This window comes from Peromyscus californicus, unplaced genomic scaffold, assembly GCF_007827085.1.
Source record: "Peromyscus californicus insignis strain IS unplaced genomic scaffold, ASM782708v3 Scaffold_15__1_contigs__length_86483966, whole genome shotgun sequence".
Lineage (NCBI taxonomy): Eukaryota > Metazoa > Chordata > Mammalia > Rodentia > Cricetidae > Peromyscus > Peromyscus californicus.
In genome coordinates, this window is record NW_026294447.1 from 80,137,400 (window position 1) to 80,281,578 (window position 144,179).

The following is a 144,179-nucleotide window of genomic DNA, read 5'->3' on the forward strand; positions in this document are numbered from 1 at the left end:
GGGTGTGTGCACATGGTCAAGGGTTCTGAACTAGTTAGTCTCGGGTGTGTGTGCATGTTCAAGGGTTCTGAACTAGTTAGTCTGGGGTATGTATGTGTGTGCATGGTCAAGGGTTCTGAACTAGTTACTCTGGGGTGTGTGCACATGGTCAAGGGTTCTGAACTAGTTAGTCTGAGGGGTGTGTGCATGTTCAAGGGTTCTGAACTAGTTATTCTGGGGTGTGGCATGGTCAAGTGTTCTGAACTAGTTAGTCTGGGGTGTGTGTGTGTGTGTGTGTGCATGGACAAGTGTTCTGAACTAGTTAGTCTGGGGTGTGTGTATGTGTGTGTGTATAGGGATCTACCACAGGTAGGTGTCTACAATGAATATTCAGTGATATTTACAGAGATGGGTAATGCAAGATGAAGCAAGTGGAGTGGAGTCTGGAAGGAAAGATAATGAATTGTCTTTGGGAGGCAGTGGTGCTGGACACCCATGTACGGAGAAGTAGGCAGTGAAGCACCACTGTCTGGACTTTACAGGTGAATGTTCACTCTTCAGGCTGTGTGTGTGCGCGCTGTGTGTGCTGTGTGTGCTGTGTGTGTGGTGTGTGCTGTGTGTGCGGTGTGTGTGGTGTGTGTTGAACCTCTGCTCTTCTCTATTCTGCCTCATGATCTTGGATTAAAGACCGTTGCTCTCCTCTATTCTTGAGTTTACACCTCTAGTCTCTGGCCAGTGTTATGGGGCTTGGATCAGTGGGGGTGGGGTGGGGTGGGATAATCACTGATTCCAGAATCGGGAAGCCATAGGCACAGACAGAGAAGGTCTTAGTCTTAAAAATCCTGCTGGTGAATCACTCCCAGCTGTCATGGCTTCATGACCTTTCACTGTGTTTTCCTACCCATCAGCCTCCGCCTGTCTGGCCTGGGGTGCTGAGTTTTTTCGCTTGGATGCTTCATGATGAGACTCCCCCAGTGTTTTTGATTTTTATTAGTTTCTCTTCTCTGGAGTTGATTATTATTCTGGCTTCATCGTTCACGGAATGTCAGGGCTATCTCGACTTGGGAGGCATTTCTCTCTCTGATTCGGTTTGACACACCTCTTCAGCAGCGATTCAGTCAGCCACAAAGGCACATTCCAGAGCCCGAGCCTCTCAGATAAATCGTTTAGTCTCAGCAGATCAGAAATCATGGTTCTGGATAAATAAGCATTTTGGTAAATTCTTTAAAAAAAACAAAAAATCTTTCCCATAGGCTCCTTGCTACCTTATATTTAGAGATTTTTTTTTGTGTGTGCCAGTGGTCTAGGCTCAACTGACAAGGACTCGGCTATTTGTCTTTAAAATTTTTTTTAAATTAAATAAAGTTCTTTGACATTTAAAATTTTTTTAATTAAATAAAGTTCTTTGACAGTTTCCTGCATGCAGTGAATTTCAGTTGTTTTCACCCCCATTACCCCCACCCCTCCTGCTGACACACCCCTTTTCTCAATAAGCCTCCTTCCTTCCTTCCTTTTTTTTTTTTTTTTTTTTTGGTTTTTTGAGACAGGGTTTCTCTGTGTAGTTTTGGTGCCTGTCCTGGATCTTGCTCTGTAGACCAGGTTGGGCCTCGAACTCACAGAGATTCGCCTGGCTCTGCCTCCCGAGTGCTGGGATTAAAGGCATGCGCCACTGCTACCCACCTTCCTTCCTGCTTTTAAACCCTCTTTTTGGTGTTACCCATTGAGCTGAATTAAGGATGCTCACATAAACATGAGTGGGGTGTAACTTCCTGGAGCATGGACAACTTGTCAGCAGTTACAGCCCTAAAGAAAACGGTACCCTCTCCCATCACACCTTAAGTCCTGGTACTCAGGAGGCAGAGGCAGGTGGATATCTGTGAGTTCGATGCCAGTCTGCTCTACAAATGGGAGGGACTCCCTCATGCCCTCCCCATCCATGATGGACTCTCAGCAGGTCTAGTCTGATGCAGGTCACCACAGCCCCAGTGAGTTTATAAGTGCCATCCGTGGTCGGAGGACATCTTTTGTTTGCATACCCCCTGATGCTCTGGCTCTTACATCCCTTCTCTGATGCTCCCTGCACCTTGGAGGAGGTGGCACAAGTGTCCTGTGTAGGTTTGACCAATCCACCATCACGTATTCTTGGTCTTTAGGTCAGTTATGAGCATGTGCGTTGGCCTCAGCCAGCTATAAGAAGTATCTCTGTCCAAGGCCCTGTGCTTTGGTTATTTCTTTAAGGTGGAGCCGGCATCACCCTCACTGCAGGCCGTGGTTTCTCACTGGACAAGTGCCTAAAGCTATCCATGATGGTGAAAATCGGCCGAATTTGAATCCTAGTTCTCTGCCTGTGTGGCGGGAAGGCTGTGGCTAATTCCCTAAACAGCTCTGGGCCTTGGTTTTCTTGTAAAATTTCCTATTAAAACTTCAAAGGCTGTTGGAAAATGAGTAGATAAGTCACAGGAAGAGGGTTTAATTATTAAACACTCCAGACCAGACACTGTCACCATGGTTGCCCCTCAGGTAGCTCTGAGCCCTTGTGCTATGGTGAGCTTGAATGTGATGTTCTATGACCTATAGGGTGCCAGACACATAGCATGAAAAAAACCAACCCACAAATACTTGTCAAAAATTACATATTGAGCTGAGTGGTGGTGGCACACACCTTAAATCCTGGTACTCAGGAGGCAGAGGCAGGTGGATATCTGTGAGTTCGAGGCCAGTCTGCTCTACAAAGTGAGTTCCAGGACAGCCAAGGCTACACAGAGAAATCCTGTCTTGAAAAACCAAAAACCAATCCCACCCCCCACCCTGGCCCCCCAAAATTTAGAAACATGAGCATGTTGGGTTAGATAGATTCCGTTTTATTTCTGGCACTTCAGTACCTGGGTCAGTTATTGAAATTAATTTCTCCTTTTCACTTCGCCTCTGCAGTGTGGCCGCTAGAAACCTCATCGTGCCCATGCACTTGAATTCTGTCTCTGTCCGTGTCTCAGCCTAATGGGGTGTATCCTGAATGGCATCTCTCAGCTGAAGCCAGAGGTGAAGCCACCTCCTCCCGATGGTCAGTTTGCTCCAGCCCTTCCAGTCACTGTACCCCACAGGAGCGCCCAGACCACACCCTGCCTGTTGCTCTCATCCTCAGGATTCTTCCTTAGTATGCATTGTTCTGAGCTGGGAGACAGTTGAAACTCACCATGTTCTCTGCTGTGTCTTTAGTGATTCCTTCAACAGATGGTTTCAGTAATTAAATAATTGTCACCTAGGCAGTGTTGCAATCCCTGAGGAAACGGCAGTGGAAAGGAAAGAGACCCTCATGTACGTGGAGTCTCCTTGGCCTGCAGTGAATAGCTCCCTCTCCCCTGCTACCCCACGGTGTCCTGTTTTTTGTCTTTTTTATTTTTATTTGTGTGTATTGTGTCTGTGTGTATGTATGCACACATATAACTCATGTATTGCATGTGTCTATGTGTGTGTATGCACACATATAAATCAGGTGGAGATGTCCACAGAGGCCAGAGAGGGTCAGATTATATATTGGCATCTAGATGACTAGATTCTTTTTTTTTTTTTTTTCCAAGACAGGGTTTCTCTGTGTAGCTTTGTGCCTTTTCTGGAACTCGCTTTGTAGACCAGGCTGGCCTCAAACTCACAGAGATCCGCCTGGCTCTGCCTCCCGAGTGCTGGGATTAAAGGCGTGTGCCACCACGCCCGGCTAGATGACTAGATTCTTAATATAAAAATCTCCTAAGAAATTAATATGAAAAAGGTCAAAACTGCAACTGAAAACTGAGAAAAGGATTGTAAGCCATGCAAAAAAAAAAAAAAAAAAAAAAAAAAAAAAAAAAAAAAAAAAAAAAAAAAAAAAAGAAAAGAAGAAAAGAAAAGAGAAATATAATGTAGTCAGAAGTTTTCCTGTGTCCCAGCTGGCTGGTGGTTGGGACAGATCTCTTCCACTTGCATCCCCCAAGTAAGCACACAGAGGCTTTCATTAATTATAACTCCTCAACCATTAGCTCAGGCTTATTACTGACTAGCTCTTACACTTAAATTAACCCATAATTCTTATCTATGTTTAGCCACATGGCTTGGTACCTTTTCTCAGTTCTACCTTGTCATCTTGCTTCCTCTATGTCTAGCTGGCGACTCCTGACTCACTCTTCCTCTTCCCAGAATTCTCCTTGTCTGCTTATCCCACCTATACTTCCTGCCTGGCTACTGGCCAATCAGCATTTTATTTATCAACCAATCAGAACAACACACATTCACAGCATACAGAGTGACATTCCACAGCAATGTAATTGGATCTTCAGTTTAGTAAGATACTAGAACTCATTCATGAAAACTTCAAATACCACTGATAAATAAATGGGATGAATCTGGAGTAACAAATGCTCTTCCACATGAGGGCAAGTGTGTTGATGGGTGCAATATTAAGATATTACTTTGATAGTCTATCCAGTTGCATTCTAATTCCACATGGCAATTCCAGTTCCTGGATTTTTTTTTAATATGGGAATCTATAAGGGTAAATGATTTATGCTCTATGTGTTTTATTTGAAGACTTTATTTAAATAAAATTCTTGTCTATGAGATTGCTTAATAACTGTAATTCAACCATTCCATGTAGTACTGTGCATTTCTTGCATTTCCCATGCTTATCCAGCCCGAGAAGGGGCCTTGAGAGTCTTGGATGCTTCATGGGGTTCCTGAATCTGTGAAGTTTCTGGTGAGTTTCATGAGCCTGATGGCTTCCCTGCTCCCTCCAGCAGGGGATGTTTCAATTCCAAGGAACAGCTGCACATCACCAGGTTCCCAGATTGATTCATAACTACACCACATGTACTCATTGTAACTGTAACACTCAGGGAGATTCTCAGTTAAACATGGAAGGAAAGAGAAAGTGCCTGGCACATAGTAGGCTCTTGATTCATGTCTGTGAGTTGAGGAATGGAGAAGGTGCCTGGCTCTCCTGTTCCCTTCTCAACAGATAGGCACACTCGTGAAGACTATGGAGCCAAGACCAGGAATCTTTTTTGAATACAGCCAATATCTACCAAACAGAGTTCTATTTCTATTCAAAGCGTAGCTAACAACAGTCTTGCCATTGTCTGTGAGACTTCTTGTGGGATTACAGAAGAAGGGCTCAGGGACCCAGAAGCCTTGAGGACTCATGCCAAGGAGAATACAGGACGCACTTGCAATAAAGAATGCCTCTTTGTGACTCATTAAACTCCTCTCTGTTCCTCTTGGTTAGACATGTGCCTGCCATGCCCTGCAGAGCCACAACATCCAGAAGTGGTGGAGTCAGGCGGAAATAAAAACAATTCACTTCAGCCCTTAAATGACGTGCCCCTTAATTCAAAATAAATCTGTGGCAGTCGACAGATACTTCTTTCAGATGGGTCTGGAGAAAGGCCTGACTTGTCCTAGTAAAATCAGACACAGGCTTCATTATTTTTAGTCTTGTTAAAAGAAGTTACCATAGCAACGACATCATCATCTAGGACAAATGTTATCTCTTTGAGTCAATAACACTAAGAGCTGTCCCACAAATATCTAGTGTTGTCAGAAGAAGAAATGACTTTCCAATAAAATTAATTTCTTCTAAAAGTCTTCACTATTCATCTTCATTTGTGAGCCCAGAAGTTTCCTTCCTCACAAATAAGAGATAGGAAAAGCAATATACAACTTTGTAAGGGCCAAGGCTGACCTGGGTTATATCTATTTGTAAGAAAGTGATTGATTCTATTAGTTCCTTAAAACATGTAATTTTATTTGTGGCTTTTAAATCACCCATAGGAGGCACAGCAGTAATTAATTTGACCCTTGGGCAGAGTATGTGTATTCTGAGAGGACAGCAGGGGAGCCACATTGGAGCGTGGATGCTTTTGACCTCTTAGGATGTCTTTTTAAGGGACAGAGGAGGCCGCTTAGTCCCTGTGGAGCAGGATGAATGCTCAGAACATGCTGCCTGTCCTAGCCAACTTGACTATTTACATAGACTTACAATAGGCTGATTTTTTTTAGGTATGGTCACCTGGACCTTAAGGGTTAATCAGACCCTTCAATCTTACCTTCTTCTTGGGCTGAAAAAGCGTAATAATTCCAGTGTTGGATCAAAGCACCACGGGTTGACTGGGGGAAGGGAGCCGAGCTCCCCTACTCCTGTAGGATTCTGGTTCTGAGTGCCGCTGAGACCTCACAACCCCCGCCCCCCGCCCAAGATTTGCCTCTTCTAGCCTTAGACTCCTTTGCACCCACCCCTGTGTGACATTTGATGTCTTTGAAATCAGGATATGCCTAATATTTCTTGGCATGGCCCAGCGTTTTAATTTCTCGGTGGTACATGATGCATTTCCCCGGAAGGAGAGAGAAGTGACGTTCACTGCCTACACATCGAGTAGCAAGCACAGTGAAAAACCATGTAGAGACATAATTCGATTGAATCTTTAAAATAATGTTTAATTATTCTATTTTTTTACGTGTATGACTGTTTGTCTGTCTGTCTGTATTCACCACGTGTTTGCCTGGTGCCAGAAGAAGTAAGAAGGGGGTGTTGGGTCCACGGATAGGTGAGGTTATAAAGAAAGAGGGTATTATGATTTACAGTTCTGGAAACACAAAATTAAGGGGCGGCATCTGGTGATGGCCTTCTCAGTAAGGAGTCCTGAGATGACAGAGCATCTCAGGGCTGGAGACAGGTGGTGCCCATGCAGTGTATGTATGCCTTCTGGTTTTTCCCTCTTCCTATGAAATCAGTAGGATTCAAGCTTGGGGTCTCCACCCTCGGGACCTTATCTAATCCCTTCCCTAAAGCCCCTGCTCCTCCTCTTCCTCTTCTTCTTTTCTCAGTATCAAACCATTTATAAAGACAAGAAAGTCATTAAAGACTAAATCCATCATCTCACAGATGACATGACTCAGGTCCCACGAGGGGTTGGAGGCATTAAAAAAAAATCTGTATTTATTTTTATCTTATGTGTAAGGGTGTTTTGCCTGTATGTGTATTCTTGTGTACCATGCTCATACCTGGTGCCCAAGGATCGAGAAGAGGGCACTGGATCATCTGGAACTGGAGTTACGGGTGGTAGTGAGCCACCATGTGGGTGCTGGAAACCAAATCTAGGTCTGCTGCAAGAGTAGCCAGTGCTCTTAACCACTGAGCCAAGTCTCCAGCCCACCTGCTCGTTTGCTTTTTCAACACGGAATACCTGGTTCCTTCTATAAACTAGGTAATACAATGAATTTAGTGAATAACCCCGATGAGGCCCTTGCCTTCATAGATGTTATAAGTAAATAAAAAATAAACAAGCAAACATACACACAAAGAAGGCAGTTGTGTCGGAGGCCGGGTACCTGTCTTGAGTACACAGTTGTCTCGAGAACAAGTTGGACTGACTAGTGAAGGCTCTTCGCCCCTGACCCTCTCTTTATGTTTTGAAGGTGTTGGCTTAATGCTCCAGCCACTCTCAGGTATTTTCTCCCAAACCATGTGGAGCACTTGGAGTTCTGGGGTCTTGCGAGAGATGGATCTGAAGCCACCATCATCTGGTTCTGGAAATAGCCAACGAAGAGATAAAGGCAAAAGCGTCCATCATCCCAGAGGTCAAAGTCTGCTTGAGGAGATAGCCACACGGTTCCCAGTGTTCGGTTGATTGGCATTTCCCTGGTTACTAAGGAGGTGAGGCATCTGGGCTACATTCCTGGCTGTTTGTGTTCCCTGAGGTGCTTGCCCATAACCTTCGTTTTTTTCTTTTCTGTGACTTCCTCTTCGTTTTGCACAGGAAGAACCAGGCATTGATCTGCACCTCGCAGGTGCAGCTGCCATGGCGGTAAAGGCTGGGGAGACCCAAGAGCGCTCTGTGAGAAGCCAAGACGCCGTGGCATCTTGTGAGATGTGAGATCACCATGCTACAAAATTCCACCAAAACACTGCTCAAAAACAGGGCAACACATGCGAAGGCATGCTGAGAACTCCAGCATACCGGATGACCACCCTTTTAAAAATTTAATTAAAATACTTGAGAGCATTTCATACTTGAGTACTGTATTTACAACATTTTCACCCCTCCCTTTGCCCCTCCAAGTCCTCTCATGTTCCCCTCCCTCAAACTTAGGGTCTCTTCCTCTTTATTTATAGTTACACTCACACACACATATGTGTACATAACATATAAATATTTAATGTTATGCTGATGCTCATGTGTTTAGGGCTAACCACCTGGGACTAGATAACCTATCAGGGAGCTCATCCCTGGAGAAAACTGATTTTTTCCCTCTCTCTCTCTCTCTCTCTCTCTCTCTCTCTCTCATCAGCCATTGGTTTTCTGTAGCTCTTCATCTAGGGGTGAGGCTTTGTGAGATGTCCCCAATTTGTGCTGCCATGTCACCTGGTGTTGTCATTATGCAGATCTTGTTTAGACAGCCACGTTGTTGAGATATCATGGATAGGGCTTCCCTGTCATGTTTAGAAGAGATTATCTCGCAGCAGGCATTCTGGTCCTCTGGCATTTACAATCTTTCTGCCCCTCCTCTACAATTTTCCCCGAGTCTTAGGTTCAGGGGTTATATTGTAGTTGTACCAGCTGGGATGGGGCACCCTGCAGTCACTTACTCCCTGAATTTTGTCTAGTCGTGGATCTCTGTAGAAGCTTTTTTGATGAGAGCTACACTTATCTATGGGTATAAGGATACGTATTTAGAATACAGTTAGAAATTATGTTGGTTTAAGAAACGGTCCTAGCAGGTTCCCCTCAGGGGTTCATGATCTCCCCAGCCATGGGTAGTTGGCTAGGTTTACAGTCCCAGGTATGAATTTCCCCCTGTGGTAGTTTGAAAGAAAATGGCCCCCATGGAGAGTGGCACTGTTAGGAGGTGTGGTTTTGTTGGAGTAGGTGTGGCTTTGTTGGAGGAAGTGTGTTATCATGAGGGTGGGCTTTGAGGTCCCCTTTGCTCAAGCTACACTCAGTGTGACACACAGTTGTTTCTGCCATCTGCAGATCAAGATGTAGAACTCTCAGCTCCGTCTCCAGCACCATGTCTGCCTGCATGCTGCCATTGCTACCTGCCATGATGATAATGGACTAAACCTCTGAACTATAAGCCATTCCAGTGAAATGTTTTCCTTTAGAAGAATTGCTGTGGTCATGGTGTTTCTTCACAGCAATAGAATCCCTAGCTAAGAAGGCCATAAGTCTAATAAGACAGCTGTTGGTTATCTCCAAAGATAAAAGTGCCTTTTTTGAACCATTAGGGATATCTTGCGGGGCTGATCATTGTTTTGGTTCATAGGCTCTACATCTGGGTAGGACTACTGATTTTTCTTCCTCTGATGTTTGAATTGTACCTTCTGATACTACGAGATATGCTACAGTTTCTTTATGCATTCATCATTTGACCTGCATATGGGCTGCTTTTATATCTTGACTGTTGTAAATAGTGGCATAATAAGCATGAGTATGCAGGTATCTCTGTTGTATGATGACTGATTCCTTTGGGTATATACCCAAGAGTGGGGTGGTTGGGTCATATGGTAGTTCTGTTCTTTACCTTTTTAAGGAATCTTCATACTGATCTCTATAGTGGCTGAACTAATTTATATTTTCAACACTTTTTTCTTCAAATATTAATTAACATTTATTGTTTTTGTTTTCCTGGTGCTGGCTATGCTGACTGTGGTAAGAGAATTTCAGCGTAGTTTTGATTTGTTTTTATCCAGTGGCTAAAGATATTGAGGGCTGTTTTCATGAATTTATTGGTCATCTGTACTTCTTCTGTGAAGTGTCTGTTCAGATCATTCACCCATTTATTAATTAGATTATTTGGCTTTTTTTGTTGTTGTTGTTGCTATTTTTTGAGTTCTTTATACATTCTGGATACTAGTCCTCTGTCAGGTAGATGCTGACTAAGATTTTTCTCCCATTCTGTAGGCTGCCCATTCATTCTACCAATCATTTTCTTTGCTGTGGAAAAAAAAGTTTTTGAAATTTTGCCGTTCCTTTTACGGTTCTTGCTTTTCTTTCTTGAGCTATGTGAGTCCTCTTAGACAATCATTCATGCCAACGTCTTGATGTGTGTCTCCTGGTTTTTGTAGTTTGAAATTTTCTAGCCTTCCATGATCACTTTAATCCATTTTGAATTGGTTTTTGTGCAGGATGAAATAGGGATCTAGTCTCTGTGTTCCACGTATGGGGACCAAACTTGCCCACCAGTGTTTGTTAGTGGGCTGTCTTTTCGCCACCTCATTTTTTTGGCATCGTGATTGACAGCTGGCTGAAGATGGGTTTATTTCTATATCCTCTATTCCATTGGTCCATGTGTTTGCTTTTATGCCTACACTAGGCTGATTTTTTTTTAAAAAAACTAAGACTGTAGGATATTTTGAAATCACCTTTGTAATACCTTCAATATTTCTCATGTTGCTTAGGACTGTTCTGGATGCTTCCAAAGGCCCCAGGTCTAACCACCATAGTTGGATTAAGGTTCTACCATGAGGATAAAATTTCAACATATGAACCCTTGGGGACACACGTTTAAAAATATCCAAATCATAGCCCCCCTCGTCTTCTATTTCGTAGCCTCCAAAGAACCTGAACATTGTAAGTCAGTCTCCGAGGTGACAGTGAATCTATGCTAAGATGAAAATGGAACCAAGTTAGGGCAGATGCTGGGGGCCTGTGCTCCAAGACATGGCCTCCATCTCTGGGTGCTGCCTCATGAGAGTGACTTCAGTGGTGGGAACCTCAGCGTAGGCGGAAGGGAAGGTGGTAGATGCACAGGTATTCCAGAAGCTCCAGCACTCAATGTTGCCTTGGCAGTCACATTCCCGACCTTTGACTCTGTCTGTGCAGAGACTTGTAGCACAGTAGAGCGTCAGGATGGCAAAAGATGAAAACCAACCACCATCCCTCTTTCCTGCCCCCTCTACCTGGACTGCTTGTAGTTACCTTAGTACAGTATCCCAGGCAGGCATTTCTGCCAGCAGGTCCCAGCTACCCTGTAGGGACATGTCAGAGCACACTGCATTACCAGGCAGTCAGGGACTGTGGAAGAAGGGGACTCTTGGCCTCACTTTGTTGCCTTTCTTGTGAGATCACGGGCCAGTATGCCTATGCCAATTCTAAAAGGCATGAGCAGCCCTGCACAGAAACACTGCTCAGGACATCAGTTCCTACTTGCTGTCTAGCTCTTGGCCCAGCAACTTAAGAAGAGCAAGGCCAGGTGAGCAGTCTGTTCCCACAGTGTCCTGGTTCTGGCTCTTCTGTGAGCAGGCTGGAGGGCTGAAGAAGGTCCTCTGTCCAAGCCAAGTTGCACCATCTATAAAATAACCTGATTTCAGGGATTGATGATTCATTGATGGGTTCGCTGATTGTTGTTATGTGTTTGCTCCGTAAGAGCAAACCTTTAACAAAGGCTGTATTTGTTTTAAAAAAAAATCTTTCTGTGCAGAAAATGGGGATGCTTTATTTTGTGTCGCCGGCCATTTAATATGCATCTTGAATGCCTCTGGGTATGTCGTGATTTGTCATGAAATGTAAACTCCTGAGGGTACAGATGTCTGCTTCATTTACTTTTTAGAACACCCAGGAAAGGGCCACGAACAAGTAGCTTCCTCATCTGTCTACATGCTACCATTGTGGAATGAAATATAAACCACGTTCCCTACTCATAAGAAGGACTGTGCTGCTGTAGCACAGGATCAGAAATCTAATACGGTTTCACCTAACACCATTGAATGTCCTTCTATGCAGTACACATAGATAACTTTTTATTTTCATTTTAAAATAATCAGACTAGATGACTTTTTAAAAGCTAAAACCTGACCCATGTTAAAAAAAAATCCCAGAAAGCATGTAGAAAGAAGGAAAAGTCTTCTTTAATTCCCGTGTATGAAGCCAGTCATTTCCAGTATCTCTGTATTTTACCTGTGTGATTCATTTAAAGATTACTGGTTAAATGATCTTTAAGACTTTCAAATTTCCTTTCCATCTGTCAGTAGGTGATGCCATGTTGTTTCCAAGTCAGAATTATTGTCTTGCTGTTTTTTCAACATTGTAAGCATAAAGAAAGGACTTGCCAGAAGTTGCTAGCAGCTTACTGTCTCTAAAGCAGGCCATTGTTACCACGAAGGAGACTCTGATCCATCTTGTCCCAGTACACGTGTTCTCTGAGAACCAGGTGAACCACCCCTGACTCTCTCCTCAGGCTTATGTCACCCACCAAGGCAACTTTCTGTTTCATTCAGTGATGTCAAGAAACAAAACACCACCCTTAAAGTGAATCAGTTTTGGAAAATAGAGACTGGCTTTATATTCCCTGGCTTTGATGTGCTTAGTCGTTCCTGTAAGAATCTGCCTCGCTCTTGCTTTGATTGACAAGACCCTCCCTATATATTTGAGTAGTCAGGCAGCCTGATACCAGAAGGGTGGCAGACACTTCCCCAGAGCAAACTTTGCCCACTCATTGCAACTTTTGAAGGAAGAGTTGACCCCAGCAAGCTCAGGTAAGTACCTCTCCGTCTCTTCCTTCCTTCCTCCTCAGGGGAAGCCCCCAGAGGCTGTATGACCACACACCAGCAAGAACCATGAGAGCAGCTTTGGAAATGTAACTACTCCTGAGTGGTACTGACCTGGTAGCATTCCACAAATGTGACGCCCAGGTGGGTTCTGTTCGGTGGGCCAGCCATGAAGGGCCCATTCTGTGCTGCTAGAGCACCAGAAAGGACCGAGAACCAGAGAGGACAGGCTCCATGGTAGACTGTGACTGGCTTTCCATCACTTGCTTTTAAACTGAGTTCCACTAGGGCCTTTGCACAGCAGAAGCATGGAACAGATGTGATCTGTGATAAGTAGAATACATTTTATAAGTGACTGCCATGCCAGGCACCAGGGTTTATAAGATTTTCTGTATGATAGGTTTGGTTAGTAATAACAAGCCAGGGTATGCCATTATTACTACTTATCTACCTCCCCCATTTATTCCCCATCCGTGGCACTAAAAATACAAATGTGTGCAAAGCTTCTAACATGACACTTACACACCCCAAACCTGGATAAAAAGAAAGTATGCATATTCATGTATTATTTTAGGCTCTACATTTCTTTGGGTGTTGCTCTTACTTTTCATTGGGATAAATTTCTTTTACATACAAGTAGGTTCCAGAAGTTGGAGTTCACCAAGGAAAAGCCTGAGATCATGTTTTGAGGGTAGGGTGTCTAGAAAGAGCTACTGACTATCTACTGGAACTAGTTAGAGAGATGCTGTTGGAGTCGACAGTCCCTTGGCTCATTTTTTTTCCCTGTAATGCTAAAAGCAAAGTCTCTTTGGGCTGCACCATGGTGAGCAGTTGGGTATGTTCAGTTTTGTTTCCTTTCCCTCCTTGGGAACAGCATGAAGCTGGCATACCTTGTCCTTGGTGCCATGACCCCCCTTCTTCTGGGGGGCTGTGACTCTGTCCTCAGCACCTCCAGTGGGAACCTGCACACTTTCGTGGGCTGTGCTGTGAGGGAGTTCACTTTCCTGGCCAAGAAGCCAGGCTGCAGAGGACTTCGGATCACCACTGATGCCTGCTGGGGCCGCTGCGAGACCTGGGAGGTAAGCAGTCCAACAGGCTTGGATGGCAGTGGCTTCAGGGCCAGCTTCTTGAGTGTAAGTGTTCACTGTTTCATGACTGAGGGGGAGCTGGCATGTCTGCCCTGTCCTCTGGACTTAAAAAACCCAACTGCACTATTGTTGGTTCTTCCAAATGATCCGAAAACCACGATGGTGCTCTTTTCCACAGCGCTAGTGAGGTTGGTAATGTAATTTCCACGCTTCTGCATTTTTGGGAGCCATCTCTAGGAGGTCAGGTGCTACTGTTTACCCACTGTAAAGATCACAAGGCAGGAGTCAAGAGGGAGTCAGTGCAAAGTCGAAAATAAATTATTGGTCCAAACCTGTGACCACATCTCCTTCCTGTATTTTCTCAGCTGTGAGGAAGTCAGACAGTTACCCAAAAGAACCCGGAAGCTATAGGTCTAGTCCCAGGTTCTGTCATAGCCCTTTCCCCTCAGTTCAGTGATAGATCCATCCAGTCCATTTAGACTCAGTTACATCTGGCCCTTCCCTGAAAATGGGTATACACATCTCAAAGCTGGCTGAACTGAGGAGTGTGTTTATAATGATGGGCTGCACTGACCTCTTGCTGAAATAATGACTTCTCGTGACCCTGGGCTTCCAGATGCCAGGTTTAGCAAAATCAAAGCCAAACCAACTGCTCCCCCAGCAAACCAACCAACCAACCAACCAACCAAAAACCCCACCAACCCCCTTCCACCTCAAACCCCACAATGCAAAGAGAAGTCAAATTTAAAAAAATAATCAGGGAACTCGGATAACTTGAATTTCAGATTAACAACACTTTATTTATTTATTGGCATAAGTCTGGGTAGAGGGACCGCAGATGCAAAGATCCTCAGTTCCTGGCTGATCTGAAGGAGGATTCAGAGGGCTGTGACTGGAGACTGGAGAGGGGATGGGCAAGGTCAGGACTATAGCCCACATCAACAGTAAAATAAAGGCAGAAAACGCAAGGACTTGAGAAGAATCCGAGTGTCCTTGACGTTTAAAAACCTGAGCGAGACGGGGAAATTTTGGGGGCTTTGAGCAGAGGTGGGCCATGGCTGACTTACATTTTAAAAGGCTCACTCCCTGTTGTAAACAGACTGTGGGGGAAAAGAGTGGGAGAAGGGGGACCAGTTATTTGCTGGCTAAATATTTACTAAGTGCTTCCTGTGTTTCACGGACTTTTGCAGGAGGCTCAGGATATGGTAGTGAGCAAACTGTCTTCCTGCTGGGGGGTGGGGGGTGGGGTTGATTCGTGGTGGGAGGAGTCAGAGGATAAGTGAATAACTAGTGATGGACGGCACCGAGAACAGGAATCGGGATGCTGCATTCTAATGGGTTTCCTGTTTTCTACCTGCGGGCACAGAAACCCATCCTGGAGCCTCCCTACATCGAAGCCCATCACCGAGTCTGTACCTACAACGAGACCAAGCAGGTGACTGTCAAGCTGCCTAATTGTGCTCCAGGAGTCGATCCCTTCTACACCTACCCGGTGGCTGTCCGGTGTGATTGCGGGGCGTGTTCCACTGACACCACCGAGTGTGAGACCATCTGAAGCCAGCATAGTCTTCAGAACGCAGCTGGTGGCCCGAGCCTCACAGATCTGCTCCCCCCCCCCCCCCCCCCCAATGTATCTGCTCTATCCCCTGCAGTCAAGTACGGTTGAATTTGGGCCAGCCTGGCTCAGGCTTTCCTCTGCTCAGTTAGGCACGAGGTACAGGTGCAGCACACTCACGCTAAAAATGTCAAACACTATTGACCCTTCCCCAGGATAATGTCTCCGGTTTATATGTCTGTAAATTAGATTTTCTTTGCTTGACTTTGGGAACGTGATTTGTATATTACAACCCACCCTCAGTTTTGATTGACATTGTAGCATTTATTTAAAGGAATTGGATATCATTAAGCTCCAGAAAGCCTTTAAGTCCCCACATTCTGCCATTGAACTCCAACTGGATTTATGATTAAAAGGCAAAGTGTGATCAACACCAATGCACTTTCTTCCTTGCTCAAAAGGAAACCCAACTTTGAGTGTTCTCCGAGAGAACGCTCTATTTCCCTTTCAACTGAGCAATTACCTAGATAAGAGACAAAGACAGTCCCGACTGCTACAAAAAAGCTGTTTAGATGTGGGTATTTCTCTCCCAAGCAGAAGTCCCTCCATTCCCTTAAGATCCTTATGGAAGTGTCCACTTGCCAATTAAAAAAACAAACAAACAAAATAAAACTCACAAAACGTAATTAGAATATCATTTAGGTTTAAAAACACCAGAGACTAAATTCATGGTTTGAATGTTCTCCCACGGCCACAGGGAAGTGACCAGTCACAAATGTCCCTGCCTGTTTAGTATATTTCAAACCTAAATGGCGATTTCTTAGACTCAGAATCCTGAGTGTTTGTGGCGGCGAGGCTGCCGTGCTGGCTCAGAGAGAGGCTGCGGTCATGGGCTCTTGCTTTTTCTAAAATCTTACAACAGCTGATTCTGTGACCTTTTTAAACTCTAATTTTATGCAAATGTTTTTAGCTTTGGCATTGGGGGGTTTGAGTTTAACTGTTCTTTTTTGGAATACGCCAGGAGTGTCTATACAGATGTCAACAAAGTATGCTCCCTGTCACCTGAATTCATGCAAACTTTTAGAAAAGTCTTTCTAGTTTTTATTTTACTTGGTGTAACAATAAAGGCACTTGGAAATTTGAAGTTCTTTTGACTGAAGCATTCATTTGGGGTTTCATGTTTGCTAAGGGACACAGATGACTTGTGTGGTAGCATGCGTCCCAGGGGTCCTGTATCTGCAGCCCCTGTTGGGTCCAAGCTGGGATCCCCGAGTGCTCCTTGAAGGAGGAATTACTGAGTCCATGAAAATCTACAGAGCAAAGGTTGAGACTGGTGGGCAAGGCCTAGGATGCTGGGGTGACTGTCTAGGGACAAAGGACTTGAGCGAAAGCCACCCCAACCTGTAACTGCAGATGTGTTGGTAGGAGGAAGTCACCACACAGAAAGCTGTTGAGCAGCTGTGGTATCTGCAGGGGAGAGACCATGCCGCTTATAGACAGCCCAGGGCTTCCTTCCATTCTTCCTCCTTCCATTTTTAGGAGCCTTCCTCTGGGTTTTCTGGGCCAGTCCTCTTGCCAGAGATTCAAGAAAGATGGGCACAGCATTAGTAACAACTCTGGCAGGAAATAACTGACATTTGACCAGAGTTAAAGAAACCAGCGAGGAGGGCTGACACACTTGTGGTTTGGAGGTAGTGGGCAACCTTAGGGTGCTGTGATGGGGAAGGGTGTGATTATCAAATACCAAGGCAAACACAGGAGAGGAGCCAGTGCCTGGCAGGAGCTGTGGTCCTTAGTGGGATGCTGCAGCTGTTTGCCAAGCTGAGGCATGGGAAGAGGTGGGGGATATCCCAACCTACTTGCTTTCCATACCCTTGAATCAAATGGGAATCATACTGGAAGGCAGAGACTGAGGGGGCCCATTGATGTGGTCATCCATCAAGTCTGGTCTTCTAGGAAGCAGGTTTGAAATGAATTTAAGGGTAATGGGATAGGCCACATGACTTCTGTCTTAGTTAGGGTTTTTATTGCTGAGAAGAGACACCATGACCATGGCAACTCTTATAAAGAAAACATTTAATTGTGGTGGCTGGCTTATATTTTAGAGGTTCAGTCTATTATCATCATGGCAGGGATCATGTTAGTGTGCAGGCAGATGTGGTGCTGGATACATCTTGGCTTGCAGGCAACAGGAAGTCAACTGAGACACCCGGTGGTATCCTGAGCATAGGAAACCTGAGAGCCCACCCCCACAGTGACACGCTTCCTCCAACAAGGCCATACCCACTCCAACAAAGCCACACCTCCTAATAATGCTGCTCCCTGTGAGATTATGGGCATCAATCACATTCAAAATACCACGACTCTGTTTAGGGCGTTTCAACTAAAAAGTGTAGCAGGTAGTAGTGGTGGTTGTCAGGACAATATGTAGGCTGTAGTATCCCAATGACTCACATTTCTCTGATGGGAACTGCTGTGGGATACATACAGGTTCGTGTCCACTAATATCGTATATATAATGTGTGAGAGACATGAAGGCAGGATAAGGGTAGTTACAAGGACTCTGGCATTAGTTCAGTATTAAGTAGAATCAAAGGCCTTTGGGCATGGTGTGGAAGCTGCATTTGAAGAGGTGAAAACCAGACCCGTGATCTAACCTGGAGAGCAGTCCAATCATTTAAAAGGCTGACTCTGCCACCATGGTTCTTCTGTTCTTCCTCATGGTCCTAATAGGAAGGAAAGAGACACAGAGGCCTGGAATGGGAACAAGCAGGCGGATGCACTTGCTGGTCCCTTGCAGAGGGACCCACTAGCTCCTCCTTGCCAGAGGAGACAGACTCCCCTAGCTGGAAAGCCACATGGAGGACCTAAGATGGACGTTGTTTTATTATAACTCCTCAACTAGTGTCCGTGATTCCTATGGTTTAATACTCCTGCTTCTGCCTCCTAATTACTGGAGTTTTAGGTGTGTGCCATCACACCCATTTTTTTTTTTTATGGTGCTGGATATTGAACTCAGGGCCTTGTGCCAAATAGGCAAGTACATTGTCCAATGATCTGCAAGCCCACTCCCTACAAACTGGTCTATTCCAGATGATAATTAGGGGGAAGACTTGCTTTCCGGCAGGGAGGAATGAAGGTCTCTGCTGAAGGAGCTAGTGGATAATGCAAACCAGAGGGATGGGTAGAAGTACGTGGCAATGGGTGTGGGGTGGGAAGAGACTGAGGAGAATGTAGCCACATGGAGGAGATTCAGGATGTATAAGCATAAGAACATTAGGAGTTTGTCCCGCTGTGCTGTTGGGATGGCTCCTGCCAGCTTGGGGGAAATTGTGCCTTCTATCAGTGAAGAGGAGAGACTTTAACTATGCTGGCAGAGTACCAAGGAGTCAAAGACAAGCATGAGATGGGGGTATTTCACAGGACCAGAGGACCCACCAGCTGTCTGTGTTCATCTGAGAGGTTCAGAAGATACTCTCTTTATCCAAGAAAAGTTCTACCACAGAAAAGTTCCATCCTGACTGTTCTCTGTAGGCCAGAGGATGCTGCCATGGGCCTGGGCTTCTAGGTGTTGGCAGAGCTGACAGGGCTTTACACAGACCAGATGGTGACATATAGCTAGAAGAGGCAAGGAGGACATTACCGCTGCTGCAGACAACAGAGCTATAATAGTGACTAGAGGGCCTATGACCTGCAGGGTGTGTGGTAGGTACTGCCTAATAGACAGTGGAATTGCTAGTCCACGGAAATAAAAAACTGCAATAACTATATATGATGATTAGGAAATTTACTAAGGAAAAAGAGGAAAACATCTGTCAGGATTTATTTCAGTGAGAAACCCAATCTTTTTTTTCTTTTTAACTTTTCCTCTTTTCCCTCAGTCCATTGCACAGCCTTCTTTCCCATAAATATTAATTAACTCTAATTTTGTACAAAGCACTGTTTTGGAAATAAAGATGCAAATGTTGTTACCATTTATAGAACTCCCACATTTATGAATTCTCAGGTCTGTGTATACATGCTTGCACGTGCACACAAACACACACACCCCTATATGCACATGGAGGTCAGAGGTCAGCCCCTGACATCATTTCTCAGGAGCTATCTACCTCTTGTTTTGTGAGAGGCCTCTCTCTGAACCTGCAGCTCGCTCATTAGGCTAGGCTGGCTGGCCAGTGAGATCCAGGGATTCTCTTGTCTATATCTCTCCAGGGGTGGGGTTACAAACATGTGCTACCAAGCTCAGTTTGTGCGCTGTTGTTTGTGGGTTCTGGAGGTTCAGGTCTTCATGCTGGCACGGCAAACACCTTACTGACTGAACCATCTCTCTGGTCTTACGTCTTTAGTCTGTGTCAACCATACTACTAAGTATTATTAGTATCATTTTACCATTGCTGGTTTATGGATGAGGAAGCCAAAAAGCTGACATACCCAGTCACTTGTCCATGCTAACACAGCTAATAAGCCACATGTGCCTGGTGTGGTGGTTTGAATAGTTATGGTCCGCATAGTTTCATGGGTTGGAATGCTTGACTATAGGGAGTGTCACTATTAGGAGGCATGGCCTTATTGGAGAAGCTGTGGCCTTGTTGGAGGAAGTTTGTTACCGTGGGAGTGGGCTTTGAGGTCTCCTGTGCTCAAGCTTTGCTCAGTGTGACACACAGTTTCCTTCGGCTGCCTGGGGATCAAAATACAGAACTCTCCACTCCTTCTCCAGCACCATGTCTGCCGCCGTGCTGCCATACTACTCGCCATGATGATAATGGACTAAACCTCTGAAACTGTAAGCATGCCCCAATAAAATGTTTTCCTTTGAAAGAATTGCCATGGTCATGGTATCGCTTCATAGCAATAGAAATCCTGACTAAGACACTTGGCTTCTCTGACTCAGATCAACCATGTTCTACTGAGGCATGATGATACCTTTTGGGAAAGGTTTTTCTGAGTCATTCCTGTTTGGCACAGCCTGAGCTGAGGGATGCCAGGCTGCTCATTAGCTTTTTCTGTCATTCCTGGAGGCTGGGTCACCCTGTGGAGATTGGGATGTTCACCTGGTTTCCTGTGTCACCTCAGGAAAGGGATGGTTTCTGTAGCACAGATCATATCTTACCAGAGAAGTGTCTGAGGGAGAAAAGAAACCATGCTACAGCAGAAGTTTAAAAGAAACCAGAGGTGAGGGTTATGGTGGTCCGGGGCCTCCCAGACTAGCTCCCAATAAATGGTTGCTCAGCAATTCCTTATTCAGAAATACGTTTATTTTGTAGTTAGTGAAAGGTAAGGAGTAGGGAGAGTTCTTTTCTACAGAGCGGTGTTGATTAGGTAACGTAAATCCTCTCCTTTTCCTTCCCTGATCTCTCTCCTTGAGATAGACTCTCAAGTAGCCCAGGATGGCCTCCCTGTGTAGTGAACGATAATCTTGAATTCCTGATCCTCCTGTCTCCACTTCCTGAGTACTGGGATTTCAGGCATGTGCATCATGCTGGGTTCATATGGAAATATAAACCTTCACAGACCATTTCACTTCTGGCTTCCTTTCACTTCCTGGTGGAAGTGGTAATTCATGTTTCCCCTCTTCCACAAGACATTAGGAAAGCACTAGGTTCTTCTGTGATGGCCCAATTAGCTCATCAGATTGATTGCATTTTAAACCAATAAAATCATTTTATAGACAACGAACTATGTATCTAATTGAAAAATAATGCAAATTCATAAAATAATTTGCATTTCATAAAGTTTTTCATGAGACCTACTTGTCTTCTTCAATCAGGATATATTTATTTCAAATATATACATATTTATGTACCCCTAGTGCCAGGAATGGTAGCATATACCTGTCATCTCAGCACTCAGCAGACTGAGGCAGGAGGATCAAGAGTCTGAAGCTAGCCTGGGCTATGTGGTGAGACTCCTTTTTTTTTTTTTTTTGGTTTTCCAAGACAGGGTTTCTCTGTGTAGTTTTGGTGCCTGTCTTGGATCTCGCTCGATCTGTAGACCAGGCTGGCCTTGAACTCACAGAGATCCACCTGGCTCTGCTTCCCAAGTGCTGGGATTAAAGGTGTGTGCCACCACTGCCCGGCTGAGACTATATTTTAAAAAACTAAAATAAACAGAGAAACAAAATATTATGCTCCCATCTTTCTTGGTTTTCAACTTCAGAATCTTAAGCAAACTACTAAAAATAACTTTTTAATCTATTCTTTAGCGAATTCTTCAATGTTGTGTGTGTGTGTGTGTGTGTGTGTGTGTGTGTGTGTGTGTGTGTGTGTACCAGTGCCATGGAGTGTGTATGATCAGAGGACAACCCAAGGGTGTTAGTCCTCTCCTTCTACCTTGGGGGTCCTAGGGATTGAACTCAGGCCATCAGATTTTATTGCAGGGTCCCTACCTGCTGAGCCCCCTCCCTGATCCCGCTGAGATTTTTCTCCTAATGGAACACCTTTTGGCGCCCAAGTCTGCTCCTTATTTACATGATGGCTCTTCAGGCATTTGCCTTTGGTTTTATGGATGGAATGGTGTGTTGGGTAGTCAGGAGGGGTTCATGTCTGGTTGCTGTGGCCTGAAGTGTCTATGGGGGGTACAAAAGCTCTTCAGGCAGGTGACATCTAAGGGAGCTAGGGAAGGAGTGAGAGAAGGAGCGAGCAGGTGCACGGAATCGGCAATGTAAGGCAGACACTTCCCCAGCGGGAAGGATTTAGAGGGTTAGTCTAGCCATCTTTCTAAACCTTTATCATGAAAAATAAAGCAAGCCCCTCCCCACCCCCCCAACTTGTTGACTTTGTACTTGACCCTAAGTTCCTTCAACTTGGAGGAGAAGTAGATATGAAGTCCCACCCCAAGCCAAGAAGCTATTTGCAACTGATAGCTGTTGGGAGAGGGAACATTAGTTTTCTTCAAAGGAATGGCGCTGGGTTTGTCAACCACACCCCAGGGCAAGCCTCGTGCTCAGGAGTAGTTGGTTAGTCAACACTAATGTACTTTTTTTTAGAAAGACAAAGAACTTCGGCCGGGCGGTGGTGGCGCACGCCTTTAATCCCAGCACTCGGGAGGCAGAGCCAGGCGGATCTCTGTGAGTTCGAGGCCAGCCTGGGCTACCAAGTGAGTTCCAGGAGAGGCGCAAAGCTACACAGAGAAACCCTGTCTCGAAAAACCAAAAAAAAAAAAAAAAGAAAGACAAAGAACTTGGAGTTGGATGGGGAGGGAGGTGGGACTTATTAAAGGATAAATAAAGTCATTATTTAAAAAGAAAGTCATGCAAGACCTTCCCTAGAAATCCCCAGACCACTGAGATAAATGACAAACAGTCCTTGGAAGACAACAAAAACCATCTTGATTTAACAGGGATATTGATATTGCAGAGCTGAACGTGAACATTTAGCAGTGTTGAAGACAGGGATACAATCAAGGAATAAAGGTAAAGTCACAGATACAAATTAAAACCATTTGAGAGAACATGTAGTCTCTGAAAACAAACTAAATAAAATATAATGGCATGCTCCAAACTAATTGTCTTGAAGGAGGGTTTAGCGCCGTTTGTAGACATGTTCTTCCCACCTGAAGTGTGTGCTCTTCGGGTTTGCTGTCCACTGTGTGGAGAGGTGAGCCATCAAGTTAGGTGACCCAAGCTTCCAGGCTGTTCTGAGTCTGTAGCTTCCATTTCTTTTTGGAATATGCTGATCATACTTAAAATACATGGTAGTGGTTTGGGAGCTGGGGGCCTCAAAACATCTGGCACTTAAAAACACTTTGGAAGTGTTTCAGGAAGATTGTTGCTCAGCTTTTGGGGCCTGCTTGAGCAAGCTCAAGAAATCATCATGAAACTTCTCCCCATGGATGCCTTAACCGCTCTAAATGAGAAACCAAGTCCATTGGAAGCAGCCTGCAAACTTCAGCATTATAAGACTGGAGAGCAGAGCCCAAAGGACTAATGTTCCACGAACGTGCTCAGCCAGTTTGGAGAGTGTAAGTGGCGAACATGGGGCGGAAAAGTAAGTAGGCTTAGAAACCAGGGGGTTTCTCCTCTTCAGCATTTGGTTATTTCTGCAGAACCATTTCTATTTAAATGAACACAGGCTTGCAGGAAGCCTGGACTGGGATTTTATTTGACTGTCCCAGAAAAGAGACGAGAACTCACCAAACAAGGAGCTATGGGGGGATGGCTTAGTTGGTAGAGTGCCTACTGTGCGGGCATAAGGACCTGAGTTCAGATCTCTGGCACCCGTGTAAAAAGTCAAGTACACTGTGCACCTGTAATCCCAGCCCTGGGAAGCACACCCAGGCTATTAGATTGGCCTATAGGCATCTGTGTGGGGCATTTTCCTGATCAATGATTGGCGTAGGATGGCCTAGCTCACTGTGGGTGGTGCCACTCCTGGGTAGGTGGTTCTGGGGTGTATAAGAAAGCAGGCTGAGCAAGCCATGGAGAGCAAGACCATAAGCAGCGCCCCTCCACAGCCCCTGCTCCAAGTTTCTGTCTGAGCTCCTGCGCTGGCTTCCCTTGATGACAGGCTGGAACCTGTAAGTCATATAAGTCCTTTCTTCCCTGCAACTGCTTTTGGTCAGTGTTTCATCAAAGCAACAGAGAAGCAAAGTAGGACACTTATAAATACCAGAATGACTTTCAGAATGGAATAGTTTAGATTTAGCAGATCTTTCAAGCCAGATGCTGCTTTTCTGCTTGCTTCCAAATACGTTGTTCTTTGACCGCAGCTGGGCGGCATATGACGAAAAGAAAAGACATCGACAACTCTCTAGTCAACTGGTAGATGAATGATTTAAATATTGACCTAAGCAGCACCTACATGGCAGCATCCGAGAGACCATCTACACTGATTCCTTCTTCATCATTCAGCGCTATGCTTGGATATACAGAATGATAAGGACCTGGATATCTCACAGACTATATGTCCTCATTTTTAATATATGTCTGAGTCACTTGGGGTCTTATTAAAGTGCAAGTTCTGGTTCAGTTGGTCTCAACTGGGCCCCAAAATGCTATACTCCTGACTAGCTACCAAGTGATGCCGATGCTGCCAACCCTTGGATCACATTTGAGTAGTAAGGAGCTGGACAACTTCCCATTGTAGAAAGACACCTTCAGAAGGCAATTTGCATGAGTGGCTGATGGAAATCCCCGATGACCCCACAAATGAGAACAGAACAACAACAAAAAAAAGGCCATTTAATGACATGTCAAAAATGTGATACAGATAAACAGTGAGATTAGAGTACATGAAATAATATTCCATTAATTATGCAACAAGTACAGAGAATAGCCATTACATGGGAGACTATAGGAACACCACCCTAGGAGCAAGCTGGCTGGAAGTCCCTTGACTCTGTGCACCTTATATGTATGGTAGAAGCAGCGGTTACAGTTCGGTAATGTCCCTGTATATAGTATATGTGCTTGCTGCTTACTAAGAGCAAAGGCAATTCTACCGAGTGATGAGAGTACAAATTCATTAACATTCTTGCCTGGGGCTTCTTGAAGAGGCAATAACCTGATTGCTTAACAAATGTATCAAAGATGACGGGGAAAGGTGATTTTAGATGCAGATCTATTAACCGCCCAAGATGTATTGCTCTTGCTCAGAAAGTGTTTCTGTTTTCCCTCCAAAGGTCTAACAAACTCCAAACACTGCCTCATGGAGGCCAGTGGGAGGCCAGATCTGCTAGTCCAAGTTCCCTTTCTTCACAGTGCGGCAGGTCTCACATCCTCAGTGACACCGATTGGGTGCCATTCAGCAAAGATATCTCACATCCTGAAACCTCGGGGTTCGTTGCTAAAGACCACACACTGCTCTGGCTTTAGTGTTATGAAGGTTCTGGGCCATGCTTCTAACACCCGTGCACCAAAGCAACCCTTGTCTTGAACATTACAGCCCCTTAGAAGTAAAGCACAAGTAGTAACCAAGATTCATCATCCAGCCATTAGTCTAATTTCTTGGAATGGAGCCTCAAGGCCCATGGCTGGGGTTGAACTTACATCCCACCCTTTCACACATGAGCCAGGCCCTGGCTCACTCCCTTCTGACCCCCCTGAGAGACAGGCTAAGACCCTGGTGGCTGAGCAGAGAGCTTGGTGTTCTGGGTACTTTTCTGTTTATTGCTGACCATAGAAACACCATGAACTCGATCATTTTATCTTATTTTTCTGCACTGATAGCATCTGTTATTATTAATATAATCTTTGTATTTAGGGATATCTGCTGTGGGATGTTCTGTATGTCAAATGTGTTGCTGATTAGTCAATAATTAAAACACTGATTGGCCATTGGCTAGGCAGGAAGTGTAGGCGGGACAAGGAGGAGAATAAAGCTGGGAAGTGGAAGGCTGAGTGAGAGAGACACTGCCAGCCGCCACGATGAGAAACAGCATGTGAAGATGCCGGTAAGCCACGAGCCATGTGGCAAGGTATAGATTTATAAAAATGGATTAATTTAAGCTGAAAGAACAGTTAGCAAGAAGCCTGCCATGGCCATACAGTTTGAAACCAATACAAGTCTCTGTGTTTACTTGGTCGGGTCTGACGGCTGTGGGACTGGCAGGTGAGAGAGATTTGCCCTGACTGTGGGCCAGGCAGGAAAACTCCACCTACAGATATCTTTGTGAACATGAATCAATATCACCTGTATACCTGAGCACAAGTATTCCAGAGTTAGCCTTATCAAGGTTTAGCTCATGGGACTTTCGAGGTTATTTATGTATTCATTCCTGTTTCTTAGTAAGTTTCCCTTGACTTTCTGCTACGCACAGGCAGAGGATGTGGAAGATTTCTCCTCTACCGTGCCATTAAAGCTGCAAAGAGCACCCGCAGACCTCCGTTCAGAGCAGAATTCCTAATGTTACCACAGGGTTTGCCATGACTGCCCATGCCATGGTCTTGACATTCTCAGTCTTCAGCTTTCCTCAGCCTCTGGATGCTGGTCAGAAGTGAACTCTCCCCAGAGTGAGCAAGCCTGTGGTTTGCCCTGTGTTTAGTTGTAACTTCCTCTTGGTTCCTTAAACGTCTCATTTCTCAGAGTGCTCACCTTCCTTTGTAAGCAACTCAGTTTGCCTGACTCCTTTTCCTTTCTGTTTCTATTATTCCAGAAAAGATACTGTTTCTGGGAATACAAGTGCTTGGGAAAGTCTTCTCAATGAAGTTGGAGACTACCAAGAGAATAGCCAGTCATCTGTAGCTCTCTTGAGAGCGAGCACACTTCACGCTCAGGCATCTGAACAAGGATGGATTTCAAAACAACATAGAACATGTTAGATAACAATGTCCAGCATGACATCAAATATGTCTTTAAAGCAAAAGCACAACTTGAAGTTTTCATCGCACTGGTCTCAGGAATGTTCGCTCAGTGAATGTCACGTGGCTTCTGTGAACTCTTTTTTGAGGCAGAGTGTCACTGTGTAGCCCAGGCTGGACTTAACTTAATGATCATCTAGCCTCAGCTTTCTGAGTGCTGGGATTATATGTGCGTGCCACCATTTCTAGCTCCATTATATGGTATTTTAAGAGGTTTGCCTCAATTCAGAAGTTTCTCCTTGAAAATGCTGAATTTCCTAAGGTTGTTGCTCATAGGAACTTACACCTCAAATAATGGTGGACCAGGCTGGCCTTAAACTGACTGAAATCCTTGTGCCTCTGCCTCTTAAGTACAGGGATCACAGACGCCTGGCTTAGGTTTTTTTTTTTTTTTATTTCCTTCAAACATTGTAGGTTTAGTTATGACTGGTTTCCTTCTATTTCCTTGTTGGTGGTGCAGTGAGAATCGTGGATGGCTACATCCACTTCAATTGACAGTGCTCCTACAGACCAGAAGTCTTCCCAATAATTCTTTATGTATTATAACCATACATATTATCCTCAAAAAAAAAAAAAAACCCAAAAAAACAAAAACCCGAAAAACCCGAAACCCACTCCCCATTGGAAGTGCAGAGCTTAGGTTTTGACTTTGCTCTTCTGTAATTCCTGGTTTAGGTTGTAGTTGTTAATGACTTCTAGAGTGGTTCTTAGAACGGAATTTCCTTGGAAGAAATCAGCCCAGGTTTCTTACTATGAACATGGCTTTGATTTGTGTCTTAGCTTAAGCTGCTCATCAACTCTATTGAACAATCAACCATCAAAGTGAAAAAAAAAATCCATCAAACTAGCTACTTAATTACATGGCAGTTTGCTCTGGATTGCAGGCATATTGGTGAGAAGATCAAATTCTCTCACTTTACCACACCTTACCAGTGTGGTGGATTACTACTTTGTCTATAGAGGCTTAACTACATGGAATTAAGCATTTAAAATATGGCTGAAAGATGTAAGAGAAACAAATGCAACTCTACTGATCTGCTTGCAGAACTCCAACTTGATATGGGTAATGACAAGTGAACTAGTGTGGGACTGCCTAGTGCTGGGTGGGAAGCAGATGTCAGGAATTGCTTCAGCTCTGCACAGCACATCGCTCTCAGTTGATCCCAGCTGAGTGTCTCATCTGCACACTGAGGGACTGTGCTACAGGTTCTGAGACCTTTTCTGTCCTCACATGGATATCAGCTGCCATTTGTTGACTTTGGAAGATGGAGTGGACTATTAGCAAATCTTTATTTTGATTTCTATAATTCTTTTTGTTTCTAATTCTCAGAACAGTTGTTATTCAACCTTGGGGCAGCAGACATTTTTATAAAACAAATCAGGTCCTGCTATAGAAATCTCATTGGTCCATTTTGGAGCTGATGGCTAGGGGGAGAGATCTGCCTGTTGACTGCACATATTAGGGAACTCTCTCTGGTGGAGCCAATGTATTGCTTTCAGTCTTTCCTCCACAAAAATAAGAAGTGAGGAACAGCCCACTAGCAAGATGCAACTATGCCATACTGTAGCAGAATTGGCTCACAGCACTAATGTCATTATAGGATCACATACTCATTGCCTAGCTGAAGGTAAATAATAGCCTCCACAGCATTATGGCTCATGCATATTCGATTTCCTTGTATGAAAGCAGACAGAACTCTTATTTCCTTTTAGGTGGCACGTGTGCATGCATGTATGTGAGTGTGCATGTATATATGATATGCATGTGTGTGTATGGATGCATGTATGTGTGTGTTTCAGAAAACTCTTTGCCATTATATGGGAGAGAAATCAAACAGTACTGACATGTAGAGGAAGCAAAAATACATTTCAGAAATTCTAAACAACAGACAAACAAACAAAACCCCCAAAGACTAAAGGGGTGTCATGGAAGGTCTTAAGAAGACCCATATCATACAATTCTCTTCTGTGGTTCCTCTATGAGCAGAAAAGACTAGAAAGATTGGGATGCTTTTCCCAACAGATGGAGCTTCAATTCAGAAAAAGTGAAATATTTTCATATTGCTAAGATATGATTTACTGATGCAATAAAGAAAAAAAAAGGAGAAATCAGCTTCCCTGGGTAATTCCAGGGCATTTGTAAGCAAATAAGACTAATCAGGGCCAATCACAGCCTCTAATTAAAACACAGAGAGTCCCTGGCTGTTTGGGAATTGTCACGTTGAAAGGTGCAGGATTTCTCACGGGAAGTTTTCCTGATCAGGACCAAACTCTCCATTAGGTGCAGTGCCTCAGGCTGGAATGGGATCCACTTAAGCTTATGCTCCATGGACATTTGGGAGAAGGAGTTAAGGAAAGAAGGAGAGAGGCAATAATTTTCGCACCGGCTGCAATTGGAAACTGTCCTGAACTGAAGCTTAATATGGGCAAGCCGAGTAGCACTTTCAGTTGAAGTAAGTAGAAGAGTTAAGGCACTTTGACCCTGAAGGATTCTGGGACACATTTTTCATTTCTGGTGTCCAGAGCCCTCCCCCCTTTTTTTTCTTTTAAGGTCTTTTTCTTTTTCCCCAGGCTGTGACTGGGGAACATGTTCCCCAGTTTCTCCTGGGCACAGGAGAAAGTGTGACTGGAGGGAAGGCACAGACCTGTGAGGGGTGGGGCAGGCCCACTCTGCTGGATCAGGAAGATGGCTTTTGCCATCTTCTTGTCCTGACCAAATTAGATGAAAAGCAGAAATCTATTTCTTTCTTCAAAGACTGTCCATTTTCAGGTTGAATGACAGTAGATGTTTGCAAGAGCAGGACCCCTGTCACCTGAAGCATTTGTAGGATGAATCTTTGGCAAAACTGGAGAAGGTGTAATAATTCACAGGATTTTTTTTTTAAAAGGCTAAAAAATTATAGCTCTGACAGTTTATAAAAGTTGTAAAGTTTTTTTTGTTTTGTTTTTGCTTTTGTTTTGTAATCAGGCATTCAGAGGTACATGTTGGCTCTAAGGACATTGGCAGAGACCCACTGTCAATAGGAGTGAGCATAATCCAGCTTGTCTTTGAACTATTTTGATACGGACTTTCGAGGCTCAAATGACTGGACCTCAGGAAACTGTAATAGAAACAAATGTTAAGACACTTGGCTGAAACAACAGTCTCAGGAAAAATGTCGGCATTGTATTCCCAAGTTGGCAAACACAGGAAGTAAGGCCCCCACTGCAGGACAGAGTGCTTGGTTTTCCAGCGTGACTTCCCGTTGGCTCACATCGGTGGAAGGGGAGATGTGAAATACAGGACAATTGTGACTTGCTTCCAATACCTCCCCAGCGCACTGTCTGAATGTGGCTCAGCGTTCTCCATGCGCAGTGTGGATGCTCCAGCCTGGGGAGGAGGCAGTGGTGACAGGATGCTGAGCTGGGAAGCTGGCAGGGCACAGTGACAGGCCTTCGGGATGCAGGGATTCCTTTCTGGTCATGCCCTCCCTTTTGGCTAGAGGCGGGTCCCAGAGACTGACTGCTCTTCACACCCTTGGATGGCAGGGAGACAGGTCTCAGGCAACTTCAGATAATTGCGCAGCAGCCGTGGCACTCTGAACAGCCCTTGTTTTTTTTCTTGGGGTGGAAAATAGTGAGGATGGCTTCATCAAAAACCGCTTTGAGACCCTTCTGAGTCAGGGCAGAACATTCCAAGTAGCACTGGGCGCCAATCTTAAACACAAACAAAGAGTCGTGAGTGTCAATCCTCTGCCTTGCCAGCCCCCCCGGTCAGCTTGTCCCCCCCCCCCCCACAGCCTGTTTCCAGTGTCCTTCCCTTTGTGTATGGAGTGTAGCATGACAATAAAGTGAGAGGCCCGTCTGTGTGGAATAAAGCAGGGTCACTGGGCCTACCGGCACCTCAGAGGTGTGGGTGGCAGCTATCTTAGGTTATTCCTTATTGCTATGTATCTCTTGGCAACATAATACCTGTTTGCTATTATTATTCAATATCAATATATGTTAAAAAGCATGTTTTAAATTAAAACACTAAAACACGAAGACATAAAAATCATAGAAGACATTCATTGATGAGACATCTTTCTTTATTGTACAGTTTTTATGTTTGAGTGATATGTATTTTGTACTGGGTTAGTGTTTTATTTTGAATTATTATAACAATTACTCATTAATTATTAAAAACTCATAATAATAATAATAATAATAATAATATGTGTATGGGCATTTTGCTTGCATGGTATATCTGCACACATGTAGTACCAATGCAGGCCAGAAGATGGCATCAGTTCCTCTGGAACTAGAGTTAGACAGTTGTGGGTGCTGGGAATTGAACCCAGCTTCTCTGGAAGATCAGCCAGTGCTGTTAACTGCTGAGCCAACCCTCCAGCCCCTTGAAGAGTAAAAATAAGTTATTTCATATGGGGTATTTGAGAATCATAAAATCCTCATGAGAAACATAGAAACCTAGACCAGAAACTGTTGATTCTCATTAAGAAAATCATTGGCCAGGCAGTCAGCTTCGGTGAAGGAAGAGGCCTGGGTGTTCACATCTCATAAGCTCACATGAGCCAACTATGTGCAGAGGGCCTCTGAATATTAAGAACATCTGGAGAAACACCTTATTATTATTTTTTTGGTGGTTTTCCATTATGAAGCTGACTTTGAAAAAAGCAGGGCAAATGCAGAAGAGGTTTGCTGGATACTGAAGCTGGAAACTATGACAGATGAACTGGGGAAACATGTCAGCAAAAGCGCCATTGTTTTATAGCTGGAAACCCATAGCGATGGTACATAGGGCTTCTGGGGGACCAGGAGAAGGGGACTGTGACTTGTGTCCCTACTAGTATGAAATGGGTGACCTTCCCAGCTTTTGCAAGGTCACTCTGGGTCATGGCTTGTTTGTTTTCCTATTTTTCCAGAGAGTTGGAGATTTAGAGTTTTAGTTAATATGCATAATTGAAAGAAACGTTCTGTGGGTCATTCGGGATACAGATGTTGGGGGCATTCGCTATTCATCGGTCATCAGGACGTTTGCATAATGTGAAGAAAATCCTGTGGTTTATCTTAGACAAGAATGGATTCAGCCCAAGCAAGGCAAAATGAACATTCCACCAGAAAGAGAGAGAACTACATTTAAAATCTCTGTCTCTTGAGGTGTGTGTGAGTGTGTGTGTGTATGTGTGTGTGTGTGTGTGTGTGTGTGTGTGTGTGTGTGTGTGTGTGTGTGTGTATCTGTATCTCTGTGTGTGTGTGTAGGCCTGAGGAGGATATCAGGTGTCTTGCTCTATCACTCTCTGTCCTGTTCCCTGGAGACGGGGTCTCTTATTCTCCCTGGATCTGGCTGGCCGGTGACCCCCTGGAATCTGCCTGTCCCTGCCCCAGTGCTAGGGTTACTGGCCCAAGTGGCCAAGTCTGGCTTCTCTGTGGGTGCTAGGGATTTAAACTCATGTATAGCTCAAATGTTTGTATAGCAAGTGCTCTTACATGATAAGCCATCTTTTCAGCCCTCGAGGTGTGCTGTTTTTTTACTCTATGAGCTTCTATGACCCCTATTACCCAGCCCAGCAACAAGTTGGCCAAGCTGACAATCACTGAAATGGGATTGTTTGAAACGTCACAGATATGAAGACTCAGGATGAAATAAAATTGCTTTGGTTAGGTCCGGAAACTTATTTCAAAACTCTTCCTATAGACAGTAAGTATTTTTTTTTTTTGGTATGTGTTCTTTTCTGACAAGACTGGCTGTTTTATAAGCCAGTGGGAAATGCCAAAGGCAGGGAATTGAGACCATCAGTGCGTGTTGAAAGCCGACTTTATGGATTTTGTTTTGGCAATGGTTTGGCCTTTAGATTTGGAAACCACTTAAAAAATTTATTAAAAACAGGATATGAGACAGAGGGAAAAGGGGGTAGAGAAAATCTTTTTCTCACAATTACGTGAAATGTCATGTGTTGGCTTTGGGGGTTGTCTCCATGCTTGACAGGCACACATGTAAAAAGCACAGGGAGTCAATGGTTAACTGAATGGCTGCTTGCTGGTGAGGTGATGACTCTTGTTGGTTATACAGAGAGAACAACAACAACAACAACAACAAAACCCTAGAAAGGACTGGAGGCTATTGTAATCGGATAACCTTCCCACTAAAGCCAAAGACTGATTCTGAAAATTCCAGGGCTTTGGCTGACTGTTGATCCCTTCTGGGACCCTGAGAGATGGGTGGGGTTTGCTCTCTTCCTCCTCACAGCGCTGCCAGGGGGACAGTGTATGAGTGTATTATTAACCCGTCGGCCTGTGCCTCTGAATGATAGAGGAGGAGCCCAGACTTGTCTCTCCCAGTTCTGACATGGGGGGAAGACAACGAGATGGTCCATAAAGGCATTGTTGTGTGAGGAGGTTAACGTAACATTCTGATGTGCTGATAGTTCCAGGAAAAGTAGCCAACGGATTTGGGGTGTGACCTGGGATGTACGTGTGAGAAACAGAGCCCAGTTGTGAGATGATTATCTGTTGCCATGTTCTACGTGCTCAGAAGGTCAGAGAGAAGCATTTGTCCTGGTTCAGGGAAAGGGCACAGACATGTTAGAAAGAATGCTTAAAAATTCTTTAGGGTTGCCGAAGATTGAAATGGAAAATTGTGTCAAGGAAACACAGCCCTTCTTGTTCACATTAGCACCCTGTCCTGGTTCTTGGAGCACAAGGACCCACTCAGGCAAGTATTTAGGATCCATCTGCAGAAGCTCAGGGACTCCTGGTTTTGATAACATGTAAGCGATCTAAAGCAAGTTTTACTAAACGGACACATTTCAAGGAAACAAAACAAAGGTGAGCTTGAGGCTGTGGACAAAACACTTTTCTGATACCTTTTTACAATACTTAAGATCCATTGTTTCCCGTGCTGGGAAATGTATCACAAAGGCACAGGACACACAAGAGCGATGAGAAGAAATGGAAACCAACCAACTTGTAACATGACTCATCAAGTGAAATGGCAAGCTGGTACTTCTTCTTTCTCCTTCCTTGGACTCGAGGGGAACATGCTGACCAGGCATAGAAATAGCTAGAAGGGTGAGGGATGAAGCCTAGCTGGCAGCATTCTTGCCCAGGATGTACAAAGCCTGGATTTTCATTTCCGGCTCTGCATAAAATCAGATGTGACACCAGCCAAGACAGAAAGGTAGAGGATCAAGGTCATCCTCATGTATATACTGAGTTCAGGGCCAGCCTGGGCTACAATGAGAGCCTTCTAAAAACAAAAACAAAACTAGTAGTGGAACGGAGGCAAATGTCTTCCCAGCTGCAGATAAGTCTAAGGGGTCAGGTGGCCAATGGGGACAGTTTGCTGAGTCTAAGGGGCAGGGTGGCCAACAGGGACAGTTTGTTGAGTCAACTTATGGTCCGTCAACTCATTGTAGCACCCAGGAACCCAAGAAGGCAAGTCTCTTGCCAGTTCATTTACAGACCAGAAAACTGGCTGGAAGTGGCAGAGATGAGGATTTGCCCAACTCCCAAGCCAGGGACTGAACTACTCTGCTCCGCTGTCCCTAGCAGTCTATGAAAAAGGAGCCCCAAATTGAAGAATTTGTTTGCAGACCCTAGAAGGGAGCTAAAGGGCGCTGTGGCTGGAGCATTGGCTGTCTCATATAGCCTTAGTTTCCTCTAGAAAAGTGTTGACAATAATACACACACCACAGGAGGTGCTTTGAGGATTAACTAAGAGGAAGCCCAGGACACGCCCATGATCAACACTGTGTAAATGCTAGCTATTATAACAAAGTGCTTGACAGAGGAATCCAAGACTAAAAACATTTCTGTAATTACATGAATTGCCATGAAGCCAGCTAAGATCTCACTTGGCTTTCTTTTAGATTGGATTTCCTAGGCTCAACATGGTTGTGACTCTGAGAGCAGGTGCTAGGAGAGGTCGGCAAAAGGGCAACCAAGCCTTGAACTCAGCCACGGTTCTTAAAGGAAATCTCAAATGAAATGGGAGGCTTTGGAGAGGGAAAACCCCAAACCCCAAACCAACTTCCCACATAAGGAGTGAGGCTAGAAACCAGGATGAAGATGAGGACAGTCCCAGAGACAAGGAACGGAGAGAGCAAGCTACTGTAGAAACAGTGGGACGAGCCACATACAGTTACATACATTAACATGCGTGTTAATGACAGCATCTGAGGCTGAGTATGGGAGGAGAACCCCAGACCCACTCACTTTCCCGGAGGACAGACAGACAGACACCCCGCCCCCACGACTGGAGAAGAGACTATAGGCATGATGGTCAGTTCAAATGTCTCTGTGATCCAGACCTGCTTGTCTCCCCAGGGCTATTTCCCCGCCCCCACCCCGAGAGGTTTAGCATCCCAATATCTCCTCAGTGGCTTGTACTTGTTATATTGACGGGACTGTGGTGGAAGTAGAGAGAGTCCAAGTGTGTGTGTGTGATGTCTTTATGTATTGTGCCTGTAAGACATCAGAGTTAATCCGCTTCCAAGGAGGGTGTCATATTACCTTTGGTACCTCTAACCGAGTTTTAATAAGAGAAACGCTTTTTTCCTTTTGCTAAGGAGTAAGTTGTAGTTAATGCTATCTTTGACTGGTCTTGAGAAGGTGACTGACTGCCTGGGGGAATGCATTTGCAGGGTTAGTTACTTAGAAAGTAAAACATTAAAATTTTAAAGTCTCCTGCTTGGACTGATGGATTGGTAACTAAATCCAGGAGGAAGTGGATTCAAATTAGGGAAATGCAGACCCTACGTCTCCATCTGCAGAAAGAATTCCCATGCACACGTGTCCGTTTTAGTGGCTGCTTTGCACACGTCGTGGTGGTGGCAGAGAGGCAAAGATTTGGTGTCTGGCAAATACATTTTGAAGCACTCCTGCAAGATCACTGTTTATGGCTAACTTCTCAGAAGTGAAGGATGGTCAGTGGAGGTAATTCCAGCCCTGTGCTAGCTGACTTCATCTGTCACGCAGACACTTAGATTCCTCCCCCCAGTTCCTCTTAGCTGTGTGTCATTTTTTCCATATGCTATTTGTAACACTGTCCAGACTAAGTGGCTGTTCATTATTGGAAGAGAGGTATTGGACAAAGATAATACTGTCAGATTTTAATCCAAGTTTTTCCCTGGAAAAAAATCACAAAATGCCTCATATGAGGTCATTTAGATGAATTATACTGATGATAAACAAGGAGGTTTACAGATGTGCGTCTAATGAGTCCCCTTAATTCCTGCTAAATGTGGCAGGTCTGTGTTCTAGACATGGCCGAAACAGCATGCTAAGTGCTTAGCTGTTGAAACTGACCAAGTTTCTTAATGAGAAGCAGAAGGTGCCTGCTGACAGGAACACTCACCAGAACGGCCCCTTCTAGCTCTTCGAGACCAGAGGAAGGAACGAAACAGGAACGATTCGAAACACACCACAGTTTTAAGGCAAAATCCTGCACAGCTCACCCGTCCCCGAACCCTCAATTCAAATATGACCATACCGCTTTTGCCAGCTTCACGCCATGCTCGTAGGTGAGGGGCTTCTCCTTCATGTACAGGAGACGTGCCAAGGTTTTGGGGTCATCCCGGAGATCAATCTGGGACAAAGATACATTCACTACTTTCAGGCCTTACGGGTTATTTTAAGTGCAGACATTAGATAGTAACCCCCGCCCCCCCTTAACATCTTTGATGTTGCTGAATGTTCTCAGAGAAACCAGTATACACCCCCATGCTGTATCTGTATCTGAGAGTGTGATTTTTTTTTTTTTTTTGGTACATGAATGTAGCAGGGTATTCTTATATTTTCCTCTTCAAGTCATTTACCCTGGCTGCTGAGAACATCCTCCAAAGATCTTGTGCTATCTGGGATTTTGAATTTTTTTCTTTCTTTCTGGACTACACAGAGGGTGCATAGAGGCTAACCAGATGGTCTGGGTGCCTTACAGTGGTTAATTATTTGATTGCAGCTTGGCAACTTATATCACTCATTATACTATATATATATATATATATATATATATATATATATATAGGCTTTGGATCCATTTTTTTTTCTTTTTTGAATCAAATCTTGACCTTCAAAAGGATGGAGATTTGCTACTTGTGAGACCTTTTCAATAGATAACAAATGGACAGGGAGCCCTTGCAGGGGAGTCCCGGAGAGGAGAGACCAAAGGGCTCACACAGTCAAACAGCAGAATCTCTCTCAAGTGGGAACTGCTTTGAAGGCAGCAGGTAAGAGACTGAACAATTCACTAAGCATTGTGGTTGCTTTCAAATGTCACCGCGTATGTGGGCACACAGAGTTAGCTTCTTAAAGGAAGTCAGCAAGGTCGTGTTAGGACTTCATCGATTAGGACGATGCTTATGCAAAGTCGTGGTTTTATGTTTCCATTTGTTTTTCTATTTTCCTCAATCATTTGACTCAGTGCCTGTCTGTTCCAGACAGACTCAAGTCACCCCGAGGGGTTTGAATGTCTAGTTATGTGTGTGTCGGCAGCAGGATCAAGGCTTCTCACCATGGACAAACACCAATATTTGCAATTGAAGGTGAAAGACTTCATCTAAACAAACAAACAGTTATCTTTCAGAGCAGAAATGTGAATTGCACTCAGCAGTGTGGATGAATGACTTCTACTTTGTCTGTATTTAAGAGAAAACATTATAACCCCCAACTGCCCATGTTGTTTTTAGAAATCACTTTTTTATTTATGGCTTTCAAAATTTTCTCTTTGTCAAATAGGATTCAAAATGAGAAATCAGAAGTAGCAGCATGGGAAGCAAATATAAAGCCTTGCAGCCATGATCTAGTCCTGACCTCGGGACACAATGCTGATCTGAAACCAGCAAAAAACTAAACCCATTCACACTACAAACAGTTCAGTCTGTCCTCAACCGACAAGAGGTGTTCTGATGGAAATTCAGGCCGTGGAATTTTATCAGCTTCCAAACTCTTCCAAGGCCTTGACAATTCATATATGTTGCTCTTCATATGTGTGTTTTAACTTTCCTAAGATCTGGGTGGCCAAAGGAGTTAAGGAAAATGCAGAGCAGAGAGTTCATCTTCCTTCTCCTGCAGGGCCATCAAGGAGACATGCCGTATCTGAGTGTAGGGTCATTTTGAACTGCACACCTAGTTTGCTGTGTTAAAACAGTTGTGATGTCCAGTTTCAAAAATATCAGTATGTACAATTGAAGCCCTTGCTTCATTACTTCATTCAGGGCTGGAGAAGAGTGTCTGTTAAAAAATTATTTTGTTATTTAAAAAGCAAACTGAGGTTAATTTTAAACGCCAGATCAAAACTTTCTGCTTCATATTAAATAACTATATAATATTTTCAACTAAATAATCATGCACTTTCAGGACTTCCATTTAAAGATGCAATAGCTCTGAGATTGTGTCAGGGCGTTTGGGAGAATACAGGGTTCACCTTTTGCACAGCCCATCCCACTCCTCCATCACCCTCGTTTTAACCTGGGTCCCGATGAGGACGTAAGGCACGTGAGGCATGCAGTCCTTCAGTTCCGGGACCCACTCCTCCTGGACGTTGTGGTAAGAGGCAGGGTTTACGACAGAGAAGCAGATGAGAAACACGTCGGTGTTGGGGTAGGAGAGTGGCCGCAGCTGGTTGTAATCCTCCTGTGGGAAGAACAGAGAATTGGTACAGGCTGAGTGCAGAGTCTGTGCGGTTCTTGGGACCCACGCAGCGAAGGGTCCACTGTAGCAGCTGGTGAGCCGCGCCCTTCATTGTGCACCAAGGTCACATATTTCCCATTTCAGATCAACTTAAAAAATGTAAACAGCAGCCGGGCCGTGGTGGCGCACGCCTTTAATCTCAGTACTCGGGAGGCAGAGGCAGGTGGATCTCTGTGAGTTCGAGGCCAGCCTGGTCTCCAAAGCGAGTTCCAGGAAAGGCGCAAAGCTACACAGAGAAACCCTGTCTCGAAAAACCAAAAAAAAAAAAAAAAAAAAAGTAAACAGCTTTATTGAGGTACAATATCATAATATCCACCCACTTATTTCTCCTTCAAACTGTGTATTAGTTTATGGTATAGCCATTATGTTTTGTTTTACTACAGTTAAGGGAGTTAGCACATCCATCTCCTCACAAAGTTACTGTTTTTTTTTTTTTTTTTTTTTAACAACGAAAGCACCTAAAATCTACCTCTCCAGCACATTTCTAGCACACCACTCACTACCGCTGGCTGTAGTTCTTGTGCTGTGAACGGTAGCTTCTAGAATTATTCATCCTCCCTAATGGTACCCTGGTGCTTTAACTGATCTCTCCCCTCCTCCTGCCCCTTCTTGCCCTGGGTACCAGTCCACTCTGCTTCTGCGTCTTCAGAAACTCACCCATTTAAACAGTACCATTAACAAGGATGAGTGCCATTCTCCTGGGACATTGGAATTGCATCTCCTGGAACACGCATTTAAGCGACTAGGTCCCTGACCCACTCATCTTCTCTTAAACAATTAAAGCTTGTTTTCAAACTTAACAGAGTAAGCTAAAATACAAAGCAAAGCATCATTGCCAAATGAGATACATCTGTTGAAGAAATACGTTTGGGATTTGTTTGTAAGTTTACCCCAGTGCCACGGTGTGGTCAAATTAAAAAAAAAAGCCAGTTGTTTAGTTGCCAAGGAGTTTTAGGTCACTCAATAAAAAGTAATTGTATATTTTAACAGAATTTAGTAATGCTTGGCCAATAGTAATGTGTGCTCAAACACTTCCTGCATATATATGCAGCCATATACTATCATATATATATGTATATCACAGTCACATGTCAATATAGAGGTATTACGTATATGCAGATAGTCTATGCACATATGCAGATGTTGTGGAGCACTGTCGTTTGAGCATAGCTTGGCCGTTCCCATCTCACCAGAGCAGCTGTGATTACAGGGAAGTCCTCACAAGATCAGTCCTATTGATGAGCCTGAAGCTTTTCTGTGGGCATTTACTACAGTGACTTTCGTTAGGGTCACATGGGGAGCTTTTAAAAAATCCTGGCACATGTTAAGATCTAAAAGTGAGGAGACCTCGGGTCATCATCTGTCACTCTTCACAACATTCTGTGTCGTCTGCCACTTGGTCCTTCCACTCAGATTGTCATAAATAGATCAGGGACCAGGTTGATCTGGTTTTCTCATCCTCTACCTATGCTCTACCCACAGCAAATAATTTTATGAAGAAGGGTGATTCATTGTAAAAAAAAAAAAGTGGGGCTTAGGGGCTGGAATGATGGCTCAGTGTTTAGGCTCTTCCAGAGGACCTGGGTTCAATACCCAGAACCCACATGACAGCTCACAACAGTCTGCAAGTCCAGTTCTAGGGGATACAGCACCCTCTTCTGACCTCCATGGGCACAGGCACATAAATGGTGCACAGACACACATGTAGGTAAACACTTATACACATAAAATAATAAAATAAAATTAAAATAATTTTAAGAGTGGGGGTTTACAGTAACCTCCAAGTGAGCAACTGCCCCAGCTCCTCCCTCTTCTGAGCAAATCAGAATCTCTGGAACGTTGGGCTGGGTATGGAAGAGTCCTGTAATGCATGGTCAGCTGTGGGCCTGGAGTGGAGCAAGCTGATTTGTATGTAGCACCATCATCTTCGCCACCAGAGCACGAGTCTTGGGAGCCTTACCAAGGACAAAGCACCACTGCAAGAAGTACATGAATTATCTCTTGGAGTTCTCCCGGAAGCACTAGAAAGATGGTGCCATCAGCATTCACATTTCACGGAAAAGGAGGTCAAGGACCAGTGCGGCGAAATTATTCAGTACCAAAAGGAGGCATTTTGTGTGCCTCCAGTCCTATCTTTTGATTTGAACTGCTTTTGCCATATCTTGTTATTTTAGATGACAGATTAAGAATTAATTTTTTTTTGATTTGGTTATCTAGGAGTATATATGTATAGGTTAACGAGGTACTGCAAGGGTGCATAGTTTGATAGCGGGCATTGGCTCCAAATGGCCACAAGATGGCAGCAGACACTGTACATTTAAAATCTTAACTCTTCTGTTTCGCCTGCCCGCAACAATCAAACCAAAACAATGGGATTAGCGTCTGAATCAGGCAAGGGAGGAGCCCATAACTGACGGTCTGAAAGGATGGTGTTTATTTAATCCTTGATTTGCTAGTCATTGAATAAAAATGCTGCTTAGATGATGGGAAGATCGGGGAGTTAAGAGGTGTGTTCATTTGCTCTCCTGGCAAAGTAGCTCCGTTCTCCAGCACATGGATTTCTGGTGGCTTGAGCTTCTGGGCTTCTTCACAGTGCTTCTTCGTATTCCAGGTTTCTTTGCGGTAGGAACTTTGTGTAATTCCACTTGAAAGGACTGATTACTCACTGGACGTGTGGCACTGTTTAAGGATGCTGCATGAACTGTATGAGGCGATTAAGCGCTGGGAATCAAGTTGGGGAAAGAGAATGAAAATACACAAAACAATGCCCTGTATGTGAACGGAGACAGAAGTTTCTCTGCCTCTTTTGGTTATTCTGGGAAGGTAGAGTATTTATCTGCTTGTACTGGAAAATTCCAGTGTCAAGTCCGGAAGTTAGTACGGTAATTTCCCAAGGATGGTCCTCAAGACAGCAGTACAGGCGTCTATGGAGAGCTCCTTCAGACTGCACTCTCCCAGGTGTCCAAAGCTTAAACTCCTGGGGAGCCAAGCCCCATGTGGCTCTTGTCAGCCTGCCACAGTTCTGATGCTGCTCAAGTTTTCTGGGGCTTGGGTGACCATTCTTCTCCCTACCAACCGGCCAGACAGCCCTCAGACTGGGACATCCAATAGACTTCAGCAGGACTGCAGAGAAAGATCTCTTCCAAAGAAGGTTTATACTTGGCTGGCAGGAGCAGCCTACCACCCTCGGTGGTGGCTAGGAACTATGGTGGAAGCCCAGAACTAATAAAAAAGAATTCCGGGCTTGGTGATGTGAGAAGGTCGGATGTTTGAATTCATACCGGCTGATGGCTTGACTGTGTTTTGTGATGAAGCACATTTGGTCGGTAGGTTGTTTGTGGTCACATGTGAAGATGATGTCGATCAGCTGTGAGGAAGGGGCTAAACGGTCCTTATGGCATTGAGGTCCCTTCTAGTGCTGAAATGACTCTGGACAACAGGCGCTCGTGTGCTTCTTGGGGAGACAATGTGTTAATCTATAAAAGTCACTAGATAGTGCTTTGGAGGGCTAAGCTGGACGCAAGGGGCCTTGGAGTAGGGTAGGATAGGGTAGGTAGGGATTTGGGACTGCATAGGTTTTTGAGTACTGGTTACCCATTGTCCCCCAAAGGCAAGCAAGGGTTCAGTAGTACAGAGGTGGATCTGGTGCTGTCAAGTATGGGCACTGGGGATGATTATTTCAAAAGTTCTGGGGAACGCTCATCACAGACTGGCCAATCACGCAGGCCCCAAATATGTTCATGAGCAGCTGTGTCACGAAGGGACAGTGGCGGAACCATGAAGTCATTTGTTCTCCTTGCCTTTGGATCCCTGGGAACTCAATGCACAGTGGAGCTGTGCTCAGCGCTAGGTCTGGCGTGAAGCCATAATGCGCATGTCTGGTACGTGCCCAGGGGCTGCTCTTGGTGTCGAAGAGGAACAGCATTGAGTTCGGCTGCTTGCCTCAGACTCCCAAGAGGCTGGGGATAGGACTGTGCGTTCTTTGCTTTGTGAACTTCCTGACATTGAACCCCCGGACTGTCAGCACCAGCCTTGCTTTTCATAGTCTCCTTGTGAGTCAAGCTTGACTCAGAAAGCAGGACTGGATGGGAGCTCAGGATGTTGTCCAAGAGCATGACCGGTAGAGACGAATTCAGTGGATTCAAATCCCCGGCTCACTTGTCACTGCTACTTTGGTGTAGTTTGGGGTGAGTTTTCTTTGCCCCGGTTTCTTTCTCTGTAGAGTGTCGAATGCCCATATGGCTGCAAGACTCCAGTGCTGCAATGGGTGTGACTCCTTGGGATGATGCTTTGGATGCAGTGAGCGCATGGACGATGGAGTGAAAGGGGTCCATCCCTCACTTAAAGCCAACGGCAGCTCCAGTTCCTGGAACCCCAGCCCCTGCCCTCACTGGATACCCGAGATGACCCTGAAATTCACTTTTCTGAACTAAGTGGTAATGAGATCCAAATGTTTGTGGACCATGATTGCATCCTTTAGTCAATGTCTTTCCTCTCCATTTTTCCTGATTAGCGGGAAAGGTAAGAAAGGGTCCTGAAATTACCTTTACCAATAGCCCATCATGTGGGCAGCATTCTCCAGACAACACGCTCCTAGAAACCACGCGGAGATACATGGGATGAGAAAGTTCGAGTTGCTTATTGAGAGGAAAACATTTATTCTGAGGTTTTAGGCAAACTTTCCACGGAGTGTTGGTGCCAGACCCCGTGCTCCAGATGGCCCTGCTGGCTCAGCCAGAGGAAGTCCCATGTGCTTCCAAGTGAACCTGGGCTTGCCACTAATGAGCCCCAGCTGCCCTTACCTCCTGCCTGCTCACATGCTTCTGAAGAAGAAGCCCTTGAGGGGAACAGGAGCTTCAGATGTCAGGTCCTGGTGAAGATGTGTGGCTGCAGCTCCGGGCCTGCGTGGTCTCTCTGCTCCTACAGTCATTGGTGGCAGTGAGCTGCTGTGGGCTGTGGTTTGGCAGTGAGAGATACCATCCTACACTCACACGGTGTGCAGGCCGCCTCAAGTCTTGAGGGGCTCATGTACGGGGAACTCAGGCTCACACTCTGATGAGAAACTGGTGTCTGCTTAGACAAATAGCAGAGAAGGTGGTTCCTGGTTCCTGACCCCGGGAGACACTCATTGCTTCTGGCAGTGATGCTGACTGCCATTTCTGCTAATACTTGCTCTTTTTGAGATACATCCACCTAGAGTGTGGTCTGAGAGTTGGCTTTGCTCATGTCGCCACTGAGAAGAGGGTAAGATGCCTCACCACCACGGCTGATCCACTGGAGATTCAGAGGACACCTGACTCTTGAGCATTGGTCTGGGAAACGCCCTGCCCCCTCTGCTGTTCCCCAGGCTCTGAGCAATCAGGCTCAGCTCGTGCCTCACCACTCTGGCATCATGCTTTGCTCTTTTATCTCTCAATGCACACACCAAACAAGCCAGCTGGGCATGGCATACATCTTAGAGTCTCTTCCTGTAACTGAGCCAGAAATCTGAGCACAGGAGCCACTTCCAGAGAAACTGTGAATGATATTTGACAAGGAGTATGTGTCACACAGATGAGTTTGCCTGACCTGAAGAGACCAGGCCGTAGGACTGGCCTTATTACTTGTCTAGTGATCTGAGCGGTCAATCCTTTACTAACCTAATGTTTGATTTTTTTTTTTCTGATGATTTTTTTTATTCAAGACAGGGTTTCTCTGTGTAGCCCTGGCTGGCCTGGAACTCATTTTGTAGACCAGGCTGGCCTCAAACTCAGAGATCTGCCTGCCTCTGCTTAGTTCTGGCATTAAAGGCATGTGGCACTACTGCCTGGCTCTAGTATGTGAAATTCCATCCAACTGAATTCTGAAGATTTTTTTTCTTCAAGGGGCTCCACTCAAAGCCCAAATTGCAGTTTGTCTCTGGGGTCTGGGGAGGAAGTGAGCTTCCATGTGATGGCAGCATATACGTATATATGACTTCATTAGAAACCATCTTTACCTGTGAGTTCGAGGCCAGCCTGATCTACACAGTTAGGTCTAGGACAGCCAAGGTTACCAAAGAAACCCTGTCTCAAAAAAACCAACGAAATGAAACGAAACAAAACCATCTTCAGCAAAAGCTTGGCTGAGTTGTGAAGCGATGAGGAGAGTCTTGAGCCTATGCGAATGGCAGAGGGAAGCTGGTTAAACAGTTTGGCTCAGGGTTGCCTTCATGGGTGGGGTTAACAAGTTTCTCTCACCTGACCTTTCAGAATGCATTTGCTTCTTGAGTTGTCCCCCCGCTTCCCCCGCCCCGTCTGCAATCCACAAATCCACAGTTAGCTCAGGACAAAGATTTATTTCCTTTGTGCGTTCGTGGTTTCTGGGATTGCCAATATGCCCTGAGATCACTTCTCTTTCCTTATTTAGTAATAGACTCAATGGGTCAGTTTTAATTAGTTGAAGGTGTTTTTCAGCCTCGAAACTTCAGGAACATTTGCTAGTATCATTGAAGGGGAGACTAACCTACTTAGAACGGGACTGGAATGTTTGGGACACATCTTCTGTGCTGGCTGTTCTTGGTTGCAACTTGACTACATCTGCAGTTAACTAAGACCTAAGAGGATGGGCACACCGGTGAGGGGTTTTCCTTAATTAAATCATTGCAAGTGGGAAGGTTCTCAAAGATCCACTTCTAATCTGGTGCTTTGAGGTGGAAGGTCCACCTTTAATCCAGATCTTTTGAGGTGGAAGATCCACCTTTAATCCAGATCTTTTGAGGTGGGAAGATCCACCTTTAATCTGGGCCACACCTTCTTCTGGCTGCCCATATAAAGACATGAGAGAAGGAAGCTGGCTCTCTACCTGCTTGCTCTCATGCTCACTGGCAAGCCATTCCTTCACTGGCATTAGAGCCTGACTCTTTGGGACTGTGGTGTATACTGACGACCAGCTGAGACATCGAGCCTCACAGACTGAACAGCTACTGGATTCTTGGACCTTCCTTTGGTAGACACCATTGTTGGACTAGCTGGACCACAGTCTGTAAGTCATTCTATTAAATCCCATATATATTTATATTTATATTTATATTTATATTTATATTTATATTTATATTTATATTTATATTTATATTTATATTTATATTTATATTTATATTCATTCTGTCAGCTCTGTTCCTCTAGAAAACCTGGACTAATACACTTCCTAAATTACATTTGTTGTGAAACTTTTTTGGCTAATTTGTAGATATAGTTATTTTGCTGGAAACAGCTTCAGCCACCAGAGACTTAAATTCACTAATTTGGAGCCGGGGTGTAAGGGCCTGCATTTGTTTCTGTTGGGTTTTTGAGACAAGGTCTCATGTAACCCAGGATGGCCTTGCCCTTCCTATGTAGCTGAGGATGGCCCTGAACTTCTGATCCTGCTCCCTCCATCTCCCAAGTGGAATCTGCGTTTCTAAGATGCTCCATGTACAAGCACTGCTTCTGCTCAGCGGACAGCACTTTGACGACAGTTCCTAGAGCTGTCGTCCTCCAAGTGTGCTGTCCAGAGCAGCGGCCGTGGAAACCTGTCAGAAGTGCAAATTCTTGGGACCCATCCTGGACTTGTAGAATCGGAAACTGTGAGGTGTGGCCGTGTGGCTGGTTTTTAACAAGCTCTGGGTGGTTCCGGCACACACTCAAGTTTGATCATCACTGCTCCAGAACATGAACGGCAGCTTATCCTTTACTGTATTTAAAATCTTCCACTGCTTGAGAGGTCTCTCTTGGGTCTTGACTCAAACCTTTTTGGTTAATTACTCCAGTTCTTTCAGGATTTCTTGAAATTATCTTTTAAAGTTCTTAATCATAGAACCCGAGGCCTAGAAGGAACCCTCAGATATGGTCTGATTTCCTTTCTCCATGCTCCATGCTCCCATGTGAGTCTTGTCTATCCAGAGGTTTCAAAATAAGTGGAAGAAAGCATTAAGATGAGAATTAAGTGGAAGAAATAGCTTGAATCTACTTGTTACTATATTTTACAGCATTTCTCACCCCTGTGTCAGAGGTTCGGGTCACCCTACTGGCTTCAATTTTATGTTTAAAGATATTTTCACAATATATTACCACTTCCATTCTTACACTAGTATTTTTTTTAAAGGATAGAGTAATGGGGAATAATAACTCAACTCTACAAGAGCTTTGAAACAGTTTTATTGGATGCGGAATGAAGTAGAGATCGAGGGATATTGTTGTTGAGGCATCGGATGCAAAGGAACCCACAATGGTTGTAGATTGCTACAGAAGTGCGGGGCCAGATGAATGGGCAGGGACTTCCAGAATTTTCTGAGAAGGCAAGGGAGACAGAGTAGTTTCCGAGTATGAAAGAATCTTCTCTGTGTTGAGCTTTGGCAAACTGACTTGTATGGACTTTACACACCGTGGGGCTGTGATGAGTAGAGACGCCCCACTGATTATATGATTGAGTTGGGGTGGGCAATTCCAGCCCCTGAATCCACAGGCCTCATTGGCTGGGACGTTTTCTGGTAGGAGCTGTATTCTCTTGTATTAAAGGACACAGATCAATTTTTCTATTTGTATAGCTAAGGGCATATTTTCCCCTTGTTATGTTTCTGTTTCTTGATATTGATAGGAGAGGTCACCCTACTCCCGAGTTAGGAGAGTGGTTTTCCAAGTCATCCGGCCACATGTCGAATCTGGAGGGTCCTGGAAAGGAGCCTTGGGTCTGATGCTGGGATATCCAGGCTCCCTGCTCTGGCTGTAAAGGAGCAGCTTTTACAGATGTCCCTCACACCCTTGTTGGTGGTCCCTGCACACGCACACTGAAGACCTCGAAGGGATTCCATTTATTTATTTTCTAGTAGAGAGCTTTCAAGTTGAGCAAAATGACATATCTCCAGATAATTGTGAGAAAAGGTCTCGACAAATGCATAGCTATTAACAATTACCAAGAAACTCACAGTGGGAAATACCACGGTCAAATATTCACTCCAAAGGGCTTAAGCTGTATAAATTTGGACTGACTGAACAACCCGCTGATTTTGACCTAAATAAATGATTCAAGACATATGGTAACACGCTCTATCCAAGAAATTAGGCCACAGCCATCCATGGCTCATTCGCATCCCATCCTCCACCGGGCGAACTTCTAACACTGGATGTTTTCCACAGCCCTGTATGAGGTGCAGGGAAAGGCACTTACCCAGGATTTTCACCCAAGGACAGCCATGTGCAGGTTCACTGTTGGAGATTCAAATCTGTTTGAGAATCTTCCATTCTCAAACCCCAAGAAACACTCGTGACAGAACAAGGGTATTTGGGGAATCTTAGAAAAATCAGAGTCAGTTTTCAGTGGTTGGGGGTTGCCCTTCATCTTAGGGACATATCCAGACCCTTGTTTTTCTTTCAGTCTTTAATCCATTGTATCCCTCCATCTTTTTTTTTTTTTAGCCTTTTCACAGCTCATTGGGTAAATCAAATAAAGGATGGACAAAGAAAACAGCATGGGGAAAAAGGGTAAAGCTACAGTTTATAAACTAGTCCTGTACATCTTGGCTGTGGAACAGGTTTGGGTTGGAGACAATTGAAATTCTTGGCTAGAAATGTTGTTTCGTTATTTTTGAATATTGATGGTTTTACAGTGTTGGACATATCATCAGTATCTTGGACAGTGATTTAGGATTTTGTAGTTATATAGATAAATATTTTAAAGTTAAGAATGTGCATTTGGTTGTCATTTGGGTCCCAAGTGATGAGAATGGGAAATGCCTGTGCTGTTAGCTCCTGAATGATGAGCCAAATGGACCCGTTCTTTCTCCTAAACTTCCTTCCCCAACCCTTAATGAATCAAGACGGTGAGGTCATACCTGTCCTGCGGTGTCGTACAGTCCAAGCAAATGCTGCTTGCCTCCCACCGTCACGGTAACTAGGGAGAAGAGAAGACAAGAGAATTCATCAACAGAGGCTTCCATGGCTAGAATGTCCCATGCCAGCTTCTTTCTGGGCAGGGAGGATGAGCATATGCCTCATTGGTGTATATTCTAAACCAACTTGACAGCATCGTTTCCAAATGGAAGAGAACCTTGGGCTGCCATGGAAGCAGATGGCCTGAGCCAACTCCAAATCTCTCAATGGAGATGGATATTTTTGGTGTTACTCGAGTACTCTGTAGGCTGTTTGGTGACCTTTACTAGGCTCCGCAATACGAAGCTTCTGAAGAAAAAATAAAGGATGCCAAGTTCCTTTCTGGCTAGGTTATCACTGTCTTTGCTTTGAGTTACCTTTTAGGATACAGAGCCAGGTAATTAGCTATTGGAACTCTCTGTGTTCTTGGGGCTGAAAAGAAGGCTCAGTTGGTAAAGGGTCTACTGTGCACACATAGAGTCCTGACCACCCACTGTATACACATGGAGTCCTGACTGCCCACTGTATACACGTGGAGTCCTGACTGCCCACTGTATACACATGGAGTCCTGACTGCCCACTGTATACACGTGGAGTCCTGACTGCCCACTGTGCACACATGGAGTCCTGACCGCCCACTGTATACACATGGAGTCCTGACCGCCCACTGTGCACACATGGAGTCCTGACTGCCCACTGTATACACGTGGAGTCCTGACTGCCCACTGTGCACACATCGAGTCCTGACCACCCACTGTATACACATGGAGTCCTGACTGCCCACTGTATACACATGGAGTCCTGACTGCCCTTTGTGCACACATGGAGTCCTGACTGCCCACTGTATACACGTGGAGTCCTGACCACCCACTGTGCACACATGGAGTCCTGACCGCCCACTGTATACACATGGAGTCCTGACTGCCCACTGTGCACACATGGAGTCCTGACTGCCCACTGTATACACGTGGAGTCCTGACCGCCCACTGTGCACACATGGAGTCCTGACTGCCCACTGTATACACGTGGAGTCCTGACTGCCCACTGTGCACACATCGAGTCCTGACCGCCCACTGTATACACATGGAGTCCTGACCACCCACTGTATACACATGGAGTCCTGACTGCCCACTGTATACACATGGAGGCCTGACTGCCCACTGTGCACACATGGAGTCCTGACTGCCCACTGTATACACATGGAGTCCTGACCGCCCACTGTATACACATGGAGTCCTGACTGCCCACTGTATACACGTGGAGTCCTGACCGCCCACTGTATACACATGGAGTCCTGACCGCCCTCTGTGCACACATGGAGTCCTGACTGCCCACTGTATACATATGGAGTCCTGACTGCCCACTGTGCACACATGGAGTCCTGACTGCCCACTGTATACACATGGAGTCCTGACTGCCCACTGTGCACACATGGAGTCCTGACTGCCCACTGTATACACATGGAGTCCTGACTGCCCACTGTGCACACATGGAGTCCTGACTGCCCACTGTATACACATGGAGTCCTGACTGCCCACTGTGCACACATGGAGTCCTGACTGCCCACTGTGCACACATGGAGTCCTGACTGCCCACTGTGCACACATGGAGTCTTGACTTAGGAGCCCCAGAACCCATGCGGAAAGGCCAGGCATCTGTACTTGGCCTCACGTGTTCCTATGTGAGCATCTGTGTAGGGAGCAGGGAAGAGACAGAGATGGGCAGATCTCTGCAGCTCACTGGCCAGCCTGTCAAGCCAATCCATGAGCACCAGCTTCCGTAAGAGACCTTGTCCCAAAAGATAAACTGGAAAGAGTCACCAAGGAAGGCATGAGAAACCAACCTCTGACCTCTGCTCCACACATGGGTACCTGCACACACATGCATGTGCATGCAGTGCACCTGACCATACACCACACGAGACACACACACACACACACACACACACACACACACACGCACGCACACACACGCACACACAGGAAATCTCTCTGTTTTTATCTGACTTTGAGATATTAATAAAATCCAGGTGCTGTCTGGGCATGTGGTTTTAGGAATGTGGCTTCACATACCTACAGGGTTAGATTTACCCAGCAGGCTCGATGCCTTTGCCAAGCAATGGTGCCCAAAGTGAGGAGTAATGTGGGAATACCAGCCGCTCTGCACATGCCTGGGAATGACATACAGTCTCAAGTTGCTGCTCCACCGAGAGGGACCAGATTGCAGGCAGGAGGGATACGGTTCTCTTGGTGAGTGGGAAGAGCAAGGTTACATTTCCAAAACATCCAAATGTCTTCTGGGAAATAGGGAATCAAATATGCAGGAACATGCTCCCCCCGCTGCAGTTGATTAGAAAATGTGCAACGATAAAGTAAAAATGGGTTTGATCCCTTTTGCCATCAGCCACACAGAAAACGAAGGGCACCTGGATGGTGGCGTTTCAGAACTGGATGGCTAATGTGTCAGCCACATTCCCCTAGCCAGCTGCTCAGGGTCGCTGACTTTTTTTTACTTTTTATTTTCAGGTTGATCGTGGCATCATGTATGTAAAAGTATTTCTTCATGCTGCTCTTTGAAAAGCACTTGTTTAAAAGGCCCAGCGTCCCTAGATACTGGGGACTGTTTTTCTAGTCTACTCAGATCCACATGTGTTCCGTTTCATAACATGACTGCAGCTAGATGTGCTTCTAAATGTGTGTTTTTAAACGTCAAGCCCAGCTCTATGAAATCTTCACCGCAGCACTGACTGATGGGCAGGGGTGGGGCGTTTAAGCCTTTTTACATCTGTCCGTAAGTCAGGCCAGCAATGGAAATAGAGGTGCCCAGCGCTCTCTGTCCTGTTTGATTTCCTTCTTTGGCAGAGGAGAGCCTGGGCTGATGTTCTGCAATCAGTCTAAATGGTTTCTTTAGTGACCGATTGGTTACCTAGTCATGGATCAAGAATGAATGGAAGAAATCCAGCGATTACAACATGGAATTTCCTGCCTCCAGTGAGCCGGGTACATGGAGGTCAGAGCAGCTGTTCATGAGATCGTGTGCACTGCTCTGTGACCCACAGGCCCAGGGCCAACAGGAGGCAAGCACTAGAAGCTGAGCCACATTCCTAAGCAGTGGCTGTGATCTTTGTCACTGGAGTCCTGCAGGCCCAGCGTTCCTTGCCCCCCTTTTCTTAGAGAGCAGATATTCCATCTAGCCCCTTTTCCTTCAGGCCACATCCTTTTCTCCTTGGCAGCTGGAACTCCAGGATGCTTCACCAGGCCCGAGACAAGTGTAAGCAAGACAGGTTGAACCAGGAGCGGCGAGTCTGTACAATGTCCTCTTCCCTCTTCTTATCTTTCTCTTCTCCAGTGGGATTCCTGGATTGAGCTCAGTACCGGAAGCAGACAGACCAGATACAGACCCACCTGTAGAGATCAAGTAAAAAGCATAGCCATGCACAGTGTAGCATACACTATGCTTGGGTAACACAGAGGGCTGGGAGCATGTCTGAGTGTGCACGCTTTCGCACACTGCTAGCATTTGGTTACAGAATGTCTTCTGGTGGAGATGTCTACGTTGAGTCTGCAAGGATGGCCCTGAGTTTTCCAGACTGTTGAGGCTCCCTTACTCAGCCTTTATTCTGAAGGCTTTTTCAAGCTCTTAAAGTCCTTTGGCTAAGGAAATGGAAAGAAAAAGAATGAAGAGAATTTCCTTGGGTTAAGGCAGAATGGTGGTACAGGATAGGGGAGGATACCGTCGTTGGCATGGAAACGGGGTGAATTTTCAGAATTGCTGTCAGTAGTGGTTTGCTCTGTGCCCTGCTGGAGGGATGCTAAAAGCAGGGCTTAGAGCATGTGTCTCTATCTTTGAGAGTGACTTTAGTCTCTCTTCCCTATTTCTTCTAGAGGACATCAAGGGACAGTCAGAGACAGATGCCAGCATCAGTTCTACAAGGCATGTTTTTATGAGTCCTAGCCAGGCAGCAGATGTCTTATTGCTTGCCAACCTGTGTCCCATGAGGCTCTACAACTTGGCAAGGAATTAGTCACAAGTCCATGGAAGGGAGGTGCCACCACCAAGAGCTAATCATCCATGAAATGAGGTCACAGCATGGTTGCTCACCCCAGACCACTCTGCCTTTGAATCCTACCATTGCTTTTCATCATTGGAGTGACCCTGGGGACATCATCTTAAGTCCTGTGTTCCCTTTCTGTTAAAAATGGGGATCCACATGGGTAGAAGGAGAGAATTGACTGCTATAGGTTGTCTTCTGACCTCCACGTGTGTGCTGTGGCATACCCCTCTCCTGCCATAAACAAATGTAACAAGAATATCTAAAAAATGGGATCATAGAATATTTGTGAGAAGGACATATAATGAGAAAATATCTGACATACATCCTCGTTCCCAGTAGGTGCTGAATGAATGTATCCATCAAGTGCACATTGAGTCTGTTCTGAGGACAGGGGTCAGTCTGTCTTTCTTTCTACTGAGTATCCAGTGCGTATGAACGGTCACATAATCAGAATCTTAATTGTGGGCCACTAGTTACTTCCTTTTCTAAAAGATAGCTCTTTAAATCTGTCTTGTGTTCTCACTGAGGACCGAGTCCCCATGCCCAGCACAGGTTCTGCCATGTGAAGGAGATGTTGAATACACTCAGGGTAGAAATTGCACAGGGTCAACCCCTGGTCACAGAGACAAGGGTCCTTGGGACTGTGCAAGGCTGTGGCTAGATCTTCCCTGGCTGACCACTGATGACAAAGTCACCCGGAAGGCCATACCCAGGTTATCTTCCCAGAGCACCTTCTATTCTGGGAGCTTTTAGAGTTGTTTTCTGAACTTTGAGGGGTTTTAAAGAGAGGAGGCCAAATGGCCTGTTAATAGCTTAGATGGTTCTCTTAAGAAAGTGTGAAAAGTTGACCATGACCTGTTAAGTAGGTAAAATGAAGACTTTCCTCAAATCCATTAAACTCTTTGCTTCCTTGTGTTGATTCTGGGGTGAATTGGAGTGGCTAATTTCTTGAGGCGTGTAAGCCAGGATACAAGTTTGTTCTCTGGAGGATCATTAACTTAACCCAGAGAGAAAATAGCCAAGGCAGGACGTAGGCCTATTTCCCTCAGCATTTTTATATCTTAAAGCTGTGTCATTTGCAAATGCATAAGTCCTCTGGTTGTGGGTTCAAAACTTCTTCCTTGTTGGGTGATAGCTGTTTCAGAGGATCAAGGCCGTCTTCTGAAGTTCAGTGAGATGAAGTAAGGTAAGCTCCGTGGGTTCTAACAGTGGAAATGTTGGCTCAGTTAGGGGGAAGCCCCTTCGCCCTTCAGTTCCCAGGGTACTTCCAACTCCCTGCGTCCCTTAGGTCTAGTCTACTCTCTCAGTGGTTGGATAAAGCCTAACTGTGTGGTGTGGGTAGCAGCACAGGGGTGCTCCTTTTGGAGGAAGAAACACTAACTTTTAGATCCAACAAGAAACAGAATTTTAAGAAAGTTAAGCATGTGGCTCTCTGTTCATGTCAAAGATTTATGAACTGATGAGTGAGTGAGCCAAAGACCCTTTTAAGGAGAGAGGCAGTGGGCAGGCTGAGGCAGGAGGATCAAGAGTTCAAGGCTAGTCTGTGCTATGCAGAACAAGCAAAACAAAACAGAAAACAGCCCTATCCCTTCCAAAGGCTGCTTGGGCATGTTCAACACCTATCCCAAACGTCCTAAGAGTGTGTGTCCATTTTATTAAGGGGCAAATTCAGAGGCATCAGCCATGAAATCTCCCCAAATACCCGTGAAGATAGACACAAACACTGCTTCCTAAATATAAGTGGTGAAAGATTCCTGTGTGTGTGTGTGTGTGTGTGTGTGTGTGTGTGTGTGTGTGTGTGTGTGTGTGGTGGTGGTGGTGGTGCTCCTCTTTCAATGCCTGCCTGGCTCTTAATGCTGCTTGGGCCCCTTCCTGCAGGCCTGCATCAACCCATCTGACCATCTTGCCTCAGCAGCTCATTTCCTTTCTTGTCAGGGCCTGGCTTGTGTCCCCGGAGAAGCCTCTGCTTTGAAAGCTGTGTCAGCACGAGGGGAAAAACCCAACAGGCTTCCCGAGAATTCCCTGGGATTCTGAGTAGAAGGCTTTGTTTCCATTTCTTTTCTCTCCCTCCACTTTTCTCCTCCCCGCTGTCCTTTGAGACAGTGTCCCTGTAGTTCAGGCTGCTCTTCAACTCACTCTGTAGCTGAGGATGGCCTTAAATTCCTGATTTTCCTGCCCCTTCTGGAATTACAGATACATGTTATCACGGATGCCCCCTCCCACCTCGCTTTTGTTTTTGAGACAGGGATTCTCTGTGGAACAGCCTTGGCTGTCCTGGAACTTTCTGTATAGACCAGGCTGGCCTCGAACTCACAGAGATCGGCCTGCCTCTGCCTCCCGAGTGCTGGGATTAACGGTGTGCGACACCACCGCCCAGCTCTACCTCCCCATTTAAAGGTCTGTCTCATTCAGACAGGGCAGGATACAATCACTATGTCTTGTCCGGCCCTGGCTGTGCTTCTCTTCCTCTTAGCAACATGCTTGTGGTCGAGTCATTTTCTAAGTTCCCTGGATTTTAAGGTGGAGAACTAACCGGAGTTCTGGGCTTGCTGGGAACAAACACTGGGACCGTGAGGAAGCCATAACTGTCCTAAGCCTCCATTTTTCTTACCTGCAAGTTGGGGAACAAAGATGATCAGAAAAGTGAACATTTTGGACACTGAAGATTCCGAGAGCGTGGTGTGGTGTTACTGAGCAAACAACTTCCTTAACGAACAGTATTTGAGGAATGGGGCTTCCTGGAAAGATTTGTCACCCTGGTCCTGGGTGTGGGATGGATGCCCAGGAAAAATATTCCCTTGCCAGTATTTATTTGATGAAGAAGGAAAAGGGGGTGGATGGGAGGAAAGGGGCAGTGGGAAGAGCTCTAGACTCAGAGCTGACTGAGGTCTGGGGATGAGGCCAAGCCAAAGAAAAAGCCAGACAGCCGCACCCTGGCATGTCAGTCTTGCTTAGCCCCACCCTTCCTTCTTCAGTATTCTTTTGGAGTCCACCTCTCCCCATTCTACCACTAGATAGCTGTAGACTCTGAGTCTCGTTTACCATCCTTACAGCTGTCGCCATGCAGGCAACTCCTGTCCCTTGGAAAAAATCTCCTACTTGGTTCCAATTCTGTGTTTCCTCAATGCCCCCAGAGTAAGTGAAAAGTGAAAGCCAAACACCTTGTAAGAGCGGACAGAATCTTGGTTGCCAGCCCCTGGCTCCCCTTGCTCATTCTCCTTTATTTATTTTTTTTTTTTCTGGCCCAGAATGGGTCAGAAGCTTTTGCAATCTGTTGTATTCATGATGCCTTTGTTGGAGCGCTTTCTTTGGGATGCTGGGAAGGAAGTTCTGGAATACTTGCTCCACACTCAGCCTGGAAAATCTGCTTTCCTAAGCCCTTCCTACCCTTCAGGAACCTGAAACTATTTCTTTCTTTCTTTTTTTTTTTTTTTCTTTTTTGGTCTGTGTGTATTTTTATATCTGTGCTGGTGCACTTATGTGCGTTTGGGTGTGTTCACATGTGTTTGGAGGCCAGAGGAAACATCAACTACTGTTTCTTAAGAAGTGTCCATCTGCTCTTTTCTGAGAGGGTGTCTCTCACTGGTTTGAATATCACCGCATAGGCTAGGCAGATTGGCTAATGAGCTCTAGGGATCTGCCTATCTCTGCCTCCACAGTTTGGGTTATAAGCATGCACCAATATGTCCAGCTTTCTAATGTAGGTTCTAGGTACCTGACTTAGGTCTTTGTGCTTGCAAAGCACTTTGTTGGCTGATCCATCTCCTCAGCCATGGCCAGATATTATTTGTTCTTATGTCCAAATGCTAACAAAGCTTGAATATGTTGCTCCATACATATTGGATGAGTGGCTGAAACATATTGAACTCCAACTAAACTGAAGTTTTTCTCTGAGGCATCTTTGGTATTTTCCAAAAGGTCACCGTGAACTTTGTTGGACACTGAATGGCAGGATGGGGTCACTGGTCTGATATCCTGCACTGTATCTGGTCCACCTGTTGTGAGGGATGCCATGGAAACCTGGCTTTTCTGGGTGGCATCTGTGCTCATGGTGGTCCTCTAATTTCATAACCATACATCTCTGTCAGTAAGTCAGGACCACTGACCATGTGCTCTGTCTGAGGTTCCCATTTAGCCAGATAAGCCTGACCTTAGCCACAAAATACAGGAGGATTATCACCTATGGCTTTAGAAAGAAGTGCCCAGTTTATAGGTGAAATCTACAGATGAGGGTTGTGGCCCACAAATCAGAGTGTACTTTTTGTACAGTCCCCTGAACAGAGAAACTCTTCAGAAATACCCACTAGCCCTTTTAATTGGAGCGACACATTGCTGAAAATTCATTATAATTAAGTTGTCATTGACGGACAAGAGAGTGAACAGCTGCTTTCTAGGTCTGCACTTTCCAGTTTAGCCTTGATTTTCATTCCATGATCTAAATTTTTGTACTCTCCCAGTCAACGGGCAGAGTAGTGAAAAGCACAGACCCCTTGGTTTTATCTGCCTTAACGTTCTGAGGATGTAGGTCTGCATCATTCTCCAGGTCTCCGCTCTGATCTCAGTTCCCTCATCATTAAGATCATTATTGTAATAACTTGAATACTCTAGCATCCTTCCCACTTGGCAGCTTGTCAGAATACTAGTTGAATCCCACGCAAGGAAACCTTAAGATGCATAAAGTGCTCCACAGACATTACTTTGGTTTACAGTGTCCAGCACAAGGCAGAAACAGTGACCTAGAGGGAACAGGCTTCTCCTGTCTTTGTCAAGCAGCAGTCACTCAGGACATTCAAATACCTTGGTGGTGACAGAAGAGGGCTAGTGCATTCCTTTTAAGAGCTTTGTAAGAATTGCTAGGCTCATAAAAATTCTATCTGGTACTGGTCAGAACAAGTTAGAAAATATGTTGGAAAATAGCCTTTTCACAACGCACACACACACACACACACACACACACACACACACATACAGACACACACAGGCACACAATTATAAAGTGTTCGATAGTGTGGAAGATGTTCATGGGGGAAAAATAGCACAATACTTGTTGACATACCTAAAGGGAGAGAAATAAGCTAGCCTATGTTCTGGGTGAGAAGTTGTACACTGGGAAGACACCAGAGCTCCCCGATTTAATTTGTTTAAAGTAACTTCAAGAATTTTTGAGTGACATGTGACATGACAGTGACCATGTGACTCTACTGGGTATGAAAACCGAGTTTAGAGACAACAACTAATAATGAAAAATATGTACTATGAGATGCATGTTAGTGTATATTGCAAAATTCTACCAAAGAAGTGTCATTCCAGTGCAGGGATTAATAAGACGGAATAAAAATATCAGACTCAGTGCTACAAATGTAAAGTTTCAGTCTTTGACAAATGACATTTTAAATCAGTAGGAAAAGGTGAACTGTTCAAATATTGAGTTTAGATAGATGATTACCATTTGGAAATAAAAAAGGTCTTAAGAATTATAAAAGCAAAGGAAGAAAACCGTAAGGAAATGGCTAATATATCTGATTTAAAAATGGAAGATACAGGCTCTACAAAATGCTCATAAGGTAAGAAAATAACTTCTTTTTGTATGTGAGCACACTTCCTTTTTAAAAACTTATTTTATTTGCATGTGTGTGTGGGTACTTGAGGAGTCCAGAAGAGGCCATCAGGTCTCTTGGAGCTGGTGTTCCAGGTGATTGTGGGTTGCCCAGTGAGGGTACTGAGATCTGAACGCTAGTCATCGTGACTGAGCAGCAAGCTCTCCTAATCACTCAGAAATCTCTAGCCCTAAGCATGCTTCAAAATACTTATTTTTATTTTACATGTATATGTGTTTTTACCTTCATGTATGTTTGTGCACTGTGTGTGTGTGTGTGTGTGTGTGTGTGTGTGTGTGTGTGTGTTGCCCATGGATGCCATAAGAGGGCATAGAATCCTCTGGAACTGGAATTATAGATGGTTGTGAGCCATCTTGTAGGTGCTTGGAACTGAACACGGGTCCTCTGCAACAGCAGTGAGAGACCTTAAACTTCTGAGTCCTCTTTCTAGCTCCCAAACCACACTTTCTAATCAATCATAATTACCCCGAAAGGAAATAAGAATGTAGACATCTGACAAAAATACAAAGGAATAATGAATATTCAAGTCAAAAGTTTGAAATTAAAGACACAATCTTTGGTCCACTGATGGGCAATGATAAATCAAATGGTAACAGTCAGGCTGAGTGGTGCATGTCTGTAATTCCAGTTACTCAGGACACAGAACCAAAAGGTTCGTAAGTTCAGTGCCAGCTGGGCAAAAATGGTTCGGTGATAGAGTGCTTTTGTAGGCCTAGCATGTAGAGGCCCTGGGTACCATCTCCAGTAAAACACACACACACACACACACACACACACACACACACACACACACACACACATGCATGCATGCACGCACTCGCACTAGAGAGAGCAATAGTGCTTGCAAGTACTTAACTATGTAGTTGCTCACACACGGCTGAAGACAATGTAAATTTGCTCAAGCTTTTCTGGAAAGCCATTTGGCGATAGATGAAAAAAAGCCTGAGCATGAAATCTAATTTTTTATTTTTTTCCTTCTGGCTTAACACTCTTTTCAGGAATGCGTTTCAAGGAACAATCGTACAAGTGCATGATAATGTCTACCTAAGAATTCATCACCAGTGTGTTTATAACTGCAAATGACCGGAAGGGGTTAAAATGGTCAACAATCCACATCAGTCCCAGGGCGCCCTCACAGAGGAGCCTGGTAAGAGCAACAGGAGTGTGAGGAGAGACTGGGGACATCATGGTCAGAGAAACAGGAGAAGATGCCACCCTGCATCCATAAAATATGTATGTGACGCTCTCACTTTTTCATGCTTGTCCCTGTGGACATGTGGAAGGCTCTTAAAACAGCTGAGTGCTCTGGAATTGTTGGGACTATGCCGCTGTTGTAACGGCTGCCTACAGATTGGCTTGCGTGTCATCTGTTACCTCTGGTTGAGCTGTGTGCCTTCTGGGTTCCCTCTGAAGCCTTCCTGTCAGGCGCATCCGGATTCATTTTAGGTTGTAGATGGAGCCTGCATCTTTATGACGAGAGTGTGAGGGTAGGTCTGCTATGGCATTCACTGGGCTGCAGAGCAAGCCATCTCTCTCAGAGGACCACGGCGAGCCCCAAATCTCTGCCCGCACCTGCTTTTTGAAGGTACCCAGGAAACCTTACGTGTTTGAGAGTGCTGGGATCTCCTGGAGTGTGTTGATGGGAAAACGGAAAGAAGGGCATGAGCTGTAGGGGGCGCTCTTAGGAAACCGAGTCCAGCCCTGCATTACCATCAGGGTACGGGGAGAGAATGAACCGGGAGAGAAAAGTCAGTTCCTCTTCTCTTCACTTTCTCCTCTGAAGTGTTGCAAGATAATTTGGAGAACACGAAGCTATTCATTCCTTCATGGTTGCTATCCTTAGAGTATGAGTACTCACCCTCCTCTTTGTTATGCAGAATTCGGGGATTTATGCCCTTGTGGTTTTTTTCTTTGTTTTATTTATCTTCATCTAATATTCCCAACTGAATAAGGCTTCCTTTCAGATAACAAATAAGGAGTTCTTTCCAGGTTAAAAAAAAGGAGCCTTATGGTATACTTCTTAATATATGTCAAATAGTATGAATACTAAGTAGCCGTGTTCCTCAGCGTTACTACACACTGTATCCTCTATATGAAATAGAGTGTATTAGAGACTAAAGAAATGAAAGGAAATATAGGTATTTACTAATTAATATTTGATGAGTAATTACAGTGGGAGGATGTATGGGCATATATATCTATATTTCTAGACATACCCGTGACAATTGTATTTGTGTATATATATATATATGTGCATATATACCTATATATCTACACATACATGTGACAATTGTATATGTGTATATATGTATGTGTATATATATCTAGACATATATGTGATAATTATATGTGTGTATACATATATATATATATATATATATGTGTGTGTGTGTATATATCTATATATCTGGACATACATGTGACAATTGGAGCTAAAAGTTTTCAGATGCTTTCTGTAACAAATACATGGGAGGTTATTATCCTTTGTAACTTTATTATTAAGTGTATTCTTAGAGTTTGTGTGAGGTAAACACCACTTTCATGTCCTTGTCCAGATACTGTTTTTCCCCAAATCATCCAAAGCTAAACATGCAGTTCGATCTAAGGATGTTTCTCAGCAACACAGGATACCCGGCTAGGCAGTCACAGAAGGAGAGGAGCAGAGTCAGTGAGGGATGCCCTGATGGCTGACAGTACTTTTTCTCCTCAGCAGGAGGGAAGAGGAAAGGTGACACTCCTTATTTTGTAGCCCTTCTTGCATCCCTGACGTATTTATTTATTTATTTATTTATTTATTTATTTATTTATTTATTTATTTATTTATTTATTTATTTATTTATTTTTAGGTTTTTCGAGACAGGGTTTCTCTGTGCAGCTTTGCGCCTTTCTTGGATCTCGCTCTCTAGACCAGGCTGGCCTCGAACTCACAAAGATCCGCCTGCCTCTGCCTCCCAAGTGCTGGGATTAAAGGCGTGCGACACCACCACCCGGCCCTGACGTATTTATAATGCAAGCGTGCATCCCCTGCCCACAGGCCAACGGGTCACTTTCTAAACTCTCGTTGTACTGACGCCATGCGTCTCTTTTGGAGCCCAAACAGTTTTAAAGCTTCTCGATGGTACCCTTCTGCAGATCATGTGTTCTCTCCTTCTCTCGTGCTCCTCAGTGTGGCCCCTTGGAGAGCCTCAGGTGATTGACAGGTGGTCCATTTGAGAAGGAGCCCTGTATTCCACGGAGACAATGCAGAAGGGAAAGTGGGTCTCGGCTACTAATTCATACATGCCCATCCCCAGTCTTCAGACATTAGGGATTAGGGGGGTTGGGACGAAATCCTAGCACCGAGCCTGTACAGAGTTGCAGGGCTCTGTGACTGGGGAAGCTTCCCAGGGGTTTTTTCATGTCCCCTCGCACGCGCTCCCCACCCCACCCCAGTAGTGATCTGGGATTCAAAGGGACTCTGGCCAAAAAAGGATGAAGATGAAATTATAAACAAGTCATCTTGGGGCTTGGAATGTCTCTGTCCCTTGGACCATCACTGGGATGGGGCTCTCGGAATCTGAGAGCCCTAATGAAGGGGAGGCAATGGCAGACACGGGAAGGGCAGCTTTCTGACTTGTTAACTTCAGTGTTCCGGTAGATTGTACCCACAGCTTGGCTAACCATAAACACCAAGTGTGGTTTATTCTATGTGGGGATGTATGCCTGTCTTTGAAGTTTTGTAACCCACTTTAAAAAAAAATGTGCTTCTGGACCCGTGGAAACCCTTACTGTGGCTATGTATCCATTTGCCCTGTGTGGTGGCCTGTATGGACATGGTGTTATGGGGAAAAATGGTGACGCCGCAGGGCTTATCTCCTATGGGTGAGCTCCCCTCTGTCTGTTTCCTCCTCTCTGGTCCTGGTAAACTGTACCATCTCTTTATCCCTTTGCAAAGTCTATCCTGTTTCCTCATCCCCACCTCCCTGATGGGTGTTATAGCCATGATTAATAGCTGGCTGGACCGTACACACCTTTCAGGCAAAGACAAACCCTGAAGGCTTTGCTAGTGATGTGATTTTAAGTAGTGGGTATATATTGGATGAATGAATAGATTAAATGTCCCTGCAGCCTCCAGGAGAGCATCTGTTTCAAGGGGAACCAGAGCCAATGGACGGAGCTCTGCTGGGGATCTTAGGAACGTCTGGCGGGTGGGAGGGGAATGTGTTGAATCATGCAGCTTTCCCAGCATGCAGGGAATCTCGGCAGAAGGTGCCTGTGATACTCTCTGGTGTGGATGCCAGGAGACACAGTTGTTGAATTGGAACTGATCAATTCTAGAAAACAAGGAAGGCCATTGAGCATTGGGCTGGGCACACTCCAAGACAGACAGTGAAGGAGTGTTTGGTTAGCTCCTAGTGCTGGCAGTGCCTGCTCTGATCCAGCCTTGCAGGACATAAGGCAGCTGTTGAAGTTGTCAACCCCAGGGCTTGGGGTACTTCCCAAGCTCTTGACCCCGGTGTCTACAAGGGGCTGGAAGCACCTGCGATCCAACTACCATGCGCCAGGGGGGAACAGCACCTGGAGCTCTGCTCCCAAGTCTGACTCCAGTCAAAGGGCAGAGAGAAAAACAGAGTGGAATGAACGCTGGCTCATTGTGTCCCAGATCCTAAACAAACAAGACCAATGCGAAGGAGCACTGCCTGGACAAATTCAAACTGCGTCAAAGTAGTTTTTTTTTTTTTTAATAAGCTTTCACATTTGTGGACACTTCAGCCGTCCTCAACAGGTTTCTCTATGACTCCGTGGTGTCTGCTCAGATGTCCCAGCTCACCAAGAAGCATGGTATTTCCAGCTGCCTGTTTTCCCAGTGTGAGCTCACAAGCACCGAGAAGGGAGGAGCCTTACAGATCATCGGGTGCTGACCCATCTAAAAATAGAAGTGGCTGGAGGGACACAGAGGGTGCTTGGAAGAAGAAGGCAGCACCAAACAAAATGCTGAAGGGAGGGCTTAACGTACTACCCAAACCTGCACGCTCTTGGGATAGTCACGAGAGGATTATGAATTGGTGCCTATGGGTAGACCACAGCGTGAAGCCCAGGACTGGCAAAGAACACGTGTTTATAAAGTGACCCATTCATAGACATAGCTTCAGGCTCTGAAGGGCATTCACACTGAGAATGATCAAGGCCTGGCCCTGACAGATTTTATATGAAAATGAAAGAAAAGTCACAAGGAATAGGTAATACATTGAAAAATCTAGAGCTAGTACCAGGGCTAGAAAAAAATGCCCAGAAACTAAGCCAGACCTGTTCTTCGCCAGCTATGGAGAAGTTCCTGACTTCTGTGTTCCATATTTATTTCCTCATCCACATCCTGTTCTACTCTCATCTTCCCATCTCCTGGAGAAGACGAGGGAATGGTGAGGAATGGAAGGAGGAGGGTAGGGAGGGCTTGAGGAGCAACACAGAGGTATGAATTCCAGGTAGGAAGGAACCGGAAAAAAAAAAATGGCTACCCTAACCACCTAGCCCTTGGTAAACAGTTAAATAGGAGTCGATGATGACTTTTTGAAAGTTATGTTTTTACTGTTGAAATCAGTGTTTGGAAATATTCCTGGTCTGCTTTTCCAGAGTAGTCTCTGTAGCCAGCGCTGGGGGCCAGCCAAACACTTCGTCACTGTCTGACTCGGAGTGTGCCCGAGCCAACGCTTCAGATAGGCTATTTCATACCACATCTTCAGGCTGCACTGTTTGAACTCGTCAATGATTTGACTTCGTGAAATGAGTGGATAGTACCAGATAGTTCTTTGTATTGATTTTAACCACATCTCAAATTCATACACCGGCATATCCGCAGATGATTACTGACTTGGAAGTTAGGATAACAGTGCCCAAACACCTCCACGCCCTAATACCATGAAATGGACTTGGCAGGTGTGATTAAATGAAAATCTTTGAGTTGAGGCAATTATTCTGGGTTACGGCATGAGTTCCAGATAAGCAGAAGCATCCTTACATGGGAAAGAGGGATGGATGTAGGAGAGTCTGTGTCCAAAGAGACAGAAGATCAGGAGTGGAGGTTGGGATGCTACGAAGGAAGCCGTGAGCCTGGGTGTGCCTCTAGGCAGCCTCTAGGAAAGGCTGGATGGAGCTTCTCCTCTGGAATGCTATATTGAGGCAGTTTGGACTTGTGACCCTCAGAATAGAAAGATAATGAATTTATGGTGATTTTTTTTTTTTTAACAGCAACCATCGACAACCGATACAGTGAGTTTGTGTTTGAACGCTTGCTGGATGCAGCAAGTTGGTGTTTGACGTCTCCTAGGGAACATAAATGTCATTTTGTCAGTGATATTTTGGGGGAAGCCATCTTTTCACTTGACTTAAGCATCCTTGTGAAGGGAATTGCTGAGTGTTAAGACTCTTGGCCCAACTGCCTCCAGGCAGGGCAGTTGAGAGAAAGCGCTGCCTGGTGACTTGGGTGCAGCTGTGGTGCACAGCACAGCTGGGCTGTTCAGCACCTCTCCTTCCCCTCAGGGCTCTGTCTGCAGAGCTTCCTGAAGCTCACTGCTAACCACAGCCCTCTAGCCCCCCCTCCCCATTACACTCAGGGCCCACACTACCCAGTGCTGCCTGTGGTAGATCTGGAAGCTCACTGCTCTGTGTACTAGGTCCCTCCTCCAGTCCTTTTCTATTTGAATCTGCATTCTCTCTTGAGTAGGAAAAAGAAATGTTTTTCATAAAATCTCTGACATACAATACCTGCCACGTAGATATTCTTTCCCTTTTCCTTGAATTCAAGTTATTGCTTTAGCTACCTACCGAATTAATTAATTGTGTGCGTTGTATATGTGTATGTGAATGTGTGCATGTCATGTTTGGAAGGTGGATGTCAGAGGACAGTTTGTGGGAGTCAGCTTTCTCCTTCCACCATGTGGGTCCCGTGGATCTAACTCATGGTGTCAGACTTGGCAAAAAGTACCTTTACCATCAAGCCACCTGGCTGGCCTGAATAAGTTGCCTTTTTTTTTTTTTTTCAAGACAGGGCTTCACTGTGTAGCCCTGGATGGCTGTCCTGGAACTCACCTTGAAGACTGGGCTGGCCTTCAACTCAGAGATCCACCTGCCTCTGCCTCCCAAGTGCTGGGATTAAAGGTGTGCACCACTGCCACCCAGCTGAATAAGTTGCTTTTTATGGTTTAATTATTTTCCAGGTCTTATTTAGTTCCAGATAGCAAATGAAATACTTTTAAAATATATTAGAATTACTAATAAGGAGCATAGGGGAAGTAAAGGATGGTTGAGTAGGTGACATCTGAGTGAGTCTGCTCTGGTACTGGGTGAGGCAAGGTCTCCATGCTTGACTCTGGGCGTCATCATCCAGAGGAAAGTGGGAATCATAATTGGTGAGTGATTTATAGAGTCATTATGGAATCAAAGTCTCATGATTGATGAAGCATGGAGCAAAATGCCAGCTGGATAGCCAAGAAAAATGTAACCATTCCTAGGACCCAGAACAGCTCTTTTCTAAGGGTTTCCTAAATAGAACACTTACGTCCTGTGGTAGACATTGTTCTAAACATCGTCTTGAGTTTCTACAACCTTCGATTTCTTACCGTGTCCCTCAGAGTAAGCATACAGAACATGCTTATTTCATGTATACTAGATAATTATTGAGCACATGCTATGGGTCAGGGAAGGATGGGTTCTAGGGCATGTAGAAATAAGCAAAACCAGTATCATTATCTTCAAGGTTCCTCTAGCTTGAAGGGAGGGGCCAGACACAGCACAAATAGCCCCCCCACTAGGAAAAGAGATGGCTGAGGGAGTGGAGTGGGACTAGCTTTGCAGTAGGCATCAGGGACAAACTCTTGGAGGAAGTGTTGTTGAAGCTGAGCCTTGAGCAATGAAGAATGCTTGTAAGTCAAAGAGCGTGTATGTGATTAGTGGGGAGAGGTCAAGTGTACATGGCACACGTTCCAGGCAGAGGGAGCTGCATAGAGTTCCAGAGACCGGAAAGATGTGGAGGACAGGAAGGGGCAGAGTGGCTGGAGTGTAGAGGATGAATCTGAGCTTGTGTGTGTGTTGCTCATTTATTGAAAAAAAAAAAATGAGGTACCACAGACTGAGTGGTGACCATGGAGAGGTGGAAGTTGTGTCTATGGTAGGGCCCAAAGCACATGTAGACAGCCTGTGGTTATGCACTCCTCCACATCCCACTTCATCTGCTATGAGGGTAAGGAGACTTCCACTGTCTAAGTCAGTTTCCTGTGCAAAGTGGAGCACATTTCCTAGGAGACACCATTCCATTTCTCACAAGGATCTACTGAGAACAGCAGTCCTCGGCCTCGGCTGCACCCATTACAGCAAAATGCGTTAGACTGAGGCATTGCTATTTGTTGAAGCTCCCCAAGTGATTCCATTGTACGGCCAAGGTCGAAAACCACAGAGTTAGAGCAATAGCTCAGTGAGAGGGTATTAAACGTGAGATTCCAGCTAAATCCTGCGTTGAAGGTAGGAAACAAGATGGGAAAGAGTATTTCTATTAACATGAAGTTGGAATGTAGTTCTTTGTAATCTTTTCTAATCAGCTTTACATGGTGGCGGGGTGGGGGGGAGAGGTATTCCTATTCACACAAAGCCTGAACGGGGCTGAGAATTTGCCATTTTCTTTAGCCAGTTCTACACGGGGAAGATTAAATTGTGATTAATTGAGGAAATGGCCATCCTTGTAAACTCTTTAACTTTCAGCAGTTCTTGTCAAATTGATCGGAAACCCTGAGCTTTATAAATAAAGATGGACTCTTGGGTCTGGCATGAATCAAAGTATCGGCTAATTGGACACGAAAGATTTCACCTCTAAATCTCTGCCAGAGGCCAGCAACTTTGAGTCCACGGCATTTGCTCGGGGGTAGCTCTTCACGGGACTCATGGTCTCCATCCTGTTGCTGTGGGAGGAGTCCCAGGGATCCACACAAGTCAGTTTCACCTCATTGAAATGAATTGAGCATGTGTTGGTTTGGTGAATTCCCATCATCTTGCCCACTTTTTGGGAAGCTATGAGCTGTGTAAAACCAGGAACTTTTGGGTTGGCTGCTGGCTCTGTGGTTAAAGTGCTTGAGCAAGCATGAGATTGGAGTTCAGCTCCCCAGAAACATGCATACATGCTGGGTGCGTGAGGTGGCCCGTCTGTAATTCCAGCCTCAGAGGGCAGAGAAAGGATTCTCAGGACGTACTAGCCATTGCTGCCAGGATCTAGGTTTGGTTGAGAGACCCTACCTCAACAAATGAGGTAGAAATGGAGGATATTTTCTGACATGAGTCTTGGGTCTCCACACACATGTATGTGTGCACCCCACCTCTCACCCACACAAGAAATTTAAAAAAAAAGAAAAGAACAGGGACCTTTGTGACCATATCTTGTTCCTTTTGGCATCAATTTAGTATTCTCTTCTCCTTCCTGAAAGTGTGAAGACTCTCAGTCCCACTCAGTAGGCCCTTACTGGCTACAAAGGTGAGCTGTGATTGGCCTGAACTTATCATTTCTCCTATGCTGTGGATATCGCTCTGTAGGCTGTGAATGTGTTGCTCTGATTTGGTTGATAAATAAAATGGTGATTGGCCAGTAGCCAGGCAGGAAGTATAGTATAGGTGGGATAAGTAGAGAGGAGAATTCTGGGAACAGGAAGGCTGGGTCAGGAGACGCTGCCAGCTGCTCTGCCATGAGAAGCAAGATATAAAGGTACCGGTAAGCCACAAGCCACGTGGCAACTTATAGATTAATAGAAATGGGTTAATTTAAGATATAAGAACTAGATAGCAGAGAAGCCTGCCATTAGGCCAAGCAGTTTTAATTAATATAAGCCTCTGTGTGTTTAGTTGGGTCTGAGTAGCTGCGGGCCCGAGTGGGACTGGAGAAAACTCCAGCTACACTCTTACGGCCCTGGTCACACAGATTGGTTAAGAGCACATCATCCAAGTCATATCAGTAGAGAAAATTAACTCTATGCCCTTTAATTGAGCTTTTCCTATGGAAAGGGAGGAGGGAGGTAGCCTTGGGAGCTGGCAGACATGGCGGAGTTATGCCAAGGAACCTGAGAATGGAGCCAGCTCAAGAAGGCAGGTCTAGACCACATCATGGGAGCCGCAAGCCAGGCTTCACCTGCAGGTAGGACTTTGCCTATAGCTTGCCATGACACAGGGATTGTGTCTGCCATGTTCCCTCTGTGGCTCCAGCACAACAACATGTGCTTCTCAGAGGGAGGGAGGGAAAAGGATTATGTTAGGAACTAGCAAACCAGTGTTGAGTTTATCAGGGAAGAACAAAACATTATATCAAGAGCCAAACTCTCATCCCTTTTATGTCTTTGAAATCTCAAAATAACAAAAGTGGAATTCCCTTTTGATTACCTTAGAATGACAAATAGCTAAAATGGAAAAGCGAAATAATAGGTCCAGTGATGGTGTGGATGGGAGGGAACAGATTCTTTTCCCATAACACTGATATTCAGGGAAGTCTGACTCAGAGGGAAGGCATGTAAGCCAACGGAGTCCCAAACAAGTATTGTTTCCTCGGCCATGTAAACCTTCCATCTTATTTAATCCCATCTATCTTGACTTACGTTATCCAAATTAGCCTGTATTTGAATTTGTATAATCACTGGACAATGAAAGAAACCACGGGTGCATCGGGATGCACTGCTCAACACTGACATACTCAGCCAAAGAGCCATCACGATTTATTAAAATGATCCTTTATTGGAGACGAGAAAGAGACGTTTTGTGTGGAATCTACCTTACTTCTCCCACAAGAAATAGGCAAGAGGAAGGCAAAACAAGGAGGTCGTACCAGAAGTCCTGGAGGTGATGCTGTCATGGGCATTTGAAGAAGAAAAATCAGACCGTTTCCTTCCAGGTACAAATGTATCAGCTTCTTCCCAGACATTTACAATGAAACATTTCATCATTGCTTCCTTCAGCTGATAGTAGCTTGATTTTTTTCATTAAGCAAACAAACAAACAAAATCACTCACCAAAACACACTAGTTTCTAGGGCTACAAGAAGGAGAAGGCTTGAACTCTCAATTTTGTGCTTTAAAACACACATTGGAAGGTGGACATCCTTCTCTGGAGGTGCTGCTTTAGACCAGAACCTTCAAATGCACGGTGCAGGACACTTGCTGATAGCATCAGAGTCTACCTTGACACAGGCATCTACCCTGAGAAAATCTATGCACGATTTCAGCTTCTGACCTGGTTGCTCCATTTTCCATTCCATTCTTTACTTGCCCCAGGATTTGAATGTCTCCTGGAAGATTCTCGTACTGTCCCAGTTCTCTGATTCCCAGACTGCCTCTACGTGGCCTCCCAGGTTTGTTTCTAAAGCTGTAAAATGGAGCTGGCTTGGAACCCAGGAACAGTAGAAACGAACAAATGGCCCTATGTTGATGAAGGGCTGACTCTGAAGCCTTCTCATATAAACCCGTGAAAAGGCTGCGACCTCGTTTATCTGCCGAAGTTTGAAATTAGGACATCTTTACCCATCCCACCTCTTCCCAGTGTTCATCTTCCGAGGGTGGATTTCACCGGCACACCTTAAAGCTGACTACAAATACACACAAACACCAGAGAGAGTTTTCTCGCTCTGTATTCTACCACAGGAAAACAATTTGCAGCTTGGAATCTAGTGGTCAATGAGAGACAATCCATGCTCAGGAGGCTATGAGGAGGGAGACGGGGTTTGTAATCATGTGCTACCTGGAGATCCTGAGTGCCATAGGTGAATAATTTCATCTAGGTCCTCACTTTCACAGTAAAGGAGGACAGACTCTCAGGCTTTTTGATGTTTTTCTAAGAAGGTATTAGTAGTGAGAGGTGGAGCTAGGAGGAGAACAGGCCATGTCTGTTTGCAAAGCCCAGGCCTCATTCCTCTATGGCTTCTAAAGAGAGTATGAAGACACCTCTGGACAATTGCAGGTTCCCAGCACTACTGCTTCTTATTAATCCTAATTTCCCCAAATGCTCAGAACTTACATTTTTAATATTTCATTGTTGCCGTTTGTGCTTCTCAGTTCCGTGTGAAAGCAGAGAGGAGTGAAATTGCCTGAGACTAAAAGACAAATATTTTCAAGAGCCGGGGGAAAGGGTGTGTGGTGAGGATGTGAGTGGAAAGGCGGAGGGGCAGAGCACTTCAGCAGGTGATGGGAAACAGAGCAGGGCTCTGCCCTTCCCTGGAGCCTGGCCCAGATCCTCAGCTCTTTGCCAGGAAAGAGTTAGGGGTGGGGAAGGGAAGCTGAATCTTTTCAAACGGCTCTTTGAAACATGGTGGACCCTTGTGTGAGGGAGCATCTTTGGTTTATGAGACAACCATAAATCACCTAAGAATAATGTTAGCTACACGGGGGACGGACAAAGAACTGGGATTAGAATTCAAGTCTGTTTGAACTTAAAACTTGGGCTCTGAGTCTCCTCATCTTTTGATCCCTCTCACTGTTGTGACGTCTATGAGGTCTGTCCCAAGGGTGGTTGTGAATTTTCCAAATCCTTCCACTTGTGCTTATCCATAAAAAGATCAGCGTTCCAGATGCATGCGCTGGTCTATATTTAGGTTAGATCTGTACAGTTAAAGAACCCTTGCCTTCCTAGACGACTGGTGGAGACAGCTGCCATTTCTGAGACTCTTTTTAATGAAGGAAGCCAGTCTTGAACTTTTGTCTGTGATGGGGCCTGTATCGGGAGGATTCAAAGTTAAGACAGGGACACTTTCAAACAAAAGCATGGAGCCGGTTTAAGAGGACACACACACAGCTCTTCAGAGCAAGATGGGAATGCTTAGGGCTTAGGGCTTCCAAGACATCACTGAGTTGGCTGGAAGGCGGGGCTTTGGTACTCGGCATCTCCCACAATCACACAGAGGTCACACACGGGGCACTGCTTTAAAGTTCATGCTTGTGTGACTCAAAATTCAGACTGTTTTCTGCATATATATGATGCCACTTTCAGAGTGTGTGAGCATGTGTACACATACAAGTAACCATATGTTCATGTATCTAACCAGAGATGAGGAAAATGAATTCATAGCTCTATTGCTTCATGGAAAACTGCTTTATTTGTCAAAAACAAATTTTTCCATGGTCCCATGACCTTGGACAGGCTATTTGATACATTTGAGTTTCAGTTTCCTTATTTTTCAAAATGAGATTTGTGAGTATGGATTTGTGTGTGTGCGTGTGTGTGTGTGTGTGTGTGTGTGTGTGTGTGTGTGTGTGTAGGCCAGAGGCATTGTCTTTTATCACTTTCACCCTAGTTTCTGAGACAGTGTCTCAGTGAATCCCTGTGGAGACAGTGTCTCAGTGAATCCCTGTGAATTCTGTGTCTCCCAGAGTCTGGAGCTCCCTAATTTGTCTAGAGCAGCTGGCCAATGGCCAATGAGTCCCAGGGTACCCCTGTCTCCACCTCCCCAGTGCTGGGATTACAGGCCGCGTCAACTGTGTACTGTGTCACTGTTTTCTTTTAAGATGTGGGTTCTAGAGACTGGACTCAGGCACTCATGCTTTTGAGGTGAGCATTTTACAGACCAAGCCATCTGCCTGGCTAGAAAATAGGATCTCAATTCATTTCTGATATTGTGTAAGGATTAAAGACTGTGCTTATAGATATCCCCAATGATATTTCATAGATGTTCAAAAATGGGGGCATTATTCATTTCCAAAACAATTACTTTTCAAACAACCACTCCTTTAATTTGATAACATTCTTTCCTAACAGTTTCACAAGAAGTGACCCTGAGAGGTGTGATAGCCATGATTGTCACTAAAATGGAAAGAGGTCAGGGGCCACACCTTCCTCACTCGCTGTTATTTCAAAGAACTGCTTTTTAAGATACCTTTGCCACTGAGAAAAAAGAAGTGATGTGGGTCCGTCTTGAGCATTAGCAATCCTGTTTGTTGTCATTATGCCACTCCAGAGGACAGGGGTTTGGGGGAGACTGGCTTTGGTGCTTGTACGTGTGCCCATCGCTCCAGCCCGGAAGGCAGTTACTAACGATACCAGCTGAGAGCAGAAAGCTTTCCCCCTTGGCTTTGAGAAGGACTTGTTCAGATTGAGTTTAGGTAGGTTTGAAGGTATATTAATCTCCCCCTTTCCTTAAGCAGTTTTTCATTTCAATTTAAAAAATTACAAGAGGCTATGATTGCTGGGCTCTCGTGAACCACCTTCCCATTTCCAGGGACCCTAGAATCCAAGGGTTTCCCTTCACTTGGTGATGGAGGTGCCAGAGTGTATTGGTTTGAACTTTGACGCTCAATAGAAAATGTACCCTGAGTGTGAAATAATTTGTCGGAGTTTTGTATTCCTACAAAAAAAAAAACAAAACAAAACAACAACAACAACAAAAACAACCAACCAACCAGCCAAACAAACAAACAAAAACCATGCACTGCAAAATATTGTCACCACTTCATGCTACATCCTTGAGTTATTTCTTTTAGCTTTTAACTGTACCAGTCTGTTGGCTGTGGTCTTTAGCTTGCATGAGAACTTATGAATGTGGCTTATATAAGGAGATTTATGGTAAAGAGACTTTTGGTGATTGTCAATGTATTTCTCTGGCTTGGGCTTCTCAATCTTCACTGTGAGGAGCAGGTGAGAGATGCTCCTTTGAACCACATCAAGTGCCCCACAAAACACCAAGACAGTGTGTTTTGCTTTTACCCCAGAACAAAGAAGGATTCCTTAAGGACTGTAGGATAGAACTGAGGATTTCAAGGAACTTTTTGTATTGCATTGCACCATGGGTATACTCGAATAGCATGCCCTTCCTCCTCTTCGCAGCAGGTACAAGGTCTCATCTTCCCTCGAAGGTACCCCTAAAGGATTTGCTTTGCAGTTCTTTTTCACCAGAGGGCGACATTTGGTGGAAGCTATTGAGAAGCACTGGTGATTTCACTGGTGTTACTTTAATTCACCGGAGAACGGTGTGGTCTTTACAGATGGTGCCCTTACGCCATCTATTCCTCTGTCTTTACTCAGTGGACTCTCTGAATGTAAAATAGCTTGACATTTAGCTACTGGTCCCGCCATCACTGGCTCCTTCAGATACCTTTCAGGTCTCTGGCTGATGTCCCAAATGGCTCTGGTGACAGTTGGCCCTTTCTTCTTAGCAACATCACTGATGGCTCAGCAGAGATAACAGTATTGATGTCCCCCGTCACCTTCAAAGCCGCGGAAAGTGCAGACCAAGTAGTTCATGTGCCAGTATGTTTCGCTATACTTGCTTTCCTTTGTGTCGGTAAATCCTACCCCTGCCCCCCCTAGCCCCCAAAGCTGCAAAAACAGACTGGCAAGTCATTCTTCTGAACGTGTGCCCAGAGATAGGGAATGATTATTTGTCAAAAATAGAAAAATAAGACCAGCATGTTTGAAGGATTAGAAGCCTTCAGCTCTCCCTGTTGGGTGCCTCTGAGAATTTACGTTTGAAAAAACGTAAATTCTCAGAGGCTCTGGAAGATGCCAATGAGTTTTGGTTCTTGGTTTCCCAGAAAGCTTGAGGATAGAGATGAGCAGTAATATGGGGCTGGTGTCACATTGTTAACCTGCTGCTCCAGTTTTAAATGGAGACTTCTCGACCACAGGACGAGTCATGACCACAGAATGAATGAGAACAGATATTCAGGAGCTCTTACCACACTTGACTTTTCCACAAGAAACATTTCATGAGCCCCTATAGACATCATGAGCCCCTCATGATAATTTCACAGTTGCCTCTATGGGCCCTTTGTTACCTGACATTTATTTATATTAGTCATTAATTCTCATGAGCTTTCTGAGGAGGGAGCAGGGGCAAGTGAAATATTGGGAGAGGAATTTTTTTATGTTATTGAACTTGACATCCAAGGCCTTACATACTTATTCCGCCATTAAAAGTATTCTTAGCCAATACAGGCACTGCTTGCATATGGGGGCGTATAAAAACGAGAACACAAATACAATGGAATCCTATCATAAATGCCTTGTATTAATTTAACACCATGATTTTCCTCGAAAACCTAGTTTCATGGCGGACAATTCTGATGTAACTCAGTTTCTCCTCCTTCTCCTCCTCCTCCTCTTCCTCCTCTTCATCTTGCCAAGTTGTCCAGGCTGGCCTTGAGCTCACAATCCTCCTGCTTCAGCCCCTAGTCATTTGACAATTTGCTTGATAGTTTCAGTATTTTTTTTTTTTAAACTTGTTCTGAAAAGCCAGTAGGTATTGATGGAGGAAATCTCCATGTGACCCAATGACGTTATAAAAGAAACAGCTCCGCAGTTTGCAGCTTGGTTTAACGGACTTGTTTTTGTGAGCTTCTGCTGGGCACTCATCACCCACTCTCCTTACTGTTTGTCCCTCACACCCAATGTTGGAATATTCCTGTGTCTCTCTGTTCACTCTTTCTCTGCTACCGCTCGGAGCACTCCACATCTTCAGTCATCTTTGGCCGCTCTTCTTTGAGATCAATGAGTCAACATGTGTCTGGTCCATTGCACCACATACTGCAGGGTTTAGTGATTCGACTAAAATGAGGAGGTCTTAGTCCAACCTCTGTGCACACCGATGAAGAGTATCCCACGCCCAAAGCACTTAGCAAGTTTGATTCCTATATGAAATATGGATCTTAGGAAAAGATGAATTATTTTTTCTCTTCTTTTTAAAAACACAACCACACACTCAGTACATTCACGTACCATGACTATTAAACTTTCCATATTTTTGTTGAGCTACAAGTTACCTCCCAGCCTTCAGTTCTTCCTCTGAGCCAGATGAAGTTTCTTTAGTGTTTTCTCAAAGTCTCCATTTTCAGTTTGTAAATTATTCATTTTATCATTATGTCGTATTTATAGGGCACCTGTCATGTGGAATAAAACCTAAGATGCTTTGACGCTTTATAAATGAATTCGAGGCAGGGCCACGGCTCCTGAGGATTGAAGTGGTAAGGTTCACATAGCCGCAGGGGTTCTGCTCCTGTCCTTCAGAATGTCACCCATAGTCCTTGAGTAGAACTAACTTGCTTTAAATGGCCCTTTCTTCCGTCCTTCATCGCAGAAAACATCACACACATTGGTAAAGAGCCTTTTCTTTCTCTTCCTCCAAACCTCTTGTGAGAAGCCTGCTTTCCTGTGTCCTGTTCTGAAAATGGACAGTGGTGTCTACCATAATTATAACTATAGCAAGGGGCCCAGTCCTGACTTCTACAGCCCCCGAAACAGAGAGGGGGCCCTGCACATGGGCCAGTCAAGTCCACTGCTGATGATCAGCCAGATCATTTTCAGACACAGGTTGAAACAGTTAAATTCCCTTCGTGTCAGTAAAAGTATTTGCACTCTCTCTCTCTCTCTCTCTCTCTCTCTCTCTCTCTCTCTCTCTCTCTCTATCCTAGGGTGATCAGACACCGAGTAGCCTGGGAACTGAACCTGGATTCTCTGGAACATCAGTCAGTGATGGCTGAGCCAGCTCCCTTCCCCAAAATAATTTATTTACTTTTATTTGCATTGGTGTTTTGTCTGCATGAATGTCTGTGTAAGGGTATCAGGACCCTTGGAGCTGGAGTTATAGATAGTTGTGAGCTGCCATGTAGGTGCTGGGAATTGAACCTAGGTCCTTTGGAAGAGCAGCCAGTGCTCTTAACCTCTGAGTCATCTCTCCAGCTGCTGTACTTGCACTCCTGACCTGTAGCGTATATCACATCTCAATGGAAGTCAATGGTCCTGACTTTGTGTGTGTGTGTGTGTGTGTGTGGTGTGCATATGCATGGATGTGGAAGTGAGAGGTGTTATCTTCAGGTATCTTCTTCAATCACTCTTTACTTTATCATCATCATCATCATCATCATCATTTATTTTTAAATAAACAAGGTTCTGTCTTTGAACTTGGAGTTCACCAGTTCAGGTAGGCTGATGAGTCAGAGATCCTCCTAATTTTGCCTCCCTAGAAGGCTGCTGAACCTGGCTTTATTTTTTTCCTTTTTACGTGGGTACTGGGGATCAAACCCAGGACCTCAAGCATGTATGAAAAGCACATAACCTACAGCCATGTCCCCAGTTCCTGACTCTCTTTTAAATGATGTGAGAACTGTAAAAATCTATAGTGTCCCTCCAATATTTTTCTAGTAGCAAAGATTCAGTGATTTTAGGAACTGTAGTTTCAATTTCCATTTTAGAAGGATTTTTTCCTGCATTTGAATGGATAAGCCAAGTATAATAGCCTTCAAAGGCCATAGGTTAAATTTAGGCTTCTACTTTCCTACCACCCAGCCTAGGGGATGAGATGCTTGTCTGGTGTTATGGTTATGAACTTGGGGTGGCAATCTAGCCATGCCTCTTGCTCATGTGTGATGTTACCATGGTGTGCTTTGAAATTGTATTGTCTCATTTCTGGAAAGGGAGAAATCTCTTTACTTTACTTCTCAGGATTCCCAAGAATATGTACCAGTGTACATAAAAACCCCTCCACAGTTTCTGAAGTACAGCAGGCTCCATGAATTTCATGCTGATTATGTAGCTTGAGTGTCTCTTATGGTAAGTGCTTGGGACAAAGAGTATTTAAAACTTCATATGCTTGTTCTGATTTTGGAATATTTTCATGTACAAAGATATCTTGGGGGCCAGGAGACAAACACAGCTTGTCATTCACTTACACTTCATATACACCTTCTAGATATAACCTAAAGGTAACTTTACATAACACTTTGATTGCAGCTGTGTTTTGATTGTGATCCATTGCCCAGTTTATACAGCTTTCTAAAGTAGCTTGGTCTGCACTACATTTTTCTTTTATGCCAAAGGAAAACAAGGAAATTTACCAGCAAGCAAGCAAAATACAGCAGTCACCTCTAATAGTATTTTCAAAAGAAATTTGACTTCTGCTTTCCAAGTTTCTTAAACTCTCTAATTTTTTTTCTCATCTCTCACCTATGATCAAGGTTTTTGTCTATATAAAAAAATGTACTGTGTTAAGTACAAATATGCTTTGGGTGGGAACCAGAGCAGTTGAACAAATGACGTGGACTCATTAGTGTGAGTCTGCAGTGTGGCGGATCCAATCAGAAGCTTGCCAAGGCTAGGCAGCTGCAGGCCAGCAGGACAGAGCTGGGAGAGCATGGTCAGAAAACTCCCCTTCACTTCACTGTACCTGCTAAAGAATGAGAAGCGTGTGAAGACTCCCTTATTTCAGTGAGATATGAGAACAAGAACGGTGTGATGGAGAGGGCTTAGGACACCGTCAGTTCATTCAGCCTGACTTTTGAAGCCAGGGGGCAACTGACAATAAAAATCAAAGGTACAAAAAGGTAGGCGTAGCGGCACAAGAATCAATCCCATCCCCACCTCTGTGTGTGTGTGTGTGTGTGTGTGTGTGTGTGTGTGTGTCTGTGTGTGTGTGTGTGTCTGTGTGTGTGTTTACTGCTTGGAACACTAAAAGAAAAATGACCCTTGCAGCTTTGATGAAGTTTGCAGTTCAACCGAAGCTTAGCTAGCTGGGACTGAGTTCTGACTAGTGGACAGTGGAGTGCACATCACCCCTGACCCCACTGGCTCAAAAAGGAAACTACGATTTCAGAAGCGATCAGGACTCTGACGATCAGACATTTTTCAATGCCTACAATTCAAAAATTCCCAGGGACTGCCGTTGATCAGACATTCAGATTATTTCAAGTATTTTGTAAGTTACTTTGAAAACAAAAGAAAAATGTCTCTTTTTTTCTTTCAAAGTACATTTTTTCTTTGTTTATTGTTTGAGAATTTCATACATGCATATAATGTCTTTGATCAAATTCTTTTTAAGTTTCAAAGTCTTTCCTCATGAAATAAACTCGGAGCTGATGAATGTGTCGCTGGGTCGTGTTTTCCAGGTTACATCATCTTGTTTCCTACTGAGGCCACGCTCTCTCTTAAAAAATAGGCAGTCATTGTTCTTCTGTTTGCCCGTATTGTCTTTTATACTCACAAGCAAATTATATCTGATGAAACATCTTTTGTTCACTAATGGTCCTTTGGAGCAGAATTTCCTAGAATGTTAGTGAAGTGCCTTTACATGCATATATATATGTGTGTTTGTATGTGAACATATGTTTATATGTGGTTTCACATGCATGCACCTGGATTTACATGTGTGCACATGTATATCTTTACATGTGTTGGTGCACATTTACACACATGCTTGCAGGTACTCACATGTGCTTACACACATCTTTACATGAGCACACATGCATGTTTACACCCACGCACATGTGCTTACAAGTGTGTATGTGTTTACACATATATATATGTTTACTCACATGTCTGTGTTTGGATGTGAGTTTACATGTGTGTGCACCTGCATGATTATTTTGAACCTCTCCTCAAGAAGGGAGAACACTGGAACTCTCATTGACTCTTGGCCCCTACAAAATAGTCTGTGTCACGCCCTGACTTTGCAAAGAATGTTTTGGAGGTTATCTGCCACCAGAGCTGGCCTCGTTTAGAAAAGAGGCACTAACGGTGACAAGTGATTTGTGAAGCCTGCATTGTCTCTCAGGAACTGACAGCTCTCTTAGGATGTGCTGATCACATAGGAAAACTATGGGGTCAGTGTAGGAAGAACGGGTATAGAAAGGACGTTTTGACATATATGAGAAGAAAAACAGGATTCCAGTTGCTTGTGAATGCTATGCTTAGCTTTTAGAATGCTGAAATAATGGAGACGTATATTTTATGAAGGAGAACTTCTTCCGTGTGTGTGTGTGTGTGTGTGTGTGTGTGTGTGTGTGTGTGTGTAATTTTTCTGGGGAACACTCGTTCAAGCAAGAGAGCATTTATTACAAAAAGCTATAAACCTGCATTTTGATCGTTCCCCTCTGGGAGAGAGAATTCTAACCTCAAGTCTTTTTGATAAATGCTAGAGTAGGATTAGATAACTCGATTTTCAGTTTTAAACACGGTGCCGGAGTCAACAGCCAGAAAGAAACCCCCCATCACTATATTAATCTCTACAGCATGTACTCATATCCAACACCGGGGGAGCTTCTCAGTTTGAAAACGTGCTGCAATGCAGGCAACAGGTATTATTATTACTATTTTAAAAACCTCAGAAGCTTCATCCTATTTTGTTTTACAAAATTTGAAACATACTGTTTTAGTATGTTTCAAATTTTGTAAAACAAAATAGGATGTTTACTGTTCAGTAAAACATACTGAAAAAAAATGATATGAAAACCCAAACCTTGTCCCCACCCAGTTTGGTAGTGTTATTTTCCACAAAGGCCTTTTCTCTCTTCACACAGGGATATGGCAAGGAGCATCTCAAACCACGTAGAAGTCGCTGTAGATAAGACAACATCTCACCAGGAGTGTTAGCAGCAGCTCCTAAGATTACGGCCACGCTCTTACGTAACCAAATAGTGTTGTCATGCTCCAGAAAAATTCCACTGTTTATGGCACCTGGCATGGAGCTCAGGGCCTTGAGCATGCTGGACCAGTGCTTTTCCCCTGAACCCCTCCACAGTCCTCTTCTGACCTTTTAGTTTGAAGTTGGGTCTCACTGAGTTGCCCAGGCAGCCCCTAGACTTGTGATCTTTCTGTCTCAGGCTCCTTTGTAGCTGGGATTACAGACCTGTGTCACCAGGCTCAGCGAACAATCAAAATTATGTGTATTAAAATATCCTTAATCGACAGCAAATGGCCTTAATAGCATTGCTAATTTATTCTTTTAATTTTTTTTTTTTTTTAGTGTTTTAGGTCTTTTGGAATAGGGTTTGTACATTCCAGGCTGGTATTGAACTCAGTCTATAACCAAGGATACTTGGATCTGCTGATCCCTCTTTGCCTGTGAGTGTTGGGTTTGCATGTGTGTACCACCATGCCCAGTTTATGCTGGGGATTAAACCCAGGGCTTTCCAAGTTCTAGGCAGGTCCTACCAGCGGAGTCATAAACCTAGCCTGCTTTCTCTCTTTAAACCAGTATCCAGCTTGAGACACGGATTTTAACGCAGCGTGGTTTCCACAACTTTTTTACCCCTTCCTGATAGTGATGCTTGTAGAGTCTAGGCAAGTTTTCTTGGGCATGTGTCTCATTCTCAGTCATTCGGATTTATGTTCTTTATAATTTAGAATCAAAAAAGAAGAACGCTCATAATTTAGTTTGGTGTGTTAATAAACAGCAAAGTGTGAGAGGATATGAACACAGAAACCTGGAAGATTTAGATAGTTAGAAGGCATTTGGCAGAAAGCATAATAGTATTTTGGGATTCCATTGTTTCCACATTTACTGGATTTTAGATATTCCAAAATCAAGCAAAAGAGAACAGATTCTTTTTAACAGGTCACCATCCCTCAATGGACATGTTAATAAAGGACTTAGCATACTGTTTCAGTGCTCACCTGGAGATTTCCGACAAGAGAAAACAGTTATCTGCATCATAGTGCACATGAAGACCTGTGGGGTGGGACACTCAACCTTTCTTCCTGGATGTACAAGTTTAGTTTTTAATAACTGATAACTGAAAAGTTTCTGGAGGGGGACAGACCCTTGACAGTTAAGGCTTTATGTTGTCTGTTTAAAATGCCTCAGGCACGACTCAAAAAATGGATGGAGGAAAAAGTAGTAAAAACCCATCAAGATATCAGCCTAGGGGTTGGGGAGATGGCTCAGTTGGTAAAGTGTCTGCCATGCAGATGTGAGAACTTTGGTTTGGATCACCAGTACTCTTGAAAGAAAACCAAGATGTGGTGAGTCATGGCTGCTACCCTAAATGTGAAGGAGGAGGCAGATGGATCTCTAGAGCTTGCTGGCCAGCCAATCCAGCTCAATCACAAACTTCAGGTTCAGTGAGAGACCCTGCCTCAAAAAATAAGATGGAGAGCAGTTGAGGAAGACATCTGATGTCAACCTCTGGCCTCTGCGTGCACAGGCACATAGGTGCTCACATACCTGCACACACACACACACACACACACACACACACACACACACACTCACACATACACACACTCACATTCACACTCACATTATTATCATAGGCACTTTCTCAGAAGGACTCTGTTTGCTCAGGAAATAGTACCAATAAATGGGACCTCATGAAAATGAAAAGCTGCTGTCTATCAAAAGAAACAGTTAAGAGACAATACAAAGAATGGGAGAAAGTCTTTGGGGTGTGTGTGTGTGTGTGTGTGTGTGTGTGTGTGTGTGTGTGTATGACAGAGGATTACTAAATACTAAAGCATACATAAGGCTCAAAAAATTAAATACCCAAAGTTCAAACAACCCAGTCAACAAACGGATTAATGGAACGAGCAGATAGCTGTCCATGATGAAATACAAATGGCCAATAAACATGAAAAAATGTCCAATATCACTAGTCACCAGTGAAATACAAATCAAAACTACACTGAGATTCTGTCTTAGTCCAGCCAGAATGGAAGTCATCAACAAAACCAACTGCTACAAATGATGGACAGGGTGGTGTGGGCAATGGGGCTCCCTTATACACTGATAACGGGAATGTAAACTAGTTCAGCCACTGTGGAGATCAACACGGACATTCCTCACAAGGCTAAATAGATCTACCCCAGGACACGGCTGGGGATTAACCTGAAGGATGGCAAGTTAGCACATCACAGAGATACTTGTACATCACTGTTTCTTGTTGCACTCTTCACAACCAACTAGGAGCCAACCAGAAGAGGAACAGATAAAGAAAATGTGTATTATGTGTACACTGGCTTTTTCATCTATATGGAAGAGACTATATCATTTGCAGAAAATGCTTGCAACTGGAGAGAATCCTGCTAAGTGAATCCAGTTAGTCTCAGAAATCACATTTCCTCTCATTTGTGGCTCCTAGATTCTACACATATGTAAGACCATATATGCTTATGGCATGAAGTAGAAGGGAATCTGGGAACTAGGAAGATGGAGACTTGGCCAGGGGAGGGCATGGGGTATGGACAGAACACACTCAAATTCATTTTGTACTCACATGCAAATGGCCTTATGTATAACCATAATCAAATAAATGACTTCATGTCCAGATATGAAAAGCATGTACAATTAAATATGTGTATATTTATATGTGTGTATATGCTCTATCCAATGGCTTTAGATTTGGATAGTCACATAGTTAGCTTAATACCATAAAATATCCTCCTTTGCATTAGTTTATTATTATTATTATTATTATTATTATTATTATTATTATTATTTTTATTTTGAGATAGTCTTACTCTTTGGCTGAGGCTACCCTGGAACTCACTATGCAGCCCAGCCCAAATTTGAGGCAATTCTATCTCAGCCTACTTCTCTCTCAGCCTACTCCCTGCCACCTGGGTCTGAGGAATGGAACTCAGGTCTAGTGGCCAGTGACTTTACCCACTGAGCCACCTCACTGGCCTGCTACTTATTTTTTTTTTTTAAAGCAGGATCTCTTACAGTACTTGCAGCTCACTGATTGGCTAGGCTGGCCGGCCAGTGTGGGCGTGGCTCCTACTGCCTCTGCCTCCCCAGTGCTGGAATTAGGAGCATGCCCCAAACCTATCTTTTCACGCGAGTGCTAGGATTAGAAATGCTCTCCGGCTGGAGTAGCCAGCGTCTTCCTGTCGGAGCCATCTCCACACTGAGTTTGGAAATAGACTGTGTTTCTTCCAGGGCTCAGCTGTGTTTGGGCTTGTGTTCCGGAACACCAGCGGGTAGGAAAGCTGCCTCAGCAAACAGGGCTGGTGGTGTTTCTTTTGTTACCGGCGTCTCAATAGACCTTTCTCTCCTTGGCCGTCTAAATCCTGAGATTATTTTGGATCAACAAAACAAAATGAAACAACAGCCAGCACTTGTGGGAATTAATCTTTTCAGGTATCCGGCTGGAAGGGGGGTACACCTGAACCCCTAAGACCGGAAAGCTTTGGCTGGGAATAGCAGGCATGACCCCTTAGCCGGAAATGATTTGATGACTCCCATAAGCTTTCCCAAGAGAAACAAAAGGCAGGTTTAGAATGCATGGGGGAAGGCATCTCGCATCATTCCGGAAGTGCCTCGTGCATGCCAGCATCGTAACCACAACACTGCCACCACCGGCCTCTACAACTTCACTCCTCTCGGCCCCATCCGAGGACTTACGGACAGTCAAACATAACAACACAGTCATTCAGTCTATGGGTCATTTATTCCTTCCTGGATGTAGAAAGCTGACCACAGTCTGGGGAAACACAGTTTACAAGAGGAGCTATTTCTGAAGGACAAAGAAGTTGGATGGAGTGAATCTAGCCCATGGACAAAACAATAGTGGTAGAAGCTGCCTGTTTACTGGGCGCTCCCACATGGGCGGCGGGCTGGCTTGCTCCGTCCTCAGAAGTTCATGAAAAAGTCTAAGTGTCATCTGCACTTTACAAATGGAGAGGCCAGAGCTTAGAAAGCAAATACTTGGACTAGAATCTAACCATCCTGAGTTACAGGGCTGAGTGTGGCGTTGGAGTGTGCTTGATTCGCAATCCCATCTTCCTGACCGTGGATGCATCTGTTCCTAACGTGGCTAATTAACATGATTATAAGAAGCAGTTTTTGCAAAAACATCACGTCCCCCCTGCCACGTCTCCAGGGAAAACCGTGGCTTAAGCATAATGTGCTGTAAAGAGAGTGATTTTGATTTATTTGCTTAGCTGTTAAGGCCGCGTAGCAAGGTGCTGCGGTTCATTAGTGATTTATGGAGCTGGTAAATTTGTCTGTATTTATTCATACTTTTGCTCTAATATTCCTTATAAAGGACTCAGATATCAGAGGGGAAAGGTAGGAATGGAGACAAATAATTTTTGGAGCGGAGTATGCAAAAATAACTAGGAAATAAAAGCATTTTATCCCTATAAATTTTCATTCACACATCTCAAAAAATATTTGTTAAGTTTCAGATACTTTTTTAATGTCGATGATAGGGGCCCTTGTTTACATAGATGATGATGAAGGAGCATGTGTGTGTGTGTGTGTGTGTGTGTGTGTGTGTGTGTGTGTATGTGTGTGTGTCTGTGTGTATGTGTGTGTCTGTGTGTATGTGTGTGTGTCTAGTGTCTGTGTGTACATGTCTGTGTGTGTGTGTGTCTGTATGTGTGTGTGTCTATGTGTGTGTGTGTGTCTGTGTGTATGTGTGTCTGTGTCTATATGTGTGTGTCTGTGTCTCTCTGTGTCTGTCTGTCTGTGTGCATGTCTGTGTGTATGTGTCTATGTGTGTGTCTTTGTCTGTATGTGTGTGTGTCTGTGTGTATGTGTCTGTATGTGTGTGTCTGTGTGTGTGTGTCTGTGTGTGTGTCTATGTGTGTGTGTGTGTGTGTGTGTGTGTGTGTGTATGTGTGTGTCTGTGTGTGTGTGTCTGTGTGTGTGTGTCTGTGTGTGTGTCTGTGTGTGTGTGTGTGTGTGTGTGTGTGTGTGTGTGTGTGTGTGTTGGCCAGAGGCTGCTGTTGGATATCTTCCTTAATTGCACTTCTCCTTATTTTTTATTTTATTTTATTTTTTTTTGGTTTTTTGAGACAGGTTTTCTCTGTGTAGCTTTGCGCCTTCCCTGGAACTCACTTGGTAGCCCAGGCTGGCCTCGAACTCACAGAGATCCGCCTGTCTCTGCCTCCCGAGTGCTGGGATTAAAGGCGTGCGCCACCACCGCCCGGCCGAGACTGAATCTCTTATTGGTTGGTCTGGCGCTTGCTGTTTTGGCTGGCCTGGCTGGCCAGTGAGCCCTGGGAATCTGCCCGTCTCTGTTTTCCATGGCTGCGTGAGGACTCCCGCTTTTTATGTGTGGGTACTGGAGATCTGAACTCAGGTCTTCATTCTGTGCAGCAAATTATTCTTTAACCTCTGAGTCATCTCCACATCTCCCAGCAAAAAATGTTTTGGGGGGAGAGTGAAGCAATGTGAAAGGATTTTTTTTTTTTTAACAACAAAACATGGTATTCAAGCTATGGGAAATGGAAAATAGTGGTATAGATGAAGATAAGTCAGTTTGTGTGTGTGTGTGTGTGTGTGTGTGTGTGTGTGTGTGTGTGTGTGTGTGTGTGTGGTGTGTGTATGTGGTGTGTATGTGGTGTGTGTGTGTGTGTGTGTGTGTGTGTGTGTGTGTGTGTGTAACTTGCATTCATCAATTGCTCTTTGCTGTTCACTTTCCTCTGACCAGTTTTAGACTTTCTCAGGCACTGCCTCACCTTCCTCACCGCCCCCTGCTCTGTTTGTTCTCCATTCCACACACTCTTTTCTAAAGGAGAGGCAGAGGCAGTCATTAGAAACACCAGCTCCTGTCCTCAGGTCATTAGGTTCCAGCGATGGAAAGGATGGGGAAATACATTGAAAATGAAGAAAACTCTTTGCAATGTGGACTATATTCATTTACCTGTCTCCTAGGGAAGGTGGGAATTGACACGGGAAGGGCCACCCACCATGGGATTGCAGAAATAAGGTGGCCTCATGATCTTTAGCCCCAGCCACGGCTCCTAGGCTTATGCTGTTGTTACTGGCAAGAGAAAACTTGCACGTATAATTCAGGTCATTAATCAGCTGCTTTGGTAATAGAGAGAACATCTAAGAAGGTCCTGACCTAGTCACCCATCCCCTTTAAAAGCAGAGCATTTCCTGCAGCGGCCGGTAGGAGAGGAAGAAAGAGATTTGAAGCATGAAAAGAATTTAATGAGCAGGAAATATCCATTGCTGGTTTGGAAGATGGAGGGAACCATGTGTCGGGGACGGTGGGTGGCCTTGAAAAACTAAGGCCAGACCTTGGCTACGAGTCAGCAAGGAAACATGGTCCACAGTGCTATGACTACAAGGAACTGAAGTCTACTGAAAGGATGAGCGAGCTTGGGTGGCTTCTCCAGAGTCTCCACATAGGAGACAAGGTGGCCGACAGCTTGACTTTGGCTCTGGGACCTCTCATGATGCTACATTTAAATGAACATTCCTCTATTCCTTTTTTTGTTTAAAGCAATTATTTGGACTCAGATAACTTGGATTAAGTTTGTAGATTTAATTGTCTGTGCAAATATTGTGGAGCCTGTTTCTTCCCTTCCCTCCTTCCCTCCTTTCCTCCCTTCCTCCCTCCTTCCCTCCCTCCCTCCCTTCCTCCCTCTTTCTTTCTTTCTTTCTTTCTTTCTTTCTTTCTTTCTTTCTTTCTTTCTTTCTTTCTTTCTTTTTTTCTTTCCTTCGAGACAGGGTTTCTCTGTGTAACAATCCTGGCTGTCCTAGAACTCACTTTGTAGACCAGGCTGGCCTCCCGAGTGCTGGAATTAAAAGTATGTGGCACCACTGCCCAGCTAGTATTTTCCTTTTCAATGGAACAAGTCATATCCTACTGGCCTTTATCTTTTGTATAGACATTTTGTGCATCAGTAAGCACCGGGTCAGATGTTTGTTGATGATTCTTCTTCTTATGGAGTTTCTATTAATATTTTATTGTACAGATGGCCCCAGCAAGTAGGCCATTATAGTTGTATGGTAGGCTTTATGATAGATAAGAAGGCCACATGAACATGTAGGAAGCAAAGACAGCCTTTGGTGAATGCTTTGGAGGGATTCTTGGAAAAATGCAGAAGATAAAGATGTCATGAAGGTTTTCAAAAATTATGTAATTTGAATACATACATAACGTACATAGTAAGTCATGAGTTAGGAGGTAAGCATGTTGAGTTGGTATTCATGCAATGAATATGCCTCTTCTGTGCCATGGTTCTCATTCATCCTGTATGTAATTTCCAACATGTAACCGGCATTAGTGCTTTCTTCAGTTTTTCAGATTTTTAAAGTATGAATGTACTGCTATTGTGTTTATATTTTGTTTTAATCTCCTCTTTTACACACATGGCAGCCACTAATTAGTTTTTTTTTCCCTGTGATTGGGGGGTCATAGTTTTCTTGTTATTTTGACAGCTGTCTAATTTATAACTTTAACTCTTTAAAAATGCCCAAAGCTGGTCCTATTGGCATGTACGTACAGGTGGCATTAAGCAGACTCAGTGGTTTTAAAAAAAGAATGCATGACATTGGGAAGGAAAAGTAGTGTGTTGGGGAATAGGAGGGGAATCAGAGGGGAGGGGATGGGCGAGCAGACATGATCAAAATGCATTATGAGTGTATTAAGTTCTCAAACAATGATAAATAAGCAACATTTAAAAATGCCATCATCTTGTACCTCTCACAGAACATTAAATAATGACAACTATTAATCCTACCTGCAGTGGAAATATTTCTAGCCTTTCTCCATTAAGCCTGATCCTGACTTTTGGACAGATAGATAACAAGAAAATGCCCATACTTTCAAGTTGTCAATTGCTGTATGACAAGCCACATCCAAAATTCATGACTTAGCTTGATTGCTTCTTTACATTGACTAGGTTCTTCTGGGCAAGTTTTTTAAAAATTTATTTCTTATTTTTGTCTCTCAGTGAGTCAGCATGAAGCTGGGGCAGGGGCTAAGGCTGACTGGATTGGAGCATTCATGATAGTTCACTCTAAGGCAATGGTTCTCAACCTCCCTGATACTACGACCCTTTAATACAGTTCCTCATGTTGCGGTGACCCCAAACATAAAATTATTTTGTTGCTACTTCATAACTGTAATTTTGCTACTGTGCTGAGCCTTAATGTAAATATATGATGTGCAGGATGTCTGATATGTGACCCCAAAGGGGTCTCGACTCACAGGTTGAGAACTACTGCTCTAAGGTATGATAGTGGGAATGGATTATCGCTTGGTAGCTCAGCTGAGATTATTGACAAGAGTGTCTTAGTTCCCATTTTCATCTATATGGCACAGGATGGACAGTTGCGTTATAAGCAGGTGGAAAGCCTGGGGTCAGAAGTATGAGAAAATTCGTTTCTCTGTGTGATTGTCACCCTCTTTCAAAGGTTTACTGAGCTGGCTCAAAACATGTTGGCTTCCTCTCCTGGTTATCTTTGGATGTTACTCCATTACCGTCAGCACTGGGGAGAAATCTCAGCATGCAGCCCCTTACTAAGTGATTGGTCCTTTTGGTCTGCTTATTCAATGCATGGAATAAACCTTTCTTGCACATGACCACTGAGTGATGCTTGCCAGGGTGGTCTGTTTTAAAGACTTCATTGTATTTTGACAGTATTATACTTATTACACAAAACTTATGTAGCATTTTTATGGTGCTTTAGAACACTTTTAATACAATGGGAATGACTTGATTGAATTTTCCTGCAATGCCATTGGGGCCTTTTTATTTTTTATTTTTATTTTTTTTACTTTTTGGAGGGTTAGCTTTTTAACAAATTCCTTTCATTCTTGTCTGGAAATCCTTAGGTGTAGATTTTTTAAATGCCCCCTGCTTTATCCACCATAAATAGTGAACCAAGCTTCCTAACAGCAGAACTGGAAGTTCCTTGACTACCGAGCTCAGGTCTAGTTATCTCTATCAGTCCTCCAGTTTTTCCTTTCGACGGTTGTTACTGGGTTAGGTCGTGAACTAAGAGCTCTAATTTCTCATGTGGCCTGAACCTTTCAGTATTATAAGCATTCTTTTCTTCCTCTTAGAGTATTTTGAGGTGACTCAGAGTGTTTTGTGTGTGCCTTCATAGCTTTTCCAATTGATTTTTCCCCTAAGAATTGCTAACAGTGTGGACTGCTCACTATTTGGACATATACGTTGAAGTATTTGGAGAATAACCTCAGGAAAGACTTCCTTTCCTCAGGCCCATCGGTTTCTTCTCCTTTTAGTGCTGGAATCAGATATCTCCCTTAGCCACATTCAAGGACTAACAGGAATAACAGTCCAAACCACCACATAATAAGTCTCCCGAATTAAGGTAAATTCCACATGGAGACACCGCCTAGGTCAGGTGGACCTTAAATAATAGTTTTGCACAATTTAGCTCGGACCCTCCTTTTCTTACAGCCTTACTAACTTTATAGACCTCTAACTCCTTACCTAACTACTTCTAGGAATATTTAGATAACCTTCTGCGCTGACAGCTATGCTTAGCCAGAACCCAGTTCAAGCCTCCCTGTAATTATCGTCATTGGCAGCATCTGTCCAGGTCCATCCCCAGATGGAGGAAAGTACCTTATCAGAGATACCTCTGTACCCTCTAAGAACAGACTTAAGCATCCAGGCTACCTGTTTGAGAAGGCCTGGCAGATGTGTCAATTAAGCTTAACTTTCTCCTTTCTGAAGTCTTATCTCTAGCTCTAGATCCACCCTTAACAATTAACTCAGAACTAAAGGGTTCCAACCTACAGGTACATCTAGCTGTGATGGAAGTTGCCTAGCCAAGTTGCCTAGCAATGGAATACACTGGCCAGAAAGGGCAGGGGCAGAGATAGCTTGGAGAGATAAGGGTCAAAGAGATAAAAAGGCAGTTTTATTTTCAGAGGAGGGGGATAGAACTTAGAGGTATGAGGAGATGGAGAGGAAGAGAGGAGTGGAGAACTTGAGGACGGAGGACTGAGAGGGATAAGGAGGATTTTGACCAGAGAGGACATGTGGAAGGATGGAAGATGAAGAAGAGCCAGATGGGGAAGTACTAGCTGGTTAAGAACGAGATGAGAAGGACCTAGATGAGGCAGAATTAAGACGAGAGAATTAAGATAGAACTTAGAGCGAACAGTAGATAAATACAGAGAGAAATCAGGCAAGAAAGGAGCTAGGCATGAGAACAGAACTGAAGCTGTGTAGATAGGATTTTATCCCAGAGGAATAAAGTAGACGGACAAAGAGCTTGGTGTACTTAGATTCATTTCCCAAAAATAATTCTCACCCATTCATAGTTTCTCTTCTGAGCCCCTGGGAAGTATAATATTAAGGCTGGTCCTTTTAGTATTATACAAGAGTTTGATATTACAGCATTCATGTAGCCTTTCCCGTCACTATAAAATAGTTTCCAATGACTTTGTCTTGTGTATGTCTTATATATACATAACAGAACTGGGTTTTTTTTTTTGTTCCTTAATAGGTAATTCCTTTTTAAATAGTCAATTTAAATGCTTTATATTTATTAAGGAAACAGTTATGATTGGTCTTAATTCTGTCACAGTGCCTTGCGTACCTATCACCCTCACTCGAAGGCTTATTGAGTTGGCTTGAAACATGTTGGCGCATACTTCCTCTCCTTGGTTATCTTTGGATGTTATCTCCATTACCTCCAGCACTGTGGAGAAACCTTAGGACACACATTCCCCCCTCCCCCATGAAGTGATCGGTCCTTTTGGTCTGCTCACTAAACACTGTCACTCTTTAAAATTTTAGGCGTCATGTCATTGTTAGTGGTTTCAGATCAATTATCGTTAAGAAAAAAATGTAAGCTCTCTTCATTCATTCTGGGCTTTTGTTCTTGAATAGTATAATTTTTATTTCTCCATGTCATTATTTTTCCTTTATTAGTTAAAACAAGTTATTGTGGGAAGTTCAGTTACTTCTATGTTGTCCTTTTTCTATTTTCTATATTTTTTATATAGCATATATGCACTCATGTTATTGCACATACAATCTTCCCTGTACTCCTCTCAAAATGTTTGTTAACATTTATTTATATTTTAAAAATATCTTCAGGTTATACCACTTCTGTGTTTTTACAGGTTTTTATTTTCGTTTTATTTGCTTCTGTGGCATCTCCAGTTGCATCTTCACTTTCCTGATGGCTTTTTTTCCCTTCCACTTCTTCCCTGGCTCTGGCAGCCAGCGCCGCATCTTTCCCAGTCATCTTGTCATTTCTGCTTTGACTTCTTATGCTTTGCTTTGTGACCCTTTGTCACGGCAGAGGTTCCTATTAAGTTTTCTTAAGTCCTAGCAAACTAATTGTTCCCAATATTCATTCCCCAGGGGTCTTACTGCTCTTGAGAAGAAGCCTCATCAGGTAATGCGTTTAAGCAACAGCTGTGTTTTGTTCAGTTGTGAATTAAAATTTTACATTTGTTTATTTAATTTGGTGTTTGTGTGTATGTGGGCGGGGATGTAAGGGAGGAGGTCAGGACAGCTTGCAGGAGCTGCTTCTCTCCTTCCATCAAGTGGGTCTTAGGGACAGAACTCAGGTGGCCAGGCTTGGGGACAGGCACCTCCACCCACTCAGCCATCTTGCTGCTCAGTTCCCATTTACTTCTGACACCTTTGATTGGGTGTGTGGCGGTTTCTTTTCAAAATTGGCCATTGCATTCAGAGATGCAATGTTCTCTGTACCAGCTACTAATAACCGGTCACCAAGAAGGGGCCAGCATGGAAATCCAGGCTGGACCCTTTAATAATAATAAAAAGGCTTATTCTCCAGTTGTTACAGAGACCTACAGATTCCAGCAAATGTCTTTCTCTGAATCATTCTCCCCAGGTCTATGGAAGCTGTAGCTAATTGAAAGATTAATCTCTTTTCTGGACATCCTTTGTGTTAAATAAAGTTCTTTTCTCTTATAGATGTGTCCCTCACTCCTAGAATCCAACCATTTATTCATCCATCCATTATCTGTCTATCTATCTATCTATCTATCTATCTATCTATCTATCTATCTATCTACCTACCTATTCCTAGAATCCATCCATCCATCCATCCATCCATCCATCCATCCATCCATCCATCCATCCATTTTTTTTTGAGACAGGATCTCACTTTAGAGCCCAGAGCAGGCTGGGATTTACTATGTAGGTCAGGTTGGCTCCAAACTCTTGATCTTCCTGCCTCTGCTTCCTAAGTGCAAGGACTCCAGGTGTGCGGCAGGAGCCAATACTTGGCTCACTCCATGACTTCTGAAGTTAGTGTTCAGTATTATCCCACACCCTCATTTTGAGATCCTCATACTGACCCCCAGCCTCTGAACCCCATGACACTTTTGGGTACAGTTGAGGTCAGTCTTCAAGGAACATGTGTCCATGTTGTATATGCTACCCTCTCATAAATTTTTCAGTAGTCATTTCAGTGTGAGGTTGACTCTCATGATATTTCAGTGATTTGTAACCCTTAAATCATGGCCTAACACTGTCATGATGCCCATGCCACTGATTTTGTCTCATCTTATCACAAAGGTATTGCTTGTTTTAAGTCATCCAGGATGATGACCCCCGTGACAAGATAATTACAGAAAGAGAAGAAGAAAGAGGGACCATAGCACATCACTTTAGTTGCCAATATTGTTACTATGACTCCAATATTACTCCCCCACTGTGCCTAGTTTAACAAGTTAAATGTTATCATAGGTGTGTATTTATTGAAAGAGGCATAGATTTTTATGGGTTTGGTACTATCTGTACTTTTAGGCACCCACTGAGTCTTAGAATGTCCTTCACAGATAAGGGGTAGGGGTGGGGATACTGTTCTACTAACACTCTGTGGATTTGAAAGAGAGTTAGCCTAGAGTTTTGTTTTTCTTTTTTCCTCTTTGTCTGAGGTGCTGAGGCTCACACTCAGGGCCTTGCATATGCTTGTCAGTCACTGTGCTGCTGAGCTACGTACCCAGTCCCCAAATCTGCCACCAGGCAGAAAAATGCTTTTGGGATAGTATCAGCAGTAAACAGTACAATTAGAATCATATCTTTAGAATAGAGTGCTTTAATATCCAAATGTTCTTATTGTGAGTCTTTGTAAGGTCATAAAAATGGATTTACATGCCTGATTAGAAGCGATTGTTGGCGCTGAGGCTGGGTGACATTTACTCTGGAGATTCCCTCCTCCCCTGCTTCTGAGATAATGCCAACAGCTCGGAGGTATTTCTACCCATAAAAGGAGCAAGAAGACTGTTGTAAAAGTGGTGGCATTGTAGGAGTGACCTTCTGGTCTATGTCCATATTGCTTAGGCATTTATGAAAGAACACATAAGACGAACTATGGTCTTAGACATGATACATAGTTTTAGGGAAAAGCGTGCCTTCAGTTTCATGATTTGGCTGTAGCTTGTAGTTAATTACACATTATACCATTCCATGCTTCTGGCACATTTAATAACTAAAGTGATTTATTGCTAATAAGAAACAATAACATTCTGTGGTGCTTTGCAGCACACCTAACACTTTCATGCACATTATGGAATTTGTGATTTCTTGGGGGCAGTTGGCTAACACAGATAAGTTGTCTGGTGACTCCTCTGGCTCTATGTTGTCAAGGGAGATAGGTAACTTCCTAGATGCCCAATTTCAATGCAGAACTGTGCTAGAGAGTGTTATCATAATAAATAAGCTCAACAGAATATTTTTAGAGGCTCTTGGGGTTGGACTATGAAAATGATTATACAAACTTTTTTTTTTTTTTTTTTTTTTTTTGTTTTTCGAGACAGGGTTTCTCTGTGTAGCTTTGTGCCTTTCCTGGATCTCGCTCTGTAGACCAGACTGGCCTCGAACTCACAGAGATCCGCCTGCCTCTGCCTCCCGAGTGCTGGGATTAAAGGCGTGCGCCACCACCGCCCAGCTATACAAACTTTTAAAGAGCTTTTATGAACAACACCCTTTCTTAAAAAATTAAAACACACTGCAGTCTCCTTTTAAGGAGAGTCCTAATCTGAAAAGGCAGTGCTTGCAGGGATATTGTCCGTGATTGAAGAACATGCTAATATAGTTCATTGTTGGCACTAAAAGAGTTATAGCCCCTTCCTCTCTATCTTTCAGGCCTCAGTCTCTCTCCGTGTTTCTGATTCCTTCTTCCTTCTCTCTCTCCCTCCCCTCCCCCTTACATACACACACACACACACACACACACACACACACACACACACACACACACTCACACTCAATGAGGAACAACAATGAATTGAATTGCATTTACTTGGGTGTCCTAATAGTTCATGGTTGGGGTATTCATATTGAATACAAATGAGCTGTCAGACAGTTTCATTTCTTTTATACCTTTTCTATTCAACTTTGTACATAGTCATCTCCTTGTAAAGAGAAGATAGGGTGCTGGGTGGGGGTGGCACACACCTTTAATTCCATCACTCAGGAGGCAGAGGCAGGTGGATCTTTGTGAGTTCAAGGCCAGCCTGGACTACAGTGTGAGTTCCAGGACAGCCAGGGCTACACAGAAAAACCTTGTCTTGAAAAATGAAAACACAAAAACAAAACAAAAAACAAGAAAAGATAGGGGATATTGGATTTTTGTGGGGAGAGACTGGCAATAATCAGCTTACTAAATGTGTCCCTTCCCTGGGGGCACCTTTGTAGACCATTTGAGACTGTAGAAGAGTAGGGTAATCTCTAAACACATTACACACACATGCAGAGGTTGGATGGAGATGAGAGGAAGTGTTAGTTACAACACTGAAGATTGGCTGTCTGTCAATGAACCTTAAGGATGACGGGAAGGTCAGTAGATCCTGCCAGAACCAATGGTCCAGGTGGCTGACCTTCATTTCTGGAGGAAGAGCTCCCCTGAATGAAGAGTGCTGATGACTTGTGCCTGAAACACCAGGATGACAACCCTAAGGTGAACTCAATGTCCATGTGCTTCCTTCTGCCTTTGTGCTCTTGAGACGCATAGTCAACATAAGAACAGGCCGCTTTCATCATGAACTCAATGCACTCACATCGGTGTCAGACCCTCTGAAGGGAGAGACCACCACCATTTTAGAAACTATATACCAATGTCATTTTTGAACCTGTTAATTCTTTCAATCTCTAGTTCTATATCAAGACTTACTTTTGAACTATATTGACCAGGATGATTTAAAACTTAAGAGATTAAGCCATTCTCCTGCCTCAGCCTCCTGAGTAGCCAGGCTTGTAGTTTAGGGGCCTGCTGCCACACTTGGCTCCATCATTTCTGAGAGCAAGATGATCTTCCTGGACATGTCTATGGGATCTGCATAACACATTTTTCAACAGGACATCTGCTATTTTCCTAACTCTAGAAAAGGTGCTATATTCTTTATTGACACTCTTCTGGTGTCAGAAATATAATCAATGCAGAATGACCCCATTTGCCCCTGAAAAGATGCCAACAGAAGAACAGCAAAGATGTTTCCAAGCACCTAAGACAAGCTCATGTGTGGCTGGGGAAAGATCTTTGGAGGGGTAGCCTTCAGAGGGGATATAAGCTACTACGTGAAGGGAGTGCCATGTAGCTGAGCAGCCGCCGAGAAGAGGGCAAAGGAAACTGGGGGGAATCTTGCCATGTCCAGAGTCCCAGTACATCAATGTAAATTTTCAGACATAGTTTGGGAGTAAGTATTTGTTTTACTTTTGAAACTACATTTAGCCACTGAAGGACAATATGTATGAAGGAGGGAGGAATTTGGAAGTTGAAATGGTCATCTCTTATGTTTCAGAGAACCCTTGGGTGTTTTATGGGGACACCTGCCCCTCACCCTCAGTTCCCACTGTCTAATAGACCAGGGCCTCCAGGCAGATCCTGCTTCTGAAGTACTTCTCTTGGGCAGGGAGACTGGGGTTCCAACAACCCCAATGCCTTTCTTCGGAGGACATACACAGAATCTTGTTTCCTAGGCGGGATGTTTTTTCTTCCTCTGTAGCCCAGGCAGGCCTTAAGGATCCTCCTACCTCTACCCCCTGAGTGCTGGAGCTTCAGGTGTGAGTGCCACCTAAAGGATTTAGTGGGCAAAGTGACATGGGTATGAGGCTGGAAGAACTCTGTCCTTGAATAGTCACAGAGAACATATTTTGCTCTGTTTCCTCTTTCTATACGTTTGATAGAAATTGCTCCAGGATAGAGTCATGCTGTTTCTCCTGAAGCACTGATTAATTCACATACAAAGAAATCTGTTTCTCATTCCCTTCACATCACGGTGTCATTTCCATAACAGAATTTCCATCATCCTCACATAAACCATTAAAATATGTCGTGAGTCCCCCTTTCCTTGATAAAATTTAAATGGCACTAGCATGAAACTTGGCATATCTGGAGCTGCTTTTCAAGTGAATATACCTGCTTATATATCTCTGTATATCTTTTTCTTGGCAGAGGAATTCTCAATTGTGTGAACTCACCAGGAAGAGGCACAGTAGAGGAGGGGAAAAGTCTTTGTGCATAAACTGGAAAGTTCAGAAACTTTCAAGGGAGGAGTGGAAGAGCGCACTTTTGATGATGGAGTAACGCTGGGAGGTGGTGGTGCACACCTTTAATCCCAGCACTCTGGAGCCAGAGGCAGGTGGATCTCTGTGAGTTTGAGACCAGCTTTGTCTATAGAGTTCTGGGACAGTCAGGGCTACACAGAGGAAACCCTGTCTCGAAAAACAAAACAAAATCCAAAACCAAACAAAGAAAAGATGGAGTAAGGACAAACTAAAAGACTCAATGAGAGCAAACAAGTATGATTTTTTTTAAGGTTAGCAGATTATTGGTTTCAGGGACCATGAAAAAACAAAATGTGATGGTGCACACCTATAATCCTAATCCTAGTGTTCCAGAGGCACAGTGCTGAGGCAGGAGGATCATTAGTTCAAGACCAACCCAGGCATAGGCATGCCAGTGCACTTTTGTGATCCTAGCTCTCTGGAAGCCCAGGACAGAAGACTGCTGGTCACAGCCTTAAAAGAAGAGCCGGTCTCAAAACCACAGCAAACCGTGCAGAGAAAAATGTATACATGAAGTTCTTTGACTCAGACACTTTATTTGAAAGTGAAGGTGACAATCTGGAAAGAAAAAGATACATGGCAACAGCTTTGTGGTTCTGTCAGCCCTTTTCGGGGAGAAATGGGGTCGTTCTGTGGGCAGATCTTCCCGTCTGCAGAATGCTTTATTTTATGTTCCTCTTGGCCCTGAATTATTGCAGGACTTGTGGGAGTACCCAGATCTGGGCTTTGAAACTGGAGCCAAGTGCAGCAGAATTCTCTTCCTCATTTCTCAGGAAACAGGTTTCTAAAGTGTTCATGAGATGGGAAGAGTTGGGGAAACTGAGGCAGTGATGACACCCTAAAGGAAAACTCTGGTCAGTTCCTCGTGATGAGGAAAGCAAATAAAGTAGGTTTCCTCCAATTGTGCAGCCCCATCAAGACTGTGCATCTATAGATCTGTGCTCCAGCCTCCTCCTGCGCTTCCTCCGTGAGTGTAAGAGCCAACACGTGAACATCCATTTGCATTTTGGAAATCATTCAAGGACTCACCTCTGGGTGAGTATTACTTCTCCTAAAGTTAGTTGATGGTGAAGTAGGGTCCAAAATGACTCGTGATCTTTGGTGGATGCCCCAGGTTTTGTTTATATCATCGAGACTAAGGAGGTACCTTTCTCTTCAGGAAAGGTTATCTTGGGATTGGAGATGGTTTGGCCAGGCTGGAATTTCCCCACAGCCAGGTATGGTGGATGGAGAGGCAACAGCTACAGCTGTGGGCACAGTGCCAATCCAGGGCCACTCTGACCCAAGGAACCAACAGGTACATCAGGGGAGAGCAGGGCCATGGTCCCCCATGGTCCTGAGTAGGTCTGAATAGATTAAGTCAGGCCCACTGAATTTATCAGATGTGGAGAAATAGAGGGAGGCTCCATGGAAGAGCTCTGGGGCATGGAAAGTTAATGTCTCAGAGAGAATGACCGAAGCATATGGGGAACTAAATTAACACCTCCTATCCATGCTCTGTACCTAACCGTGGTCTGTGGAGGAAGAAACATACCAATGGATGGAGCCTTTCCACACTGTATTAGGCCTTGCTTATGTTTGACTTTAGTGTCTTCTTAGTTGAAAACTTCTGGGGTCACCTGACACTTGCTGAGAACAGGTGACAGTGGAGTTTTAGGGTGCTTCACCAAGGTTATCTTGGTAACCCCACTGTTTGTTATGGGATGGTGGTTCAGAATGTTGCCTTGCCCTGCGCATCCTCTGGAGAAGGTTTTGTTATATAGTTGACATAATACTGACCTCTGAGAGTTTTGCAGATTTGGAAAGGCTTTGGAGAGACACCCAGGAACAATGGTACTTCCACCTACCTTACAACCCTACCAAGCCCGGGTGTGGTGATATTTTATGTGTGCTCTAACAAATAAAACTTATCTGGGGATCAGAGGACAGAGCCAGCCACTAGATTAGACATAGAGGCTAGACAGTGGTGGCATACACCCTTAAGCCTATCACTTGGGAGGCAGAGATCCATCTGGATCTTTGTGAGTTCAAGGCCACACTGGGAACAGAGCCAGGCATGGTTACACACACCTTTAATCTCAGCGCTTGAGATCTCATGTCTTTGCTTGGGAAGGACACAGGCCTTTAATCCCAGGAAGTGATGGTAGGAAGCAGAAAGGTATGTAAGGCCTGAGGACCAGGAGCTAGAAGTTTTTAAGCAGTTCAGCTGAGATCCCTTTCAGGTGAGGACTCAGAGGCTCTTGGGCTGAGGATTTCCTAGAAGGCTTTTAGCAGTAGTTCAGCTGAGGTCCCTTCCCAGTGAGGATCAGAGGCTTTCAGTCAGAGGAAACAGGATCAGTTAAGGAGTTGGCGAGGTGAGATTGGCTATGGCTTGTTCTGTCTCACTGATCTTTCAGCTTTCACCCCAATATCTGGCTATGAGTTTTTTTTTTTTTTTTTATTAATAAGACCACTTTGCAATTTGTGTTACAGCCGAGTTAACTGAAAGGAAAAAAAAAATCCCAAAGGTATCAAATGGACACTCCCAGAGGCCATAAGGTTATTGAATGAAAACTTCAGTGCCAAGGGTGGGCTACCTTCCTGTGAGTTGTTGGCCAGGGAAGCCCCTGAGGCCACAAACCACAAAGGCTATTGCTACCGCTGTTGGTTGTATGCCAGGACCAGACAGTGAGACCCCATTGCTGAAGACAACCATATGTGCATGCTTTGACTGCCGGATGTGGAGAAATTAAGCTGGGACTCAACTGGAAATCTCCACTCCCCTGGCTGGCTTTCATAGTGCCAGAGGGGACCATGCAAGCCGCTGGTGGAGAACTGTCACCGACATTCCACCTTGGCTATGGACCCCGAGTGCTGAAATCCTGGTATGTGCCGGGCAGGATGTGTCTGCTTGGGTGACAGTGGCTCCGCTTTCATAGATTGAAACTATAGACACTAGCCCACTCAAGCATGGCTCTGGCAAGTTGTCCTTCTCCCATTCCCTGTGCCTCGCTAAAAACCATTAGATTACATCCCTAAAGCTCGCCACCAAGGTCTATTCCTTTATTTGGCTACTTCTTCCTCCTAAGGCTGACTATCAAGGTCCGGCTATCAAAGTATTGAAGTTCAGCAATCAAACCCCCCCTTTGACTCATCTAATTAACATGCCCAATCAAAATTAAACACCCCATTCTAACACAGGGTTTCCCGTTTTACCTTTATAAACCTCTGTTTTCCTATGCACCATGTCTGCTTTCTATCTAGAGGCGGTCCTTTGTCCCTCCCAGACAAATACCCCTGCCTACTCTCTTGTTCTCTTCCCCTTCTGCCTTGTCCTCTATCTCCTGTGTTTGTCTCTTACTCCCTGCTTTCTGTCTCTCTGGGGGCAAATAAACATCCTTCGTGCTAAGAATTTGGTCTTGGGGTGTTCTGAGCCAACGTCGAGGCTCCCTACAACGGATAAGACCAACAACCTTTTGATTGGATTTAAGGTCCACTCCACAAGGGGGAATTCATATACCGTGCTGAAAGCAAGAACAAAAACCTGTGGCTGGGGAGGTCATAGGTCCCAAGGGGGGAAGCAAGTTCTATGGTTTTACTAGATGGATATGATGTGCCTGTTCAAGCTGCCTTCTAAATGTATGTTTACACCTATAGACCACCATTGTTGTCATCCTCAACTCATAACCTCTGGTGATGCTCTGGAGAATAAATGACTGCAAAGGCACAGTGATGCTGTGGCAGAGTGGTCTAATTCTTAGCCATAGGTGGACATCTATAATCTCCTCCTCCAAAGCTCAGAGATTACTTCAGAAGAAGGGGTAGAGTGTTGAATAAGTTTCCTCCAAGATTGGGACAGTTCATCCTTCAGAGAAGCTCTTTAAGCAGGTAGGCAAACAACTCAAAATAGCTTCAGGAAGTCCCTGAAACTGATCAGATTCACTAGGCTCCTCCCTGCCAGAGTAAGCAATAAAGACTGCTGAGAGTCACTCTCAGACTAGCCAAGTTGCAAAGAAGAGTCAGACTAGACCCGCTTCCTGGAAGAAACAGAAACCATCCAAGTTGCTTGGGAGATGGTCAGAGTCACTTGGAAAGGACACTCTCCAATTGGTTGAGCTGCCTTCGGGCTATGCAGTGAGCCTCAGGTTCCCAGCTTTTGTGAACTCTCTCTAGTGCCAGGGTGGGCTTTGGTGATGTGGCTGTCCTTGAGTCATTTCTGCTCCTGTAAGTGACTCCAATAAAGCTCATTGGTTCGCCAAGTTGGACTTTGGTGGTATCTGTACTTTGGTCTGTCACGGGCTTCCTATCTGGAGTTAGTAGATGAGAGGGTGTTGCATCTCCCTAGGAAAAGTCTTCACACAACACACCCAGGTACAGAATACATTTTGTGAAACTAGAATTCAGTTTGGAGTAAATATTGAAATTGCTGAGTAGGATGTTTGTCTAATGTGCACTAACTACCCTTAAAAAGATTTTAGGGTATTGATTTAGATACGCAGCATATGAAATGTGAGGCTGCCTTGTGACCTGTCAGTAGTATGTATTTAGACACGTCTTGTTACTTTTTCTGTCTCTATGCTAAAGTGTCCTGACGAAAATAACTTAAGGGGGAAAGGGTTTACTTTGGGTCATCATTGGAAAGTGCAGTCCATCATGGCAGAGAAGTCCTTGAGGCAGGAGCCTGACACAACTGGTCACATGTATCCACACTCAGAAGCAAGAGCCACAAATGCCAGTCCTCAGCTTGCTTTCTCCCTTTTTATTCATTCCAGGAGCCTGGCCCACGGAATCACAGCTAACACGGGTCTTCCTACTTCAGTGAACGTAACCTAGATGATCTCTCACAGGCATGTTCAGAGACTGTCTCCTCAATGATTTTTAGATCCTGCCAAATTGACAATCAATATTAGCCACCACAGTCTATATATATTATGTACTGAGTCCTTGTAAAATTTGTTAAAATGAGATTTGAGAGACTCATGGTAACGAGAGCAACCAGGATGTCTTCTTTAACACCAACCTAGGGCACTGTGGTCAAGTATTCTCTTCAGCATGCCCTATATGGCTGCTTGCATTGCTAGGAGGAGCTCAAAATTACATAAATTTTAAGATCTGACTCAATCTTGTCTTTTGAAAGCCTGAACATGACCTTCTAATATAGATAAATGGGGGTTATTGCACGGCTAGTTGTTAGAATGTTGGGAAGGAAGCTGCTCTCATGTCGATGACCTCAGCTCTCTGCATTTGTCAACTTGACTGAAAAAAAATCTGAGTGGCAAGGGACAAAAGCAAACAAGAAGTGTGATCTAAAAGATTATTTAGGGGCTGTGGAGAGATGGCTGAGTAGTTAAGGGCACTGTTCTTCCAGAGGACTTGGGTTTGATTACCAGCACTCACTACTGTATGTAACTCCAGTTCCAGGGGAATATCCTCTTGGCCTCTGTGTGTACTAGGTATGTACATGGTGCCTAGACATACATTCAGGCAAAACACCCTATACATATGATGATGATGATGATGGTTTGGTTAAGGCTAATCCATACTGTTAGGGCTATACCTAACCACATTGCAAGATGCTTATTGAAGGGACTCTAGGTGGCCTGAGCATGACAGACATGGCTCTGGCAGGCCTTGCCCTCCCCCCTATTCCCTCTTCTTTGCTAAAAACCATTAGATTACATTCCTAAAGCTAGCCACCAAGGTCTATTCTCTTATTTGGCCACTTCCTCCTCCTGCGGCTGACTTCCAAGGTCCAGCTTTCAAAGTATTGAAGTCAGCAATCAAAAGCCCCCTTTGGCTTACCTAATTAACATGTCCAATCAAAATTAAACACCTCATCCTAACACGAGTTTTCCCCTTTTCCCTTTATAAACTGCCATTTTCCTACGTGCCATTTGTCTCCTCTCTATCCAGAGACCGTTCTTTGTCCCCCCTCTCTGGGACAAACACCCCTGCCCCCTCTCCCTTGTCCCCTTCCCCCTCTCCCTTGTCCCCTATGTCCCATCTTTGTCTCTTATTCCATGCCCTTTGTCCCTCTGGGGCAAATAAATCTCCTTTGTGCTGAGAACTTGGTCTTGGGGTCCCTTCACTTATTCCTGCCAAAAAAAATTGTAAAACTATTCTGTGCTGGCTGTGTGTCTGAAGTGCATATTGTTGTGATTGACCTGAGTAAATTCATGAGATGCTGCTCATCAAAAAGGGGGAAAGAATATCAGATATGAAGGGAACTGGAAAAAATTAGCCGAAATGTTTCATGATAACAAGGATGGATTTCTCCTGGTCTTCGAGTACGCGAAGAGCCGTCATTCTGAGGGTGATAATGAGGTTTTTCTCGATTTCCACTGACCTCAAAGAGGAGTAAGGAACTCTGATCTACAGCCCGAGAGATGTGGCTTATCAAAAAGAAGGATTCTGATGTGAGCTTTATGACGGGGAGACAAGTGGAATAATGGAGCAGATTCTCTGAAGCGAAGCCCGACACGGACACTCAACAGGCTAGCACCCGCTCTCGGTCTCTTTTGAAAAGTAAAACATGTTTACTCTGGAAAATTCTTAGGGCTCTTACTTACCAGCTTGAACTATTGCAAATATCACATGGAATTCATTTTACTTGCGCAAAGAAGCATTTAGGGCTCTTAATGTGAGCTAAGCCAGCATAAGCAGAGGGAGGGAGTCCAGAGGCCAGAGCACAGCCTCCTTTCTCTTCACAGCTCCTGCTTTGACAAGTGCAGAGTGCCCTGTGATTAGTGCAGATGAACAGATCCATTGCACGTCTTGCGAGCACACCGGCTGCAAATTGCTATACTTTTAGCAAATGAGTAGCTGCATTTTTCTAAGTGTCACTCATAATTCTTAGGAGGTTTATCCGTGCTGAACATTCAGGAGCTGACTTGCTTATTATTTTTTCCTCTTAATTAGCCTCGTAATTTGAAAGAAAAGTTATACACCACATTCTTCAACAAACTGAGTCGTCCCCGCCCCTCCCTTTTGCTTCTAGTACATAGCAGCAGAAAAACAGCTAAAAACAAGCCCTTAAGACAGCTAGGAAAACCACCACATGCCTAGTTAAAGCACTCAGAACTCATAGCTTTGAAATCTGATCAGAATAAAACATACCGCCCCCCCCCCCCAAAAAAAAAACTAATTTAAAAAAAGTTTTAAACAAGGCCATTCTTTGTGTGCTCATGATACTTAGCGTCTATCCTCTCAGGGCGTGGGATGGTAAGTTCAGTATAGAAAACTGTCCTGATGGTCCACACAGGGCAGTGCATTAAGGGATGTGCAATGGTTAGGACCGCCGTGGAACTCTTGGCTGTCACTCACTCTCACTCACTCACTCACTCACTCACTCACTCACTCACTCACTCAAGATAGGTGTCTGGGTAGCTGCTGCAGGTTCGTGACAGGCGCTGGGAACATAAGAACACACAAAATAGAAAGAACCTAGCCTTCTGCAGGTATGTCTTCTAGGAAGGGAGCATCTTAACAGGATTAAAGGAATAAATAATATAAAATGCCCAGGAGTAAACCAACAGGTCAACACAACCCAATCCAGGGGGTGTGGCCTTGCTGAGGAAGTAACCATAGGAAAGAGCCGCATCTCACTTCGGCCACTTCCTAGCCACCCAATGTGGGACGAACGATGTCCCTTTGAGCTCCTGTTCCCTTGCCCTCAGACGAAGGACACCTACCACCTAAGATGACATTCAGACAAGACAGCAAGGGCGACGCAGGGCTCGACACACAGGGAAGACTCTGCTACTCAGTATTACCAACTTAGTATTTGATTAATGAACTGTGACCACAACTGCCTGTTTTGTCCATGGAGTCTTCTGCTTGGGCCACACATTGTTCTCCAGCCATAAGATTACACTTGGAGAGCCAGGCGGTGGTGCACACCTTTAATCCCAGCACTTGGGGAGGCAGAGGCACTCGGGTCTCTGTGAGTTCAAGGCCAGCCTGGTCTACAAAGTAAGTTCCAGGATAGCCAGGTTGCTACACAGAGAAACCCTGTCTTGAAAAACAACAAAAAGGAAAACAAAACAACAACAAAAAAGAACACACTTTGAGGACTGATCCACCGACTTGTATTAAGAGAGCCTGAGAGGCTGCAGGGGAAGGCTTGGTTGCCTCAGCAGGATTGGCTGTCAACTGGACTGTCCTCATAAGGACAGGGAGTTCCAGTAAGAGAACTCTGGCCTCTCCCACAATTTACACGCTCTCTCTCTTTCAGGCAGATGCTAGCTTATTGGGAGGACTTTTGGACTCAGAAAAAATAGTTCTGGAGGAGGATTTCCACCCTCCTTCCCCCAAACGCTAGGTCAAAGCATGAAGCAGAACAGCAGGGTTTGCAGTGGAGAAACAGATGTTTACTGTTCATTTTATAATCACAGGGCTGCATGGACATGGAGCAACAATAATCCTTCCCAGACAGAGCTGCACCCGAACCACCCCAGGACCCAGGAGCTTTCCCTTACGGCTTCCCACGGGAGGAGGGGTTCCCCAGCTCCCCTCGGTCCTCCCGCAAGGCCCCACAGTCCTCCTACTGATTTGGTCTACAGGCAGCAGCCTCAGGGAAAAGAATCCATGGTTGGGCAGCTTTGCAGATGGTGCCCAAGTGCCAGTTTTCCCAGCAGCTGGCACATAGCATGCCCAGGTTGGCCGGGTTCTGACTCCTCCCAGTCTCTCCTCCCAGCCTCAGAGTTTTCTAGGCCTCCTTTCACAGGGCCTCTCTCCGCGCGTCTGTGATCTTTCCGTGTGAGGGTCTCTCTCTGTCTCAGCCTTGGGGATAGTTCTCTCTTTCAAGATCATGATTTAGGAGTTTTCTAGCTGTTTCCGAGAGACTCCAAAAGCCCCTTGTATTTCACACGATCTGATAGAAACTCCCAAGCCAGAAAATTATATGTGTATCTGTTTGTAAATTGCTTTATTGATTGATTGATGGTTGACTATGAAATTGCTCCTTCTGGCTTGATTTATAGGCATCTCCATTAGTATAAAGAAAGGTTTACTGAACTTGATAAATTGGATAAGCTTGAGGGACTAGGGTGGTGGCTGCTGATGAAATGCCTGCTGCATAAGCACGAGGACCTGAGTTCAGATCCCCAGAGCTCACACTGAAAGCAGGTATGGTGGTGCATGCCTGTAACCTTAGCCTGCTCCCTCACATGGATGTACACACACAGAAACACATGCATGCACATGCATGGTCACACATGAAAATGACATTAGTTGAGCATAAAGTTCAACTCTGAGCACATGTTTCAATGGTTTTGAAGTACAACACAGGAGTTTCACAGGTATTGTCTAATGCCTAGACTGCTTATAGAAATTCATGTTCACAGTTCCACTTCCTAGTTTCGCAGCCTTGGCATGGACCCATATTTTTGTGTGTTTTACAGGAATCTTTGCGTGTGTGTGTGTGTGTGTGTGTGTGTGTGTGTGTGTGTGTGTGTGTGCTGTTTGTGTTCATGCATGGTGTGTAGTGTGTGTGGAGGCATATGTAGGGGTCTGGGGATAACCTTAGGTGTCTGTCCTCACCCTCCATCTTGTTTTGAGGCAGGGGCTCTTGCTCTTGTTGCCTGTGAAGGCTAGCTGGTCCTTGAGCTCCTGTGCTTTCCTGTGTCCTTTACACAGCAAGACACTTCAAGCAAAGGAAAACCAGTAGGTTGGGGAGGTGGCCCAGATGGTAAGCTCTAGCTGAGCATGCACGGGACCCGAGTTCCGTGATCAGCACCCACCTGAGAAGACAGGTGTGGTGGCATGCTCTTGGAATCCAGTGCCGAGGAGGGAGAGACAGGAGGGACTTCGGAGCTTGATGGCCAGACAGGCTAGCCTAACCAGTGAGCACCAGGACCCAGAGGGAGACTCTGTCTCAATAAAAAACAAAAAACAAAAAACAAAAAAAAAAAAGGTGAATGATGCTTGAGGATGACAGAGGAGTTTGCCTTTTGACCTCCACATATATATGCACACACACACACACACACACACACACACACACACACAGAACCTTAATATATATTATTTTTAAAAATCAGAGATTTATAGAAAACACGTTAAAGACCTCATAGAGTTAACAAGTTTCATTATTTCTGGGCCCCACAGATAGAAGATACAGTTTAAAAAGAATGTTGACCTGGAAGATGGCTCAGCCCCATGATGGCCTGAGTTTGATCCCTGGGATCCTCATGGTGGAAGGAGAGAACTGATTAGGAAAGTTGTCTTCTGACCTCCACATGAGCACCCTGCCATGGGTGCCCCAATCCATGAGGAAGTATTAAGAAAAAGAATCTGAGTGGCAGATGTTCACGGAGCTTTTACTAAATCAGAATTGTCTCTAAATGTTGGATAAGGCCTGAGTGTCACACTCCTGTTTAAGCTACCTCACATGGCTCCAGAATCTATTGCTTGTCTGAGAACCAAGGAAGCACACGATACAACATACTTTATGAGACTGTCCAGAGAAGACATTCTTTGGTCCTGACATGATGACCCATTCAGGAAATAACCAGAAACCTTGGCATTTAATATGTTCATGCTTTTAAACTCTCAAATGAGCATCCCAGAGGACAGTCAAGAAGTCAGCTGAGACATTTCTGCTACCCCCCCCCCCCCAAAGTCATATTCCACAAGGCTCAGTTTAGATATGGGTCATGAGGGATGATAGGCAAGGAAGAATAACCTTCTGGAACCCCAGGCAAGGGAAGCTAAGAATAATTCTCAAAGTTTTTCTTACCAACAGTATCAGGGTCATCCTAACGCCCTTCCTTACAGCTGGTGCAGGGGGACTTCCTTGTGATTTTCACTAGGGTTCCATTATTCTATTTTTGTCTCCCTTCTCCTCCTTCTGAAAAGGGGTTGAATATTTTGGACACCCTGATTCTGTTATACCATGGTAGCAGAGATGGTTAGAAAACCATGTTAGAGAACTGGCTTTTTTTGGACCATGAGGAACCGTGTGTGAGTATTGAGAGGGCTATGAATCACCTCTTGATTCTGGACCTTGGCATGGTGGTATGACACAGGGGACTCCGGGTGGGCTATCTGGGGAAAGGGTTAAGTTTGTTTCATGTAAGAGGAAAAGTATGTAAAAATATTTGGTGGCTGGAAAGAAGCAGGAAGAGGTTGCTCATTTCAACCAAAATATGTTCTTTGTTCTGGGCACAGAGGTGGGCTTTTCCCAAGCCTCCCCTAGACTGAGGGTGGCGTGTGACTAAATCATCTTCTGTGGAGAATGACAGGAAATAATATCTGTCACTTCCAGGATGTGTCTCTAAATATTTCCATTCAAACTGCCCCATTCTCTTCCTCATTGAGATATCGATAGCTAAGGGATCCTAGAGGGTATCAAGGTCACAGAATGGCAGCATCTTGAGGTGTTAGGTTATTGCGTGGAGGAAAGCATCTCTCCTGACTTGAACACTGGACCAGGAATGAAACAGCATCAAAGGATCCCCTGCCATAAGTTAACATTTGTGTCTATTTGCTGTTGTAGCTTAGCATAGCACACCCTAACTAACGGTGGCTTTTGGTTAATGTCACTAACCTATCTGCTGACTAATACTGCTTACTATTCCATCATGTCCCCTTACTCTTTGATAAGCAATTTAACCTTTAAACAATGCTTAATTTTTATTATCAAAATGGAGAAAATGGTAGCATCTCGTAGGGTGACTGTGAAGAGGCATGGATTAATGTATGAAGATACTTTGAATGTGCCTGAATCATAGCACTGATGATATTAGAATATGGCTCTTCTTGTTGTGGTCACACATCCTGGTGTCATTTCAGCTTTATTATTAATGCTACCATTCTGCCTGGAGAGGCATAAATGAAACTGACAGCGTGACTGGGAATGAATACCGTGGCTGCGTTGTGAACCTGGACAAATCCTAAGTTGTTGTGGAATATTTATCTATGTAAAGATGTGTAACGTCTGTTTATGCTGCAGAATATTACCTTAACTGTGTAAAGGTGTGTTACACTCGTTTATGCTGCGTTTGTTTAATGAGGTAAGGATGTATGCTTAACTATGTAACGATGTGCTGCATTTGTTTCACCTTGCCTGCCTAAGGCACCTGATTGGTCTACTAAAAGCTGAATGGCCAATAGCAGGAGAGGGATAGGTGGGGTGAATAAATAGGAGGAGAAATCTTGGCTTGGAAGAAAAAGAAAGAGAGGGAGAGGAAGAGAAAGAGGAGAGAATGAGGAGAAAGAGGAGGACATGCCTGGGGCCAGAAGCCAGGCGGCTGCCAGACAGACAGACATAGAGACAACAGGAAAGTAAGACATACAGAAAGGAAGAAAGGTAAAAAGCCCCAAGGCAAAAGGTAGATGAAGAGAAACAGGTTAACCTAAGTCGAAAGAGCTAGCCAGAAATGAGCCTAAGCTAAGGCCGAGCATTCATGACTAATAAGTCTCTGTGTCATGATTTGGGAGCTGGTCGGTCCCCTCTGGCCTCCCAAAAAGAAAAAGCCTGGTACACTAAGAGACCACACATGAGCCACATCCTTTTCTTTTGTCAGATCTGGGTGCAGATAAGAAGTAGGTGGACTTCAGAGCGTTCCAGGCAGTGCCAGGATACTCTGAGACTTGGAGTTGGACCACATGGAATTAATGGATCTATCCTGACTCTGTTTGTAGAAAAGTATTTGGTCTCTGTTAACTACCCTAGAAGGTGTCATGGATGTGTATGTGGGAAAGTAAATCTGTAGGCCAGATGAGAGTCTGCCTCTTTGCAGAGAGATTGGGATCTCCACAACTTGGAGCTTGTGCTCAAGACCGACACTTGGAGCTTGTGCTCAAGACCGACACATGAGCCAGTTTCTCTGTGGTTTTGCTCCCATCATCCTGAGGGGTTTCATGCTTGCTTCCCACTGTCACCCTGCCTTTGAAGAAGAAGGCAACATAGTCAGAAACAGAGACAGCTAATGTCTGGAGCCACCTCAGACTTGTTTGCTACTGACCACTCAAGCAGGAGAGATGAACGATGCTGCAGAATCTACCCCAGCTTCAGTGGACAGTCATGTGATCATATTTGGGAACCATTTCCTGGCCTGCACAGTAAAGGGAGCCCAGATGTGTAGAGCCAGGAGCCTGCTGGGAGGGGGCCTGCCCACCTAAGCCTGGCTTGGCTGCTGCCCTTGGTGTGTTGCTGGCAAATGCTGGTATGTAGGACTACCATGGATGACAGATGCAGGTTCCAAGCCTGGAGCCGGTGTTTCTAATGTTATACTGGCCACAAATTCAACCTTTTCTTTCTTGCCTGCTCCCACAGTTTGCTGACTCTGCAGTAGAGTTTGGTGTTCTGAGTGCAATTTCCACTCCAGGCTTCTCTGAGAGAGCTTGTCTCCTGTCTCAATGTGGACTGTGGGAAGACACACATGCGTGATTTCTGTTATTGCACCTTGGGTAAGGCAACCCCGAGTCCGGAAGAAGGTATTACATACATGTTGTACTGCTTGATGATGGGCTAGAGGAGATGGAATATTGACAGCTTTAGATATCTGAGTGCCATTCATTGTGTCAGGAGGGACCAAGTGATCAACACATTCGATCAGCCCATTCTTGTCTGCTCTGTCACAACTACCATGTATACTTTCGTCTGAGGGTAAGAACCCCGTGATTCCTATGTGCAATAGCACACGTGCCTGGAATGTGTCTGCACTTGCCTCCAACCCCCCAGCACCCAAAAATAATAAATAAATAAATAAATAAATAAATAAATAAATAAATAAATAAATAAATAAAAACAAAACCCAGCCACCCTCTAATCTCCAATCTCCTCCCTGGTGCTCCTTTGCAAAGGACTTTTTTATTGTCCTCAGAGTGGCTTCCCAGCCTGCTATGGTCTGCCAAAACCCCAGCAAAGCGAAAGTAGCAATTCATTTGTACCAGCCTTTCTAGCTGCTTTCCAAGCCCACTGAAAGCAGGGTCCATGCCCAGGTGGGCTTGTGCCTCACGTGAAGGGCCTAGTTTGCTACTTGAGAAGTTAGTACCCTTCTGTGGAATGACTTAATGGCCTCCCCTGTGCAGCCTGAGGTTGACGTTCGGTCCCTATACTAGGTGGAGTTTTCTGGCATCAGAAAACTGGTGAGAGGCCCCATGTGTCCATGACTTAATAAGGAAGGGTGTTCAAGAGAATCCATAAGTAATTTGGGGTGAAGTCAAAGATGTATTTGAATTTTGCCCAGTTTGTCCATGTAGAGATTTTTAAAACCTTTAGAGTGACAGGAACATGTTTTGTTCTCTATAGGGACCTCTTCCAAACTTACCTGAGTTTATACTGATGAGGGGACACTTGGCAGGGTCCCTAGAGAGTTTTAGGAGGGGGCTGGTCACTAGAAGATCTAACTACAGGATAAAATGGCTGTGCTAAAGTCAATATTTTGTAAAATAAATTTCAGCTGCTTATCTAAAAAAAACCCTGTTGATTTATTTCATAATCTCTTGAAAGTTGCTTTAGGTTTGTTTTCTGGCCATTTCCAAGGAATGAACCATTCTTTCTTTAGGGTGCCTGTAAGTGTTTTCATAAAGAACAAAAGAGATACTACTGAATGTATTTTCCCATATAGACAGAATCAGGTTACAAGTCTTTATTTTTATGGTGTCTGGATCAAACTCAGAAGCTTATTTCTGATAGACAAGTGCTCTACCGTGGCGCTACATCCCTAGCCCCTGTAGAAACTACATGTAGGGCTGACACTTTGTTTTTATTCAGTTGATCAGTTCCATCCACTGTTCTAGCTCTTATGGCTGCCTCTGAGCCTACCTTGGGCCAACTGTCATTCAATTTGGTGGAAAAAGTTAGAACCAGCTTTCAGTTCTCTGTGGAACCAACTTCCTGTTGTATCTCACACGGCTGATAGAATAACTGGGTTTCCCTCTTTTCCATGAATTGTGTTAACTTCCTGCACAGGCGGCCTGGGTTTGCGAGCACTGGCTTAAAGTGACCTCCCAAATGGATTGGCTTCTGAGGAGAGAGCCCTAGGTGGGAAGACAGGGACAGAGCATGGCGGAAATGGTGAAGTGGAGGCGTGTGGAGACATGCTTCAGCTGGAGTTGGCTTATTTCACACAACCACATACCTCATCCGACAAACCACATACACTACCCAACGCAGCACACAACCCAACCAAACTCAGATGGAAGTCTTATTCTGATGCCATAGGCCATGCAAAATGTTAATGGATGGGAATATTTTTATCAGTAAGGGGTTGGTCACAAGACTGAAGAGTGGAAAGATATGTTCTTGTTGTATGCTGAACTCGACAGCCCAGAGGCTGTGAGGGCATTTTAAGACACCCTTGGATGGCTTAGGAGGCGAGGCCCAGGGGTTCTTTATTAGGCAGCCTCATAGCAAACAGCATTGGCCCTTTCTACCTTTATCCTGTTGCCCCTTCTCTGCGGTCCTAACCCTCAGTGAAACTTGGGTTATTTTTGAACATGCTCCGTTTATAAGAAGTACAACTATTTGAGTGGGCTATACCAAAGTTAGCCTAGCTTTTGAGTGTAATTCAGATGGAGGAAATCAAGTGACATTTACACACTGTAGGGTGACATTATTTGGTAGTTGTCACACTGTCCACCAAGGTCAAGACAATTATTACTATATCATAGCTATTAGAGCAGAGATGACTATCTAAAATGTTAAAAAAAGCCACAAGATAGAATATACCTAAAGATAGTTTTGTATGTTCATTCTTAAATGTATATTGGACCAGCAATTTCTTTATGTATTTGTCATAGAGTTTTATTTTCTCCAGTACTTGGGATCAAAACCAGGGCTTGTGCATGGTAGGGAAGGCTTCTACCACAGGACTGTGCCTTTAGTCCTATTCACCAAAGTTTTAGTGGACCAGGGATGACTAAAATATTGGAGAGACCAAGATGCTTAGATTTAGTTCACTCAAAGATTATCTACTGAGAGTCTAATGTGTGCCAGGCTCTGTTTGAGAACCTGAGGATGGCTGTGGTGGTTTGAAAGAAAATGGCCCCCAAAAGGAGTGGCACTATTAGGAGATGTGACCTTGGTGGAGTAGGTGTGGTCTTGCTGGAGGAAGTGCATCACTGTGAGGGTGGACTTCAAGGTCTCATGTATGTTCAAGATATCACCCAGTACCTGAGACCACTTCCTGTTGCCTGCTCAAAATGTAGAACTCTCAACTACCTCTCCAGCACCATGTCTGCCTGCACGCCACCATGTCCCGCCGTGATGATAATGGACTAAACTTCTGAAAATGCAAGCTACCCCAATGAAATGTTTTTCCTTTATCAGAGTTGCTGTGGTCATGGTGTCTCTTGACAGCAATAGAAACCCTAACTAAGACAATAGTCAGCAAACATACAATGCCGTGTGGTGTTAAATCTGACAAAGGAAGTTATCACAGAACAAGAGGTCAGAGTCACGTGTGTATATGTGTGTTTGCACATGTGCATGTGTGAGTGTGGGTTTTTGTGAGCACATAGGCCCAGACACATGGATTACATCTTGTGGCCAATCAATGCTAGGTCAGATGAGGAGTGTGGTGTTAGGGCAGGGTAAGAGCGAATGCCGGGTATTCAAGGAGTCTTCCAGAAGAAACAGTAAGAAGGCTACTGTAGCTATAGCAGGGTTAGAAGACAAGAGGGACAAAGTCATACAGCACCTTGTACACGACCTTTGTACTTGTACAAAGGAAGAGTGTGGGCATGGAAGGAAGGGACCGAGGGGCTGAGATTGTGGATGGTCTCCCACCAGCTGGGTGGAGACACGTAGGGGACAGGTTTTGAAGCAGGGAGTTGGGAGGCCACTATGGTAGTGTGGATGACAGATGATGGTGGTGTGGAGAGGAGGGTGGTGGCAGGTGGCCAGGTTTGGTTCTTGGTGCGTTGTGAAGGCCGGACTCATTTGTAAAGACAAGGGATACTGACTGATGGTTGAATGGAGGAGGATGGTTTTCAAAGGAGTCACAGATTACCCTGGTGTTTGTTCTCAGCCACTGGGCAGAAGAAACCAGTGGTGATCTTCTGTGGAGCAGAAGGGAGGTGGAAGAGCAGATGGGAAAATCAGAAAGAAAACATTGGCTGGAGATGCCCATTAGATCGATAAACAGAGTGGGGCAGTTGCATAGACGAGTGCTCTGAGGCTTGGCGGGGACAGATATAAATATGAAATTGGTAGTCTATCAATGCTGACATAAGCTGTGAAGCCAAATTCCAGCACCTGGGTCCTGCGGCTAACTAGAGAAGGGAACCAAGGGACTGACCACTGAACTACTGTACCACTCAGCCCTTGGGCGATGGGGGAGGCGCAGAAGAGGTAGAGAGAGTTGCTGGGGTGAAGAACAGAAACAGGAGGAGATATTCCAGAAACCAAGCTAAAAATGTGTTTTAAGGCGAGTCCAGAACCATCAAAGCCTCTGCAGAGCGAGACGCCGGCTGGACGCGCAGCGAGGGATGACCTTCCTTTAAGGAGAGTCACAGCACAGAGCCGGTTGGGGGTGGCCGTAAGGAAACTCATAAATCATGATGGGATGGCGCAGGCTGTGCCCTAGAAAGGTAAACACATTTCGAGAGGTGGACTGGACGCAGATCGAGGAACCCTCCTTGGGAAGTTCAGGAACGCCACCTAGAGTTGGTGTGCTTTCGGAGTCTGGTAGTTTGTAAGGACAGGTAAACAAACTAGGGGTAATAAAACTTCAACTTTCCCCCCAGCCTTTTCTGTCTTCTGACATTACTTATGCGAAGTTGGTGTTTCACCTCTTGAGTTAACATCCCATTTCCTACTGTAGCCAGGCAGGGCTGTCAGTTCTCCGCTCCACGGTAGCTATTTTATAAGGATAATAATACGCTCTATCCCGCCCTCTCCTCTTAATGACAGCATACTCTTGGAATCACATTCCCCTCGTTGTAGTTCTTATCTTTTAATAACATTTTCATTTGATTTCATCATGGTGTGCACAGACTTTGATATGATGCCTGACCCCATATTGTGTGTTGGGCACTAAGAACTTTACACACATGAATTCATTTTGCTTCCAAAGATGATTCAAATACCTTTATTGTCCCCGTTATTACCATTATGAACGGATGCACAGAGAGGGTAAGTAGCTTTCTCAAGGCCACAGAGTAATGAAAAACACAGTATTAGAACTGGATCATGTGGTATGGCTGTACACTGTCCTTACCACTACATACATACTCTCCCAGATGGACCATCATAGTGAGCCATCTTCAAGAGACAGGCTGTCCTTGACTTCAAGGCCACTTTTCTAAAGACACAGCATCTGTGTTTCCTGTTGCCATATCAGAGTGGGTCAGTAGGACCCAGGGGACTGAAAACTGAATCCAGATGGGGAAGGGGGCCTTTGCTTGTATTTTAGAGTTGATTTGCTCCCCGGTGGCCACCTACAGGCTGATGCACAGCCAGAGCAAGAATGAGCAGGGTGGAGTCTTTGGGATGGAGATCAGCACTTCGTGAGTCTCTGGTGTGAGTGTGGTTCACACCTTTCTTTCCCTTTTAACCACATGGCCAGCACATGAGACGATCCCATATGAAAGAAGTACATAGCATAAACCGAGGTGACTGTGTTCAGGAATGTCTGCAAAGAACCGCTTTGTGTCTAGGGGATTCCTTGGGAACTAAAATAATCCAGTTTAGTTCATGAAAACCCAAATATTAAAACTGCTTTGAGAGGTTTTGGTGATCAAACACTTAGTCATTGTGCATATAATTGAAATATAAAATAACTCAACGCTAGCAAAGTCTAGCTGGTTTGACCTCTAGCTTTTTTTATTTTTTTTTCTTAATAGGCTAACTTCATTTCCAAAGATGGTTTTGTCTTTCTTGCCAACAAGAAAGACTGTATGTAATTGGCTCACCCAAGGGATGGTTATCTGGAGACATAATTTCCCAGGCATTAGAAGCCTTTCCTTTAGTAGATTTTCAGTTCCATCTTTGATCAGAAAGCTCCAGAAATAAAGTACTGTCCACTTTCCTTTCTAGCATTAAGAAGACACAGGGGAAAATAACTTCTGCTACAGTGTTTTCAGGACCAGAATTAGAGTCCCCCCCTCAAGGTACATAGCCCTATATTTTACATTTCCCCCCTCTCAAGATAAACATCTGTTTTTATCTTTGTCCCATTCTCATTAAAAAGTTCTTCCCTGGCCATAGCCAGTACATTTTCAGAAAAGCCCAGAAGATTTGGTGTTAGAATTTGCAGGGAATTTCTACAAATATAAAAAAACCTGTTAGGAAATGGACCCCCCTCCCCGGCAGTGAATCTCTCCCCTGACTGCTGTATACCACTGTTGCAAATACGCACTTAAAAGGAAGAGATGATGGGGGTGAGTGACTATGATGCTCTGGAGAAGCGGCTACTTCCTCTGGAGGGAGGATTTCAAATGGTCACAGAGCAGACTCGGGCTGGCTTCCTGTGGGCCGCTTCCTTCATACTGATCCTGATCTCGAGCTAAGGTGAAGAGAGAGGAATTTTCCTCCCACCAGACCCCAGATCCCTGATAACTCACTGGTGATCGTGATGTTCAGAAAATGTTGTAAAACCGAGGCCACAGTGAGTGGAGAGAAACACATCAGTTTCCATACGGAAATCTGACCGGTCACAGCCAAGATGGGAAACAAGGCAGGCTGCTGACCGAACTCCCACAAGCTTTCAAACACTCAAAAGCTCAAAGTCCCCTGAAAGAATTAAGTGGTGACCACAGCATGGGAACATGGTTTAAAATAGTTCATACTCAAATTTGTCTTTTCAGGGCATACTCGGAAATGATTTTATTTGCATTTGAATTTTTTTACTCTTAAAAACCTAGCAATCTTTTACTTAATTTCCCCATTCAATATTTAAAAGCTTGGGATACCTTTCCCTCACCTACCACCCCAGAAGAGAGAAAGTACAAAATTTAAGCCCCAAGTAATCCAGAAAAAAAAGAGAATGTTTTAGTGGTTGGTTTTCTTAGCATTTTCGTTTATGACTAGCATGAAGGAGTAGATAACGTGTAGAGAGTAGAGCATTCTTCCCACGTGTCTAGTCGTGATTTTTTTAAAATGGAAATTTATGCAATTACACTACACTTAAAAAAAAAAGATCATCGTGAAAAGTTTAGGAAAGTTTAGACGCGAATGTTGAGAACAATTTCTGGCCCCGAGGTCTGGGGGATATTTTCCAGGATTACACATTTGTTTCAAGCTGGGAAGGCGGTGCCATGTAAATTCATGCACAGGTTCTCCCCAGGATCCTAGCACCCTTCTTGGCTGAGTTAACCTGGTACCTGCCAGGCCCACATCTGGCTCTGACTTTCGGGGTAAGCCAGGCCCCTGTGAACGTGTGCCCCCATGCCCACCGCTCATCTAGATCAAGTTGGTGCCCGCTTTTTCCCTACCTGCATAGTGGTCAAACACAGTGGGCACGTACTCCTCCGGGAAGGCGTCGTTGGCGTAGCTCATCAGCAGGCAGGTCTTCCCCACCGCGCCGTCCCCGACCACCACACACTTGAGGATCCTGTTCTCGTCGCGCCCACCGCAGCCGCAGCTGCTGTCAGTCCCCTCTCTGTAGCTCATGTTGGCGGCTCCAGCTGCTGCTGCTGCTGCTGCTGGGGCTTCTGCAGCGCATGGAGCGGTGGGACCGGCCCCAGGCTGGAGCTCAGGCGGCCTGACGGTGGCTGGGCTGGCTCGCCCAGGCACGGCCCCGACACACACAAGCCCCGCCGCTCACCATGCTGGAAGAGGAAGGTAGCACACTCTTGGCAGGAGGGATGACAAAAGTCTGTGCCTTTCCCCCAGTGGCTGGAGTTAAGGCGCTCTCATTTGCACAGACTTCCCGGGACTTCCTGGCAGTCTAGAAATTCCAGCAGCCTGTGAAGAGTCTCACTCTGCCCTCCCCATCCCCAGCCTGGCTGATGACACGGTGAGATTTGGCTAACTCCTGCCTGGTTTTCCACCACACAGCTAACATGGAGGCGAGCAGGGCTTTTAAACGGAGTTTCCCCCCTCGCTTCCTCTGGCTTGCCGAGCGTCAGGAAATCGTGGGCTTCCTGCTGCATTCCATATTAGGATCAGTGGGCCGGGAAGGCGGCAACAATGGGGCTCTGTGCGTGTGTTTGTACTTCTGGGGAACCAGGCCAGGTCGCAGAGTGGGAAAACACTAGGGGTCCCGCAGCCGGCTGAAGCCGTCAGACTTCCTGTTTTATCCCCTGCTAGCCAGGCTGCAAGCCTGTGCCTGGGAAGAAGCCAAAGGAGAACGGATGGAACCCGGGGAGCCCTGTCTGCCACAGCAACAGGATGGGGCTGAGTTGGGAGCCTGAGGGAGCTGAGGGAACCACATCAGGGATTGCAGGCGAACACATGACATCATCCATCCCTCCCTGACTCGAAAACGACAGTTTTTTCTTTACTTAAACGAGAAACTCAAGTACTTCTTTTCCAGCAGTGAGGAAGAAAACCTTCCAGAGTTACACTGTTTCAAAGGGGGGAAACTGTACCTGTTGTAGGTATACTACACGTGATCAAGTCCCCATTTGAACACAATGCTCAAATATGCATTCCAGAGCCCCCAAAACACCCCCTAAGGTTTTTACATAAAGGAAATCAATCAGATATGGGGTATCTGAAATTTTTCTTACTATGCATATGCAAAAACTGGGCTCGTCCTTCACTCTCTCAGAAGTGAGAGGCTACAGCGGGCCGGGCCTTTCGGCTTAGTTAGGGTTCTCTAATTCTGTTTATGCTTGGATGCGCCCCTTTTTATTTGAATCATCTCTTCCTGGGTCAGCCTGGCCCTCTTCAATGACTTAACAGCTAGTGAATTTGTTTGGTACCTCAGAATGAAGCCCTGTTTCATTAATGGACTTGGTCTTGGAAATGTGACCCTGCAAATGATTTTGACAAATGGGTTAAAGTCAGAGAACTTTGTTTTTCTACGAGATTTTGAAGATTGCAGATGATCTAATGGCTTTGAGCAGTTTTACTAGGACCAGGTTAGAGGAAAATCAGCTTTAGTAAGTGTCTGTCAGTAACTTGTGTATCTACAAATCATATGCATGCTATCGTGTAATAGAGTCCAACTTTCTTCTGTTTTTGGATTAGAGTAACATTTGCCAAGATGCTCAGTGCCCCAACATTTCTTTTCTATGAAAGAATAACATTTCAATTAGGCCTAGAGTGCCAGGGATGTTTTGTTGCCATAACAAACAGTCCCCAAAGTTCAGTAATTTGAAATAACACTTTTTTTTTGGTTTGTTTTTGTTTGTTTGGTTTTTTTTTGCTTACCTTGTATCTCTTCCATGCAGCATTGTGCTCTTTATTCAGGTTGAGGCTGACTGAACGATCACACACACATTGATCACCGTGGCCGGAGAGGAAATGGACACCGAGAAGAGGCTTTGACTCTGGGTTTTCTTTAGGAAGTGACACCTCTGTTCACATTCATTGGCCAGAACAAGTGGCCACAAGTACTCATGCTGACTCAACAGAGGGCTCAGAAGCATCCTCCTGCCCTGGGCTGGGAGGGAGGCACCGCGTGCTGATGAACAGCCTGAATGACAAATCAAAGGTAACATATTGGGGCTGTACTTGGAACGTGAATGGTTCCTATCAAGCCACACTGTGAAGCCTTTGAAGACCTCCGTGGCTGCCTGTAGTTGATAGAATTTTATTTTCATTTGGTCTCTCTGCGGAACCTGGGGTAAGTGGAATAAAACTGTAATTTAGAAACCTACGTTATACTTCTGCATAAAAGGCTTCAAGGGTGAAGGAGGTCTTCAAAGGAACCATGCAGGGGAAGGAGTGATTGCAGTGCAAACAGAGCAAAACAAAACAACAGCAACCAAAACAACGAAAAACCCCCAACCCCAACAACAGCAACAGCTGCAGCAACACACTTGCCTTGAGATGAACAGCCTCACTGCAGCACAGTGCGATGGCAGGCGACTGGCCGAACTGTGAGGGGTTGTCCTTGACCTTTAGGCTGAGATCTGGCGGTGAAGGCGGCATGACATTCTGTGCACAGAGATCCGAAACATGGTTCCCAGCCTGGTCAGCTAGGAGCTGCATCTGCACACGATAAATATTAGACCCCCGTAAGGGCTTCCGGTGAGATTTTGCTATTTCTGTGTGTAACCTAAATCTTGCACCACCGGACACAGATGGTGAAGTCCATTCTCAACGTCAAGTGGATTCTGTAGTGAGTGGGACCTTTAAGACACTTCAAGAAGCTAGATGTGTGTGTTTCAGTCTGTGGGTCGGTACTTCTGCCGAGTTGGAAGGAATGCGCAAACGGCTTATTGCTCTCTAGAGAAAGTTAGTTGTATTTCTCACAATAAAGTGGTTTTTTAATCACTACTTATTATCCCCTAAATTTAATAATTATAGAAAGAAGTTTGAGCACTCTATTAAAAATAACAAAAAGTTAATATTTTAACATTTCAGCCTTATAATCAAGTGGATCACACTGTTCGTGAAAATAAATAATTTTTAATATTAAAAACTTTAAACATCAAGACTGGTATGACAGCTGGGTCAGGTGGGGCACTACTTTAAGTCCGGCACTCAGGGGATGGATCTCTGTGAGTTCAAGGCCAGCTGGTCTATATAGCTGGCTCCAAGCCAGGCAGGGTTGTCTAGTCAGACCTTGTCTCAAACAAAACAAAACCCCAAAACAACAACAACAACAACAACAACAACAAACCTAACAGGAACCTGACTCTTAAGAACAATTCAACATTGTTTGTTGTATTGTGTTTCCCAAAATATTGTGTACCTTAATAAACTTATCTGGGGTCAGAGAACAGAAAAGCCACTAGTTAGGCAGTGGTAGCACACACCTTTAATCCTAGCATTCCACAGGCAGAAATCCATGAGTTCAAGGATATAGACAGGTATGGTGACTCATCATGCCTTTAATCCCAGAAAGCAAACCTTTAATCCCAGGGAGTGGTGGTAGAAAGCAGAAAGGTTTATAAGGCATGAGGACCAGAAACTAGGAGCAATTTGGCCTGGTTAAGCATTCAGGCTTTTGAGCAGCAATTCAGCTGAGACCCATTCTGGATGAGAACTCAGAGGCTTCCAGTCTGAGGAAACAGGACCAGCTGAGGAATTGGCGAGGTAAGATAGCTGTGGCTTGTTCTATCTCTCTGACCTTGCAGCATTCACCCCAATAACTGGCCTCAGGTTTGATTTTATTAATAAGAACTTTTAAGATAACTGCTACAATTGTTCCTTCATGTCCAGGAAACTATGGAGCATGTATGGTTGGCCCGGGTAGAATGCCCAAGAACGGCATCCCATCATAAACATTTGTCTGTGTGTGTTTGGAAGTGGTATGGAGACTGCTGGAGACCGTTTCTAAAACACTCTTAGGCAGATATCTGTGCTCTTGGGGCTTGAGCCATGCAGATGATTGACTGGTGGTTACATAGCCATTAATTATTTGGTTTACCCCACCACCAAGTTTATACAAACTTAACGGTGCATAGTGAAGTCTTGTTGGGTGATTTTTTTTTTCTTTTTCCAAGGGACCTTAATTCTCTGGCTCACTTCTGTCCTCGGTTGCTTTGGTTTCACAGGAATTTATGTAAAAGTCAGCCTAACACACACACACACACACACACACACACACACACACACACACACACACTCATACGCACATATATTTCGGATAAATTCTGACTCATTTGAGTAAGTCCAGTTTTACTGTGACTTTAGTAGAAGAAAGAACCTTGACTTCTCTCCCTTGTTTTCCCTCCAGATGTTGCATAGGGAGGTGGCACAACTGGGTGAGATATTCTTACTCTGGGATAGTCTTTCTGTGGGTGAGTGTTTTGATTCCAGGCTCAGGAATGTGCAGTGTGCTATGATTCAGATGGTTCAAGGATGCCCAGAAGTCACTAGTCACTGGCATTCCAGAGGAAGTCCTCGCGGAGGCTAACTGGTCCCTAACAGTGATGGGGATGCTGTGAATTGGGAAAGACAACACTACATAGTTCTAAAGGTTCTGACCCAAATAGCCTCAAGATTGGCCAGGACGCTAACACTGAACAGAGTGTTCTAGGACTAGCCTGGACTGGAACTGCTTTTCCCAAGGGGGATGAGTCATCTACATCTGGGATGCTCATGTGTCTGTGTTCTTCATCTTTTGAGTGCCTGCACTCGGCTTCCAGTTATTGCTGATGTCATGTACCATGCCATGGCATATCTTATCAGCCACATTTTCTTGCATATGACTTCTTTTTTTTTATAATTCCAGAAATGGATTTCTTCTTCCATCTGGAGGACTTTTCTTTTGTCCCCTAATCTCTTCATTTTAAGAGAAATTAGGTAAATGAGGGGTGGGTGGGACTACTGTCTGTTTAAAGAAAGATGAGGTCTGTTTAACCAAGAGGTTGGGGTCATTCAAATTTCCTCTCTCCAGAAAGTCAGGTCCTAGCACTTGGGAGATTGAGGCAGGGTGATCACAACTCAGAGGCCAGCTTGGGCTATGTAATGAGACCCTGCCTTAAAACGAGAATGGTAACAAAACCAAAAGCACAAAACCACTCCGCCAAATGAACAACAACAAAATCCCCAAACCAACCAAGCAAACCAACACCATCCCCAAACCAAAACTCAACAACACAGGCTGGAGAGATGACTTTGGGGCAAAGTGCTTGCTGCATGCGGACCAGAGTTCAGATCCCCAGCATCCAGGTAAATGCTGGTGGGCATAGGGGCCCACCTGCAATCCCAGAGTTCAGTTGGTGAGATGGGGAGCCTCTAAATAAGCTAGCTAGAAGTCAAAACTGCAAACTCTGAATTTAAGTGATAGACTGCCTCAATGTATAAGATGGAGAGGGATCAAGGAAATCATTCAGTGTCAACCTCTGGCCTTCACACTCACGCACACCCATGTGTGCCCATACATATGAATATGCATACATGCAAACATGCACACACTAGCAAAATAAACAAACAAAAATAATCCAAAAGAGAGAAGAGTTAATGTATAATCTGAGGACTTGACAGATCTCAATAGCTGGTGATGTATATTGGGAATTATTTTAATTATTTTGACTAGACTAAACACAAAATTATATGGTCTTGAGTGCCCACAGGTTACTAGCCCTCCTACTGGCAAGACACTAAACGCAGGGGAAATGGATTCTACTGAGTTGACTCGGGTGTCTGCTCAGACTGTCTCAGAGTCATCTGCATCCAGAGTTTACCTGCATCAGAAAATGTCATGAAGCCTCTGAAGGTAAACTCTTACTGAAAGCAACTTCTTTTCACTTTGTGTTTTATAAATTGATATAATTTTTTTAAAAAACTCGTTTTATAATGGGAAAATAAACAACACACTAAATGGTTTTTCATTCGTCTCCCATATACTCTTCTATTCACCCCAATTTGTGTTTCTATGTATATGGAAGATGTTTCTTCAAACCTGCCTCCATCTGTAAGGCCTCCATGGCTGATTCTAGTCACAACAATCTCCAATAGGAAACTTATTTGTTATTTTGAAGGTGGAATCCTTGTGGTAATATATGGCCCCTCAAGCCGGGCGGTGGTGGCGCACGCCTTTAATCCCAGCACTCGGGAGGCAGAGGCAGGCGGATCTCTGTGAGTTCGAGGCCAGCCTGGACTACCAAGTGAGTTCTAGGAAAGGCGCAAAGCTACACAGAGAAACCCTGTCTCGAAAAAAACAAAAAAAAAAAAAAACAACAAAAAAAAACAAATATATGGCCCCTCTATAGGTAACTGAACACTTATTTCTATTACATTTAAATTTTTTATTATGTTCCCCAAATCTTTTTTTTTTCTTTTTTTTCCAAGGTTTTTCAAGGGTTTCTCTGTGTAGTTTTGGTGCCTGTCCTAGAGCTCGCTCTGTAGACCATGCTGGCCTCGAATTCACAGGGATCCACCTGGCTCTGCCTCCCGAGTGCTGGGATTAAAGGCCTACATCACCATTGCCCGGCTCCCCCAAATCTTCTTAAACCTCACTCTCATTGAAGCTGAAAGGGACTTTTATACTTGTCAAATCCAACGCCTCAAGCAATAAACGAATTTTAAAAAGTGGCCCATAGGCAGGCAGTGTCTTTTTTTATGAATAGTATTATTTATTGTGCAAAATAGCAGCAACAATGATTTACTATATTTTTGTGTGTGAGTATGTCTGTGTATGGTGCATGCACACATGCGTGTACCTGTGCATGTGTTCACAAGCATAAATGGGGACAAGATGTCAGCTGTCCTGCTCTCTGCCTTATTCCCTTGACACAAGGTTGCCTGTGAGCCTGGAGCCAGGTTGGAAGCCAGGAAGGCTCAGTGATTCCCCCTTTCCATGTTCCACAGCCTTGACCTTCCAGGTGCCTTGCTTTTCCTACAGGTGTTGGTAATCCCGACTTTCCATCAAGACGCTTTCATCCTTTGGTTTAAGTATTCAGTTGGGATGGATCCTAGCCTCCACTCCAGGCTTGGGCATGGGTTCCTGCTTCAGTTAGCGAGAATCGGGTCTGTGCTTGTTTCTGAAGTTCCCAGGAGAGGTGCTCTTTTCCCATGGGATCCTCTCACTAGAGATCACATAAGCGTGTTGGTGTTGGTGCATCCTTTTTTTTTTTCCCCCCTTTGGTTTTTCGAGACAGAGTTTCTCTGTGTGTAGCTCTGGCTGTCCTGGAACTCACTCTGTAGACCAGGCTGTACTCGAACTCACAGAGATCTGCCTGCTTCTGCCTCCCGAGTGCTGGGACTGAAGGCATGCGCCATCATCTTTGTCACCAAGAGGAAAGAGTTTGCCTGATACTGGCAAGGACGATCATTTCAACGGTTCTTATTTAAGTTCATTCAGTTCTTCTCCAAACCCAGGAGGTGAAAATGATCATTTTCCTCCTTTTTATGATTGGGAACACGCGGTGAAGTCAAGTTAATGAGGTTAGTGTAAACAGTCAAGGAGGCAGTGGCTGGAGGGCTCTCAATCTTGTTGCCGTCTTTGAAGCAACTTGTTATCGCTACACTGAAGAAACGTAGCTGAGATCAGAAAACTTGACCTCTGGTCACACCAGCCCTGGGTTCGGTTATTCCTTACATACTCTTCTGTTCCCTTCATGAAGAGTCAGCACACTCCCCTTTGATTTCAGTTGACTTGGGATGGCTTTCCATTACTCACACGTGAGAGTGACCTCCCTCACACATCCATCCCCAAGGACAAGGCATGTGCAGACACGGACAGTTTTGCATGTTGAGACTCCATTGAGTGATGACTTACTGAGCAAGTCTTTGCTTGTTAAAATACTCTGTGAACTCGAGGGCCATCCTGGGCACCTGTGGTTAGGCAGTGGCACTAATTTTCACCTCAAACACACTTTTTGCTTTTATATGGTTAAGGCCTGGGTCTCAGTCATTCATACCACCACTGGTGTGGAATTCTGAAAGAGTCTTGATAAAAGTGGCTTTTTTTCCCCTCAAATAAAAGCATTAATAACAGAACATTCTCAGGAATACATTAATAAATCTAAGGAGTAAAATTGGACCCAAAGCCGGGCGGTGGTGGCGAATGCCTTTAATCCCAGCACTCGGGAGGCAGAGGCAGGCGGATCTCTGTGAGTTCGAGGCCAGCCTGGTCTACAGAGCGAGATCCAGGAAAGGTGCAAAGCTACACAGAGAAACCCTGTCTCGAAAAAACAAAAAAAACAAAAAAAACAAAAAAAAAAAATTGGACCCAAACTAAGTTGAGTTAAAGACATCATCTTCTTTGGTTCAGGCAGCTGTAACATAATACCCTAGACTTGGTAATTTTTAAGCAACAGCAATTCATTGCTCATAGTTCTAAAGGCTGGGATTTTGAAGTTTGGGGTGTTAGCAGATTAAGTGCCTGATACTCATGGATGGAACCTCTGTTTGTCAGCTCATGGCAGAAGAGACAAACCATCTCTCTCAGGCTTCTTTGTAAAGGCACTAATTCCATCCACGAGGGATCTACTTTTAACATAATCACATCCCAAAGGATCCTCACTTCTTAAAACTACAGCCATGGTGTGTGTGTGTGTGTGTGTGTGTGTGTGTGTGTGTGTGTGTGTGTGTGCATGCACACATTAGTTAGTGTAGGGATATAAATATTCTTGTAATGGTGGGGATTTATAGTCAAGGGAAACTGGCTTTGAGTTTGGATGATCCAGGCTACAAAGACCAATTTTCCTGATTCTGGGTTGGCTCAATCCACAGGCTGCACATGTCACCTCCCATTTCAAGCCACCTGCGAGAGCTAAGCTTTGCATCCTCAGCCTGCAGCAGGAGGGTATATACTTTCTACCCTGGGTAAGAGAATGTGCTGTGTTTTTTAAGGCAACAAAGCCCTACCTCTGCTGTCCACTGACCCCTGGGATAAAAATGGGTGACAGAAGAGAAGGAAATCCTAGATTTTTGATGTAGGAGGAGGGTAACTACTAAAAATCCAAATAGTGTCTGTAACAGTGCTGGGATGGTGTTATCATTGTCCCAGCAATGGCTAACGATCTATTATTTACTGTACCGCTATGGATTGCATACATTAATATATGTAGTCTTTGCCAAAGCTCTGTGAGAGATGCATCCACAGCTGTCATTACAGGCAGGTGGACAAACACCCAGAGAGTGGGTTCATGCAGCTGAAAGCTGTAGAACCCAGGACTCTGGTGGCTGTAGCACTTGCACCTTTCACTTGGCTGTGTGGATTTCTGCAGCTGATGTCACTGTTCTTTAACCAAGGGTGGCAGCTAAATTTGCTTCTTTCTCATTTCCCCGACCTTCCACACACTCCAAGCAGGACTGAGATGTAGGGGTGAAATTTCATGGTTTGAATGGAACAGCTGTATCTTCAGCTATGGATATTTGACGTGTAGAGTGTGGAACATGTGACCTTGTGTTTTCTCTTTCTTTCTTTCTTTTTTTTTGGTTTTTCAAGACAGGGTTTCTCTGTGTAGCTTTTGTGCCTTTCCTGGATCTCACTCTGTAGCCCAGGCGGGCCTCGAACTCACAGAGATCCGCCTGCCTCTGCCTCCCTAGTGCTGGGATTAAAGGCATGCGCCACCACTGCCCGGCAATGTTTTCTCTTTCTTAATAGGTAAATCTATAATAGAAATGTCTGTTTCCTTTTATTTTGGATATAAAGGTTTACTCTCAGGCCAGTTGAGTGTCTTTGGTACCTTTGGGGAGTAGAGTGGGAGTACTGAATTCCATCTTGTCCACTCTCTTCCTTCCTCCAAAATATATTTTGGACATGATATGTACTTAAAATAATTAAACGATCATATTCTTTATACCATGAAAACATAAGAGATATGGTTGCTGGGCTATCTTGATGAAGGTGTGGAATCCTAGGAGAATAGTTACATCCACTTAGAAGGTCAACATCAATCTCACGCTGCTAGGATCACTATAATGCTTAAGCTTAAAATTTGGCCTGGAGAGCTTTAAAAAAAGTGTTTGAGTCCTCAGTATGTCATTTATGTCACTGGAGAAAGCTTCCTTGTAGTAAATGTGGCCTTTCAAGACCCCACTGAGGGCATGGGATTTGTGGAGCCCGACCAGCTAACCTCCTGTGCTTTGCACATCCTGAAATAGGCAGACTCCATAAAATGAAGTGACAGCTCAATTGGTCTGATAAACTCTTGTAGAAATATAGATTTTTTTTGATGCCTTTCCATAAGCCTTTCATAACCTCAAATAATTCCTTGATTGACATCAAAGCATGACACAGCTCCACTCAGTCACGCTAGGAAAGGCTAGGAAACTGAAGAACTAGAAGGATGCTCTATGAGGAAGTGGGTGAACATTTGCATAAAGCATGGTAGGTTCTGCTCAGCTGCCACCCCCTTCCTCTATGAGATTTATCGGTGGTGTTGTCCTGGTTTTTGAAATCTGGACCTGGCTGATAAGTCCCACTCAACTTAGTAAAATCCTTTACCATTCTTGCTCAGTCTTTATTGGACAGAGGGAGTAGTTCCCTGTGATCAAGGAGGAAGGCCAAGGAAGCAGAGCTCACACACAGCCTGTAAGGAACAACAGTGTATTATAGTTCTCTAAAGAAAAAGAACTGAAAGACTGAACACACACACACACACACTCACACACACACAGACACACACACTCACACACACACAGACACACACACTCACACACACACAGACACACACACAGGATTTATTAGGGTGGCTTATAGGGTGTACATACACACAGACACAGACATACAGACACAGACACATACACACAGGATTTATTAGAGTGGTTTATAGGCTGTACACACACACACACACACACACACACACACACACACAAAGACACAGACAGACAGACACACAGACAGACAGACACACACACACACACACACATACACACACACACACACACACACACACACACACACAGGATTTATTAGAGTGGCTTACAGGCTATGGTCTGGCTAGTTCAATAATGTTTGGCTGGCTCCCAACAGAAAAATCCAAGAATCCAATAATTGTTTGGTCCACGAGGTTGGATGTTTCAGCTGGTCTTCAGTATGTATCAGAATCCTGAAGAAATAGGATTTAATACCAGTGAAAGAAATGAATTTGCCAGCGAGAGAGAGGGCAAAAAGCAGGTAAAAAAGCAAATGCTTCCCTTCTCCATGTCCTTTATATAGGCTGTCACCAGACAGTGTGGACTGGGTTTAGCATGAGTCTTCCCTCCTCCAAAGATCCAATCGAGAATAATCTCTCACAGGTGAGCTCAGCTGCTTGGGTGTTAGTTAATTCCAGATGTAGTCAAGTTGATAGCCAGGAATAGTCATCATAAATGGTAAATCTTTTCAACAACAGAGAGATGCACATCATGATTTTTCTTTGTTCTTAAATGGAAATGAATGCTCAGGACCAAAGTCACATAGCTGGAAGGTTTAGCTATGAGGCAAAGATTCAAGTCTGAGTTTTTTAGACCTTATGTGCTTGCTCTTTATGCCTTGTAAACCTCATTATTGATAATCAATTGTTTAGAAGACTTTAAACTTATAGAAGTGGGTTGGTATCTTAGTGACTTTCCTATTGCTGCAGTAAGACAATCAAGGCAATGCCTAAGAGAAAGTGTTTATTTGGGGCTTAAAATTTCAGAAAGTTAGAGTCCATGATCATCATGGCAGGGAGCATGGCAGCAGGCAGGCATGGTGCTGGAGCAGTAGCTGAGAGCTTACATTTTGATTTTGATCCACAAGCACAAGGCAGAGAGAGAGAGAGAGAGAGAGAGAGAGAGAGAGAGAGAGAGAGAGAGAGAGAGAGAGAGACCTGGAAATGATGTGGGCTTTTGAAACCTCAAAGCTTCTCCTTATTGCCACACCTTCTAATCCCTCCAAAACAGTTCCACCAGCTGGGGACCAAGTATTCAAACACATGAACCTATGGGGACCATTCTCATTTAAACCACCACATTTGAGAAAGTGCCTAGGAATGGTTTATGATGGATTTATTGATTTTGACAACAGACATTCATTGAGCACCTACTGTGTTGCTGGGGATATTGCCGTGAACGAATCAGATGGGAATTATCACTGAACTCGTGGAGCTTAAACTCTAGAGGGAAGAAGGAGGGAGCGAAGTAATGGACACAGCAAACACATAAAATGGATGATGAGAGCCATAGACAAATAAGGAAACCAAGCTAGATAGTGATAACCGGCAGAGAGAAGAGGGGCCTTTAGGTCTAAAAGTTTAGTAAGGACACACATCACACCTCTGGAAGATGCTACAGGCAGGGGGTCTCCAATGCTCAGGCCCTCATCTGAAGGCATCTCTAGAAGGTTTGAGTGCCCTTGTGGCAGGACACTCTGGGCAAGGGATAGTGTGGTAGAGGGAGTGAAGTGAATTTGAGCTGAGCTGATCAGGAGCTCCCAAAGGGCTGGAGCATAGGAGGGCTATGGCTGGCTGTGTTACTCTAGCTGCTGTGAAGGGAATGGGGAATGGATGTGAGGAAAACAGTCACAATAGTCCAGGTGAGATTCAGTGGTAGTTGGGATTAGACAGGGAACAGAGGAAGTGGCTAGAGAGAGGTCTTATGGATGCTAGTGGCGTGGCAGATGAGAGAATTAGATACAAGTTTGGAAAAAATAAGAGGAACCGAGGAGGAACTCTTGAGATTTTGCCCTGAGCGACTGGGAAGATAGTATTTCCATGAACTGAGGCTGTGAATGGGTATTGACAGGTGGGATCAAGTTCTGTTTATGGAGGCATTGTGTGTTAGACCAGTAAGTGGAGGTGGGCACAGGTGGTAACTACAGCCCCAGAGAACGATGAAACCTTGTCAAATGAGAGGAATAACAGACAAAAGGGGAGCAGGGAGGAACCCAAGAGAGCCGGGTGTCCTGCAGGCCAAGTGTTACTGTGTTTCAATACTTCTTGCAAAGCTCATGTGTTTGAAACTTACCCCCAAATCTCATGGTATGGAGACAGGTCTTTGGGAGGTAGTCAAGGTTACATAGTGTCACGAGGGTGTGGGCCGTGATGCTTTAATGGTCTCAGAATGAAAAGAGGAACTGAGGCTAATCCTTGCTTGGTCTCCATATGATGCCCTCCACAGTGTTGTGAAACAGCGAAAAGGCCTCCACCAGATGTTGAACAGATGTTCACACTGGTCTTAAGAACCATTAGCCAAATAAACAATCCTCATTTTTTTTGAGATTGGGCCTTGCTATGCAGCCCCAGCTTGCCTAGAACTTTCTATGTGGACTAGATTGGCCATAGTTGGGATTTTAAAACATGTATCATTATGCTGGGCTTAAACCTCTATTCTTTATCAATAGTATTTTAAAAAATTGAAGAATTTTGAATGCTTTCACCACAAATGACTGATGTGTATTGGAAGAGCTAGCCACACTCACGCTGATTGGAACACAATGTGTCTGTTATAAAATATCAGGCAATACCCTGTATAAATGTGTATAATTTTTATGTGTTAATTAAAAGCAGCACTGCTGATGTTTCAGAATATGGAGGCCTGAGGCTGGCTGGGTTTTGTAAGCCTGGTGTTTTGACAACAGTGGTTTCCATAGAATTGACTGAATCATGGCATGGACTTGATTGGAAAGGATTAGGGAGTTATCAGAGAATGTGGAGAGTCTTGTTTAAGGGAAAGAATAATAGCATGTTTTTAATGTTATTGAGATGGTATAATGAAAAGGAAAAATAAAGATGTGGCGGTGGAGGGGCTGGCAAATTATTTGACTGAGGAAAGAGATGGAGTACATTTTCACAAAGATCTGGACATGACCGCAGTGTGTCATTAAACTGTGTTTTCAAGTGGTTTGCTCAAGTGCTGCATCTTTGGGATGTCGGAACCTCCAACAGTCTGGTCTAGTGTTGAAAACTGCCACAGTCTGGCTTTAATGTCGAGGCTAAAAAGAAAGAAGGTGTCACAAAGACGTACCAACACTGGAAAGGGCTCCATTGCTTAGAGTTTGATGTGTTTTTTTTCTCCTGTGAGCACATGATGATGTTCTTCTCACATCTCAGACAAAATGATTATTATTGACAATATATAAATAAATGATATTAATAACACATAAATGATATTGATAACATATAAATGATATTGATAACATAAATGATATTGATGACATATAAATGGTATTGATATTGATGACACATAAATGATATTGATGACATAAATGGTGTTGATGACATATAAATGATATTGATGACATATAAATGGTATTGATATTGATGACATATAAATGATATTGATAACATATAAATGGTATTGATAACATAAATGATATTGATGACATATAAATGGTATTGATATTGATGACACATAAATGATATTGATGACATAAATGGTGTTGATGACATATAAATGATATTGATGACATATAAATGGTATTGATATTGATGATATATAAATGATATTGATAACATATAAATGGTATTGATAACATAAATGATATTGATGACATATAAATGGTATTGATATTGATGATATATAAATGATATTGATGACATTGATGAAATATAAATAATACTGATAGCATATAAATGCTACAATGGATCCAGAAAATGGGTTTGATTCATGCTCACCTTGCAGCTCAGATGTGTGGTGTGTTTTTCAACTGAGAACCTGAGAGAGTTTTGAGAATGACCTTTAGTGAAAGTTACACTAGAATTTTGGGGTCCTCTAGTCTATTAATTTATGAGCTCTCTGACAGATTTACCCCAGATTGTTATTCCTCATGATCCACCTCTCATTGTGATTTGAGATTTTATAGATTATTTAGGATAAAATATAAGAAAATAAACCACGTGCATTTGGATGTTAGCAGTTTACCTGGAACTGAATGCCTTGGTGAATATCCCACTTCTCACTCATCTATACCTATTATCACTTTTATTTTCAAAGAGTATTTTTATTGCTTGGGCTATTTTTTTTTTTTTTTGCCTAAAATGGTAACACCATGGTAACTGAATGCCTGTCATGTGATCTCCAGTTATCAGAAGTTGGAGAAATACTAGACTCTGTCATGCTGAGGAATGTAGAGTTTAAAAACAATTGCATTTTAGTTGAGTAATGAGAAAGCACTGATAAACACTGAACAGGGGAAGTCCATGCTTCTAGTAGTCTTCTGTAAGATTGACTAGTGTTTGGATGGGCTAGTCGTGGGTTTGGGAGGCACAGATGTAGGATTAAGGAGGCCAGGGAAAGGCTTGTCTTGTGGACAGTTGATGGTGGGGCTGTAGCAGGGGCAAAACCAGCAGTAACCTGTAACATGACCGAGGACTCACACACGAATCTTGAAAATGGATGTCATGATTGGTCCCAGCTTTACAGATGAAGTCAATGAGGCCCATGGAAGCAAAATAACTTGTTTAAGGTCACAGAGCTATGAGGGTAGAGCTTGGACTTTGACCCCAAGCAAAGTGATAGAGCATTTATGCAGTTTAAGCACTGATTTCTTGCCTTCCTCTTGCATGGAAAGGAGATGTGAGCAGATTGTATTATTTTACAGCAGTGGTTCTCAACCTTCCTAATGCTGTGACCCTTTAATACAGTTCCTCATGGTGTGGTGACCCCAACCATAAAACTATTTCATTGCCACTTCATAACTAATTTTGCTGCTGTTAGGAATTATAACGTGAGTGTCTGATATGCAGGATATCTGATATGCGACCCCCAGGTTGAGAATCATTGTTTTAAGAGTGTGAGTCAGTGGACTTGACCACTCATGGAATGGGGGTGGGAGGAAGATGTAGGGTGCAGAGGTGATCACCGTGTTCCTGCTGGGATCTTTTGGGAAGGGTTAGTGATTGTCAAAACAGAGAAAGACTGACTTTCAAAGGGGGAATGTCGCTGAGCATGGCAGGTGCAGGAGCAGATGTCTGCCAGGCACACAAACAGAGCCTCTCAGTTGGCTGTGACCTTGTGGATCTGCAGCTCAGGAGAGAGGTGTGGACTGCGATGCCTACCTGGGAACTGGGAGCTTCTCTGAGGCTTTGTTTAGGACGGTGATGAAGAGTCTGACAGCAGCTTGGGAATAGTGATGGATATTTAGAGTCATGATATTCAGAGTTTAGCTCTCTGCCCTCGAGGGGGTTGATGGTGTCCACTCAAAACACCCTGTCTCTTCAGCTGCTTCCAGTTCACTACTGTAGAAGAAGAGAACTCTGAAAAATATCCATTTCAAACATGCATGTGAACACTTAAAACTATTTAATGAATTGTTATTATTGTCTGCATAATTATTAAGAGATCAATGTATTTTCCCCTTATTGTACAATTCAGAAAGTCTATTATCTAGGATAGTGTGTTTGGGAATTAATGATAGTTCTTCTTATATCTCAGGACTTAATAATCTCATATTTTAATACAGTTAAGTTTAAACACTTTGAAATTTAAAACAACTTTAAACTTAGTATAGAATTGCAAAAGTAGCATAAATAGCTTCTGTGGAATTTGTACTCAGATTCACTAACACGTCACCATGCATGTGTTATTAAACCATCCATTTTTTTTTTGAACTTTTTTTTAAAATTTTTTAATTTTTATTTTGCAATACAATTCAGTTCTACATATCAGCCACGGATTCCCTTGTTCTCCCCCCCTCCCGCCCCCCTCACCTTTCCCCCCAGCCCACCCCCCATTCCCACCTCCTCCAGGGCAAAGCCTCCCCCGTGGACTGAGATCAACCTGGTAGACTCAGTCCAGGTAGGTCCAGTCCCCTCCTCCCAGGCCGAGCCAAGCGATCCTGCATAGGCCCCAGGTTTCAAACAGCCAACTCATGCAATGAGCACAGGACCCGGTCCCACTGCCTGGATGCCTCCCAAACAGATCAAGCCAATCAGCTGTCTCACCCACTCAGAGGGCCTGATCCAGTGGGGACCCCTCAGCCATTGGTTCATAGTTCATGTGTTTCCATTCGTTTGGCTATTTGTCCCTGTGCTTTATCCAACCTTGGTCTCAACAATTCTCGCTCATATAAACCCTCCTCATTCTCGCTAACTGGACTCCCAGAGCTCCACCTGGGGCCTAGCCATGGATCTCTGCATCCAGATCCCTCAGTAGTTGGATGGGGTTTCTAGCACGACAATTAGGGTGTTTGGCCATCCCATCACCAGAGTAGGTCAGTTTGGGCTGTCTCTCGACCATTGCCAGCAGTCTGTTGTGGGGGTATCTTTGTGGATTTCTGTGGGCCTCTCTAGCACTTTGCTTCTTCCTATTCTCATGTGGTCTTCATTTACCATGGTCTCCTATTCCTTGTTCTCCCTCTCTGTTGTTGATCCAGCTGGGATCTCCCGCTCCCCCAAGCTCTCTTTCCCTCGACCCTCACCCTTCACTACCCCCACTCATGTCCAGGCTGTTCATGTAGATCTCATTCCATTTCTCTGTCATTGGGCGATCCCTGTGTCTTTCTTGGGGTCCTCAAACCATCCATTTTTATATCTACCTAAAAATGTTTTTGCTGTTTTGAGACAGGGTCTTGGCCCAAGTTGACCTGGAAATGACTATGTAGCTGAGGCTAGCCTCAAATACAAGATCCTTCTGCCTTTGCCTCTTGGGTGTTGGAATTGCAGGTGTGTGCCAACATGCTCAGCTTCCTGAACCTTTTGAGAATAGTCAGTCATCATGTTGTCTGACTTCTGTGTGCATAAACAGGAGCTTCCTAGAAAGGAACACTTTTTCTTATAATCTTAGTACATTTATCAAATTCAGGAGCTGTTTTATTTTTGGTGGGTGGGTGGGTGTACATGCACATGTTGGGTGTTTTCCCTAGCCACTGCTCACCCTATTTTCAGAGACAAGGTCTCTCACTTATGTCTGGAGCTCACCAACTTGACTAGGAGGAGCCAGATGCTTTAGGGATCACCCGCCTCTGTCTCCCCAGGCCTGGGATTTCAGGCATGTGCCCGACTTCTTGCATGGGTGCTGAGGATCTGAACTTAGGTCTTCATGCCCTTGTGTGAACTCTACTGACTGAGCCATCTCCTCGACTGATCATTTTATTTTTATAGTGCCATTTTATCATATACCCACATCTAGGTTTCTCAGAAGCCATTCCCTTCTCCGTAGAGGATCTATACGGAGAACACACAGTGCTTGTACCCCCCCCCCCACTTTCTCTTTAAAGCTCCTTTCAATTGTGATGTTAATTTACTTTTTACATGTCTTTTAAGACATTGTCACTTTTGGAGATTGAAAAATACACCCTTGAATGAACGGTGAATTATTGAAAAAAATCAGTGAGAAAATTTAAAAATTTTAGTATCACATGAAAATGAAAGCACAGCTTAAAGGGGAATGCTTATATTTTTAAAAAGCTATGAGTGCTTATATTTTAAAAAAAATCAGAATGACCTGAAATAAATAACCTAATCATGCACCTCAAGGTCTTAGAAACATGAGACCAAGACAAACCCCCGAAGCAGCAAGTGGCAAGAAATACTGTCAGGACAGAAATTAATGAAGAGGCCAGTGGGTAGAGTCAATTCAACATGTTGGGGCTCTGAAAAGGTGAGTAAGATTGATGAGCCCCTAGGCACTCTGTCTGAAAGAAAGAGAGGGAAGACCCACATTAATAAAACAAGAGATAAGAAGAGGTTATAACAGAGGTTCATTAGAGGACATTAAAAACTTTGACGTAAGACTGTGGACAAGATAGGTCAGAACTTAGTCGCTTCACTTTCAGGTCACAGATGTTTTGTCACAGTGTGTGATGCGGTTAGATTTAGGTCATGTATTTTTGGTAGGACGCTGCTCATAAGGCTGTGTGATCTCAGTATGCAATGTCAGGAGGTCAGTGACATCACCTTGACTGACTTGTGGTAATGTTGGCATTTAGTTCTTGGTTACAGTGGTGTTTGCCATATTTCCCCAATATAAAGCCAAAATAAATCCCTTTATAATTATTAAGTTACCTACAAGAGTTAGAACTTGATATTAAACTTTTCCCCTAAAAAGCCACAGCTGTAGTTCAAAACCTGGCTCTCTAGTGACCAGATTCCCAGGAGGACGATGCCATACGAACCCAGCAGCATGTGGACAGTGTCTGGTGGTGTTCATTCACTCAGCTTCTGGTGGGCGTTGGTTTAGGTTTGAAGGCTGGTGGTGCGAGGCCATGTTCCTGATGTGTTCCCGCCCAGTTCTGGTGGATAGAAGCCTCCTCTGCTCTCCGAGCAGCCCAGTTCAGAAGGATTTCTCTGTTGGTGGTTAAATATATATCCAAATTACTTTTTTTTTTGTTCATTTTAAATTTTTTATTAATTAATCAATCAATTAATTATTTCCTAGCCTGATCACAGTTTCCCCTCCCTCCTTCCTCTCCTCCCAGTCCCAGTCCCCAAGTCCATGTCCCCCCCCGCCCCCCACCATTCCTCCATTCCTCCCATCGCCTCTCTCCCCTTTCCATTCAGAAAAGTAGATACCTTTATGTTTATCAACCAGCCATGGAATATCAAGGTGCAGCAAGACTAGGCACTTCTCCTACTAATAAGGCTGGGCAAGGCGACCCAGCAGGAAGAAAGGGTCCCAAGAGCAGGCAACAGAGTCAGAGACAGTCCCTGCTCCCCTTGCTAGGAGTCCCACAAGAAGACCTATCCACAGGACTGTAGCACATGTGCGGAGGGCCCAGGTCAGTCCCATGCAAGTTCTCTGTTTGGCAGTTCAGTCTCTGTGAGGCCCCGTGGGTCCAGGTCAGTTGACTCTGTGTGTTTTCCCGTCATGTCCTTGGCCCTTCTAACTTCCATAATTCTTCTTCCCCTCTTCCACAGGGTTTCCCTAGGGCAGCCTAATGTTTAGCTATGGGTCTCCGCATCTGTTTCCGTGAAATTTGTCGGGAAATGGATGGAACTAGAAAAGATCATCCTGAGTGAGGTAACTCAGACCCAGAAAGGCAAGCATGGTATGTACTCACTTACAGGTGGATATTAGCCATAAAGTAATCATGCTACAATCCACAGACCCAAAGAAGCTAAGTAACAAGGGAGGCTCACTGTGAAGGGGAAAATAGAATAGACATCACGGGTGGATGGGGGGAGGGGTCTGCATGGTGTGAGTCAGGCATGGAACAGGAGGGATCAGGTGAGGGGAGGGTGGAGGGAGAGAGTCCTGGGAAAGACAACTGGAAGTGGGGGGGGGGGTGGGCATCTCTGGGATGAGCTAGAAACCTAGTGCAATGGAAACTCCCAGGAATCTATGAGGGTGATCCTAGCTAAGACTCCTAGCAATGGGAGATACGGAGCCTGAACCAGCCATCTCCTGTAACCAGGCAAGTGGAGGGATTGGGACCCCAACCCAACCACAAAACCTCTGACCTACAGTTTGCCCTGACTACAAGATATGCTGGGACAAAGGTGGCACAGAAATTATGGGAGTGGCCAAGCAATGACTGGTCCAGCTTGAGACCCATACTATGAGAAGGAGCCCACCCCCGACACTGCCTGGAGTGCCAGGACCCAGAGGCTGGACAGCCCAGAGACCTAGGACAGAGCCTAACATGACTGGCAAAAAAAAAAAGTCAACAAAATGATTCCTAATGATAGTCCACTATAGTCATAGATCATTGTTCAGTCCAGCTGTCATCAGAGCGGCTTTACCCAGCAACTGATGGAAACAGAGGCAGAGATCCAAATTATGTTTGATCAGCTACAGTGGCCCTCTCTTCCTTTCAGAAGGAGCTCACCTCCCTATTGTTCTGGAGTTGGGTACTGGGTCCCCCCCCCCCTTATTTCTATGTCATCAACAATCTCAGCCAGCCCCCTCCCAACTCACTCACTAAAGAAGTGTACAGGTAAGCTTACATTCATCTTGAATTAAATGGTTACTCTCTCAGGCACCTTATCTGTTTTAAGACAAATGTTGTAACAGCCGTAAGAACATGGAAAAAAAAAGCCACACTTGTGTAAGGATTTATGCATATTTTACCCGTTTTTATTTTATAAACTTCCAATGAGTCATCCAATATGAATGTTGGCAGATGCCTATAAAACAGCAGCTATGCGATTTTTTTAAAAAAAGATTCTCGTAACTTTGGGTTACACTTTGTCTTTTCCACATCTGTTCAAAGCCTTCAGCAAGTTTAGCAAATCCCCTCAGTATGAGATTTCAGAGAGCCTGCTTTTTACACATGAATGTTTAAATTCGGTGTCTGTACACGGCTTGGTTTTAGTAGATAAAACACCTGTCTGGTAAAAAAGGAATCTGGACTTTATTCTCTCTCATGGATAACATCAACTTATTCCCGTATTTCTAGTCACTTAATACTCAATGAATGTTCTTTCTTTAGAAACAATCACCATGATTGACCCTTGAGGGAGTGGAATGGGGGACCAAATAGAAAGTACATTTTGATGTTCTCCATAGCCCATCTGATCTGTTAAAAAACCAATTGTTCTATTTAATATTAATCAATTAACATGTTGAATACTGACATTAAAACTGGAAAATCACCTCCTTTGGTCAAGAATTGAGTTCAGACATTTCAAAATTATGTACTGCTAACAAGAACAATCTATCTTAGCCCGGTGGTAGGCTGAATATTTGGATGACTATTAGGATATTTTTTCGATTAATGTTGCTATTAGACAGAGTTTTGTTTTTTTAAAGCCTTGAATGCATTGTGCTTAAAATCAATTATAAATCATTTTCCATTTTTACTTTAAAATTGCATTTATTTATTTATTTATTTATTTATTTATTTATTTGTGTGTGTGTGTGTGTGTGTGTGTGTGTGAGAGAGAGAGAGAGAGAGAGAGAGAGAGAGAGAGAGAGAGAGAGAGAGAGAGGTGCATTCGTGAAAGTCACAGAACAACTTGTGGGAGTCAGTTCTCTCCTCCCACCCAGGCTGATGAAGATTTTATTTAGGAAACATGTACCAGATATCTCATGTGTGTGGGGCAGGTTATAGGAGTTCATGACTAGGGTGGAAGCAGCAGTTTCTTATGGGCTTTATTTACGTTTTAGGATCGGGAAAATGAGAGCAGAAGAGGCAGCTGGATGGATGAGCAGGATGGTTCAGATGTGTGTCCAGAAGAAGATGCGCTGGGAAAAGAGGGGGAGGAAAGGATTCTGGTGCTGAGAGATTTCTCCTGGGAAATAAAATTTGAGGGGCTGGGGAGATGGTGCAGTGGTTAAGAGCACTGGGTTGCTCTTCCAGAGAAAAGGGATTCTATTCTTAGCACCCACATGGAAGCACACTAGTTATATTAATTCCTGTTTCAGAGGATCTGACTCCCTCTTCTGGATGGTTTGGGCAGTGCATACATGTCGTACATTGGCACACATGCAGGAAAAACACCCGCAGGTACATGCTAAAAAAATGGGGGGGGGGGGTGGGGAAGAAAATGAAATTTGATCTGCATTCCAGCGATGAGAAGGAACTCCATGGGGACCTGTGAAGAGCTTTCCAGTAGAAGGGACAGTCACCAGGTGAGCCCTTATGGTGGCAATAGGTAGCATGTTAAGGGAGGTGCTGTGTGCCTCTGTGGTAAGAACAGTGAAGGAAAAAGAGAAAGGGTAATCTTGAATTTGCTACGGATGCTGCGTGGAGTCTCATGAGTGGTTTTGAGCATAAAAATTCTAAACAAGTGTCCAAAACACTTTATGAATCTGAAGTTTGTGTGAGAACACACCTTTCAAGCCACACAGAACAAAACACATTTTACTTACTGTTGTTAATTTTTAACAGGTTTATTTATTTGTATTTTTTTTTTTTTGTGTGTGTGTGTGTATGTATACGTGAGTGCCTGCATGTATGTGTGCGCATCATGTGCCTGCTGAGACCCTGGCAGGGCCAGAAGAGGGCGGCAGATCTCCTGGAACTGGAATTACAGACAGTTGTGAATCACCATGTGGATGCTGGAAACTGAACTTAGAGCCTCCGCAAGAAGAACTCTTAAGCACTGATTCATCTGTCTAGCCCCCTGCCTTTTTAAAAGTTCATATGATTTAATCATTGAACCCTACTTTTAACAACTTTTTAGGCTATTTAGTAGTGTAAGTTATAGGAGACAATTAGAAAACCACAGAGAAAGCCAGATACCACCACAAAGCTCAGTGGTTGCTTTAGTGAAATAATAGAAGCGTATATCAAGAATCTCTATTGTGACCTTATTAAAACTGCCTGTTATCACTCTTCTACTTCCGGGGCACTTGGTATACTCATAACATTATTTAAAGGCTGCATGGAGAAAGACGGCATAGATGCAAGATAATTTATAACTTTTTTTTGAACATTTAGGTGAGTTTCTCCTCTTCATCCTGTTCGCAGTTGCTTGCATCTCTACTTTGTTAGGGTAGATTTTTTGTGGGGGGACTATGTTAACTTTTAACTTAACGGCTTTCAATTGACCTTCTTGATGTCTGTACCAAGCCAACGAACAGTTCAATTCAATTCAACTTTTCCCTTTGTAAACCCTACCTGGAAAAAAAAATGACAGCCTGTCTGTTGTTCTGTGGGCGCATTCTGAAGCAGGAAATGTGCTGTTTTGATTTTTGGAGAGTCAAATCCCAGACAAAGGCTTTGCGGGGGAGGGACTGAGGAGAGAGGGAGGCAGGGAGGGATGGAGATAGAGATAGAGATAGAGATAGAGATAGAGATAGAGGGAGAGGGAGAGAGAGAGAAGACACACACACACACACACACACACACACACACACACACACACACACACACACACACACAGGAGAGACACACTGAGAGAGAACAGTCCAGTGGAAAAGTCATGACTCAGGAGTTGACCCAAGATGCTTCCTTCTTCCTGTTTGGCCAGTGTGTTCCTGGAATCACGGCACGGCTTTGTTATGAGGGAAGGAATGAGAAGGACACAATAGGTAGGAGGTTGATGAGAACAGGCTTTTTGTTCTCTAGAACTGGGCAGAGGAGATAAAAGGAGCGCACTGTGGCAGGGAGGCTAAGAGTCTCAAAGTTACCCACTCCCCAGTCCCTTGAGTCTGTGACTAGGCTACTATGCAGGTCAAAACAGACTTTAAATAAGATTTTTTAAAAATGTTTTTATTAGTTTTATTCATCATACACAATCATGGATTTCATTATGACATTTGCATGGATGTCTTTGATCCCATTTCCATTCCCTTCTGTTATGTTCTTCAAGAGAGATTTACAGTATTTATTTATTGCTCTTGTGTGCGTGTCTCTGTGCGTGTGCAGATGTTCGTGTGCCATGGTGTTTGTGTGGAGGCCAGAGGAGAACTGTCTCAAGTCACCTCTTGGCGTCTACCTTGAGTCAAGGTCTTTCCTGCGTGTTTCCTACTCTGCGCTCTGACTGGCCCACAGGCTTCAGTGGGGTTTCTCCTGTCTCCACCTCTCACCTCGCCTTAGAAGAGGTGTGATGACAGACGCAGGCCACTGCATCTGGCTTTTTAAGTGAGGACCAAACTCAGCTGGTGCGGCCTGCCTGACAAGCTGCTGAACCATCTTGCTGGTCCTCAAGGGAGATTTTCCTATAGACATCATTAGGTAATGGATTTGAAGGGTTGGGGATTGTCCTAGAGTACCTGAGTGAAATGAATATTCATTGGAATCCTTGTAAGTCAAGGAGGTGAACTTGAGAAGTGATCATGGGGTAGAGACGGGAGCGACGCCTTTGCCGGAAATTTCCGCACACCGTGGGATGGGCTATCTTCCAGAAGCTGGGAAAGGCAAGCAAACCCGTTCTTTTCTGGAGCCCCTAGAAGGAAAACAGCCATGCTGACACCCTGACGTTAGCCTAGTAGGATGCACATGTTCAGAACTGTACCAACGACACAACGGTTTTAAGGCACCAACCTGTGGTCATTTCTCTCAGCAGCATTAGGAAGCTAAGACAGCTGCCACGTTAAGCAGGAGTGAGGGGGTTATGTGGTTTAGAAGATGGGATATTCGTGATGTGAGTTTGCTGTTCGAGTAGAGAAACAGAGAAGGAAGAAGGTAGATTGTGAGGCTGCAGAGGTGGGGCCAGGGCAGATGCGGGTGATGTCTAGATGAGGCTCTGACCCACGCTGCTTCTTTCCCAGGGCTGTGGACACTCCTCCAGACAATGTGGAGCTGAACATATGCTCATGCAGCCATTTAACCACAGGCTTTCCCTCCAGACCACAAATTCTACTAGGGCAGAGATTATTCTAATTATTACAATAACCGAAGCAGCCTCATAGTGGGCAGGATACAGATTAGGGGGAGAAAATTGGGAGAAGATGCTGATAGGCAAATGGAAACTAACAGAAGCCTGAATGGAGGGATGCTTGCTATTTTGACTAACTTCTTGGAGATGTAGAACTTGATCGGTTATCTCCTAATCCTGTCTGGCCATTACACATGGCATTGCAGTATGTTACTTCCCTTCATAGTTACAGCGACATGGATCCTGAAGATCGAAGGGGGATGTGGAACTTGATGTCGTCGGTTCAAATCCATATCGCTATGCGTACCATCTCTAACACACTTCAGTGTGTTCTTGACATATCAAATGTGACCTTTGTCAGTGCAGCTGGAAGCGAGAGGTCAGCAAATAGGTCCATTGTCCATTCATATGTCAGTCCAGTCACCAGTCCATCTGTCCATCCATTCCTTTAGTTTGGTGATTAGAAATACAGCTGTGGATCCAGATAACCAGCGCCCCCAGCCCCCAATTTCCTTCCCCTTTCTTTTCTCTTTCTCTAACCCCACCTTTTTCGTTCTGTGTTTCGAAATGGTATTGTATTGTATAGTATAGGCCTGGCTGGACTGGATCTCACTGTGTAGATTAGGCTGGCCTCAAACTGGCAGAGATCCTTCTGTCTCTGCCTCCTGAGTGTGGGGATTACAGGCATATTCCACTACACTCAGCTTGATGAGACCTTGGTTAAGTTGTTTAATATTCATTTTGTGACCTGTATGATAGAGATATTAATGTGGTTGCTGAGCAGATTAGGGGTGACTGAATGTCCTGCTATAAGGGCATTGCTAAATGTTGCCTGTTACTGCTGATACATTGAATAAAGTGCATTTTGGTTTAGTAAAAAGAGCCAGAGATCACATCTCTGCTGGTCGGTTATATAAGTTCTCTTTGACCAGTGAGTCTCCTCCCTCTTTATTGTGCCTGTGAGCTACCTGAAAGTCCTCGTGAGGGGCATTCTGATCAGTCTGGGAGTGGAGGGTGAGGCTCTATGGTGTGTGTGCACGTGTGTGGGGGTATGTGCATGTTCATGTGTACACAAACACACCTGGGTCCACATGCATACGTATGTACACACATGTAGAATCCAAAGGTGAGTGTCAGGTGTCTTCCTCAGTTGCTCTCTCCTTAATTTTTGAGGCAGAGTCTCTCACTGAACCTGGAGCTCATCAGTTTGGCTTGACTAGGTGGTCAGCAAGTTCCCAGCACCCTCCTCTCTCCATCCTACCAGCTCTGCGAGTACAGACCTTGTTGCTCTGGAGAGAGGAGATCAGGGCCCCCATCATGCTGTAGGTTGCTGATGCTGGGGCCTGAATGCTCCCCAGAGTCCCTGCCACGTGGTTATCTGTCTGTCTATCTGTCCATGGCATTAAATAAATTTGTGGCTCAAGGAACAGTCTTAGTGTCCTTTATAGTATTTGGAACCTTTTAAGTTTCTCTAATGAGCACATATAAATTCTAGGAAATGTAAACATTATTCAAAGAGTAATGAGACCCAAGCCCTCCTGGTTCAAAGCCGAAGGTTTTCTGAAATCCACTGCCCAGCACTGCTCTCCCTTTTTAAAGGACTTTAAATGTTTCTTCCTTCATTTTCCATCCCCTGGCCCCACTGACAGAAAAGGCCCTGCTTTCAAAAAACATTTTCCTTTCCTCCCCACCTCCCGTTCATCACATACTTGTTTGCCCCTCTCCACCCATGTATTACATGCTTGTTTCCTCCCATTGCCTGATGCGACAGCTAACTCCCTCAAACCATAACATGGTGGCAGAGCCTGGCTGCTGCATGGCCAGAGCTCAGTCCCTGCGGCTACCAAGAGTCAAGACACAATGCCAGCACTATCCTGTCCTCACCAGAATCTTTCTCTGACCTCTCTGGGGTCCACCTTGAGTGATAGGACAGGGTGGACAGGGAAGGATGAAGTCAGATGCTGCACAGCTGTGCTTCTGCCAAGTGTGACTTGGGATGCAGCCCTACAGCTGTGGAGCGAGCCAAGCCGCTGGCCACATCCACAACCGCCGATTCTCCAAGGGGCTGAAAGTCGTGGAGCCAGATGCTGTTTCCGGAACAAAAGCTCTGTGCAGAACTTGGACTCCAAATGGTGCATCTGTCCAGCTTATCTTCCACTTTGTCACAGATAATGAAAACTGTGAGGAAGGGTTAGAGACAACAGAGCAGGAACCTATCTTGACTTTGAAAAGAAAGCCACGCTGTAGAAATGTTTGGGCCAAAACGTTTACTCTGCAGTTTCTCAGATTTCTTAGTTTGAATTCACACTGCAGTGAATTTTGGGGTTTGGCCTGATTCTACTTTCTCTGTCCTGCAGGGTTTGAAGAGGAGGCTTGGTTTTGCTTGAGAAGCGTGAAAATCCTCCCCTCCACTTTCCACAGTGATGCTTTTGTTAATCCATTGAACCTTCCACATGGGATAGGTATGGTTTGTAGGTTGTGACTGTCTGTCCAGGGATGTCCACAGGAGGAAAGTATGTTGCATAGTCAGTTCCCATGAACTGAAACATTCCTTCTTGGAGGGAGGACAGAGGTCCCTCCACAAGGCTCAGGAAATAAAGGAAACTTACAAGGCTCAGGAAGTTCCTGGAAGTTATGAGTCGAAAAACCCTCGCCAAGGTTACATAAAGCTAGTAAGCAGTTACTAGGGAGGGAGACTTTCCCATGAGACCTGGTTAGGCTGCTTGTTTGCAAGTTGTGTAGGGAGGTTCGGAAATGCAGCTTTCATGAACTGTCAATCATGCTGAGGTGGCTTTTCAGTTGCCTATGCGCCATCCATGCTTCCTAAGTAGTCCTTCCTGAGCTCCAATAAGCTCTCTGACTTACTGAGTTAGACTGGGTGGAATCGTTTTATGGTCTGTTGTCCAGCCTCTCTCTGGAGTGAGCAGATGTTTGTTCACAGCTCTTCTGCAACGGTCTTAGAACACGCTGGAGGTCATCACTGAGCCTGGTTTCTATAATTGGGCTGTGCCTGGTCTAGGTCTGT

The 144,179-nt window shown here is 44.4% G+C and overlaps 2 protein-coding genes across 2 annotated transcripts; one reads left to right on the plus strand and one right to left on the minus strand.

The window, feature by feature from the left end:
• The first annotated feature begins 3,881 nt into the window (after positions 1-3,881).
• On the plus strand, positions 3,882-16,251 carry Gphb5 (glycoprotein hormone subunit beta 5). The gene is made up of 3 exons (XM_052739579.1): positions 3,882-7,660; positions 7,764-13,572; positions 14,948-16,251. Exons 2-3 carry the CDS (start codon positions 13,369-13,371, stop codon positions 15,134-15,136), a joined length of 393 nt encoding a protein of 130 aa, XP_052595539.1. The 5' UTR covers positions 3,882-7,660; positions 7,764-13,368; the 3' UTR covers positions 15,137-16,251.
• An 8,047-nt stretch (positions 16,252-24,298) lies between these two features.
• Rhoj (ras homolog family member J) lies at positions 24,299-116,611 on the minus strand. Its single transcript, XM_052739580.1, has 5 exons — positions 115,967-116,611; positions 47,926-47,984; positions 37,878-38,042; positions 35,902-35,997; positions 24,299-30,128 (listed from the first exon to the last, which is right to left on the minus strand). Exons 1-5 carry the CDS (start codon positions 116,142-116,144, stop codon positions 29,982-29,984), a joined length of 645 nt encoding a protein of 214 aa, XP_052595540.1. The 5' UTR covers positions 116,145-116,611; the 3' UTR covers positions 24,299-29,981.
• Positions 116,612-144,179: the final 27,568 nt, after the last annotated feature.

Excerpts from the sequence above, each read along its gene's own strand:
- Rhoj (XM_052739580.1), bottom strand. The coding sequence starts at position 116,144 with ATGAGCTACAGAGAGGGGACTGACAGCAGCTGCGGCTGCGGTGGGCGC. Across the intron at positions 47,985-115,966 it reads TGTGTTTGACCACTATGCAG|TTACCGTGACGGTGGGAGGC; the intron begins GTAGGGAAAAAG and ends TCTTCTCCCTAG. Across the intron at positions 35,998-37,877 it reads ACGTCCTCATCGGGACCCAG|ATTGATCTCCGGGATGACCC; the intron begins GTTAAAACGAGG and ends TCTTTGTCCCAG.
- Gphb5 (XM_052739579.1), top strand. The coding sequence starts at position 13,369 with ATGAAGCTGGCATACCTTGTCCTTGGTGCCATGACCCCCCTTCTTCTG. Across the intron at positions 13,573-14,947 it reads GCCGCTGCGAGACCTGGGAG|AAACCCATCCTGGAGCCTCC; the intron begins GTAAGCAGTCCA and ends CTGCGGGCACAG.